This window comes from Pleurotus ostreatus (genome assembly GCF_014466165.1).
Source record: "Pleurotus ostreatus strain PC9 chromosome Unknown scaffold_6, whole genome shotgun sequence".
NCBI classification, from domain to species: Eukaryota; Fungi; Basidiomycota; class Agaricomycetes; order Agaricales; family Pleurotaceae; genus Pleurotus; species Pleurotus ostreatus.
In genome coordinates this window covers 1,845,598-1,984,368 of record NW_023503161.1, presented here as the reverse complement: position 1 = coordinate 1,984,368, position 138,771 = coordinate 1,845,598, and the positions used below count along the sequence as shown (strand labels likewise).

Genomic DNA, 138,771 nt, shown 5'->3' with positions numbered 1-138,771 from the left:
TTCTCGAGAGTCGTCCAATATGAAATAAGGCGTCTGGAAGGAGAAGACTTCTAGGGCAGGGAAAGTATCCCTGCAGCCCAGGAGCCACTGGCAGTCTTCGTCCAGCCAGATGCGGTCCTGCGTTACATGAATCAGACCAATCATAAGAGACAAAGGAAGTCCACTGAACAAAACATACCAATGGTTCCTCTTCGGGATTTTCATACGTATCCACTTTTATTCGTAGGTGTCTGAGTGACTGAAAAGAACCTCTCAGACGGAGAAGAGGTATGAGGTAGTCTACGTGGTCCCTTTCATCCCCTGCTTCGCACTTCACATCTGCCTCCCATTGAACAGAGACTCTGGCATTGAGCTCTTCAAGGTGGAGGTACTGCAGGATGGCCTGTATTCTTGTCGCTGACATGCGGAGGAGCTGAGGAAGAAGAAATATTGGATCCAGTTCCAAGCAGTACACCGCCTTGAAGGGAGTGGCCAGACGACCCCAGGCAGTGTGGAAGGCTTCCGCAGCAAGCAGAAAGGACCTGACCTGAAAGAATGGTTAAAAAGGAAAAAGAGAACAAGGAAATACGGCGTACTTGGCGGATTGATGTGAAAACAAAAGCATTGTCGTAGCGGCGAGGCCAGTGATGAACTCGAATGACTTTGTCCATGGAAAGGGCCCGGAATGTGTCCTCGGGCACAAACTCCATGAGTGCACCTAAGAGCGCATCCTGCACATGAAAGTTGGAACGCCGAATACGTTCCTCAATGGTGATGCAATGGTGAGAATGGGCTGCTTCCATTGTGTTGAGAGCAGCAGGGATCGTTGAACAAGAAGCTGAAAGTCGAAAGTGAAGCGTGAGGGAAGCCAAGTCAGCCCAGAGTCCACGCCCAGAGCATGCCATTTGCGAGGTCCAGCAACTAAACCGTGTACATCTTACTGTACCAGCCTCACTTCCTTGCAAGATCTGAGAAGCCAAAGCCTCTCACTTATACAACAAGAATTAGATTGACAAGCGGCGATCTAACCAATGGGTAACATTGAGACTAAGATATGGAACTAAGATACGGATAGACGACTGATAGGGAGCACATTGTTGGCCGAGAAAGGGCGGTACTTAGGGCGCAGAGGGTGATGGTGGGACAAGGGGAGGCCTTGCGCAGGCAGCGGGGTCGTTGTCGGGTCATTGTGGGGCGGGATAAGGCCCGGGGTCGGGGTCGTTGTCAGGTCGTTGCGGGGCGAGATAAGGCCGTGCGCGAGAGCAGAGGGCGATGGTGGGACAAGGGGAGGCCTTGCGCAGGCAGCGGGGTCGTTGTTGGCCGAGAAAGGGCGGTACTTAGGGCGCAGAGGGCGATGGTGGGACAAGGGGAGGCCTTGCGCAAGGCAGCGGGGTCGTTGTCGGGTCATTGTGGGGCGGGATAAGGCCCGGGGTCGGGGTCGTTGTCAGGTCGTTGCGGGGCGAGATAAGGCCGTGCGCGAGAGCAGAGGGCGAAGGTGGGACAAGAGGAGGCCGTGGGTAAGGGCGGAGGGCAATCCTGGAGTTGGTAGGGTCCTCCTCGGGGTAGAGGACGTGCACACATTCCGGAGCTGGTTGGGGGTTATACTCCTCAGTAGGGCCCATATTCTGAGGTATCTGGCCGAACTCACCATTCATTTCTCCTGCGGGAAGCTGCGGAATACGTTGAGGGTGTCTTCAGGGCTCAACGTAACACTGTACGCATGGCGCCGAGGTCGTTGTTGGGCGAGATACGGCTCGGGCGATGGAGGGAGGCGGCGGGGCCAAGGGCAAGCACAGAGGGCGTTGCGGGTTGAGACGAGGCCGCGCACAAAAGCAAAGGGCGAGGGTGGACAAGGTGAGGCCGGGTAAGGCCTTGTGCAGGCAGCGACGAGGTCGTGTGGGACGAGATAAGGCTGTCCGCTGGGCGCAGAGGGCATCGCGCATAGTGAAGACACCTTGTGCAGGTGAAGAGTGCGCAGATGTGGCTGATATAGACCAGGCTAGAGGTTAAGCTCTTCGCGAAGCCCGTTATTCTGTGTCGTCTAGACCAACTCACCATTCGTATCTCACATTCTTCCTGCAGCAAGGAACGAGGGCAAGCACTGGTGTGCAAAGGCGGTCTGCGCAGCTCGAAGGACGAAGGAGGAGGGGAAGAAGGGCGAAGGCGAGGGGTGGGGGAAGAGGGTTGGTGCTCTGGAAAGGCAGATGCTGGCCGCGGGGTCCCGCGCTCCGCATGGCTGTCTGAAAAGGGAAAGCTTGGGTCAAGCCTTCCTAATTTGGTTCACTCAGCAGGCTAAGCTTTCCTTCTCAGGATCCCAACCTCCCTTCACCCGCGGCTGCTCAGATATACCTCCCGGCTCACAACATGGATTCTATGTTGATTGGGTGGAAGACGGATAGCCCCGCCACAAGCTACACCCTTAATACCAAGGGCACAAGGCTTTCCAACGCGCCTCCGGCAAAATCAACCCTTCGACACAAGAAAAAGATGGATACGTTGGGGTGCGTCGATTGAATCTTCCATATTTAATTGGAAACTCAAGTGTAAACATCGTTAGTCCTGAGGAGAGAAAACAATACTGGAAAACCCAGTATGGGAAGAAGTGCAAGCGGAATGAGTTGGTCTTTGAATCCTTGTCTTCGGTTCTTTCTCCCAGACGTCCGCACCCTTTAGGAAGCCTCGGGAGACCGGAACGGCTGATACTTCGGCCATGGGATGTCTCGATTTCGTCACCTTACCAGCCCCGTCTTCCCCACATCCCACACGTATTTGCCCAACGGCCGCAGCTATTATTGGCGATCCTCATGGCATCAATTCTTCCTTGGTTCCTTCTCTGTCGCCTATTCCTCCGTCTACATCGCCTGTCGTTCGGTCGCCTGTTCTTGTTCCTGTAGGGAATGGTCATTCTACTGATCACCACCCCTCCACGTCTCCATCCCCAGCTCCCTCGTCCACCTTGACTCGGGTGTCCGTGGAAGTCGAGTCCACCAGTATCCTCCTGGAGTTTGCTGCTTCTCAGGCAGATCTGCTTCTTCATCGCATAGATCAATGGTTGAATGCCTTTCATGTTAAGAGCCTTTTAGCGACGCAATTGGAACAGGCAGAGAGACTTCTACGCCCTTCCACCCCAGCTCGCGGGCAGACTTTTCTTCGGCATCTAGAACGAATCAGCAGTACTATGATTGCTCTTGAAAATGCCTATGTGGCAAGTGCTGATTTCTACGCCCATTTCCAGTCTCTTGTCCTGCACATACCTAAGGACCGCCTCCTAGAAGTCACTAGCACCATCAAAGACACTGTGGATACTCGCAGCAAGATTCTTGTTGGACTGACAAGTCTGCTGAACAGTGTACGATCCTGGCTCTCCGAGCCGTCGCCTAATTTATCAGGAACCCTGAACCTTGTAGTGTTGCCCGCCACGCTCCTTTCCCCCCTTAGCGCTCATTTTCTTTTACAGCTCATCGACATGACAACTAACGATTACAAGCATGGCTTCTTGACCAGTGCTCAAGTTGCTAAGCTCAAATCCGGGGCATGGCTCAGCGATGATGTATTGAACTACGGTCTGGGTAGGATCTTCTCAATTGAATTCCCTGGTGCCCCTAGTGATTATAGACGTTGTCCAGGTAATCCTTACTGTTCTGACGCCATTCTCAGAGGAGATCATGAGGACATCCTGGTTTGCTCAGTGATGCTCATGCCACGTATCCAGCAATTGAAAGCCTCTGATGTTGACTCAAAGACTGAGCGTAATTTGTTTGGGTTGAAGACCGTAAGTCCATCGCTTATCATTCCTTAGCAACGGCTAAGGAGACATCTTTCAAGATTTTCAACAGAGATGTCCTCCAAAAAATCAAAAAGATACTGTTACCTGTCAATCACGACGGACACCACTGGATTCTTCTCCATTGCCATCTAGGTGATCAGTTTATTGAAATTCTGGACAGTAGATCGAACAAAGTCACCAGCAATAAGCGTAAGAGGGAATCTTATTATGACGCGCATATTCAGGTATTTTTGCCTCTTTTTCTGCTTCTTCTCTCAATCCAGACTTCCTGTTACTAGGCTGTTTCTTTGTGGCTTCAAATGCTCATCGATAAATTTGATCTGGCCCCGGAGGATCCGATTTCCAACCCGGATATGTGGACGATTAAATACCCGTTTTCAAGAGACGAAAGAAACAGAAATGTTACAGCGGAGGTAAAGCCTTTCTCCGTTCCCATCGTGAAACCTCCTGATGGCGTGTAACACTTTAGTTCCCATATCAGCAAAATGATGATGACTGCGGGCTATATGTGATTAAATTCGCTGAGCACATGGTCTACGGCAGTTCGATCAACAACTCTCGTGTTCCCAGCCGTGACCGGCTCTCTCCCACTTTCTCATCCCTTGACCACGTTCGATTGAAATTATGGATGGATCTTCCAAAGGGAGAGAACGACTGGATATTCGCTCCGCGCGTTCTCCGTGATTTCTCTTCATATGCCAAGTACATGTAGAGACTTTTTTTTGGTTCCTTCACAGTTTATTTAGGTATCTGCCAATCAGATTCGTCGTTAAAGATCTTTGATCCCTTGTTGCTGTACTTCAACTGCCAAAACACGGACACGTCTACTTGAGAGCACTTACCACATTCAACGCCAGCATTCTTGGAGAGACTACAGGACGCTTAGCTGTCACCTTTACGATCATATCCTGGTGAGTTCAGTCGATTTCACTCTTATATTCAGCCCTTTGATGAAGAAACCTTGAGGTGTGAAGTGTAATGCCAAAGGTTTCCTCAAAAGACCCAGGGCAAATGTTGGACGTGGATGTCGACATCATGACCAGGTATCCAATGTATTGCCCTGCATGCCACAAAGTATGTCAATCCTGCTGTTACGTGCGGGTCAACAGATTAAATAGTGAATATAGAACTTTAAATCCTCTGGCGGCACTGCCTCGCACTTGGCCCAGGCAGCTAATTGTCAGTGGTGGCTTACAGAGCAAAAGCTACGAGAGAACCGCCAAGAAGAGAAGGGGAAAGAGAAGATGTACGATCCAGCTAGCGCTGACGACTACAGTATGATCTCTGTGCCTCAGATCCTTGTTGAGGATGATCCTGAGCTGGAGGAGGATGATTATGAACCTGACGAAGCGCTGGATGAGTTTGATGAGGAAGAACTTTTCCATCTTCTGCCTGGTATCCCACCGGAGCCATTCTCCTTACTCGGTGTCGACCAAGGTCCAGCAGCAGGGCCTGGTTGTTCTTCCACAATCCCACCCACTTTTTCCAGTCCCAGAAAGACGAACCTGACTCTGGATGACAGCACAGACTCCAGGCACAGCATACCTCATCCCGATTCAGCATTCGTCATTGCCACAGACAAAAAGCTCCATGCCAAGTGGGCCGCCGCTTTCGGTCACACCGTCGATTCAGAGGGCGACGTTGACATGACTTCTGTCGATGGTGATACACCAAATCCCTATCTTCCCTTTGCATCTGAGCTGGATTGGCAAATTGCCAAGTGGTTTGTGAAGGAGGACCCTGGGCACGCTGCTTTTGACAGGCTGCTGAAGATACCTGGGGTGGTGGAAAAGCTGGGTTTGTCCTTCAAGAACGTTCGACAAATTCACAAAACTCTTGATGACATTCCTGAGAGGAGTGGCCGGTGGAAGGCCAAAATCCTGCGCTACCCTGATCGCCCAAACGAGAAGTTCATCATACGATACCGAAATCCCATCGAGGTCATCAAAAGTCTCTGGGCAGATCCTTCTCTCAGTAACGACCTTGTCTTTGCCCCTTGTAAGGTCTACTCCAACATGAGCAGGAAGGAAAGGGTGTACTCAGAGATGTGGACGGGTAACTGGTGGAACACATTGCAGGTATGAACTTTTATGCGCATTTTGGGACACAGATTAAAACTAAATATCTTCCCTTCTGGCAGGGGAAACTGGCGAAGGGAGCCACGATCGCTCCAGTCATCATCGCTACGGACAAAACTCATCTCACCCAGTTTTCTGGGAGTAAATCTGCATATCCTGTTTATCTAACTATTGGCAACATTCCCAAGGCCATCCGCCGAAAGCCCACTCGACATGCATGCATTCTCCTGGGTTACCTTTCCCCCGATAAAATTAATCCTGATGGCCTCACCAAAAAAGAACTCAAGTGTCGAGGGCAGAGGCTATTTCACGACTCTATGCGCCACATTCTTTCTCCTCTCATCGAAGCTGGCACCAAGGGAGTGAAGATGACTGATGGAAAAGGAGACGTTCGCAGAGTCTTCCCTATTCTGGCTTCCTATGTCGCGGACTACCCTGAACAATGCCTGGTAGCATGTGCAAAGAATACAACATGCCCGAAGTGCCAAGCCGAGCAGCAGGAACTTCAGTCCCTTGAAAAGTCGGCCGATCGTACTTCTCAGTGGACTCTGGAGAGACTGGCGGATGCTGAGAAATCCACCCCCGGAGGGAGGCAGTTTCACGACTACTGCTTACAGATGAAGGTTGCCGGAGGGGTGTATGAGCCCTTCTGGAAGGGCTTTCCCTACGCAGATATTCATATGGCCATCACACCAGACGTATTGCACCAGTTGTACCAAGGGGTGCTGAGCATGCTGACGGAATGGTGCCAATCTGCTATGTCAGAGAAGGAGCTGGATCGTCGAATGCAAAAGCTACCTCCTTGCTACGGAGTACGTCACTTTGGCAAGGGCATCTCAGTGTTGTCCCAGGTTTCTGGTTCAGAACACAAAAGCATTGGCCGAATCCTTCTCGCATGCTTGCTTGGCAAAATGTCCAAGGAAGCGTTACTTGCGGCACGTCACCTCCTTGATTTCATCTACCTTGCCCAGTACCAGACCCATGACGACGACACTCTACAATATCTTCAAGACGCTCTACAGGGCTTTCATGACCACAGGCAAATCTTCATAGAGATTGGCTGTCGAGAACACTTCAACATTCCCAAATATCATTCCATGACCCATTATGTGGAATCAATCAAGAGATTTGGCACCACCGACAACTACAACACAGAGATGTTTGAGCGCCTGCATATAGATTTTGCCAAGGAGGCCTGGAGAGCCAGCAATAAACGCAATGAATTTCCCCAAATGATCGACTGGCTCTCAAGGCAGGAAAAACTACAGGTGTTCGATAACTACGTTAAGGAGATCGTCACATTCCCATCCAAAGATAAAAAACCTACACTTGCCATCTCTCTTGCAAAATTTCCAAACGCTTCCAGATCCATGGATTTCATCATCCAGCAGCACCGATCTCCAAACTTTACCTACCACCTACGGGATTATCTGAACAGTCTGGCCCCCAGAGGTTCAAGAAAGCCTAAATCAACTGTGCCAGACCTGGCACTGCCCTTTGATACCCTTAATGTTTGGCACATGGTCAGAATGGTTCATGAGGGGATCACTGATGATGCTGTGGAGGAGAAGGATCATATAAAGGCCATTCCTGCAACTGACCATCCTCCTCATGGGCGCTTTGACCCTGCCATTGTTTTGTCCACTGCACAGGCTGAGTCCACGGGCCTGCCAGGTACTAAGATTGCTCGAGTCAAGGTTATCTTTGCCTTGCCTTCCACCATCTCTGCCAAAGGTACAACAATCTCGTCGCCTGCCTTCTGGCCCAAAGAGCCTTTGGCCTATGTGGAATGGTACTCACCTCCTTCAGGCCCCAATCCAACTACACTTTTCTATCAAGTTCATCCTCAGCAACGGACAACCGGAGGCAAAAGCTTTGGGAGATTGGGAGGCATTGTTCCACTTTCTACCATCAGACAGAGCTGCATGCTGACCCCAAAATGGGATGCCATTGACGATACTTCCTTCACTTCTGATACTGTTCTAGACCAGGACATTCCTTTGATTATTAATAACTTCAGTACAAACTTTGCTTATCAGTCAATTTGGTAGCACTTGTACTATTCTATCTATACATTCATGGAGTAGTAGTAATGATATCCATCTTGATACAAGAAGCTGAGAAAAGAAAAGAAAAGTCATCAGGTTACTTCCTTCTGTGAGAATACACTCAGAAGATGGATAAAGCCAAAAAAAGAACCACCTAATAAAGACTTGACCAAAAGGGGGACCAAGAAAGTTACAGGAAGATCAATGTGTGTACAAATACTAAGACTGATTATCCTTTGGGGGACTGGTTACCATGAGTTGGGAGGCTAAAGACAATGAAAGCCAGTAGAAGACATTCAAAGCTTACAAGGGGCTAGCCCCTGTTCTCAAAGCCACAGATACTGGTTTGATCTACTTTGAGCTTCTCTGGCAGGCTTCTCCAAATGATCATTTGTCTGACAAGCTTTTGTTGTCCTCAAAGCTACAGGGCTTTTCCTGATGCACCCACTGCCGCCCTGAATAATCGATGTAGCGCCATTTAACGCTCTACGCATTCGTCGAGGAACGGTACCGATGGGAGATTCCGGACTGTAGGTGAGTACCTCAAGTCGCTGTCGAGTCGAAAACTTACCCTCAAAAAACCCGACCCAAAGAAATGGAAACCCCGCCAATTGATGCTATATGCGCTGATCTGCATCCTCAAAATACTCGAGGCCGGGGCGGGAACCTGGTGCGTGGGCGGGAATCGACACTGTGCGATGACATGGGAGTTTGCGCTGCGGGCAGGCTTCGTGTGGAGGCGCTAGCGGGAGGAGTGGGGTGGAGGGACGGGAGTGGGGGAAGGGGTGGAATGTGCTAAGGTGAGCACATCCGCATGCGAAGGTTGGATGGTGTCAATGTGAGGACTGACGCGCATGCAGGATATGAACGGAGTCGATCGAGCTTGCATTGATCACTCGTATCCGCGCCAACGTTAACGTTTCCTGGCTTACCACCCATCCCAATCGCAATCCCACCACAATCCCATCGTAATCCCATCGCATACGCATACGCATACGCCAACGGACGTTGAGCACGGGCTTGCCCCGCGCTCCAGTGCGCCAGTGCGCCGTTCGTGGCTGCGAATGAACTCACGCACGCACGCCAACGTGAACACGATGACAAGGATGAAGACAAGGGAGATCTGGCTGGGAAATGGTCAGCTAACGTGCAGAGTACACTGTCTGTCTGTCTGTCTGTCTGAGCGTGGCTGCCCAGTAAGTGCGTGCTCGTACATTTGCGCAGAACATGTTACTTACCTTGCTATTCCATTCGTTTCGGTTTGGTAGGGATGCTCGCTGGCTTCACATCCATCCGACACCCATCCAAGAGTTGAGCGTACGAGGGAATGTACGAACGAACGACCGCAACGACGAGCGCGGACGCTCGACTGCGTATCGCGCGGGCCTGTGCAATGGAAGGCGTCAGTCGATGCAACATGGGCATGAGGCGACGACGGGGCAACTTACGGAGGATGCGATGGCGGCAGACAGCCGACGAACGAGTGAGGATGGGTGGCGCTGGGGGCTGTACAGCGGTGGCGACGATGAAGGAGAGGATGTCGAACATGGAGCGAGGGGAGGGAGGACAGTCAGTAAGCGACCCACAAGGCCAGGATAGACCACGTACACGAACCCTTGGAGACGTTAGCACACGCGTCGACGCGACGAGGATGATTCGACATTGAGCATGTGTGCCAACTGACCATGGCGAGGGACCGAGCAGCGAGATTGCTGCAGTAGGAAAGGTGTCAGCCAGAGACAAAGCAGAGAATGAACGTACCGCACACACGGCACGAACGAACGTGCTATTGATACATGAGCACACCCTCGCTTGGAACGACTGCTGCCACGCAGGCAAGCAGCGAGCGAGCTAGATAAGTGAAGATGGATACACGGACAGGTCAGGCAGGTGAATCGGCGGAGGACGGGGAAGGAAGGAAGGGATGTACCCCACCGATGAACACAGACAGCGGCACCACGTACGAGACGTCGACGTAGCTCACGGCCATGGTAGACGAGTAGGTTGGCACTGAGAGAAAAGGTCAGCCGCGGTCGGACTGCATGAAGCAGAACAGTTCACTCACCCGTAGATTGCAGGCGACGACAGCAGCGTTGGACTGGCGGCCAGGTACTCACGTACGTGTGTGCGCGAGATACGTAGCATCACAGACGCCTCCTCCACCCGCACCTTCAGCGTATACAACTAACCTTCTGCACTCCTCGATCGCTACACCACACTATACGTGCGAGTCCGTCATGTCATGTGGTTGGAAATGTAGTATTTCGGTGAGTCTCCGCTCCTTACCCGCCTCAACTCCCAGTACTTACTGTCGCATATAGCACCTGCTGTACCATTCACCGCGCATACAAACGACAAACCCAGTGACTTACCACTTTGCCCCCACCGACCATGCCTCCTCAACACCATCGTTAACGCTGGCATTCAGATAATCATCCTCGTTATCATCCTTATCGATCTCTCGGTCCACTCGCTGACGTGCACAACGTAGACTTAAGGCCATCAAGCAGTCACCACAATTAGTCCGATTAATTCCTGTGGCACTCATGCATTGCTCATAGGTGACACGGTGGTTACCTAGAATACACCAGTGCTGACCTGCTCAAAATACTCAGACCACAAGTGAAACACGATAGAAGGCAACACAGACCAGCAAACGCAGCATCCAAAAGGCGGCGCATCGTGCGGGCAGCATCACCCTCTTGTACAAAACATCTGGCTTCCTGGGGTTCTTGAAGTGCTCTCTCTTCTTGGTACAATGGCAGCGGCCACAGAGTTCCAGCTTCCGACAACGAACACAGCGCGCATATACACAATCACCTGCAGAATCCAAGAACGAGGACCTTGGAAAACGATCTGTGCATAACTCGCAGGCCTTGAAATATGCCGGCACACGTATAGTCAGACGCCGATGTCTATTCTCAGAGGCTCGACTGTCATCCTCTCGATATAGAGGTCTACCTTACCATAGTCGATCTCACCCGCCCAATTCCTGTCAATCCAGTAGAGGCGTCAGCGAAGGGAGAGGACAGTGTATAGGAGAGCCTGAAGAAGAAGGGCACAGGGCAGGGCGCCAGGCGCCGAATTCCATTCAATTAGTAGAATTTTGCGGCAGAGCCATGTCTCCGAGTCGAAGCAGGACAAACCCGAAGCTGGAACCGCAGTAGGATAATGACGCTCTCTCTCTTCTGCGTCAGCACCGTGATGCTTCGCGAAGCGTCAGAAATCGAACAGCCAAGGTGACGAGTATTTACCAGCCTTGCACAAGGCAACGACGACATGCTCACCCTCTCGCTGCGCATCACAGTCGATGGCTAGTCATCCCAACCACCAGCTCAATCAATTATCCACCAGTTTGGGCCCAAGTATGAGTCTATGACAGCGCCCACCTCTGATAATCTGATGGACGAGCACGGCACGAGGTCTAACAAGGCCTTCCTTTTGAATGTGCGTACGAAGTTGTTGCAGATGATGAAGCACCTGCACTGTGATACGAGGGCTGCCAATGGGTTGAAGCCATTTCTACTGGCACGGGGTTGTACGGAATTTGTCCAGGCCTGAGATATGGGTTATGAACTATTGTGGGCATATCAACGTGTGGTCTCGGCGGCGAGTAGAATGGGAGATGTGCTTGACCGTGGTGCAGTTGGTTCGGTGGAGTGAAGAGGGGTGAGCATGGTCGTTGTAGGGTCATCAGGCCATGCCGTTGAAAGAAAGTGCCACAATTTGTGTATGTTGCAGTCCACCACATGTTCATCTGACATTCAGGTGATGTTCGGGTATTCGGGTATTGTTCAGATACTGTTCAGGTGAATTTCACCAAATGTTCAGATAATGTTCAGATTCTGTTTGTAGCCTTTGTTCAGGTTCAGATAATGTTCAGATGGTGTCCAGGTGATGTTCAGGTGATGTTCAGGTGAACAGAGATCATCCAAATTCTATCTGAATGTCAGATGAATGTCATCTGAGCAGCATCTGGACATCACCTGAACATTATCTGAACATTATATGAACATTACCCAAACATCATCTGAACCACATACAAACAACACCTGAATATGGTCTCATCAATATGGTTGTCATCCATGGTGTCATTTCTATGTGATTCTACTATTTCTATCAGCTACTGCAGAACAATGAAAGTAGCTCATGAGAATTCTACAAATAGTCATATAACCAGGTTGATATACCCTGCAAAAAGTATCTTGGTCTTTCCCAAAAGTATTCACTAAGTTTAATACTGACCATGGGAAAATTCTTGTTACTGTGGGAACATCAGGAAACTCTTTCTTCAGCATAATGAGTGTTTAGCATTGACAAAACAACTGCTGATAAATGTAGTAGACCTCTTAAACAGTCTATACAGTAAGAAAACTGAAAACTTTCCCTGTTTTTTCAAGTAATTTACATTTTTCTCACTAATAAGTCAAGTCCTCACAATGCCTATCTATACCGGCAGAGTCGGAAAAGATGGCTCTACAACTTCTATTTTGGGTGATATTTTCCCACTGTAACAATATACTATTTGTTAGTAGAACAGTGTTCAGAGTAAAAGATATTCTTAGGAAGAAGTATTGTTGACCTCTTTGAACAGTTTTCCCACTTAAAAGGAGCCATTATTCAAGAATTCCTGCAACAAGAAGTAGTACTAATGTATTCCACCTGAATTCACCTAACATTCAGGTGAACATTACCTGTCAAATTCACCTGAATTCACCAAATGTTCAGGTGAACAATTCAGGTGACCTGAACAAAATCTGAACCAAAAAAAAGAGTTTTGGTGGAGAAATTCAGCCAATGTTCGGATTCTGTTCAGGTGTTGTTCAGGTGTTGTTCAGGTGTTGTTCGGCCATTCAGGTGAACTTCACCCGAACATGTGGGAGAGCGTAACGTGCTCCACAATTTGTGGCCCAATGTGTCATAATATGACCATGAATGTTCCATCAAGCACGAAGTTGGGGTGGTGATGGACATTTTCCAAGACTTGCGAGACGTTCGCAAGTGTCATTGTCCAATAAACCACTTGCTGCGAATGGTTGCCGCGAGTGATATCTTGCTTTCATACGACCACGCCATTCCACCAAAGATTTGAACACTCTTTCATTAAACAGGCCTTTTTTTATTGCCGGCTTTCTTGTTGATGGAATAGGTGGAGGAGGACGGGCAAGGTCAAAAAGCTTGGGATTGCAAGTATCACAGCACATGTCTGGCGAGACATCTTACAGTCGAGTAGTTTGAGCATAGAATCGGGCTAGTAATCTCCATGTGCATATCTTATCTATCCCAAATCATGCACAAACAGCGGAAATGGCAGCATCTTAGTCGCCCCTTTTCCGCTCCTATTCAAACCTTCGGTCAATTGAAGTCTCAAGAACTAATCAAATAAAATAGGGAAAAATAGCGGCACCCTACTGAAGTCTTATAGAAGTCCATGGCTTCAACTTGCACCATTTCCCCCATGACTCCAAGCACATTCAAGCCCATTATGCACTGCCCATTTAGAAGCATTTCTAAAGTCCTTGCCTTTCTTACTGAGACACTAATATAGAATAGAGACATCCACTGATCTAATATTACCCATTTGTGTTTAGCCAACTTATATCCCAAACTAATTCCGGCACTGAGCAGTGCGTAGAGCTTGTAGTATTGTTATTAGCAGCAGCTATGTCCTATTTGTACGTGTTTTTTAGGGGCTTTGAGCTCTGATATTAGCATAAAATACCTCGGTGTGGGGCATTCAGATATCGAGTCTAGTCAAGGGTAATTTCAAATGAACTATACTACATATAATGTATGTAACTATCACTTTACTGCCTCATATTCATCCAATTCACAGCTATATCATAGAATGTATGAATAGGGTGACCGGTTTCGAAGTCCGACCGGAAACCCGATCGGGCACAGTACCGGAGCCAGATATTGTTTATGCCCTTGAGAACGGTGAGGGCAGCACCGTAGTTTCGAGCCTCAACGTAGATAGTTGCAACAACGCAAAGTTCACTGCCAGGCTTGAAGAGAGAGTAAGCTGCTGTATCGAATTTTCTGTATAGGAGATGATGACCTACTGTCACGGCGACTTTCCAAATGTCTCCGTCTGTGATAGAAGGGAGATACGCAATGGTAGTCTTCCACCCATCTGTATATTTCTTTCGGTCTGCCGCGTGTTGAGCTTTCCAAGTGGATTGCTGGCTACCTCTGTAACGATCGATGATGTCGTTTACCATGGACTCAGCATCAGTATTCCAGAGTTCCGGCGGGTCAATGTCATGTCTGCTAGTAGTCATGTTGCTGGAGGGTGTCTCAGGTGCATCTGAGATAAAGTCTGGAAAGCTAAACATTAGATTGGGGATGATATTCCTGAGGGCACTTACAATCTGTATCAATGTCATCGTCGTCGTCGTCATCTGAGTTTTCCACTCCGGCCTCAATGTCAAGGAAAGCAAGTATCTGAACCAATATGTTAATACGGTATGGGAGCACAAATATTTGAATCTCACGTCTCGGTATTGCCTCATGGCTGGCTACGACATATATACAAGTGTTGGCTGTAGGAAGCGCTTGATCATGTGAGGGTTCGTGTAAAGCGTCCGTGTGTGGGTGAGGTCGCGCCGTCGGGACGATGGGGCGCTCGCATGGCTCCTGCGAGGGTAAGAGGGCCAATTCCAGGCCAGGGAGGACTTGCACCTGAAGTCTAAGGGCTGGTGACCCGAGCAGGGGAGGGTGTCGAAGCCTCGTACGACGAGAGGGCGCAGCGCGCGAACGAAGTTGAAGGTACGAAGGTAAGATTAGTTAGTTTACGTAATCTACTAGTGTCGTACTACTACTCGAACTCGTCGGGACATCTACGTCTATGGGCGTGGAATACGTGTTCTACCGCATCACAGTTCGACAGCTTGCCAACAAAATTGGCACACGACCTTTGAGGTCACATGATTTCATTCAAGCGCTCTCTGCATTGGAGAAGGGCAAGTAAAAAGGAGGCCCTGGCCATGGGGGATTAAAGGGCCTCTCTCTCACAACGCAACATCAACTGAGGAGGAGTGCTTGTTTTCATTGGATAGGTGCCATATATTCTGTATGTAGGGATATGGGGAAAAAACAGGCAGAGTATCCATTTGAGCGAGTCAGATGGTACCTAAGAACGAATACGGTTTAATCCCTTTGTTTTCCAAGACATCCAACAACCCGGGCGTCAGATACACCCGTTGTGAATTTATGACGTCGGCCAACTCAGGATATCGTTGTTTTAAAACCTGACGGATCGTGTTCGCGTCATCGCTGGCGAAAATATGCCACATGTGCCATGATGTTCACATTACAAGTCCTGATGCTATCAGATGAAAGGACTTGAACCATGATGCGAAATCTCCCCCTCTGAGGTCGGGTTTGGGTTGCGAATCCTGAGTAGCAAACCCCCCCAAAACCTGGCAATGAATGAGATTGGGTGTCAAGAAATGTGACGGATGACAGGCAAACATTTGAATCGACATAAATCTGCTGTATGTAAGGGGACACTCCTATTTTCTCCTTTTTCCCCTGTCCCGTCCCCTTCCTCCTCGTCCCTTTCCTCTTTCTTTCATTCCCTTTCCTTTCCTTTCATCCCCTTACCTTCCCGCTTCCCTTCCGTTCACTCCCTTCGCATCCGAGCCCCATCCGGTGACTCCGAAGTCCTCCCGGGCTTCGGACTCACCTCGGATACACTCGGACTCGTAGATACACTTCGGGGCTCGTCCGGGCTACCTCCATCCTCTTCTCCCACTTCATTACTCCTTGTCCCCACTTCCCTAGGTCGCTGGCACGACTCCTGTACATTCCCCTTCCACTTCATTATCACATGCCCCCTCGTACCTTGTGATATTCGTCCGTACCTGTGGCTGGTGTACTGTACAGTTACCCTTCATTCCTCCCACGCTACTACAGTATATACTTCGCTTCCTAGCATGGAGAATCCCCATCCTGTTCTCTTTGGATTCTCCCTCTGCTAGGTGGGCAGCTCTCTCATGTATTGTAGTTAGTTTTATTCATCTCTTTGGATTCTCCCTCTGCTAGGCCTGCGCTGTCGGCCGTCTTGAGGTTGCCCTTACAGCAGAACAGGATCTCCCATCCTGGCACCAGAGCCCTACGGAAAACGTCCTGCGCCACTCCGGACTCGTTCTCGACGTCTCTCCGGTTTTGCGGACATTCTGGACGCTCTCCTGCTACTCCCACCCACCTCTGAGGACCCAAGGAACTCCATCCCTCGCCCCCCTGACGACTCCGAAATGCCGGGCGCCTCCAGCCAGATCCCGCCATCCGAGCCAGTCGCTCCAGGACCGGACTCCGAGACTTTGCAGACCTTGTGGGCTCAGACGTACGAACACCAAACCCAAATCAGCTCCATCCAGGATACACTCGCCCGAATTGAAGGACTCCTCTTAACACCCTGTCCGACTACTCCGAAAACAACTCCGGACTCCGAGCTGAGGGGCACTGAAGCCTCCCAGCACGCCCCGAGTCGATCCGAAATCACCCCGCGTTCCCGTTTGAAGCCCGCCTCTCCCCCGATCTTCGACGGAAACCGCAAGGATGGTCGCACGTTCTACAACACGTGCTCCATCTACTTCCAGCTCTGTCCGGACCACTTTCCGACCGAGCAGGCCAAAATCCTCTGGTGTCTCTCCTTCTTCCAGAAGGATCGCGCCAAGGAGTACGCAGACATGGTGCTCCGGAGTCCGAAGGATCCGTACTTCGAATCCTGGGCTGCCTTCGCGACCGAATTCCGGACTCGCTTCCTTCCAGATCGAGAACGCGAAGCCGCCATGCTCAAGCTGGAGTCCACCCGATACCACCAAGGGCGTCGGACTTTCCAGGAGTACCTCGACGAGTTCCGGGACCTTGTAGACCAGTCCGGATACACTGAGGGCTCCAACATCACGATGAAGTTCCGTCGTGGATTGGACTCCATCATCCAGAGCCGCGTTGCCGAGTCCGCAGACTGTCCGGACAAGGATGACTTTGAGGGATGGTACAAGGCAGCGCAGCGGGTTGCTGACAACCGTGCTGCTAACCAATCCTTCCACTTTGGTGTGCACTCCGGTGTCATACTCCAAATTGGGATTTGTAGTAAGTGACATGAATATTAGAGTTTTGTAGCTATTTCATATGCTACTATAAAACCAAGGCATACACTCGCAAATTGAGTCAAGTCAAACGGACCTCATATAACGATCATAGACATTATTTCCTACTTTCCCCTATTTACTCCTGGGACCCCTAATTAATATTCCAACATCCTAGTAAGTCAACAAGTCTTAAATCACTATGTTACATGACAAGTAAAGATTGCGGAAATGACAAGAACTGTACGGAAAGTTGAAGCACTTTACGGAACCTTCTAGTATTTTGCAAATACTTATCAAAGTGACATTAGATCTTGTTCATGAAAAGCTCAAATAACTTGAAAGACATACAAGAACATAGTAGAATGTCTGAGAAGTTTATAGAACTTTCCAGGATGTAACGGAAAACTGTACTTACTAAGCAGCAAGTCTTAACTTACTAAGCTTTGGCTTGGCCATTACAAATCATTGGCTTACTCCTGCTGAAATATGAGTCATTCAGAGATTCAGCACAGCCTTGAAATGCTTGGCATTGCACTGCCTCCTTTCCTCTGTAGTCTATATAAACCCCAAATTGTAGTAGATAGAAAAAGAGACTTTTTACCATCTTTCTTTCTCCTGCCCTCATTTCTCATCCTCTTCCCTCCTTTTCTTTTGCAGTACCTACTTCTTATTAAGTAGAGTATTACTGTAGGTTACATAGTAAAGAATAGACTTGATTAGTTGATAATTGAGTGCTTCGACCTGTGAAACCCCTGCTAGAGAAATAAGATTACGTGTCTTGTGTACACCTAAGTCTTTATACTTTAGTGATTGCTCCCCAGTCGTATTGAATTCGTATAGACCGTTGCTGGCTAAGCATTAGACTATAGAACGATTCTATAGGTGTTTAGTAATAATATCGGAAGTGATCTAGCAGAAACGTCTGATCTAGAGCTTCATATTTCAGTTGAATTGTCGTATCGCAGTTTGTATTATTGGAGCATTACTAGTATACTCAGTCAGGAATATTCCTCCGTCTCAGTGCTACTTGTCTCAGTCAGTTTACTATTTGTTTGTGTTTACCTATGTATTATTCACTTGTTGAGTAGTTCGTACTAATGTGTTGTGAAGTGTTTTACTTTACACTTCTTTCTTTCCTTCCAACCTTCTACCCCTTTCCACTCCTATTTCCCCTATCTGTACTACTCGGTAGTATAGTTTCCAAAGCCATTATTATCAATAACACACCTCTCAGCCTGCACAACTTGGGTGACTGTTTGATCTATCTTGACTGATCCAACTACATCCAAAGCATTTAGTGAAAACCCCACTGAGTGTGACACCGGAAACTCCGGACACTCCGGATCCCTCGTCCGACCAGCAGCCAGCTTCGGAGTCGCTCGGACTCCTGCGGGTGTACTCCCCGCGCCTCGGACTCAGCTCCCGCCTCTGCAACCCCGTTTCCAACCTCCGCCTCCTCCGAAGGCTCTCTCACCCAGCGTCCCCATGGACGTCGACCACACCCGCTCCCGACCCGCCGTTTAGCAGCTCTGCTACCGATGCGGCAAACCCGGTCACATGTCCCGGGAGTGCCCACTCCGGTACGACATCCAGTTCATGACCACCGAGGAGCGGATGTCCGCCATCGAAGATCTCCTGACCGCGGCCGATGTTGTAGAAACTGCGGGGACCTCGGAAGGAATAGACGATGAGGGAACGGCCCTGGTTGAGGAATCGGACACGGCGGATTTTGTCCGGACCAACGAGTGATCAGTGCGACCTCGTTGGTGAATAACCGATTTGCTTGTCTTAGCATAGACGAAATAGACGATTCCAATCACTCCGATGATTCATCCGACGTTAAGCAAACGACTCCGGTTACAATCCGCACTCTCTGAAGGTTTCGCCCGCAGTGGGAACGGCGGCTACCCAGTAGCTATAAGATCTCCGCGCTGCCCGGCAAGCTTTCGCTAGATATACCCGTTGAAGTGCAGAGCACGGATACACAACACCGATGCACCCTGCAGGCCCTGGTGGACTGCGGAGCCACCGGAGTCTTCATGCATCCGCGCTTTGCGGATGCTCATGGTTTCACCCGACGCAGGCTGTCCGCTCCGATCCCGGTCTTCAATGTCGACAGATCACCAAACGAAAACGGATCCATCTCCGAAGTTGTGGACCTTGTACTCCGGTTCAAGGATCACACGGAACAGATGCTTTTCGCGGTCACTAACATCGGACAGCAGGACATCATCCTCGGATACACTTGGCTTCGGAAGCACAACCCCGAGATCGACTGGCAGACGAAGGAGGTGACCATGAGCCGCTGTCCGTCCGGATGCGATACCTGTCGGAAGGAGTTCCGCCATGACAAGCTGACCTGGCGCAAGGAGTCCGTACGACTCCGGGAGTGTCGTACGGGTCCGATGCCAAGGGTCGAGGAACTGCACTCGGACGATCTTCCGCAGCTTCAGGACTGCGAGGACGATGATGAGGACGATGAGGCCACAACTCCGGACGACTCCGGACTGGAGAAGGGAGACCGTGTAAGGGCAACCTCAAGACGGCCGACAGCGCAGGCCTAGCAGAGGGAGAATCCAAAGAGATGAATAAGACTAACTACAATACATGAGAGAGCTGCTCACCTAGCAGAGGGAGAATCCAAAGAGAACAGGATGGGGATTCTCCATGCTAGGAAGCGAAGTATATACTGTAGTAGCGTGGGAGGAATGAAGGGTAACTGTACAGTACACCAGCCACAGGTACAAACGAATATCACAAGGTACGAGGGGGCATGTGATAATGAAGTGGAAGGGGAATGTACAGGAGCCGTGCCAGCGACCTGGGGGAGTGGGGACAAGGAATAACGAAGTGGGAAAGGAAGATGGAGGTAGCCCGGACGAGCCCCGAAGTGTATCTACGAGTCCGAGTGTATCCGAGGTGAGTCCGAAGCCCGGGAGGACTTCGGAGTCACCGGATGGGGCTCGGATGCGAAGGGGGTGAACGGAAGGGAAGCGGAAAGGAAAGGGGACGAAAGGAAAGGAAAGGGAATGAAATAAAGAGGAAAGGGACGAGGAGGAAGGGGACAGGACAGGGGGAAAAGGGGAAAATAGGAGTGTCCCCTTACAGACCGTATCTTCGCAGCCATTCCTCCTCCGACTCCGGAGTACCTTCGGAGTCTTCGGGAAGAACACGTCCGAGCTTCGGAGACGGTCTCGCAGCGCCTCGCATTGGCCTTCCAGCGCAACAAGCCCCACGATCCTCGGAACAGCGCAGTCCCGGACTTCCTCCGAGAATTCGAGGACGTCTTCGCCAAGGAGTCCTTTGACGAACTGCCCATGCCGCGTCCGTGGGATCACGCCATTGAGCTAGTGGACAGAGCGGAACCGACCTCTACCAAGTGTTACCCACTGTCCCCCGCGGAGCAAAAACAGCTGGACGAGTTTCTGGAAGAAAATCTCCGGACTGGTCGGATCCGCCCCAGCAAGTCACCCATGGCTGCCCCGGTGTTCTTCGTCAAGAAGAAGGACGGATGGCTCCGCTTGGTCCAGGACTACCGGAAGCTCAACAGCATGACGGTCAAGAATCGGTACCCGCTTCCGCTCATCTCGGACTTGGTGGATAAACTCCGGAACACTCGCTACTTCTCCAAGCTCGACGTCCGGTGGGGTTTCAACAATGTCCGGATCAAGGAGGGTGACGAGTGGAAGGCTGCATTCCGGACTACGCGCGGACTCTTCGAGCCGTTGGTAATGTTCTTCGGACTGACGAATAGCCCATCTACCTTCCAGACCATGATGAACGACCTCTTCCGGGAGCTCATTACGGAAGGTGTGGTCATTATCTATCTGGATGACATCCTGATCTACACCAAGACGCGCGAAGAGCATCGCCGGGTTCTCAAGCGAGTCCTAGACATCCTCCAGCGGAACAAGCTCTTCCTCCAACCAGACAAGTGCGAATTCGAGCAGACCAAGGTGGAGTATCTCGGAGTCGTCATCTCCGAGGGTAAGATCGAGATGGATCCCGTGAAGGTTTCCGGAGTCGCGGACTGGCCGACCCCTCGGACTCGGACTGAACTCCAATCCTTCCTCGGGTTTGTCAACTTCTACCGCCGCTTCATCAAGGACTACTCGCATATCGCCCGGCCTCTCTTCGACCTCACTTGCGCAAAGGAATGGCAGTGGAACGACTCCGCTCAATCCGCATTCCTTCGGATCAAGGAGCTGATCACTTCGGAACCCGTTCTGGTCTTTCCGAAGGAGGATCGGCCGTACCGGGTTGAAGCGGACTCGTCGGATTACGCTACGGGTGCAGTCTTGTCGCAACTGGATCCGGATGATGGTAAATGGCATCCTGTCGCATTCTACTCTAAAAGTCTACAGGCTGCGGAGCGGAACTACGAAATACACGACAAGGAGATGCTTTCGATCATCCGGGCACTCGAAGAGTGGCGGCACTACCTGGAAGGCGCAGAGACTCTGTTTGAGATCTGGACGGACCACAAGAACCTGGAGTACTTCATCAAGGCCCAGAAACTCAATCGCCGTCAGGCCCGCTGGTCGCTATACCTCTCCCTCTTCGACTTCACTCTCCAGCATCGTCCGGGTCGGACAATGGGTAAGCCGGATGCTCTCTCGCGCCGCTCAGATCACTCGGATGGTAAGGATGACAACAAGGATGTGGTTTTACTTAAGCCGTCTTACTTTGCCGTCCGTGCCACGGGTGTCACTCTTGAAGGGGAGGAGAAGGATATCCTCACGGCTATCCGGACTGGAGTGCGGAATGCGAAGTTTGAAGACGCAGTGGCAAAGGCGGCAGAGGAGTTGAAGAAGGCCCAGGGCAGTCGCAAGACAGTCCGGAGCGCGGAATGGTCTCAATCGGATGGACTCCTGATGTTCCGGGGTAAGATCTACGTTCCGGACTCACCGGACTTGCGTCGGACCATTGTAGCCCAGCACCACGACACCAAGGTCGCAGGACACGCCGGCAGGTGGAAGACCCTCGAGCTCGTTTCACGCAGCTACTGGTGGCCCAACATGTCCCGGTACGTCGGATCCTACACCCGCCATTGCGACCTTTGTCTCCGGACGAAGGCCCAAAGGCATCCGCCCATGGGTGAACTCCATCCGCTTCCCATTCCGGATGAACGCTGGGATCGTCTGAGTGTCGACTTCATCGTCGAGCTTCCGGAGTCCGATGGATTTGATGCTGTCATGAACGTGGTCGACTCCGTAAGCAAACATGCCCACTTCATTCCCACTCACACCACAGTGTCCGCCCTCGGATCCGCGAACCTGTACCTGCAGAACGTCTGGAAGCTGCACGGACTCCCTCGGTCCGTCGTGTCTGACCGGGGTCCGCAATTCGTCGCAGAGTTCACCCGAGAAGTCTACCGGATGCTCGGAATCAAGCTGGCTGCCTCCACTGCGTACCACCCTCAGTCCGACGGACAAACGGAACGGACTAACCAGGAACTCGAGTCCTATCTCCGGATCTTCGTCGGAGAGCGTCAGGATGACTGGGCTCGCCTCCTACCTATGGCGGAGTTCGTGTACAACAACCGGGTCCATGCATCCACTCAGCAGTCACCCTTCCTCCTGGATACCGGCCGTCATCCTCGCCTCGGGTTCGAACCTCACCAACCACCGTCTCGGATGGAGTCCGCAAATGAGTTCGTAGACCGGATGAAGTCCGCAGTTGACGAGGCTCAGTCCGCATTGGTCAAGGCTCAGGACGACATGAAGCGCTACTACGATCAGCGTCGGACTCCTGCTCCGGAGTACCAACCGGGTGACAAGGTCTGGCTGGACTCGTCGGACATCAACCTCGCCCGACCCTCCCGGAAACTCGGACACGCACGACTCGGTCCTTACAAGGTCGTCCAGAAGGTTGGCAAGGCAGCGTACCGACTCCAGCTCCCTCCGGGCTTATCCCGTCTCCATCCCGTCTTCCCAGTGGTCAAACTCTCTCCCTTCGTTCCGGACCCCATCCCGGGTAGACGCCCTGTCGCTCCGCCACCTCCGCAGCTCGTTGACGGAGAAGAGGAGCATGAGGTAGAAGAGGTCCGGAATAGCAGACGGTTCGGTCGGGTCCTGAAGTATCTGGTGCGCTGGCGAGGCTATGGTATCGAGCACGACTCCTGAGAGCCTGCGAGCAACCTCCAGCATGCTGCCCGGAAGGTCAAGGACTTCCATGATCGTCATCCGGATGCAGTACGCGTACTCCGGACAAGTCCGGTGAGTCCGATGACTGCTCTACCTCTCCGGATGACTCCTGCAGCACTGGACCAGTCCTGGGAGCGTTGGCGTAGTCGGAAGGCTCCGGGCTCTGTGCAGTCGTACTTCGACATCTTCTCGCAGCAATCCGGAGTTTCGGGGTTGGTGAATTCATGGCGCGGCAGGCAGGAATCTTCGCGTCGGGTCGCCGCAGCCTTGAAGGGGGGGTGATGTAAGGGGACACTCCTATTCTCTCCTTTTTCCCCTGTCCCGTCCCCTTCCTCCTCGTCCCTTTCCTCTTTCTTTCATTCCCTTTCCTTTCCTTTCGTCCCCTTACCTTCCCGCTTCCCTTCCGTTCACTCCCTTCGCATCCGAGCCCTGTCCGGTGACTCCGAAGTCTTCCCGCGCTTCGGACTCGCCTCGGACTCGCTCGGACGCTTCGGATACGCTCGGACTCGTAGATACACTTCGGGGCTCATCCGGGCTACCTCCATCCTCTTCTCCCACTTCATTACTCCTTGTCCCCACTTCCCCAGGTCGCCGGCACGACTCCTGTACATTCCCCTTCCACTTCATTATCACATGCCCCCTCGTACCTTGTGATATTCGTTCGTACCTGTGGCTGGTGTACTGTACAGTTACCCTTCATTCCTCTCACGCTACTACAGTATATACTTCGCTTCCTAGCATGGAGAATCCCCATCCTGTTCTCTTTGGATTCTCCCTCTGCTAGGTGAGCAGCTCTCTCATGTATTGTAGCTAGTTTTATTCATCTCTTTGGATTCTCCCTCTGCTAGGCTTGCGCTGTGCGGCCATCTTGAGGTTGCCCTTACAGTTATGGGAAAACTGACTAGCAACACCTGAATCTCAACAATGTCTCCCACTTGGAAGATGATGGGTGACGTAGGAATGTACCTGTGGATATGGATTTCCCTTAAGGTGAGTGTTCGTGAAACGAATAAATGCTGATACTTACTTGATCTTGTCGTTGCTCTTAGACATAATATAGTACTTGACCTCGTTGTCCTCCGTATGGATAAGACGTCTGCTGTCTGCCTTCTTCAAAACACCGCTTGGGTCTATGTCCTTGGTTACTGCAGTTGGTTGTAGACCTGCCGCCAAGTGGCTAGGGGTGAAGAACCGGTTACCAGTGCTGATCGTTGGGAAATTCACGGTACCGTTCCTGCTTTCAAAATCCTGAGTACTGATAAACTCGGGGGAGCGGAGTCTGCCCCCTGGTGTAAATCTGCTGAACAGGCTGTGAGCATGTCGTAGTTTGTCCATCATGGTGACGAAGTTTGTTGAAGACAGCCCAGTGATGGTGACTCCCTGGCAAAGCTGCGAAAGTCGCTGGTGTGACTGCCTGAGGCTACACTGAGTTCCTCTTGATTTTCTGTCAATGAAGAGATGTCCACTCACCCTGTGTTATCAGCAAACGGAGGCAAGGACACCTGCGCTACGATGCCTTGCAAGCCAACTGAAGCTTCCTCCATGTCGCTTGTGCCAGCATTATTAACAAGCTTCGCTAATTTCCCCTGTGTCTCAATTGAGAGTTGGTTGGCTGAATCCTAGAAGGTATGATGATTTGAGGGAATATGTTACCGGTGCGCTGATGCTGCACGACTTACTTCAGAGAAGTTGAAGCATTGCAGGTTGTTGCTGGTCGATCTCTCCAATATGAACACATCGAGGAGTTGAGCTGTGGTTATATGATGGTCATGTATTTCGTTACGGTGACTGCTTCCTCTTACCTGCTAATGCCTGGTCATAAAATTTGTCCATTGTCATTGTTGTGTCGTTCGGTGTCTTGCTTGCCTTCTCTTGGAACAGATGCGCCCTGGTGAAGCATCATTGCACCGTGTTATAAACTATTATTTCTATCGCGTAGATGGTCGGTCTTCTGCTCGCTTCTGCTCGCTTTCCAAAAAGAACTCTTATCTAGGCTTATCTTTGATGCACACCGTCCACGAAGTGCCATACACCGTACGGTTGGCCTCCTCTCAGCTCTTCCTGATCTGCGCTCTGATACTTCGAGTACACAGTGACAACCATCCACAAAGTCCACAAAGATAAGAAAATACCCCGTGGTGGTCACCCATGCTGTTGTTGCCCTTCTCCTGTGTTCTTCACCGTCTTCTCTCGCCCTCCTTGTCACTTTGCTCAGGCCAGCTGGTGTGCGATAATCAACACGCCTCAGGCCGAAGTGTTTCATGTGTTCCAAGACCCGGAAATACAGCTACAGCGGCGTGGAGCAAGGAGTCCACCTTGGTGAGTAGAATCTATCTCTATAAATGATGTGATATCCTCCGCTCCGCACTTCAGCTTTTTCAGCTTTCGCATTGCCCCCGTTTCCAATCTAATTACACCTACCCAGTACTCTGCACCCTGAAATCATGAGCCGTCCAATCATCCAGTGAGTGGCCCTTTACTATGCATCTCAGAGACTAACCCCTACTCCTTGCTTCACTCCATCTAGGCGTTCTGCTAAGAAAATACCAGTCAAGGTGGAGAGCGACTCTGCTCCTGCTCCGACCCTTGATCTTGATGTCGGTTCCGGAGTAGTTCAGTACGTACTTCGAGACGGTTTATTGTTATCAACTGATCCCAGACCTGACTTTTTTCTTATGTGCAGACGTGCACCAAAGAAGAAGCCCGCTATCGGCGGCAGCGGCAAGCCTTCTGTCCGAAAGGCGCCTGCTGTATCTGCTAGGTATGTATCTCCTTGGTTTGTTTTCTTAGTTCCTACTGTGATGCTCACGGCGACGTTTTACAATTAGTGATCCGAGCAAGATCATTCCAGTCAAGCTTGCCTTTGGCACCTCCGATGATGAGGGTGAACATAAGCCATCGACAGCGGCAGTTTTAGTTGAGAAAAAGAAGTCAGTATAATCTAGACTCTACTCATATGCAAAGCCACTCACACTCTCTTCTTAGAGCTATCCGTGTTCGGCGACCAAGTCAGAAGGCGGCAGAGATGTCTTTACGGGAGGTGGGAGGCAACGAGTATGTCTCTTTATCCTCTGTCCTTAACTTGACATAGCACTGATGATGACACCTCATTACCAGTACCAGTACCCCTGTCAAGGTCATAAAGAAGAAACCCGCTGTCATGAAGAAGCCCCCCAGTAAGGCCTCTCCAACAAAAGCCACCGCATCATCTGGACCCCAGATGGATGTTCTCAAAGCCGAGGTCACTCGTGATCTTCCCATCACAGTCAAGGTGGAGGAGGAGATTGAACCCATCGTCATGGTTGCCTCACCCCCTACAAACACCCCAATGACCCCCACCCCTACTTCAAAGGCAAGGGGTAAAGCGAAAGCCCTCGTTGTTATTTCTGACGATGACACAACACCGATGGCTACCCCAGTTATGAAGCGAAAGTAAGCAGGTCATTTCCTTTGCCTCAGTGTGGTGGATTGTTTCGTTGATGAGTTTCCCGATTATTCTTAGGCGACATGTTGACTCGCTAGGTGATGTCACACCTGGGACACCCAAGACACTATTACCAACGTCACCTAGTACTACTAAACGGTATGCGATGACCTATAGTACAGCTCGCTCACTAACTTCTCTGTCACCATAGCCTAAAACGAGCAACTGTCGTTGTTGATGATAGCGACGAGGAGGTTCAGGATGTTGGCCGTGGTCAGATGTCTGGCAATGGAAATGCTGTTACTGTCCGCTCTACTGCTGTTGTACAGACCACTAGGGCAACACTCGCAATCGACCTTAATGATTTTGACATCATTATACGCCCTCTGCTTGTCTACATCACCGAGTCAGGGCTTGTTGCAAAACTCCGGTGCGTACCTGCTATCATCCGTTGTCATACTCCAAATTGGGATTTGTAGTAAGTGACATGAATATTAGTGTTTTATACCTTCCTTCATACACTGCTATAATCCATAGACATCACCTCGCAAGTTGAATCAAGTCCTATGGATCTTGTGTTATGGTCACAGACTTATTTTACCTTACATTACCCTTTTCCAAAGCCCCTTTAATTCCCTTTACTCCTATCTTCACTCCTACATCAGGATTATTCAACCAATTACTACACTTCACTCAGACAAGCTGAAGAAAATTATAGGAGACTGTAGGACAATACAGTAACCTGTAGAACTTGGAAGAATATTCTGGAATGTAGAAGAATTTGATTTCTTCCTTACTAAGCAATTATAAAGCAAGTACTTGGTTTTAGGCTCGGCACTGATGAAACAGGTTTTAAGCACTGCCTTAGCATAGCTTTAGCACAGCTTTAGCACAGCTTTAGCATAGCTTTAGCACAGCCTTGCACAGCCTACTACTCTTGATCCTTGCACAGCCTTAGTATTCGTAGAGTATAAATACCCCCCAAATTGTAGTAGATAGAAATCATGAAATCATCGAACGCAATGCGAAGTGAAGTTCAATTTATTAGTTCTCTTTGATCTAGCTGTTCCCTGAGAATGAATACCTTCAGCATAGTAGGATAAAGTTGTCCTTATCCTAGCTTCTATATAGAACTTCTGTATAGTCTCATTGTATTAGTAGTCTTGATTATATTGATAATTGAGTACTCAGATCAGTGAAAGCATTCTTTACTAGCGAACAGAGTAATTTGGTAGCTTGTGTCTACATTATTCTGGATACCTGTGTATTGATTCCACCGCATATTGTTTTGTCGTAACCTGGACATTTAGACTGTAGAACGATTCTGCAGGGTGTCTTATTGTTATTTCAGTTTCGGAAGTGATCTAGCAGAAACGTCTGATCTAGAGCTTCATAGTTTTGTCTCATTGCGGAGTCATACAACGTATCCTAGGGAAAGAATATTTCCTCATCATAGTCTTATTGTCATACTTCATTTCAACTTATCTTTAGTACTGTATAGTATTCTATCCTTCTTCCTCATCCTCGTGAAGCCATTATTGACTTCTAGCCTACACTCTTTTTCTACCCCTATCCCTATCCATCCCCTATTTCCCTTTCTACTACCTTGTAGAATCCCAGTGAATATTCTTTCAATAACACACCTCAGCCTGCAGCAACTTGGGTGACTGTCCGATCTATCTAGACTGATCCAACTACATCCAAAACATTTCAGTGAAAACCCCACTGAGTGTGACACCGTGAGTGGCAGAATAGCCATTGACTCTTCTTCCCCCCAGTCCATGCCAAATTGTCTCTCGGTACGAGTCAGGGAACACAAACTCTGCACTCCCTAGCTTGTCTTTCACCATGTCCCACTTGAAGACTGATTTCCAACGCATGTAAGTTTGCTTCTTTCTCTCTACAACCTTTAACAACACCTGACACCTTACCCAGCGTGCTGTATGATGCAGTTTGCTTTGATACTGTTGGTGTATATGCCAACCCGTTGTCTGTGAATCCTGATTTGATTATGGTCGACGGAGGCAAAGCAGTATTTGCAGAGACCCCTATACGCGGGTACCCTGTTGTGTATATGCTTCCAGTGGCCGTTTCAGAATGTGACCTCTCGGAGACAGTACAGGTCCATGCAGGCTCGCCATCATTGGGAAATCATAAACGCTTGCTGGCTTGGCCATTTGACGACTACATGGACATATTCTCAGCGCATCTGGGCACAGTCTTCGGTAAAGACAAGCTGCTGGCATATCGTCCTCAAGGAACCCTACAGTTTGCCACAAGGTCAGATGCAACGTCCCTGTATTGTGAGTGTGGCTATGGTTATACCTTGTATTCCATTCAGTCACATATTCCGTCAGCATCCCCTAGTCCATCTCAGACCCCTTCACGCAATACCCAGAAAGGGTGTGGATTTGTCTCTCGGAAAGCACCCAGGACCATGGAGCGGCCGCCATCCAACACCTCGCGCACTGACATTCGGTACCCTGCATGCAAGGAACACCACAACGAAGGTAAGTGTAGTCTTGGTTGAAGATGATGTTCACTCACTCGTCCTCCTTTCAGTACCAATTTATGATGGGCGCCGCAATGATAAGAAGGACCGAGATGGGTTTTTAATGGATGCTGAAGGTCTTGCCGACAGTCTCTCAGATCTTGCTGAAGGACGCCTTCCACGTTACCTCAACTCCATCACAGACAACAATGTTCCCTCATCAGGGCCAGATGAGTATTATGTGGTGCTGGTGGGCTTTACTGCAAGCGCGTACAAACCAGCCAAGGCGGACGACATGGATCTTGATCCCCGGCAAATATCACTCAACGCCATGTTTCTCATCATCCTTGGGCACTGTGTGGTGCCTGGGTCGTCATCCCCCACCTCATCCTCTCCCACAAAGCAGCAGTTCTTGCTGTCGCCAGTGACAGATGAGATCACCCCCATGTACATCTCAAGCCTTCAGTCACAGCTCTATGGTCCTCCCGATTACGTTGATGTCTCTGGTCCTACAGATGACCACACCTATGCTTTGACATATGTTGACGATGAGGCAGAAGAGGAAGATGACGAACAGGCAGAGGAAGAAGAAGAAGAAGAGGATTTCCAGCAGGAGGGGGAGGTGACAACGACGAACACTATCTTGGAAGAAGACGCTGGGAAGGAGGAGGAGGAAGATGATGATGAAGGGGTGGAGGAGGAGTTTGAGTTTGTGGAAGAAGAAGACGCTGAGGAGGAGGCGTAAGTGTTAATGAGTGACCGATATGGACTATATTATCTGGCACATCGTTTTATGTTTCACTTGCACTTGTTGTCTCCTTCGTCTGTCCTACCTTGTTCCTTGTTTCAGCTGTTGATATCCATCCAATGGCATTTGGTTTGGGTCAGATACTTTATATGATAGTACTAGCCCTACCTCACCCCATGTCGTCTCGCGGGATTATCAGACTTGTAGTTGGGTTATTCTATATCTGTATGTGTTACCCCTGTCTAGATTTTTCTTCCCACGGTCGAAAATTCGATTACACTTCTTGCTCCATCACGCTTGCCTTCTCTCTCATCAACTACACACTATTCACTATCAACCTGGTTGTGTTTGCGTGTTGTGCTGTGTGAGTTTATATTCCCTTGCTTTAGCTCCTCATTCTGTTTGGACCTTGGCTGATTTTTCACTTGTGCAGCGCATCCAATTATGAAACTTGTCCTTGTCTTTGCAATCCCATGGCGTATCTATTCATTCATGTTAGGGTGTGGCACTTGTCGCCTTGCCCTGCCCCATTTATGGGTGTATTGTTTGGTGCTGTTCTTTGTCTTATTGATGGTCATTATCATGAAATATGTCAGTCCTGTTGTTCGTCACAGTTGTGCCACTCCCAATCTCAACATAAATGTAACTCCATTTCGAGGTGGTTATAAATATGTCCTTACTCGGTACACGGAATTAGTCCAGTACATTGTTGATGGCCCTTCCTTGTCCAGCATAGACTTGGATGTCAGTCGGTTAGGGATGCAATACACAATGATATGCTCTGATGATGAGTTGGATGAATGGCCTGCCTCTAGTTTCTTTCGTGTCCGTGCAGAGTTGAACTATATTCTGCCACTAGTTTCTGCAAAAGAAGGACGAGATGTTGCACGTAGACATGGAATATCATGTGGTCTCAAATGTCCTAAAGACATTCTTATTGATATGTGTCTTGCTCATTCATGTGATACCTCCTGCTGTCTGGCATTGACATATATTTTCAAATACAAAATCGTGGATCATTTCAATAAACCTAAAGCCCCTGCACCAACTGAACATGAGTGCAATGATGCTAGCCCAGTGTCATTCCCTCCTCCACTTCCAAACAGGGAGACTATCCATGCTGTCATATCTAGTGCTAGCAACAAATTCCAACCTGCAGCATTTGAGGAGGTTGGGTGTGCCGTCTGTGGGCAACTTGTATTGACAACGAAAACAAGTGCTCTTAAGTCTGTAAAAAGAATGCTTCATGTACTACAAGCAGCTGATGTTACCAGAATTGAGCATAAAATAAAAAAAGATGTCATTCGTGAGTTCTCAGGACCTGTCATTGATTTTACCACTGGGTATATATGTGACTCTTGTCGTAAATGTGTCCGTGAGGGTAAAGTACCTCGGTATGCTCTATGTAAAGGATTGTGGATTGGGAATGTACCAAAGGAACTTCAGGGTCTCCGCTATGTTGAAAAGTTGCTAATTGCTAGGGTTCGTTACAGTACATGCTTTGTCCGTGTATCTAGTGGCATGCGTAAAATGATTGCTAATGCTGTATCATTTGAATCGCCAGTGGGCAAAGTGTATGAGCGTCTGCCTATATCTAAAGCTGAGTTAGATGAGGTCTTGGTTGTTCTATTCACTGGGCCCAAAAAGCCTTCAGCTGAGGATTTCAAGCGTACCCCATTGCTTGTAAGGAGCAACAAAGTCAAGCTTGCTCTTGAATGGCTGGTGCTGAACCATGGAGACTATTACGATGTTGACATTGACTACAACGCCTTGTCAGACTATGATAATGATGGAGAATCACCACCTGTTGTTGTAGTATACAGGTCATCAGAATCTGCAAAGGCGAGTGAAACACCTGCAGTATTTGACATGGAGTCTGAGGACGGTACTGAAAAGGGGCCGTGTCCATTTGTGCTTCATGGATTGTCTGCCTCTGACTTACAAAACATGGACACCAAGGCCATTAAATCAATAGTGCTCGACTACTTCAATAAATCAGGAAAGGTACTGGCCATTGGACGGGCAAATGATCCTGAGTCTTTATGGCACAATCCTCAGCTTTACCCTCAAATGTTTCCTTGGCTATTCCCATATGGTCTCAGAGGTATTGGCTTGGTTTCTGGGCTGTCACATACCAAGCATAAGCAGCTGCTACTAATGTATCATGACAAATGGTTCCAAACTGATCCTGCTTTTCCTTTTATCGCATTTAGTCATGAGCAGATCCGTGCCAGTTCCCAGAATGCTTTTCTCATGGCTGGAAAAGAGGACTTCAAGTCCACTTCTAACCGTGTAATGGACATCAATGCAAGAGTTCTTGCAGACTTATCAAATCACATGAGGAATGGAGAAATAGTAAAACCTGTCACCGATGATGCGCGTGCTTGTTTTGCTTTACTGAAAGACATTGACCATGTTGCCGGCGCTGTCAATGGATCTGTTACATCCAAAAAGTACATGCGTAATCAACTGTGGTCATTAATTTACCATGTAGGTAGTCCTATTTGGTACATCACTCTGTCTCCAGTAGATGTAAAACATCCATTGTGTGTATATTTGGCTGGTACAGACCAGAAGTTCTCACCCAAAGTCAAGCAGTCTGATGAGCGCATGAGGTTGGTGACATTGAACCCAGTAGCAGGTGCCAGATTCTTTAAATATGCTGTACAAACATTTATTTCTGATGTTCTAGGGTTCAATAATGAATTGATGCCTGGATTGTATGGAGATGTGGAAGCTTACTATGGAACAGTTGAGCAACAAGGAAGGCTGACACTTCACCTGCATGGATAAGGGGTAGTCTGAGCCCAAAAGAGCTCCGTAACCACATCATGAGTCAAGACAGTGTTTGGAACAAGAAGCTCACAGATTGGCTGGAGTCTTGTCACATTGGTGAATTCACTACAGGTACCATGACAGACTTAGACGTCAAGTTCAAATCGCTCAGAGAAGAATCTCACTATGTTGACCCTATATCCACCTTGCCTCAAGTACCACCAAAACTCTGTCGCTGTTCACGGTCCTCCAAAGACTGTCCATTCTGTTGCAAAGAAGAGGAATGGTGGTCGTACTATGAACGAACAGTTGATGACATCATCTTGCAGTCAAATGTACATGATTGTGACCGTTATTTGAACAAGGACGGGTCTCAGAACAAGAAGCACATATACCGTGGATGCAGAGATAATAAGTGGGGAAAGTGCAAGGCTCGATTTCCTCGGCCTCTACAGCAAGACACAAAGATAAATGAGGATGGTTCAATTGTTATGCGAAAACTTGCAGAATGGATCAATACTTACACACCAGCTCTGTCATACATTTATAGGTGTAACACTGATGTTGCAAGTTTGCTATCTGGAACGGCAGTGAAAGCTGTAGTCATGTATGTTACAGATTATATCACAAAGACCTCCTTGAAAACTCATGTTATTTTTGATTGTGTCCGCTCAGTGCTGGATCGGAATGTAAGTGTTATTGGTGCACCTAATCCAGACTCTTTAACAAAAGCCAGACAAATGCTGACGAAAGTTGTGAATATGATGTCATCAAAAATGGAGTATGGTTCACCCATGATTTGCATGTATTTGCTTGGGCATCCTGATCATTATTCAAGTCATATTTTTGTAACATTCTATTAGCAAAAGTTTGTATCTGAAGCTCGCAGTTACTGGCATCCAGATGATGCCTACCGGTTTACAGGTAAGGTGACACTCATGAAATCTAATAACAAAATAGTTGGCATTGATCAAGTATTTGATTATGTTTACCGTCCAGATGAACTGTCAGATTTGACCCTTTATGAGTGGGTATGCCGCTGTTCTAGGATCAAGGCTACTGCAATAAAGGCATCAGCTTCAAGAGAAGATAATGGAGAAGTTGATGATGATGTAGACCTGTAAGCAGATTTGTTATACATGTCAGAAGCAGCTAGAAAGAAAATGGTAGGTGGACAACGAGTTAAGAAATATTTAGACTTTCAATCAGGTCATCCTTTAAAAGAGACTCATAAATGCTGTCTTCTGTTGTTGTCACACACTTATTTGCTTAAGCGTCGTATTGTACCCAATTTTATAGGAACTCCTCCCCAAAGGGATCAAGGAGACAGAGAATATTATTGTAGCTCTATGCTGACATTGTTTGTTCCTTGGAGGTCTGGAAAGGATTTGAAACTAAGCACACAGTCCTGGGAGGAAGCATTTGATCTTTTCAAATTTACACAGCTACAATCTCAGCTAATGAGCAACTTCAACCTGCGATATGAATGCTTAGATGCAAGAGATGATTTTAGCACCAAGATGAAGGATGAAGATGCTCGAGGATTTCAACAGTGGCTAAATGACGACAATATCATTGATTACAGCCATGTGGGTACTGATGGTGCTGATATACAGCTAGATGGTAGGTTTGAGTCTTCAAGACCTCTGAGTGTGGCAGAGATGCGTCGCAGAAAGGGCATGGAAGTTATGGCTGCGATCATGTCAAATTCAGGATGGACCACACCTGTTGAGCTTAACCTCTGCCAACTACCTGTTGAGGCAGACAAAGTTGTGTGCAAAGCTCCCAGTGCATGGCGCTATGAGGTTCAACAGTTACGCCAGAAAGTAATTGATACACGCAGAGCTCAGGTTCCCAATGTATTACAACAAAGCCTGTTTGTTGCTGAAACGAACATAGTAAAAATTGTAGACAAGTCTTATCTTGAGTGTGTCTTCTCCCCTGCTGTGGACTCTTTGCAAGACACTATCAAAGACTGCATTGCTATCTTCAAACTTAACACTGAACAAGAGCGAGCTTTTCGATTGGTGACTAATTATACTTTATCAGAAAATGCAGACCAGCTGAAACTGTACATTGGTGGCATGGGTGGCACTGGCAAGTCACAGGTACTGAAGGCTCTAATCAAATATTTTGAGCTGAGAGAAGAATCATACAAGTTGCTTATAGTAGCACCAACAGCTAATGCAGCCTGTCTGTTACCTGGTGGTATAACTTATCATTCTGCATTTGGAATCTCAAGCAAAAGTGACAATAATGGCATTAGCCAAAGCAAAGTACAACAGCGATTAGAAGGGGTGCAATATGTATTCTTTGATGAAATATCAATGTGCTCATCTAGAGATCTGTACACCATAAGTGTTAAGATGTGTTATGCATTATGTCAGCATGGTATACCATTTGGTGGCATCAACATGATATTTGCTGGGGATTTTGCCCAGCTACCGCCAGCCATGGGCCGTGAGGCTGTCTCCCTGTATTCTCAGAAGATTGGTGTTGGAAGTGCGACCTCTCTCAAAGCACAGGAGGAAGGCATGGGTAGAGCAATCTGGCATCAAGTGACTAGTGTTGTCATATTAAGGCAAAACATGCGACAGAAGAGTCAAACACCACGTGACGAAAAATTCCGTACTGCATTGGAGAATATGAGATATGCTGATTGCACTAAAGAAGATGTGGCATTCCTTCGAAGCCTTGTGTCTGTACAAGCAGTGGGACGGCAGTCTGTTTGTGACAAAGAGTTCAGAGATGTGTCTATCATTACATCCTGACATGTCAACAAAGATGCTATCAATGAGCTAGGGGTTAGGAGATTTGCCAATGAGCATAAAGTAAAGCTCTACTCTTTCTATGCAGAGGATACAGTCAAAGATCCTGAGCAGACTCGCCAGAACCGTCGTCATATGGCTAAAGTACCGATGAATGAGCTATATCAGCGCCTGTTGTGGGAACAGCCTACCAGTTCTGTAGAGAAGCAAATTCCAGGAAAACTTATGATATGTAAAGGATTGCCAGTTCAGCTACGAAGCAACAGCGCTACAGAGTTGTGTATGACAAATGGTCAAGAGGGTACAATCTATGCATGGCAATCCTCTACAGGTATATATGGACAACCAGTATTAGAAGTTCTGTTTGTAGAGTTGAGTAATCCTCCTCGAGATGTTTGGGGTTACAGGAGACATTAGACGTGAATTGATCCATTCCTTCCGTTCCTTAAAGCCAAAAAATTACATGCCACCTTACTTACATAGATCCATGCGTTTTACAAAACAGTCACCTTATAATGAGGATATCTTTGAAGCACCAGCTTGGCAAATGATAAGGTCAGTCCCAAAGTATGTAACAAATGCTACCGTGAAGTCACCCCAGGCTGGCTTTGTTGAGCATTTGGCTCAGGTGCCATATACTAGTTTATCAGTCAGCAACAATCGGAAACGCAGTTTAACTGAATCACAATCAACTGACTCTCAGATTGATAAGAGTGATGCCCATATTCAAAAGAAGTCTCATATAAAGCTGACCTCTTCCGCCTCAGGGTTCTCTGCTAATGATTGCATACCACTTGGATGTCAATGGGTCACAAATAGCTGTGCTTATGATGTTGCTATATGCATGCTATACAACTTGTGGAAGGATGCAAAGGCAAAAACAGAATCTTCATTTGATGATATCAACAGCTTGGACTTTATGAGCCTAAAAAAGGGCTTCATGGAAGTCCAGAACATGACAGACCTCAATGAGCTCAGAGACCAACTTCGCATAACCCTGCGTGATGCTGACCCTGTGGAGTTTGAGGCTGGTGCATATGCCTCTGTGTCATCAATCTTTAACAGGCTGCTTACTGTAAATCCTGAAAGTATGCTGGCAACCTATCAATGTGTGAATGGGCATAGCACACCTCTGCCATCACAGCCTGCCAACCAAAGTCTGCTCTTTGTTGGAACAAACATATCAACAACAAGCATCACATCTACACAAGGGGTGATATCAAACTTGAGATATGGTACTAGGTGTTTGTGTGTTCAATGTTCAGAGGCCCTGGAACTCCATGAAAAAATACAAGTCCTGCCTTCAATTCTCTGCTTGGATATTTCCAATGTACATACACTTCAAACCTTAGATAGTAAGATCTCTGTTACAGATTCATCAGATCAAACTAAAATATATAATATCCGTGCTATTATCTACTTTGGCTCTGCACATTGGACAGCAAGATACATAGACCATTTCAAAAGGATTTGGACATATGATGGCATGGCGAACAATGGATCTTTCAAATATGAAGGGATGGATACCTTAGAAATACTTGGCTCCTCAGATGTGTTGCTCTTGCAGTCTAGAAAGGCATCCATAGTGCTATACACAATGCAGATATAGAGCCTCACACACATTTGCACCTACATTCACATCTTCTTCATATGTTTCCAAGCACTAACTCATGATCTATGCCATATATTTATTGCCATGCTACTCTTTTTGTATCCAGCACCCATTCTTATGTCAACCTCAAACACAGATTCTAGACCGGACCCGTACATGCCACGGAACGGTGGCCCACACCCCCAAGTATGTCCGATCACCAAGAGTTCACATTAGATCTGGTTAAGAGCACTTCCCGCTGAATTGCCTGCAAATTCTGGGGCTTTGTTATGTATATACAACAGTTAAAGTATCTTGAATAATTATAGTGGTTGTTTCCAGGGCATGGGATGGGTAAGGAGAAAAGACACGGGACCCGTACATGCCATGCAACACATTGGCCCACACCCCCAAGTGCAGTCTAATTTACTTAGGCTGTTCTCGCATCCTGATTGATTGTCTGTTCGTCGATGATGGGATTGCGAGAATTGGGGGAAAGAAATGTACCGAGCGTTCAAGTATTTGGAGTCCGCAAAAGCGAGGCTCCCATATGTTGGCAACCTGGATCCAAAGCACTTGGGCACATCATCGGTACAGTTCCTATTCGTTGTGGCATGTCCACTCACGTTGTTATCTTATAAGCAATCGATCACAGTGACATGATGCACGCACGGAACTATGAGGGAGCATAAGCGGGGAGCGGACAGGTGGCATAAGTACGTGTTTCGTTTAGATTGATAACGCCAGGGTTAACACCGCAGCAGCTCTAGGTACTTTCCGGACACCATGGTGCACAATACGCAGCTAAAATGCCCGACGAGGGAGATTAACCCAGATCGGGCGACGTAATGGGTTTCTAGGTGCGTGTCAGTATGCCGATGTTGGCCAGAGTTGACATCGAAGTGGGCCGCCAGGCTATTCCCCTCATCTTCCTGCCCACGATAAGCCCCTCCAAGCCCGTCTGCCTACCCTCTAGTCCCCTTGCTTTTTGCCAATCCACTTTGGCTGCACCCCTCGCCTCTGCGGGCATCCAGGTAGCCCGTCTTGCTACCCTCTACGGCATCGCCGTCTCTATGTGCACGTCTGCGAAGCCACAGGCATCCAGGCAGCCCGTAACTACGTCTGCACCCCTCTGCCATTCGCCTCGCCTCTGCGGGCACCCAGGTAGCCCGTTTCGACATTCTTCCATCTAGAAATCCTTTCAGGAAGCCCAAGTTGACTGGTGGTGCGCTACATTCATGTTATTAATGATGATAAGTAGTAACTAATAAGGGTATATCGATGGGCTAATAGTGAAAAATCAAACCACCTCTTCCTCTTCCTCGTCTTCGTCTTCCTTGTCTTCCTCTTCTTCCTCTTCCTCGTCTTCGTCTTCCTTGTCTTCATCCTTCGTCTTCGTCTTCATCTTCCTCTTCCTCACGCTTCAAGGCTTCAATATCAACAACCTGGTTCACGTTCACGTTCATCCCTATCACCTCAATGTCGCTGTCATCGCTGTCGTCATCCTGGTCTATTCTCGCTCTCTTTGGCTCAGGCTCGACACTGCCGTCCATTTGTGATTCCTCCTCCTCCTCCTCCTCCTCCTCCTCCCTTCGAGATCTACGCCCCAACAACTGGGGAGTGCCTGCTAGCAGGCTGCGTTTGGGTCCGACACTCGCTCGATCACGCGTGCTACTGCTGCCACTTGCACGACTTACCTCCATTGCTGCAGGCATGCCATTTCGTGAATGCACGTAGACGTCAGGCAGAGCAAAGTCCGACACCCTGCTTTGCTGCCTCTGCGGGCTCGGGCGATCTGGCCGCCCAAATCAATAAGAGCTTGCATTGCTCAGATGACTGAGTGCCCGAATCATTGGCTCGCGAGCCTCTGGGGTGTTCTCTTGACGATTCTCTCTCCCTCCCTGCGGGCCACCAGGGAGCCCGTAGAATGAACCAGCCTCTGCTTCGTCGCCAGAGGACTCTTCTTCCTCTTCAGCAACTGGCAACGCCGGCACTACCCCATTGACTCGCAATGCACCTCCAGCTGGGGGCGCGATTGCAAGTGGGACTGAGGGGTCCCAAAATATGTTGGGGTCTTGAAATGGACTCCATATAATCTGCGGTCCGGGGATATTGGGCTCTGCGAATGGGCTTATCTCTTCGAGCGGTGGCAACTGAATACACGATGGCGCCCTGTCTGTGCGCCATGGTTGTTCACTGGTTGCGGCAGGCAACCATGCAAGGTTTTTGAACTCTTCCCAGAGTGCTTCCCGCACTTTATCGGCGTCATTGGCGTTTAGAGATCCCATCAGTGCCTTCCAATCCATATAGTAACGCATGTGGGTCCAAGCTTGGACGGACTTGGGCGTAATGTGGCCTTTCGGTGGGAAGCAGGCCTCAAAGGCCTTACGCCATCGTGGAATGGTCACATGAGAGACTTGAGCGCGCGCGAAGACCTTTGCGAGGTTTGTGTCCTTCATGATGTCGATCGTAACGCTCTGCCTGGCATGCTGAGGGATTCTGCAGTAGCTCGGAAGCGCCCCTCTCCACTTCGGATTGCCAACTTTCTGAAGGATGCAGCAAGGGAACTGCGCCCAAATGTCTGCCACCCTTTGCTGAACGGTTCTCTCCGATTCATCCTCGTCGTCGAAGATCTGTTGCAGCACGGGGACGTTGGGACCTACGTCGAGAACAGGTTCTTCCTGTATCTCGGTCAAGCCTACGAAAAACGCGGTCGGCGGAGTGGGTCCTATACGTGCTCGACTAAGGCCCTTGTTCATGGGAAGCCGTCGCGCGTGTAAGTCTCTATGTCTGATAACCCCGGTAGCCTTGAACTGAAGGCGTAGATCAGGCAGCGACTTGCCAAACATATGTATATGATACTTCTTGAGAAGGAGGCGGTCCATTGGTAGTCGCACGGTGTTGGTTGCAGGCGGAAAGAGGATGCGTCGCATGAATAGGACATTGTAGGGAGAAAATGGACGGTTCACATTTTCTTCAGCGAGTGTATTGAGTTCGGCCTCGTTGAAACCGGCGGCAAGCAAGTCACTGGCATAATGGTCTTCAAAGTATGGCAATGCGACCTTTCTGCACTCTTGGCCAAGTGATTGGGGATTTGGACGGCTGTGAATGCCGTTCACCATCCATACCACAGCGGCATAAGTGCTCAGAACAGGCGGGGTCACAATTTGCTCCGCGCTTTGATCATTCATTACGGAAAGAAGTCGTGAGAAGGCATCCATTCGAACAATGCGCCAGTTCCTGTTGCACTTGTGAGCACGGGCTACCTGGAAGCCCACAAAGAGAATAGCTTGCTCACCAAAAGTTTTCTCTGTGAAGACTGATTATGCTGGGGCGAAGCACATCATTGTCGAACTCCAGCATAAAGTCAGGGGCAAATTGAAGTGGGAGCCGGACCTCTAACCGTGCGGCCACATTCTTCTGTCTCGCATCCGTGTATGCTGCGATGAGATCAGTGCAGTATTGCGGCGGATGCCCTTTCATCGCAGCTAGTCCCATGAGATTCTGTGAATGCTGAAAGCCTTGCTTGTGATAGGTCAAGCTTTTGTCGGTGGTATAAGCCTGAACATAGGTGATTCTGTTTTCGCCAGCAGGTGTAGGGAATCCGACGCGAAATCCAGCAACCTCCAATAGATGTGAGTTGATATCCGCTTGAAACTGCCCACTGCGGACCACCCTGCCCGCCTCATCAAGTGTAGTGCCCAAGACATAGGAGAGCAGATTTGGGGCCGCATCTGCTCGCCATAAAATCACACGACCGCCGTCCTGAAGTTCAATACCAACATCTACCCACCACAATCCTCGGCTAACGTCAAAGTCTTCCAGCATTTTGGTGAGTGCCAAGTCGGCGGCAAGCGCAGACATGTCGTGCATGGTGGAGCCTTTAATTCCTTGAATGTGAGTGCAAAAGACCGGATTTTTGAACGATGTGTGTGCTTGTAATCGGCGATTCAACTCATGCTTGAATTGTCCAATGAGGTCAACATTGAGAATGTATGGGGTGTTTTGATACGCAGATCTTGAGGTTTTGGCACGGAAACGCTCTGCTTCTAGCGATGTTGGCCAATCTTTAGCGAGTGCTGGTGCGATTGTGGCCACCGTAGGCTGCAGAATTTCATTATACAACATTTCTGCTTCCTCACTTGTCAGTTTGACGGTTGTTCTAGTGTCCGACAGAAGTGACGGGAAAAAACGCGCAGCTGATGGCGTTCGTTGTACTTGCCAAGCAGGATGTTTGGAACATTAGCTGGATCCAAGTTTTGAATTCCCTAATATGTTGTAGTCAGTAAATGATTTTTGCGGCTGATGCAGCGGGCTACCAGGCGGCTCGTGTACATGCGGTGGGCTACCAGGCAGCCCGTGAGCAGGAGTGAGCAAGAGAAACACACCGTTGATGTATGAAACGGGACTTTGAGATGCATCGATTGCGCGATAGTTGAGATATGGTGCGGAGGAAGTGGATACAAGTAAAGATCACGTTTGATTGGAATGCGGTCGGTGAAGCCAATAAAAGAATCGTAGTCGCGGGTGATGTTTGGAATTCCACTGTTAGCACGAAGGCAGTAGTTTTCGACCATGTTGATACGGAAACGAGATTCCGGTGTGTCATCAATGCCAGCAAGGGCAAAGTTGACAAGAGCTTGGTCAAGATCTGGATAATCATCGTACGCCATGATTTGCGTGTAGCGGGCAATGAAATCAGTGAGGGACATATCATTGTACTCTGTCATTGTGGTAGTTTGCGGAGGGTTAGGGGGAAAACAGACAAGAAAGAATCAACACCAGACTGGACGGACTTATCTACACCATAGACCTAGCCTAATGCTCCATTAGGCCGGCCCATATTCTGATCTTTTTAGCTGTCCCACGGCCAAAAAAACACTATTTCTCGTAAAAATTGAGATAACGTTGAGGACGTCTGGTGGTAAACCCGCCTACCCAGTCAGACCCATGTGAGCCCACATCATGAAGCAGTAACGACGACTTACCTCCGTAAAGAGGTCTGCAACGATGGTTTGGCTGCGTGGGCTGAGCTCGGAGGACTTAGCGTACGAACGGGAACCGTTCGTGCGTCCTTGATGGCTTCTCCCTGGAGCCTACATCTGTTCCCGCTGTCTAGGGTATCCCTCCTGCACGTAATGATTAGTGACGAGTATGTCGCCTTTTCACGGTCCACCTCCCAGTCAGCCATGTCGCTTCGTTCATCTACGGCGTGTGTGAGGGCTCAACACGTATTGTGGACAACCACAAGAGATCGTGCGAAGGTACGTGTCTCACTTTCATCCACACCAGGTGGAGATTCGCAGTGGTGGATTGACGCTGATTGGTTCGTGTTTGTGTTGTTTAGCGTGCAAGTGCTCTGCCTGCCGGATCCCTGACTTCCACCAGGCATCAATCGCAAGCAAGCTCCAGTGCACAGCGTGCATACCGGGTTCATTCCTATCAAACAGGCAATGCGTCGACGCGTGTCCCACTGGGACGGTCGTCTCGTCGCAAGACAAGTTTACCTGCACTTGTACGTCTCCCCCTCCTTTCTCTTCCCCCTTCCTTTGTACTAATGATTCTTCTTTGTATAGCATGCGACTCGTCCTGCACCTCCTGCGCTGGCGACCCCAAGTTCTGCCTCTCCTGCGCGAACAACCAGCTTGCCACCTCAGACGCAAGTGCGTGCAAACCTGTCCTTCAAACACCTTCTCCTCCACCACATCAACCTCATGCACATTGTGCCACCCCGACTGCGCCTCGTGCTCCGGCGGCGCCTTCAACCAGTGCACCGCCTGCCCGCCAGAGCGCCCCGTCCTCGCCAACGGCCACTGCCTCTCCACCTGCGCGAAATCGCAGTTCCTCAACCCCACGTCCTCCTCTTGCCAGCCATGTGACCCAAGCTGCTCAGGGCCTTCGACGACACGGCATAATGTCATCGTCCGCCATTCACCCCCTCATCCTGCTACGGCACCGTTGGGAGGTAGAGGCGGAGGTGGTGGGTGGAAGTGGCGGTTGGTGAGAAGTTATTTGGGCATCGCAAGAGCCAGCGCGTCTTTCACCACACTCAATGTCAGCCCCATACGGATGGACAGGTACGCGTATGGTAGCAGGGAGATCGCGCCAGTGGAGATCGTTGAACGTTCGACATCCGGAGGTAAGTTCATGCGTGCATGCTCATATTGGTTTGATGATTCACAAGCGTTGGCGGTTATTTTACTTAGGATTGCAATCCCGAGTTCATGTAAAGAACGTCACAAATGTACTTAATCTATCCCAGTAACCTAGGCACCGTAATCGGTGTTGAAACTTTTTTCAACTGACTACTTTCCTTCCTCCGCACGCTTGAGCAGAAGCCCATCCGTAAATAGCGTAAAAACATGGCGAACTCCCGTCGTTTTCAACCCACAGTGGATAAGCCGTCGTGCCTGCACACCCAAGACCTGACCTCGACGGACGGGGATACGAGTTGGTAGCTGGGGGGAGCAAAAATCACCGCCGGTAAACTCTCCGACGGGAACAACCCAAGCAATGCCGCTGCCGCGGTCATCATTCCAGTCTACATGCCAACGCTCGCTGGACCCAACTTTGATGGCCACCGTGAAAAAAGCGCCGCCAAAGTCCAGCCATGGCATTGCCGCTAACTCTTGACTAAGTTCTCTGCGCACATGGCCATAGGCCCTTCATAGAAGTGATGAGCAGGAAGCAACGGGATCACAAAGGAAGACCTCACGTTGTTTGACGCTCCCATTGGGCCAGATAGTGCTCCTTTAGCAACGCTCCAAGCTTGGGAGCCACGTCCTCCCGCAAAATCCTGAGGATTTTGGCAATCACATCCAGCACCGGTGGCTCTTGGTCGATCGTGTCACGTGAGACACGGGGATGAGTAGCGTAAGTCTCCCAAATCCCCAGATGAAGCACTAGGGCAGCCAATCGTAACCGTAGACACCGTATATATGGCCCCGTAAATACGGCCTCCGTACCGTACCGCTGAGAAAATCACACTTTGTGTATATGGCTGGGGGATCAAAATGGGTTCGCCGTATACGGCTCAGAGTAAATAGCCGTATACCGTATGTACGGATTGAGACTATGAGAAAGTTTGTCAGCAGGAGCCATGCGGTGTTACGTGGCGGTAATAATTTACTTACCGACCACCCTCAACCATGACGGCTCGAAAACTCCGCGACGTGCCCAGCTCGCCTTACCCCTCAACCACGACGAGCTCGAAAACTCCGCGACGTCCCCAGCTCGCCTTACCCCTCAGTGTCCGACATTGGTCTACGCAATCAAGCACACCGTTAACAGCCACGGGACCCCGCTTTTGTTCACCTTGAGGCTTGCTGCGTCAAAGGCATGCTGCTGCCCACATGGTGTGGTGTGCTTTGCCATCGAGGAGATAGTGTGCTTGCACACGTTCCAGGTATGTTTGTCAAAATGGAGGAGTCTTGATTGGGCTTTAGTTTTGCTTATGAATAACTGAACATATGCTTGCTAGATCCTATGCTAACATCGTGTCATGCACAGCATGGGCAGGTGGGGTTTCCTCGCGGAACGAACAGTTCAACTAGGCGATAGGAGTAGCTCCTAGGCAAGTACTATATTCACCATTGACACTATAAATCAAGACATTTTCTTACCTTGTATAGCATTATTGTCCAGCTGCAATGTCTGATGATCAGTGCGCGATTGGCCCAGACGGCAACCTCCTTCACGCCTCCAAGATATCATTTGTCTTCGATCCTGACGACCCCGTTCCCATGCCGGTCCCGGAAGAGGTAGATGCTGGACAAAGTAAGTGGTCATTTACGTTGCAATAGCCATGATACTTGTTAATCCGCTTTCAGGTCGCCCTCGTCGTCCACGCTTCTCAGATAAGAGGCAAGAAGCCATTGCGGCTCTTCAACTTGACGATGATGGCAAGCCCGTAGCACTTCGTAGACCACGAGCTACGGCAAACTCAAGGTCCAGGAAACCTACTACTACGGCCGGTGGACTGACAGTTACCACGACACTTCCTAAAGACGATGACGACGATCCTGAAGACAATGATTTTATTCCGCCACTTGTTGATATGGATAATGAATCAGACGATGAAGATGAAGATAGGGTGATCACGAATGCGGAGGTACGTTAATCATTTTGCGCTCATATACTCGTCACTCATTAAATCTGCAGCTTGCTGCTTCCCTTCCATCCCAGCTCATCCCTGCTGCATCCTTGAAGGCACGTATCAAAAAGCGTCGGCAGTCAACGAAGGCATCGCCTCCGAAAGCGAAACGGGTTCGAGAAGAATCCAGTGTAGCAAGTGTTGTATCAATGGCATCCAGTGTCGGGATTAGTACAACAGCAAAGGTGAACAGAATTTTACTTCGTTAGATATATGATGTTAATTAAATACATAGGGCGGAAAGCGAAGCCATATCTATCGGTTCTTCGAGCAGGTAGATAATGATGCAAACGGGGAATCAGCCGAAGGAATGGAGTACTTCAAGTGCTACCACGGTGCACGCAAGACCCTAAGGATTACACCATCAATGAAGAATAATACAACTGGTATGTCGCCTTATATCTAATATATATGTTATCTCATAATGAAATTAGGCCTTGTACAACATCCCCATGATCTACCGTTTCTATGAAGCGATCAAAACTCGCAAGGATGCCCTGACAGCGGAGGAGCTCAAGATCGCAACCGCTCAAACTCCGTTAGACGAAGAAGCTATCGCCAAATACATATCTGGACTTGAACCAGGCTCGATGTCGATCATGTCTGCATTTCAACATCAATTGGATATTAGCAAGGTGAGACTCCTGTCGCCCCCCTAATAACATGCTAACTAATTTAATCTCGCTGGTAGCCTACGTGGGATCAAGGAATATTTGAACAGCTCCTGGTTGAGTGGATGGTCTGCTGTGATCAGCCATTCATGGAAGTTGAGTGGCCAGAGTTTCGGAAGCTAATACAGTATGTGTACCAGCGTGGCGGCAGCACAACTCCTATCCATGTTCCGGGGCGCACCACAATTCAAACAAAGGTTATGAAGGCTGGCAACAATACAATTGCTCAGATACGGCAAATGTTTGAAGTAAGCTCTCGTTTCTTGGATACCCGTTGCCCGGTTGATTGGATCTTGTGCAACAGAATCTGGAGTCTGATATCACCATATCTCTCGATGCGTGGACATCACCAAACCAATATGCCTTCCTGGCTATTGTTGCGCACTATATCACAAACGATGGAAAGCTTGGTGACACTGTTAGCCTCTGATTGACTAACCGCATTGATAGAGGAGTTGTTAATTGACTTCAAGGAACTCATCGGTCAACACTCAGGGGAAAACATGGCCGACGCAGTGTGGGAGACACTCAACCGCTATGGCTTGATAGGCCGTGTAAGTCAGCTTAAATCACCTATAATGATTTGTGCCAACTCTCATTTAGGTAACTGCATTTATGATGGACAACGCCAGTAACAATGATACACTCATTTGTGAACTAGAAGATCGGTTGAAAGATGCAGGTGTTTCCTTTTCTGCAAAGAATGCTTGACTCCGATGCATGCCACATACCATACATCTTGCGGCGTTAGAGGTGTGCTTTATTATCTAACTGAAGAACTCGTGGCTTACATTAATTAACTAATACTAGCTGATGGAAACGATAGGTGCAATATCGGGTAAGGAGAGTGAACGTGCCGTGGGACGTAGCGGGCAATACCAGATGACGGTGACTTCAAAGACAACAACCGAATATGACGACGACGCCGTATTTATGGAAGATGAAGACACGGTAAACGATGGTGACATCAGTTGTTCAGTAACTCGGGTACTTGGTTACCTGATTCCGTGTATATGAATATTAAACGTGAATGCATAGCTTTGCCGGATCGTCCGTGCTGTCCGATCGAGCCCACAGCGGCGCAAAGCATGGGTTTCTGATGTTCAGCACTTCTTGAATTCAAGGCCACAAGATCACGAACACATGGCACCTATGATGCTCATCCTCGACGTCAAGACACGGTGGTCCTCAACATATCAAATGCTACGTAAGTCATTATTCTTGTCCTCTATAAGTTGCTCTAATATTGTCTTCCAAGGCCGTGCTTTGCTATATAAGAACATCCTTAATGATTTTGTGGGAAAGAACCGAGAACTACATGCTTACAACCTTACAGTGTCTCATTGGAAGGCTATTGAATGTGTCGCATCCTGGCTTCAAACATTCCACAGTGCAACGGTACAGATGTCATCCACCCAATGACATCAACCCCATTGTAAGGGCAACCTCAAGATGGCCGACAGCGCAGGCCTAGCAGAGGGAGAATCCAAAGATAATGAATAAGGCTAACTACAATACATGAGAGGGCTGCTCACCTAGCAGAGGGAGAATCCAAAGAGAACAGGATAAGGATTCTCCATGCTAGGAAGCGAAGTATATACTGTAGTAGCGTGAGAGGAGTGCAGGATAACTGTACAGTACACCAGCCACAAGTCCGAACAAATATCACAAGGTACAAGGAAACATGTGATAATGAAGTGGAGGGTAAATGCACAGGAGTCGTGCCAGCGACTTGGGGAAGTAAAGGCGAAGAGTAATGAAGTGGGGGAAAAGGATAGAGGTAACCCGGACGAGCCCCGAAGAGTATAGATGAGTCCGAGCGAGTCTGAAGTGTCCGAGACGAGTCCGAGCGAGTCCGAAGTATCCGAAGTGCGGGAAGACTCCGGAGTCACCGGACGCGGCTCGGATGCGAAAGGAGTGGGTGGAAAGGAAGTGGAAAGGAAAGGGAGCGAAAAGGAATGAAGGGGAATGAAGGGAATGTAGGTAAGAGTCCATGGAATGAAGGAAAGGAGAGAAAATAGGAGTGTCCCCTTACACCCATCCTACGAGAAGGTATTACCAAGGCTCATATCAAACTTAGCATCTATTTTGCGAAGTTCGATGAATCCTCGTACTGCACTTGGGCATCGTGTAAGTGATACCTATTCCTTCCCTTCATTCATTGTGTACTGATTTATGTGCCAGTACTAGACCCTCGAATCGCATATAAAGGACTCAAGGAAGATTACAAAGATGATGAAACACTGCTTTCCGGGCTGGAGAAATCCAAGGCGACGCTTCGAGCACATTTCAATGAGTTCTACCGTGCGCCCCCTGCCCCTGACCCCTCAACAACAACAACTTTGCAATCAATATCCCCTGCCGATTACGACTTCATGGCCCGCTACGAAATTAAGGATCGAGTATCAGTCGACGAGTTGGAAGAGTTTTGGAATCTTCCACGGGAGGATATCCGAACCTGTGACCCTATTCAATGGTGGTACAGCCGGCGCCACCACTTTCCCAGTCTTTACCGCCTCGCTCGCAATCTACTCGCAATCCCAGGTATGCTTTAGTCACTTCTTGATTACTGCTTCACTCAATTGTACGCTACTTTAGGCTCTGCTGTAGCCGTAGAACGCATATTCTCTGGTGCAAGGGATACAATCTCCTTGCGACGCGCTAGCCTCAAGCCACAGACCATTGAAATACTCATGCTACTTAAGCACCGGCTTCGACTTGCACGAACGAGCACTGTACAGTCACATAAATAATGTAATAGAGAGTGAGAGTCTGGAATTCAATCCGTATATACGGCCATTCTACCGTACTCTAGCCGTACCGTACCGTTGCTGATATTTGAGTACACCGTACACGGACGGGTGAGCCTTCAAAACAGCCGTGATTTGGCCGTGAGTACACGGCCGTGCCCGTATACAGCACGGGTGGCAGCCCTATGAACCGCCGACGTCGCAGACCGATTGGCCTCGCGGTGGTGGATTTTGGGCCCCAACGAATCAAGCTTGCGGCAGGCATTTTCCAGACGAAATGCTGTGGTACGGCTGATGACGTTGCTAATTCACATGGCAAGAGGGTTTCCAGTTGTATCCTCAGCGAAGAAAAGGCGGTGGTTTGAGTCGGCAGGTTGCAAGTTCTCCGCGTTTAATCCCGGGAAGTTGCGTGCGATAACACAATTGAGCCTTTCGGCGTTGGACGGCAGGCGTGTGGCCAGGTCGTTGAACTGGATATGCTGGTGTTCTAAAGTCTGGCTCAACAGGGCCGTAAGTGGCAAAGTTGACGCCCACTCACCTGTGTTGGCCTCTAATCCTTTCAACGCCTTTGCACGGCTTGCAGAGGCGAGATACTTCGCAAGGTGAGCATCTTTGGAAGCCTTACTGCAGGCTTTCCGGGACCTGGTCATGACGATCAGTTTGAAGGTTTGTACGCGAGACACTGAGTGATTATACATACTTGGGGCTGTAGCCACTGCAATGCATGGCCTGTACGGGTCCTATTGATTCATAAATAGTACTTAGCAAAATAGATAGCCATTGTGTCAGATAGGAGATGGAGATAATGTCTGCACTAAAGAAGGAGATAACAGATGGAAACTTTAGGCCCAGTATAAGTTGTAAGCTGCAGTGTAGGCAATTGCAGAAAGAATAGTGGTAAGCATTAACATATAACAGACTTCAGGCCTGTGTTAAGAGCCACGCTCACAGAGGGACTCGGGAATACGCAGACCTGCGGGTGCACAGTTCCACATAGAGGCGAGGTCGTACGGGCTTGGCTTCAGCTACTGGCTGTGCCTCCCACACTCTTGCATGCCCTGTATTTCCAGAGGGGATCCTACGCGGGTACTGAGGGTACAAGCGGAGGCAAGGGGATGTGAGGGAGAGGCCTCAGTAGAGAGCCGAGGATGTGAGTGTGGAAAGGAACTAATATTTGAACTGAGGTAACTGTAGGTACAGTACAAGACTATATACTGAGGAACACGCAGTAGCCACGTGTTCATGAGACAGTTAGTAGTGTAGTAGTGAATATACATGTAGACTAGTAGATAGTCTAATGAAAATGTGAGGGTCCGCCTCCGGCAGGACAAGTCCGTGCGACACCCGAGTGAACTAAGTGTGATAACGATGAGTCCGAGAGTGAGAAGGAACGTATAAGAAACTTCAGATGCTTTGGATGGCTTTGGACGTGCTCGGACGCGGAATAGACAACTCAGCTACAGATAGTACAATGAGGACAGCAGGAGAATGATAAGGACAGCAGGAGAAAGTAGCTTTGGATCGGACTCGGACTCGGACAACGGCGAACTCTGACAGCGGATGAGGAGAAAGTTTTGGATGACTTAAGTTCTGACTCAATGTGGGGGGGAAAACAAGCTTGGTTCGACTAACTACAAGTACAGGAATATTTGTAGCTAGGCAATAATCAAATGTGAGGTAGATCCGAAATGAAAAGGCACCAGAAACGAATAATGGGACTAGTATGATCAAAGCATTAGAGTCCGAAACAAAAGAGAAATGAAACTTCGTTCCGAGCTGTCTGATCCGTTATCACGTGTGTCTGGTACAGGTTCGTGACGTCCAAGTCATGTGCGAGCGCGTCCGAGGAGTCGGAGAGGGGTCAATAGGGGATAGGAGAAGTCGGACTGCACAGAACGAAAGGGTTCAACCCTTACAGTAGTCCAGTCATAATAAGTACAGTGTGCTTGAGTATGTATTTAGTCCATAATCCGAGAAGTCCAAGTAACCACAAGTATACGTGGCCCGAGCCCATAGCCAGAGTGCACGCAAATATGCCCCTAGTAGCCCCTAAGGGGCCTCCTGGATGCACCTATAACATATACAGAGTATAGGAGATTCAAAAGCATTACTCAAATTGCTGAGAACTCATTCATATACTCTTTCTCCATTCAATAACAGCGGACTCTTGTAAATGTACAGTGCTGCTTTTTTGCCTCCGGCTACTCCAGGATTTAGATGCTATTCTACTGTATAGTAAGACAATTACTTGAAATACCAATACAAACATATTCCTGGGAATAACTACTACACTTGTCATGTAAAACTAGTTATCCACTCTACAGATGTGCATATCTCTGCTAGTTAGTTATGAATCATATATTATCAGACTTATCCACATGTACTGATCAACCATGTTCATCTGAAATTGCCATTGTTGACAATTTGTGACTCTCTTGACACTCTATTACACTACTGATATTACAGAGTTAATATGATACATGTGAAATATCATATTTAATGCCAGAGTGTAAGTCTACAATATGAGCATAAATGAAACCGTGAGTATGACTGCTGAGCAGTGTTTTGAGGGGCTCCCCTGAGGCTCCCCCTGAATATTGATTAATATGGCAACTTACATGATCTCCGGTGCTAACTCTCATTTAGCTTTGGAAGCTCTCCCACGTGTACAAGTGAGGAAAGGCTGATTGAATTCAATTAACATTGAATACAAAATTAGATTAAGTTAAATTAAAATTAAACAAGATCCCGAGATCCCAAGATTCCGGATGACCGGCTACCGGCTACAACAGTAGCCGTCCACTTAAGGAAGCGCCCAAAACCCCCACCCAAATAAAGAACGGTTCCTTTCATTTCATTCCGTAACTTACGTAAATGGTTGCTCCTGACACGTATCCATGCGGAACCACCACGCTTCGTCTCACCTTCCTCCACACCCCAAGAACGCCCGCCGGAGGAGATGGGCTGTGAGTATTTGCTTGCACCCTCTCTGAACTGACGACTACGTTTAGCCAACTCCCGACTACTTTTCGCCAGAATCGAGTTATCGCTCGTATACAAGAGGGCGAAAGGAACGGAGAGAAGGGGCGCGCGCACGCAGTTGGACAGTCTTGGAGTAACTGTGAGTCCCGGCAACGCACGTCAATTTGTCCAACTGAACTGTCGTCGACCCGGCCAGCTACCCTATCTCAAACGCTGAGATTGTCCTCAAATACGAGACCCGGGATGTCCATATATCTATCCACCTCGATGGGATCAAGTAGCCGAGTAAACGGGCGCATACAAGTCACGAAGACACAGACTTACCACTTTACCCCCATCATCCCTTCCCCATTCCTCCCGCCCGACTGAACTCGACGCTTCCTGCCGTATCCACTAGCCGCGCGAGTGCTCGCAAGACGAGTACCTCCTTCCTAATGCCACGAACCTCGATCGACGGCCCAGCAGCAGCGTCAACGACACCCCCATCCCACCACCGCCATGTCCGCGCTATTGCCGCCCTCGCGACCTTGCGTCGTCGTTCGAAGGCCTGCACACCGGGAGATCGTGAGCAGAGGAATGCTAAAGGGAGGAGACTGAAGAGCGTGTCAGCGAATAACGGGGAAGACGACGAGGAGAACGGGAAAGGGCAAACGGAGGGGGACGCCAACCGGGGGGATCACTCACGGCCGCAAACCACGTCGTCACCATCCCAGCACGACCGCCATCGCCCCCAGTTGGGCTCTAGCCTCGTCTACCCGCTGCGAACCACGACGCCGCCGATTCGCCGCGTCGAATCCCGTTTGGTTACGTGGCGAGGATACTGTGGAAGAATACGCGGGTTAGCACGAGGGACGGGCGGAGGGATGGGACATGGGAAGGGGAAGGGGAAGGGAGGGAAGACGAACAAAGAGTTTGGGAGGGAGAGAGACGAGGTGGGAGAGGGAGAGAACGAAGGAGTGGCGAAGCGAGCGGGACACGAAGGAACGCAAAATGGAGGAAGAGGAAGCAACAGAGACGCACCGACGACGGGAATGCGCCACGTCCCAATGGCAAGAGTTCGAGCCCGGGACGGGCACTATCAACGGCGTTGCGGGTGTCTGCGGCTGCGGGCTCGAACGAGAAGGGGGAGTTAGTGGGTTAGCGGGTGATGGTGAGGGACGGGGAAGAAGAGGGGAGCGAGAGCGAGAGCAAAACTGAGAACGGGAAAGGGAACAAGGACGAAGGCGAGAACGAAACCAAGAACGAGGGGAATACATGGCAGGGGGGGAATACGGGACGGAGATGCACGAACGAAACGCAAATCGACGACGATGGCGAAGGGACTTCCCCCTGAACCCACATCCACCACGTCCCACACCTACGTCCACGCTCCCGCAGTGCCAGTGAAGACGCTGGGGCTGCGTGCTCGCCCCTCGAGTGCGTTTACGCTTACGTTGGCGTTGGCGTTTGCGTTCGCAGCGAGTCGCGGCGGCGTCAGGATGATATCTGCAAAGGAGTGGGTTAGAGGCGTTGCAGGGGTTTGGAGGGATTGGGGGTGTTGGAGAGTTGTGAGTACGCGTTCGAGGTGGCGACTATTCGGACGGTGCATTTGGGTAAGCGTCTATCGCTAGTTCATCAATGGAAAACTTATGGTTTCAAATACAAGTCAAGTGCGTATCGAGAACGAGTCAAAATATATTCCAAGGAACTTGAACATACTCCGTTCACGACCCTCAGGACTGTCATTCACGTAAATACGTCGATCGCAAAGTCCGAATCGTTAGGCGCTTATTTTCTCGATGACATCTTAGAGCAAAAATGCTGAGCGACAATTAGACCAACCACTAGCTGCGAACCCGCGCTTCACACCTGAGTTGTGAATATAACGCCCAAATGAAAGTAGTAATATTGAAACTAAATTATTAATGAAGATAATGAAGAAAGAAAATGAACATTACGAAAAACTTGGTGATTGATAGGTTAGATAGTCTATTAGCCCGCGCCGTAGTTTCACCGATATGTAGTTGTGCTCCGACAGTCCTAACCGTCGCGTTTGCGGCACTCGACGTGCAGACCGGGCCCTTAGGTTTCTCCTGTTTGCAGTAGTCCGACCAACGATCACAATGGAATCTCAACGGAAGCGTGAGAGAGGTTTTGCTTGTTTGCATCAGGGGCTGCAGCGACACTCAAGCCCAAACTCCCAGCCGCGTAGCCTTGTGGCCTCCTGCGAACACCATGATTACTGTATCTCTTGTAGAACGAGCAGTAAGTACGATGCAAGTTCTCAGCTCTGGACAATATAGTCGAAGCTCAATATATTCTGTGCTGACCTGTAGAACGAGCAGTAAGTACGATGCGAGTTCTACAGTAAATATAAGTAGTGAGTTTCATAGTTATTACCGGGCATATCGTGGAATTAACATACCTCAGCTCTGGACAATATAGTCGAAGCTGAGGTACTGGAAAGGGGTTCGAACGTATTTATACGGACTGATCGATCGGAAAGGAAAGTAAGCTACCGAAAAAGGAATAGGTAAAAGGCGCTTAGGCCTTAACACTCGTGGTGCTTGATCCTCGTTCTTAACACTCCCCTGGATCAGGCAACATGACGGCTGAGTCCCATGAGCTTGATTTGCTTTCCGTGGGTTTGCGTGGAGAGCGGTTTGGTGAGAACGTCTGCTGGATTGTCTTCCCCAGGGAGGTAATCCACACAGAGTTGTCGTACTCCCCTAGCACCTGGGTTAACCAGTTCTCGAATGCGGTGGTGTCTGAGGTCGATATGTTTCGTCCGCGCATGGTACTCTGGGTTTTCGCATATGTTCACTGCCCCCTGGTTGTCGTTAAGCAGCCGCATCGGTAGGTCCTGTGGGTAACCGATTTCTGACATGAAGCTGAACGACCAGATAGCTTGCTGTGATCCTCGACTGAGGCTGATGTATTCTGCCTCCACCGTCGAAAGAGCGACCGCGTCCTGCCTCTTCGACATCCAGAACGTCGGTGTGCCTGCCATTTTAGTGATGATCCCCATGGTCGAACGTCCCGTGTCGAGATCCATCCCTAAATCGGTGTCAACGTAGGTCACTGGCGTCATTCCGTCCTTGGTGTCCTTCCGGTAGGTAATCCCCATATCCAGAGTGCCCTTGACGTATCCCAGCACATGCATTAGTGCCTTCCAGTGACTCGGTCCTGGGTCACGAGAGTAGCGGCTGAGTACATTCACCGAGTAAGCCATATCTGGTCGTGTTGCACCTACGGCGAATTGAAGTCCTCCGACGATAACATCATACGGTTTATCCTTCATGAACTCTCGTTGGGCTTGAGTCGAAGGCGCTCCTTGTTTGGACAGGCGGGTTCCCAGGGCGAAGGGAGTCGACTTTGGCTTGATATGGGAGAATCCGTGACGCTCTAGCAATCGTTCTAGGTATCCTCTCATCGAGAGTGTAGCTGTTCCTTTCTCCCTATCATGTTCCAGTCTCATCCCCAGTGAGAATTCCACTTCGTCTGTAACCTTGATTGCATACTTGTCCCCAAGTTCCTTTTTCGCTCTCTCTGCTTCTTCCAGCGATGACGATCCTCCGGCAATATCGTCGGTGTATGTTCCAGTGTGAGTTTCTCCAGACTCATCTCTTCACGAGCGTACACATTGGTCTGCTTCTGATCGAACATAGTCCAGGTCGGCATATGCTGCATCTAGTTCTCTCCACCAGTTATTCCCCGCTTGCACCGCACCATAGAGGGACCGCCATAAACGCACGACGGTAGGTGAGGAGTCCGTTCCCTGGAAACCTTTCGGGAGCCTGACATAGAGTTCTTCCTCCATTTTCACATTAAGGTATGCCGACTTGAAGTCAACCTGCCAGATGACGAACCCAAGCATAACCCATACTGCGAGCAACATTCTCAGTGACTCCAGCCGCATGACACCTGCGTATTTCTTGTAGAAGTCTCTCCCCTCGACCTGGTGCTGACCCTGAACCACTAGACGAGCCTTCTCCCCTACAATCTCCCCGAGGCCATTAAACTTATGGGCATAGACCCATTTGACACCTAGGATCGTCGCACTCTTCGGAGAGTCGCACGAAGGTCCGAATACTTCGAAAGCCTTCATACGTGCCATTTCTTCGTCCATAGCAGGTTGCCACCGGTCTGGATCCCTCATAGCCTCAGCATATGTCGCAGAAACAGGAGGAAGGCCGACTGCGGTCAACGCCACATTGTCAGCTGCATCCATATAGTTCACGCTCTCTGGGAGAAACTTGAAAGGGTTCGTTTCCGCAAGGGTCATCTTCGCCTGCGCGTGAACCCGTTTTGCTGGCAAGTCGTTCGCCCAAGGGTCTCCTAATTCCGCAGCACGCTTTTCCCTCTCCTGGTATTCCACCGACTGCTGACCCATCTTGGACGGGACAATACGAGTTGATCGTCTGACTGGTTCAGTGACCACGTCAGGGTCTTTACGCGCTTTCCGTTTTATCACAGGCTGAGTCGCTGGCGCGAGTAGCTCAGGGTCCACGCCCTCACTCTCTTGATCATGATCGACTGGCGCCGCCGGGACCTCGTCATCTACTCGATCCTCGCGCGGAATCAAATCTGGTTCGCCTTCGAAGACGTCGTTTACGATTCTGGTCCTATCCGTAGGTTGGCCCAACGTTTCGTCGAACACAACATCACGGCTTCGGACAATGCGCCCGTCGTTGAGGTACAGCCAGTATACCCCTCTCTCATCATAGCCAACCATTCGCCCCTCGACCACCTGATCGTCCAATTTCCCGGGCTTTCCATCTACAACCTTTGCATATCCTCGGCACCCAAATGGACGTAGATGTCCTACGGATTGACGTTTACCACGAAAGGTTTCGGCGGGAATTGTTCCAGGATATCTGGATGAAGGAAGAAGATTATCAGTGTAGACGACGTACTCTGCCGTCCAGCACCAAAGCGACGTAGGGAGTTTCGAGTCGAACAGTATCGTGCGAACACGGGAGTAGATTGACCTATGGCGTCTCTCTGCGACACCATTTGCGGCGGAAGAGTGGGCTGGAATGATCTCTATAATGATCCCATGCTTCTCCCCCCACGCATGCCAGAGTGCATTGTCAAATTCACCCCCTCCATCCACCCGAACCACTTTCAGCTTCTTTCCCGTCTGCCTCTCGCATTCGACACGGTAATTCTCCATTGCCTTCAGGGTAGTTTCCGCTGACTTGTCCTTTAGGTAATATTGTTTCGTGAACGAAGTCCCATCGTCAACTATTGGCATAGAGTATAGGAAACCACCACGACCTTGAACTCGCATTGGACCGCATAAATCTGTGTGAACACGAGCAAGAGGTTCTGTGCTTGGGACAACGTCTGCGTCAAATGGCCTTCGTGTTCCTTTCCCATGGACGCATGGCACGCACTTCTCTTCTGAGCTGGCACCTTCAACTCTCCCACCATCGACAAGGCTCTTGTTGAAAGACTCCCGTATCCTATCGATCCCCGCGTGTCCATACCTTCGATGCCAGGTATCCATATTCACCGGCTTCTCCAGCGACCGTGCAACATTCGCCGCAGGAGGGTCCTTCACGTCAAACACGTACAGCCCACTGCGTTTTGTGGCCGTCAGGATCAATTTCTCTTTGCCGTCGTATACATGCGCCGTTCCTTTGGAGAAAAGAATTGACAGCCCTTTCCCGTCGAGTTTGGATACTGATATGAGGTCCGATGTGACGTCTGGCGTATGGAGAGCATCAAATGTAATCGTTCGCTCCTCCCCGTTCACTATGAAGGTCTTTGTCGCTCTTCCCCTTCCTACTATCGTAAACTTGGACCCCTTCTTCGAGCCACTTCCTTGGTATGGGGGTACAGCTTCGTACGTGATGAACGATTCACGGGAGGTAATGAAGTGATCTGTTGCTCCAGAATCCAGTACCGTCTGTACGAACTCCTTCGCCTCAATGATGCCAATCGTAGCATTGAGCAATTGAATCCTTTGGTCGTTTGGTACGTTTTCCCATTTCTCAGAAGTCCCCGCCCAAATTTCATCAAAGTCGTCCTCCGACCACTTCATTGGGCTAACGTCAATCATATATTCTACCTCCTCAGGGTCCTCCAGGCAGTCAGGGATGTCGAATGGATTTCCATCCAACTCGAGCCCACCATTAGGAACCGAACTCCCCAGGTCGTCCGTGTTTGCGGATGCGGAGAATGCATAATGCTGCGACAGCGATCCAACGGCCAGATTCGACGAAGACGACGATCCACCGTCTGGATTGTTTCCATCATGCTTTCCCCTCCACCAGTCTGGCCACTGCCCCGCTTTACCTCCGCCGTCGCGGAAACAGTCTTCGGCTAGGTGACCCCTTTTCTTGCAGTTCGTACAGGACTTGTCCGACTTATCCTCCTTTTTCTTTTTGTTGCCAGATTTAAGTCGTGCGATCTCGGCTTGCAACGCTTGAATCGTCGATGTACTGGCGTCTGCTTGGAGGAGCTGCTGTGGCTTCGCGGCAATGGCTGTCTTTCTGTTCTCCACCTGAGAGTAATAGAACTCGATTTGTTCCATTAAATCGCTCGGCACGGTGAAGGAAGCGAGTCCTTGGACAAGCATGTCGAACTCAGCGCCAGGTAGCGAACTGATGATAGTCGAGCGAAAGTCTGTGTCTGTGTATCGATTCCCGAAATCCATTGCTTCCTTTCGCTTAACTCTCAGTCCAATAAAGAATTCTGCTAACTTCTGGCCGCTGTTAGGGTCAAATCGCATGCCCTTGAATGCCGTGTCCGCGAAATTCTTCCTCATCTCGTCCTGACGAATGTACGTCTTCGTCAATTCTGCCCATATCTCCGCTGACGATTTCTCCCCTGGAAAGTCTACCAGAGAGTCGAGGTCGAATACATTCATTGCGATGGTCGACTTCATTTTCTCATCACGATACATCCATTCCTCAAGCGATGGATGAAGAGAATAAGGGGGTGTGGGCGCAGGTGTAGATGGGGGTGTCCCAGGAATTGCGACCATAGTAGGATCAACCGCTCTTCCTGCAGTGGTCGCCGCGGTCGTTGCAGCTTCAGGTTTTAGGATATGACCGTTAAGATACCCTTTCAGTCCCCATTGGCCTGCGACAGCCTCCAGTTTGACTTTAAAGGGGTTGAACGCTCGAATGCCGTCGAACTTCTCGTCCGATGGCAACTCCCAAATCGTATTGTTGATGACACTTGACATCGTTTGACCCTTCGACGATTCCTAAGTACTTGCGAGATGCGAGAGGTAAGGGATTTCGAAGAGGGGTTATATTATCTCCTAGTATTTTCTTGAGCTTTAACCGAGCAGCCTGGGTGCAGATGAACAGAGCGATATCTATGCGAAGTTCAAATGCTTCTAGGCAGGGCCCATAACCTGTAGAACGAGCAGTAAGTACGATGCAAGTTCTCAGCTCTGGACAATATAGTCGAAGCTCAATATATTCTGTGCTGACCTGTAGAACGAGCAGTAAGTACGATGCGAGTTCTACAGTAAATATAAGTAGTGAGTTTCATAGTTATTACCGGGCATATCGTGGAATTAACATACCTCAGCTCTGGACAATATAGTCGAAGCTGAGGTACTGGAAAGGGGTTCGAACGTATTTATACGGACTGATCGATCGGAAAGGAAAGTAAGCTACCGAAAAAGGAATAGGTAAAAGGCGCTTAGGCCTTAACACTCGTGGTGCTTGATCCTCGTTCTTAACATCTCTCCCGAGTCTCTCAACTCCACCTTCAGAGCGTTTACTGTTGGTAATTCCCTTGGAGAAAATTCAATCTTTGTGCTTTCATCCAGCAAAATGGCTGCGATTCGTTGGCTGGACCATTTTCCATGTTCCCGAGGGTTACCTCTCCAGCGACCCTGATGGTAGAGAGCGTCTAACCGATGAAAGCCAACTCACGGATGAGGAGTTCATTTTTTACCAAGCACCTGGTACAGTCAACTCATTTGATGAGCAATGATCTTGTCTGATGGTGAAGTAGGGTTTAACCAGAGTGCTGTTGTTGACATGCGTGTCGCTGCTGCTCGTCGTACAGCATCTTGCACATCGGCGACCACGGCAAATCGGAGGGACACTGATTTTCGGGAAAAGATTCAACGCCGTGACGAGATGTGTGTTTTCACCTCCTGGGATGGACAGGCCTGTCATATAATACCTCACTCCCGCGGAGACCAGGTGAGTTATTTCACGTATGGCGTCATGGGAATCGCCCACCAATTTTGTGACTCAGCAGATACAAATGCTTTCAGAGGAGCGCTTGATTTTACCCTCAATTCAAGATATCGGCGACCTCCGAAATGGCATCATGTTATGTGACACCCTCCATGGCTTTTTTGACAAAAGGCTCGTTGCGGTTTTGGTTGTACGTCTTTCGTTCACCGTCATCACTACTTCTTGTCGTCACTGACATACTTTACAGACTCCCAATGCCATTTTAGCCCGGGAAGATGTTCCCCAGGCGGATCATCCTTGTAACCCTGCGGACCTTCGCCCTGCGCTCCTCGATATGCGGTATACTTTGCAAATCATTAATCTCAATGATAGCAAGTTACACCGACTGGAACATAATTATGCACCCAATAACCGAGATGCTAAATTCAAGGATGCCAGGCCGACATCACTGCCAGAGGCTTCCCTTCTCCATTACCTGTACGGCGCCGCCATCCTGACAGCCTTTGGCCGTTCGGGGGTCGTAGCTTGGCAAGCGTCCGGCAATTGGAGAACACCCCGGAAACAATCCTACCCTGCCACGAGATCTTTCAACGCGCGGACCTTAGAAAATTGTACATTGACCCGAGCGAAGCGCGAGGGAACATCGCCTTACTCCTCAGAGTCCAAATTGGCAGGTGGTCATCGCATAACAGCCGATGAGGCCCTGGACTACATGTCCAACATCACGTCAAGGCAGCTGGCTTACCGGGAGCAAGCCCAGTGGGCTCAACACAAGCTTGAGATTGACGCATGGGTCAGTGGATGTGCAGAAGGCAATCCTGGGCGTACCAAGCAGGGTAAACGGAAGGGCGGTTCCAGAAAATAAGTCCTATCCACTGAGTCCCGGCCTTATGCAGGGTTAGTTCGGCTCAAAACTTATACTTTCCGCCTATCCTCCTCCGTTTTTAACCTCATCATATCACTTATTAGCCGTAATGTCTTACAACTGTTATAAATACATATATGTCCCTACCAAACTACTAGGTTAGAGAGCCATACTGCCTAGCATGAGAGCGTTAGAGCTCACGAACGCGAGCTCTAACGCAATCCCGCCCCTTCTCATGGCTGAAACCCTTACTGATTCACCTAAATCGGGCAACTTCTACCAGTTAGAGCCTTCAGAGATTGAGCTTATAAGCCTCGAGCTTCCAATTTGTATATATTTCCAATGAAACTCATATGGAGGGAGAGAGCCTGAGGGGAGCATGGTGGGCGCGTTATGGGCCGTTTCTTCGTCGTTGCCGTCTGCATCGTCCTCGTCGATGTCGTGGTGCGCAGTTGAGAGGCTGGTGGTCCGAAGGCGGCTCAGTCCGAAACGGATCGGACTTTGATCGAGCACGTGGCACTGGTTCGAGCGCCACAGTGCGGGGCAGCGGGCTCTTGTCCCTACACCCTCCCATGCACTCTCCAGAACGTTCCCCTACGCTCGCCATCGCCCGTAGACTCCACCAACTCAACGTAACTCCACAATGCCGACGGGGGAGCGCCTCATTTTTGGACGGTGAAGATTGACGCATTAGCGCGTCACGCAGGGACGGCGATTCAAAAAGTTCGAGAGGGGAATAGCAAGCGGATGAGGGGTTGAGTACTTGCGGTGCGATAAGTAGAAAGGAGAGTGCGACGACGGAAGCAACGGCAGCCACCTGCACGTCATGGCATGCTAGAGGCCCAGAGCTGTATCATGATCAACGAGGTGCGTCAGCCTCACGCATCGTGTGCACGAAGACGGTGAACTCACCCTCTTCCCTCTTTGCAGACGGCATCTCCGTCGACGACGGGTGCAGACACCTGCACACTCATCATCTCCCATCTCCCCGTCTCCGGTCGCCTACAACCCACCCAACCCGCTCGCTCGAACAGTCGCACAGCGCATGTGCGCTCGGGATATCGAGACCGAGAGCGATGCCATCGTCGACGAACAGGGCTCCTATTACCTCCAACTACCAATGCCATTGTCGACGAACGGGGCTCCCACTACGCATCTGGGGCGCTGACAAGAGACAGATGTAGATGGCGCCGTCAGTAAACAAGACACGACACGCCACGCCGCGCTGGCCGGGATGGAGACGGCTTACGACGCCAATGGTAATGGCAATGGGAGGAATACCGAAGCATTCTGACCCTACTGTAGACAACGGCGATAATACCCCTGCTATCTCGTCGCCAGTATGGCATACACCGGAAACCAGTTCTACTCAACCCATCGTCGCCCAGCCCGTGGCTCCTCGTTCTCGGATATTGTCAGCGTCAAGATCACCTCTACTGCCTCTAGCAAAGTCGCCTTCTCCACCGTAGTCTTATGCCCCTTCACCACAACCGTCATATGCTACACCATCACATATCCACCCTCTTCGCATACTCCTGCGTCCCTTCAGCCACAGCCACCACGAAACCAGTGAGGAAGTACTGTTGAGAGTATCATGGCAGCGTTGACGGAGGGTATCTCGCCGCTTCTGGCGAGGTATTTTGGCACCATCGAGCTATATGGACGTTGAGGTCTCACCGTGGCCGCATGGTGGCATTTGAGGGTTAAAAGATGCATGGGTGTGAGGTTCAACTTGCGCATGCTGGCCCCATTGTCGGCGAATGGAGCACGGGGGTACGGAGCCGTTCTATGGGTGCATGTCCGACGGAAAGAGAACTTCTGACGGCTGCGATGGGAGGAGGTCGCATTGCACCAGGGCGCGCAGCTCTGTAGTACAAGTTCAATGGCGATGACTGAGTAGGTGGGCGACATTTGTTGCGCCTAGGGAGAAAGTGAGATGGGGAGGATCGAGACAGCATGTCGACACAGACCAAGTACGTCCTCCTTACGCGCCACGACGAGCAAATGCGAACTTACCGCATAGTTCAAACACCCAGCCAATTCTGTCCTGGTACCACCATCTATTCCTGTTTGCTTTGCTCCACATCCATAGAGCCGCCCACTACGATGCCAACCGCAGCGGTGGCAATCACACGTCTTTGAGGACTTGACCCGTCGGGAGCAGCGAGGCCAATTCAGTGTAGACCGCAGCCCGATAACACAAACAGGAGCGACATCGATAGGGCCGCCAAGACGACGTCGCCAGACCTGCACGATTTCAGTGGCGGCAATATGAACAAGGCCACGATGCGTACGAGCGCTGCTTCCCAGCAGAAGATGGGAGTAGGCAGAAATTGACGACTTCGTATTCAACGGCCAGGAAGCAGCTGTATCGAAAGCGGCGCCATTCCACCGTCAAACTCTGAAAACGTTATGGCGGCGGCGTTAACAAGGATGGACCTGGATGCAAGATGGTTAGTCGAAACACGAACACGACGAAGAAGGGCAACGAACCTTGGAGCCCAAGTCGAGCGTCACGCACTCGAGGCTGCTCCTCAACGCCACCCTCAACGTCGAGGACATCGATTCGCTCGGCGCAAGGCATCGGGACCCAGAGGCAATCTGTAGTATTCAAGTTAAGTCACCTCCACGGTTAGATAGAACTGACACACCATTAAATTGACTTACAGGCAGTGTGCTTGGCTCTTCGACGCCGGTGGCTTGACGAGTGCGCTAAGGCAGACGAAGGGGCGGGCATTACGGGGTAGATGAGCATGAGCAACTCGTGTCGTTCATGCGTTAGCTAGCGATTGCCTGTTCAAGACGCTGTTTCCGAGCTACTGGTGACGCTCCTCACTCATCCCAGCCACTCCGTTCGTGTCAACGCTTCCTGGGCACTGAGGTGCTTCTGCTACTCAACCCCGCTCTATTTACCACGAACCATTCTCGGCGTCACCGACATGCTTCAAAGAGACCTCACCTCCATTCTGTCGCTGGCGGCTCCTTCGGATATCAAATCGCGAGCATTAGGGCATGCGTACGGACTTGCAGCGCTCGTATCCATCGTCAAAGAAAGGCCGCTTTACGTATCGTACAATATTTCTGCTAAGATAGATAGTGGGGAGAACCGAAACATGGTGTTAGAAACTCGTAGCCAGTGTGGCTACGGTAGAAAAATTTTCAGACTCTGGCTACACTTCATAATAGGTGCACGTAGCCAAATCGGGGGGCCACTGCGCCAAATTCGACGGCACTCGTTGCGTTGAAGTCCGAGTTCTAGACGCCCGACGACGGAACGGGACGGAGTTTTAACTGGGCGCTTGAGTATACATGTATACCCAAGCGCCGGCGACCGAGTCCGTCGCCGCCCCCACATGCATGTGCCTCGCAGAATTGCATTACGGGTCCTGTAATGTAATGAAATGAAATGAAAGGATCCGTTTTACTCCTGGGGAATCGATGGGCGCTTGCACAAGAGGGTGGGTACTTACTTACCCGGTAGCCGGTCCATCGGCTAACAAATCAAGTGCTCAGTCTGCTCGTGAGAATATGTACGGTTCACATGGGCCGCGCGTGCCTCTGTTGCTGTTCTCGTCCTTGCTTCATCTCAACGCGCGTTGGGCGACCGCCTGGCGGCGCGCGTGGTTCTCGACGACGCTCTGAGGCTTCGAGGGTACGATGGGCGATAGAAGCGCCTGGGATGGTGGAATGTCGACCTTCGCAATGAACGGAAAGGGAATTTGGGCTTTGGGGGATAAGCGCGTCGATGTATGTGCCCTTTTTTCGTCTCTGTGTACATGGGTAACCGTAGGCTCCGAATCCAGGAGGATGCCTAGCAATGTGTTCCCGTACGGCTCCCAGCGATCGGTGCTGCATATCGGACATTGGATCTGTATAGTGTATCCTCTAGTTTTTTTAATGGCTTCTCTCCCCGTCCTGCAAGATTTGTATTCACTGCTCGGACCGAACCTCTCCATACTACTTGCGCGCGCTCGACGTGTATAAAACCCCAGCCAGTTTTTTTGGTGCTTTCGACTCGGCGCTCCTGTCTCTCGTTTATTTGACTTGTCCGACGCCTCTCGAAACACCCTTCCGACATGCAAAACTGGCCGTCCAACCTCCTTGCCGAGCAGCGGCTTCGTCACGTCCTTCTCGACGAACGACAGCTTCGTCAGGTGCAGTTCGTGTCGAGCAACATATTGATCGAGGCGTATGCTGAAGGAACCCTCTGGTGCGTGGCTAAAATGTGGATACTGCTTTGCTGACTGACTCTCGCAGCACGATGAACGACAATGTTCTCAGACGTCGTGCTGAGGTCCACCTTGGGTGGTCGCCCAACACCCTTGACTCTGCGCAAGCACGCTTCGTTGTCTCACAGGTTCGACACGTCATATTGGTGAGTTCTCTGTTCGTGTCCTCCTTCTCTCGCTTACCCGATCTCGTTTACGCGCAGTTGCGCCTCAACGAAGCTGCCGCGTCGACCGTTGTCCGGTACACCGTTCTGGGCGTTGCCCTTGGTGAGTGGGCCCTTCAATCTTGTGACGTGCTCTCACTCTGAGGTTCTCTTACAGAGTCCATCCGCCACTACTTGCATTCCTGAGCAGCTTCGCTTGTGTCTTTATTCGCAAAGGCTACCTAGCTATCTTTACCTGCGTCTGTACTCTTGTCCGTACCTACAAATATTGATCAGCCCTCCATGGGCATGTCTCCCGCCTGCTGGTCTGCTCCTGGCCCAAAGCCCTCAGCCTGTGCATTGCCGTCGCTGTCGTTATTGTGGTCGATCCTGGCATATGAGTAGAGGTCGGCGGCGGCAGTCTGGCTCATCCCTGCACAGCCATTCCCATCTGTGTTGGCATTTGCGAGAGCTCTGTCGTACGGCTTGTGGGGGCCGCTCTTCCTTGCATCGAAGCCGCTCATGTACGGGTTGCGGCGCTTCAGACGCTTCGGCACTGCGGTGGGTGCAATGGCAATCAAGGTTCTGGCGGTAGTTGCGTCCTTTGGTCCCGGTATCCCGGTTGTTAGTATGTGCTGAAACCCGGGCTTGCCTTGGCTTACCGTGGTGAACTCGCCGTTGAGCAACATGACGCTCCTCAGTATCAGCTTCACCGTGAAGCTTCCTTTCGTCGGGATACACGTCATCGACGCCTGGAGCTCGACGATATCCCCGGATTGGAAAATTACGGGCGTGGTTGGTAGGTACCTGGTCCCTCCGTCTGCGTCTCTTGCCACGTAGTAATCCACGGCGTTGTCCTCGCCGGGCAGCGCGGAGATCTTATAGCTACTGGGTAGCCGCCGTTCCCACTGCGGGCGAAACCTTCAGAGAGTGCGGATTGTAACCGGAGTCGTTTGCTTAACGTTGGACGAATCATCGGAGTGATTGGAATCGTCTATTTCGTCTATGCTAAGACAAGCAAATCGGTTATTCACCAACGAGGTCGCACTGATCACTCGTTGGTCCGGACAAAATCCGCCGTGTCCAATTCCTCAACCTGGGCCGTTCCCTCATCGTCTATTCCTTCCGAGGTCCCCGCAGTTTCTACAACATCGGCCGCGGTCAGGAGATCTTCGATGGCGGACATCCGCTCCTCGGTGGTCATGAACCGGACGTCGTACCGGAGTGGGCACTCCCGGGACATGTGACCGGGTTTGCCGCATCGGTAGCAGAGCTGCGAAGCGGCGGGCCGGGAGCGGGTGTGGTCGACGTCCATGGGGACGCCGGGTGAGAGAGCCTTCGGAGGAGGCAGAGGTTGGAAGCGGGGTTGCAGAGGCGGGAGCTGAGTCCGAGGTGCAGGGAGTACACCCGCAGGAGTCCGAGCGACTCCGGAGCTGGCTGCTGGTCGGACGAGGGATCCGGAGTGTCCGGAGTTTCCGGAGTGCACGCCAAAGTGGAAGGATTGGTTAGCAGCACGGTTGTCAGCAACCCGCTGTGCTGCCTTGTACCATTCCTCGAAGTCATCCTCGTCCGGACAGTCTGCGGACTCGGCAACACGGCTCTGGATGATGGAGTCCAATCCGCGGCGGAACTTCATCGTGATGTTGGAGCCCTCGGAGTATCCGGACTGGTCTACAAGGTCCCGGAACTCGTCGAGGTACTCCTGGAAAGTCCGACGCCCTTAGTGGTACCGGGTGGACTCCAGTTTGAGCATGGCGGCTTCGCGTTCTGGAAGAAAGCGAGTCCGGAATTCGGTCGCGAAGGCGGCCCAGGATTCGAAGTACGGATCCTTCGGACTCTGGAGCACCATGTCCGCATATTCCTTGGCGCGATCCTTCTGGAAGAAGGAGAGACACCAGAGGATTTTGGCCTGCTCGGTCGGAAAGTGGTCCGGACAGAGCTGGAAGTAGATGGAGCACGCGTTGTAGAACGCGCGACCATCCTTGCGGTTTCCGTCGAAGATCGGGGGAGAGGCGGGCTTCAAACGGGAACGCGGGGCGATTTCGGATCGACTCGGAGCGTGCTGGGAGGCTTCGGTGCCCCTCAGCTCGGAGTCCGGAGTTGTTTTTGGAGTAGTCGGACGGGGTGTTAAGAGGAGCCCTTCGATTCGGGCGAGTGTATCCTGGATGGAAGTGATTCGGGTTTGGTGTTCGTATGTCTGAGCCCACAAGGTCTGCAAAGTCTCGGAGTCCGATCCTGAAGCGACTGGCTCGGATGGCGGGATCTGGCTGGAGGCGCCCGGCATTTCGGAGTCGTCAGGGGAGCGAGGGATGGAGTTCCTTGGGTCCTCAGAGGTGGGTGGGAGTAGCAGGAGAGCGTCCGGAATGTCCGCAAAACCGGAGAGACGTCGGGAGCGAGTCCAGAGTGGCGCAGGACGTTTTCCGTAGGGCTCTGGTGCCAGGATGGGAGATCCTGTTCTGCTGTAAGGGCAACCTCAAGATGGCCGCACAGCGCAAGCCTAGCAGAGGGAGAATCCAAAGAGATGAATAAAACTAACTACAATACATGAGAGAGCTGCCCACCTAGCAGAGGGAGAATCCAAAGAGAACAGGATGGGGATTCTCCATGCTAGGAAGCGAAGTATATACTGTAGTAGCGTGAGAGGAATGAAGGGTAACTGTACAGTACACCAGCCACAGGTACGAACGAATATCACAAGGTACGAGGGGGCATGTGATAATGAAGTAGAAGGGGAATGTACAGGAGTCGTGCCGGCGACCTGGGGAAGTGGGAATAAGGGATAACGAAGTGGGAGAAAAGGATGGAGGTAGCCCGGACGAGCCCCGATGTGTGTCTACGAGTCCGAGCGAGTCCGAAGCGTCCGAGCGGGTCTGAGGCGAGTCCGAAGCGCGGGAAGACTTCGGGGTCACCGGACGGGGCTCGGATGCGAAGGGGGTGAACGAAAGGAAAGGAAAGGGAATGAAAGAAAAGGGAAAGGAATGAAGAGGAAGGGGGCGGGGCAGGGGAAACAGGAGAAAATAGGAGTGTCCCCTTACAGTGGTGTCCTGTAGGACACATTTCTAGGTAAGTAGCATTCATTTGTATACAGTTTTGAACTCACTGTATCCATCCGGAACATTTGCGGACTGTCGGCAGTCGCAGTTCGTTCTGCGATGATTCAGTCGAGAGCCTGTACTACTTGAAGGTTAGCTCAAGCATAGGGTAGATGTCGTTCGCGGCTAGCTTACCTGCACTAACCTTGTTGTAGAAAGAGTCCATGGTTGGCTACATAACCGAACGGTTGCAGCTGCTTTTATATGCTTTTGGGTGGAAGGCGTGTAGTTGAAGTGCTTGTGGTCTGACTTGGGTCTGACGCGGGCGACCTCAACCGAGTGACGCGACCACGTGTTCAGTGGCACTTCGGTGTTTCACCTGACGAACAGTCTCCCCATTCAACGCTCCTCCCGCTCTTCTTGTCGGATGTGGTCGATCTACGGTGTGTTGTCCTTGGCGCTGTGCAGCGTGTTTCTAAGTCTGCTCATCGACTTTCTTTCCTATTGCGCGGCCTTCTTTCTTGCATGTTTCTCAGTTTTGGCTTCCATCCGCTGGCATCTCGTGCAGCAACATTCCCGCAGCTCCCATTTCTATCGTCTGTCTCTATGTCAATGGTAGTAGCTGTCTTTTTGACTGGTGAGTGTCTGCTTCTCTCCCTGCTGTCCGAGGATGACTTCATGTTCAACGACGACATGCTTGGTGTGGACTATAAGTACGGACGACGATGGGGGCGAGTTTCCCAAACAAGTCACTTCTTCTGGCCCTTTGTTTACATTCCTTGTCTCGAGCCTTCCGCTACCTCTGCTACAACATGCCTCCCAGAAACTCTAGGCGAGTGCTGATCTGCCCCTGCCGTCCACCTCACTGACGTGCAGGTCTTGCATGATCTCTAATTCACCAGTCGCGGTGCTCGCACCTCCATCAGAGCTCGAAAGGCATCCGCTGGTAAGGTGGCGAATGTCGATGCTTCCACTCCCCCTCCGTCCTCTGTGTGAGTGTCTACCTCCCTGTTCCACCGTGATCACCTACTCACAAGGCTTAAGCCCTGCGCCGGTACCGCCGACTCCTCGGGCCGCTAGGATTTCCCCGAGGAAGCGAGAGCTGCCTGCCGATGCACCTGCTGTTCAGATCAGGTTTGATTGTTCCCCGCCTTCACAAGGCCTTGGTCCTGACATTGCTAATTCACATACCTCAGTGTAAACTACTAGAGACTCCCAGACAGATAGAGAATACTCTCCCCCACACTCTCTGGGGCAGCTGGGTCCGGCTGGGATATATCTATGCTTGACACTCCCTGGTGAGTGGTAAATATCCATGGCTGGGAGTCTCTGAGGTAGATTAGATGGAGTGAAGTAGGATTTTAAATATCTGCAGCAGGCACTTCCAGGATAGCTGAGATATATCCTTTGACTGGGAGTCTCTGCGGGGGATAAAATAGGATGGTAGAGGATGGCTCAGGAATGAGAATATCTTTTGACTGGGAGTCTCTGTGTGGAATACACTGAACTATCCTTGGTATACTGGAATATCCTTGAGCAGAGACTCTCTGCGGTGGATATGCTGGAATATCCTTGAGCAGAGACTCTCTGCGGTGGATATGCTGGAATATCCTTGAGCAGAGACTCTCTGCGGTGGATATGCTGGAATATTGGGTACCTCACCAGGAATGACCCTGAGTTGTCCCTTGAGGACTTGCTTAGCTCTTCGGAAGAAATAGACGGAGCCAACAACCATTCAGACAAAGAAGCCAATGAAGATGTTTCCGACCCTGAGGAGTCTATATATTAACATACTTCTACGCGAAGCCCTCATCCGTTCGTTTCTTTTTTCCCTCCTTCCAAGCCAACCCCCTTGCAATGTTGCGCTCCATGCCATTCTCTGTCCCCACCACACCTCTCTTCCAGCCACCGATTGCCATTTCAGTAGCAAGGGAGGAGATACGAGTCCATGACATTCAGGATGGCCCTGAATCTATTCTTGGTTTGCCATCAATAATCCTGTGAAGCACCTTACTCATGACCAATAGTGCACGACTTCAACCAGATATTGGATGCTGAGATAGAAGGAGATCCCCTCCCACCTATCCGTGCCCCAGGGATGCCCCTGCGTGGAGACATCAACACCCTCCCCACAGCCCGGATTCATTGGGTAATCTCCCCTGAATCCAGGGAAGCAGAACGGCTTCTTGTACTCGACTTGCCCCCACTCAGACTTCGATCCTGGGTTCACTTCCAGCCAGAAGACATGGCTTATGTCCTAGACATAATGAAGTATCGAGGCCGTTATGTGCAGCTCAAGCTGCAAATCTTCCCTGCCGGAATGATACCTCGGATGCCCTTGTTCAGGACGATGTGGGTGAAGTCATGGCATGTCAAGATGACTCTGAGGGAGAGAATCAGGGCATTCATTGCGATCTACCAATACCCACATTTTTATCTGCCTCTTGAAGACTCTGTCATGGTTCCCATTCCTATCATTCCAACTTGGTAATTTCATATTGCCCTTCATTTTCTTCTCCTGTCCTTTCCCTTAGATTCTTTTAATTCTACCATTTTGCTTTATCCCAGAACCTTACCACTCCCTTCAATTTCATATAGCTGCTGGACCTTCAATGGACGATATCTAGGACATCTTCTCCTTTTTTCCTTTCCAATCAAACCAAGCTAAATACTTGAAAACATGTATAGACATTATTTAGCTCTAGATGGACGACCTCCGCTAAAAATGCATTCAACTTTCAATACTTGGAAATTAAGAATGTCACTTACAAAATTGGTGCCTTGATCAGATCTGCAAAAAGTTTGCGAAGTTCAGTGCACATAATGGCACACCTTTTTGCCTCTGCCCCTTGAGTCTTTCCACGGCTGGCCACCCCTTTACCCCACACCTTAACAGCCCATAGCATTACCAACATTCCTCTTCCACCGCATTGCAAAAATGGTTGAGTTAGAAGGCCATCCAAACCATTCTCTTCCAACACCTTTGCATTCTCCTCTTTTTGCCCCTTCCACCATTCCCAAACTTCTGCGCCGAAATTGGGGTCACTGACCAATTCTTCAACATCAAACTGGGCACCCTCTTGATATGCAGCAACCCATGCATTCACCTGTTTGGGAAGCCCTTTGACTTGATGTGGACGTCCATCTTCATCAGTAGCCTTGTTCAACAACTTTCCTTCCAATGCCCAGTAGTTATCCACCACAGCCCTCCAGTCTGCATTGAAGGTAGCGAAGACTTGTCCATCCTCCCTAAGACAGCCACATACCGCTGCCAGGGTTTGTAAGTCGCTTGGGATTCGGCTTGGAGTTCCTATCCAATTTGGTGCAGCTTTAGGGCCAGCTGCAGCAAGTCTAGGGCCAGCACTGGGTCCTGCTGCAGATACTTTAGGGCCGGGCATTGTGGACTTCTTGCGTCTTTCTGATTGCTTCACCTGCTCCTCCCTATAAGTAGCATTAGAGACATTTGAGATTATGTTATGAGAGGCGCACCATTTGCTCAGACTGTTCTTGATCTGCTTGCAGACCTCAGTCAATTCATTCCACTCGGCAAGGGCAAAAGGCGATTGTTGCATGTAATCTGGGAGACAGTTTGCCACATCACTATCAGGCTCCAGAAAGCAAACTTTGGACATATCACGGAGCATGAGACCTAGAATGAGCAGGGATTTCTCAACACGTTCATATGGGCCGATGGCATCTCCAAGTCCAACATGAGGGAGTGGATCCTGCATGAGGTATGCCTTAGCAGCGGCAAAGGCCTCCCGGTCCCTCTCATCACTGGAGAACTGATAGAACTCCTCTGGAAGGTATGGTGTGTCCAGAGCCCAAGATGCCCATGCTGGTGCTCTGCGGTTGAGCCGTGGCGAAACTTGGCCTTGCTATTAGTATGATTTAGTTATGAATACATCATCAAGTTCCACACAGTTACTCACCTTGCACATGTGAAGCCATTGGATCATGGCGAGATAGTCAACTTCTGTTGAGAGAGACCGAAGGAAGAGGATACGGTCCTCATTCATCACCTGAGCAGGCGCCAACATTTGCATCTGGGCCATCATGTCATCCTTGTCCACAATCATTCCACCACCGTCACCTTCCCTATCCTCATCTGTCTCCTCTGGTGTAGACTTTGCACGCTTTCTCTGATCCAAATCCACTGCTGAGCCCCTCCGCTTCTTCACTACAACCATTTCAATCTCTTTCCCCCCATCCTTGTCCTTTTCGCTAATATCCCAGCCATCTATCAAACGCAATCCCATGCTACCGTTGTTTTGCCTTTCAAGGAAATGCATGTAGTAGCTCCGAACATCCCCAATGGACATTTTGCTTGGTTCGCCAAACTGTACTCCAGAAACCCGACTCTTCAAGTGCATATATGCCTTATTCTTTTGAGAAAGACGAAGCCAAGGCAAAGTCTTCTTTTCTCCATGAGAGTAATATGCTATTTTAAGGGGTTAGCCAATGGTTGGTTGAAAATCAAGTCTCTGATATTGCGCACCAGCAATTGCATTCCCATATTCACGAAATACCTTTACCATTGCTTCATTTCTAGCTCCGGCAGGCATCTGAGGAAGGATTGGCTGCCCTTCCTCAGTTTCATCAACCACCGCCCATGAATCTCGTTCGGCACCATCATTATCTTCAAGATCTTCAGGATCTGTAGAAATATCAGTATAGCTCTTCCTGTCAATGCTGCCACTCACGTCCATACAAACCAGTGGGCACAGCGTTTAGCCATTCTTCCCTGAAAGCCCGGAAGACACTGGACTTTATGAACTTGCTTGGACTTTTGCCATCTTTGGTTTCATGCCTGTTACTTATATTCAGCTCATGCGCAAGTCAATGTCAATTTTCACCATACCACCGAACAATAGGCTGTCCATCTCCTGGCGCCACACTAAACATAACAACAGAGGCGTCAAAGTAGGTGGAGAAATATTCTACCACACTATTCATGCTCTCTTGCATGCTTCGCCTAGCCAAACTAATTTTATGACAGTTAAAAAACACTAATATCAAAGTATAATGGACTCACGTAGCTTTCATATTGTTTGGTGGTCCCCTTTTGTTCCACTCCCTTGCCTTCCGTGAATAATCTTCCTTTTCTTCATCGGTGAAAGTATTCCAAAATTCTGATATGGCAAAATTGAACCGGTTTCCGAATCCCTGATCTTTATGGCTACTCAAAACATCCTTGAACATGTCCTCATTGTAAGCCTTTGCCATCAGGGGGCCTGTCATTCGCTTGTGCCATGAAGCGTCCACAGTAGGGCCTTCTGCGTCATCTTCTTCATCATCTTCATTGCCAGTAGTTGCCCTTTCTTTTCCTTTGCCTTTCTTTGCCGACTTTCTGCGCTTATCTGTAGTTCCCTCCTCCCCGGAGGAGTCCTCATGTCCATCATTGCAAAACCTTCTCTGATTGTTTTTGAACCACCAAGCGACTTGCTGTTGAGTTGTAAGCCTCGGTCAATTTGATTTGGGTGAGTGCAAACCTACCTTTGCCAGTTCACTTGTTGCTTTTAGCTCGGCCAACTTGGTGGGGTTGGCAGCTTGCTTTGCATACAACTTTTTACAAGTCTCTCTAATCACCTCCTCCCTCCCTTCGCCTTGTTCCATTCAACAATTGCTGGTTTGAGAATGTCATCAACATATTGAGTAGACCAGGCCATAATGAATCGTATTGAGTTGCGAGATATGCAGAGAGTTCCGGTGGGATAGATAATAGATATACAGGCTGTCTCTTGTGAGATTGATTCGCACCTTTTACATTTCAATTCCCACGGTCAAAGGACAAAACGACTATTAAACCAAAGTACACATACCAACTGGGCAGTTGCACTCAGCATAGGCAAATACCGGAACTACTTGCTCTTTTGCTATAACTTACACAACAGACTCTCAGTAACTAAAAGTTCTCATTTGCTTTGTCGGTGATAAAAATGAAAGATATCATTACTTATTAACTTCACAACACTACAGACAGGTGTTACATTCAGATACTACAATACATGCTCAAAGTTGAGTATATGTGTTGCACGCATGGTACGGCATGCCCAACAGCAAATGGCAATCACATCCCCCAAGCCGAGTTTGGGGGAACAGAGTGGAAAGGAGGCGGGTGGTGGGCGTGAGACGAGCATAGTGGGCGGGGAGGGCGCCAGGATACGTCGTGCATCATTGGCGCACGGTGTACCTGCGTTATGTCGATGTCGAACTGAAGTCGCGCCCCCCCAAGTCGAGTTTGGGGGAACAGAGGGAAACAGAGGCGGAGGTGGGCGCAAAACGAGCGCAGTGGGCGGGGAGGGCGCCAGAATACATTGTGCATGGGTCGTACCCAATGTACGACCCGTCTGCTGGGCGTCGAACCGAAATCGTGCTCCCCCAAGTCGAGTTTGGGGGAACAGAGTGGAAAGGACACGGGTGGTGGGCGCGAAACAGGCACAGTGGGCAGGGAGGGCGCTAGGATACGTCGTGCATCGTTGGGGCACGGCGTACCTGCGTTGTTTTGACGTCGCGCCGAAATCATGCCCCCAAGTCGAGTTTGGGGGAACAGAGTGGAAGGAGGTGGGTGGTGGACACAAAACGGGCACAGTGGGCAGGTGGGCGTTGGGATATGTCCTACATAGGTCGTACGCAACGTACAACTTAGGCGTCGATGAAGGATCCCAACCACGCAAGCCGAGTTTGCGGGATCGGAGCGGAACGGAAGTGGATGGGTGGGCGTGAAACGAGCACAGACGAGCACAGTGGGTGGGGAGGGCGTTAGGATGTGTTGTGGGTGGGTTTTACGCCGTGTACAACCCGTCTCCTCGGTGTCAAAACGAAATCGTGCCCCCCAAGTCGAGTTTGGGGGAACGGAGGGCAACAGAGGCGGAGGTGGGCGCGAAACCAGGGCAGGGATAGCGTCGGGACATGTGGTGCACGCGTAGTAGAGCGCGTGCATCCCGTTTTCCCGACGTCGTTGAGGAATCGCGCTCCCCCAAGTCGAGTTTGGGGGAACGGGGGGAATGGAGGTAGGGGTGGGCGCAAAACGCGGGCGAGGGCTGGGGACACGGTCGGGATACGTTGTGTGTGGGCTGCACACGACGTATGGCCCATTTTCTCGACGTCGAACCGAAGTCCGGACCCCCCAAGTCAAGTTTCGGGGGACGGAGGGAAACGGAGGCGGGGTGGGCACGAAACGCGGGCGACGGATGGGGACACGGTCGGGATACGTTGTGTGTGGGCTGCACACGACGTACCTGCGTTTCTACGACGTCGAACCAAAATCCCCGCCCCCCAAATCGAGTTTTGGGGAACGGAAGGGAACGGAGGGGGTAGTGGGTGCAAATCGTACGCAGGGCGCGGGGAAGCTAACGGGACGCGTGGTGGATGGTTGGGGCATGGCGTACCTGGTGTGTTGTAACGTCGAACCTGAATCGCGCCCCCCAAGTCGAGTTTGGGGGAACAGAGGGGAGCGGTGGAACTCAAGACGACCGCAGCTTGGGCTAATGCCGAGTCGTGGGAACGACTGTACAGTTGATGCACTACAAAATCGCTCGCTCGGCGTCTGTTTCGTCCTTTCTTCTTCTTTCTTTTCCCCTTCGCCGCGCATGTTTTTCTTTTTCGCGCCTTTCTTTTTTCCATACTTCTTTTTTTCCATACCGCGCTTCAACCTGGATGCTTGCGGGGACTGATTGGTCCTCGTAGGTTTGTTCGCCTGAGGGTTGCTCAGGTGTTCCCTTCCATGGTTGCAGAACTTCGATGATGGCTCCACACCACTCGACTCGCTGTTTGGGCGGTTGGGTCCTTGCTGGGGGGTTGCCCCAGTAAGTAGCGCGAACCTGGGGGCTCTACGCAGGCGTTCGACGTTCGGTCGATCGTTTGCAAGCTATCACTTGCACGATAGCTGGTGGGACTGGGGGCAGCACTGGGCAGTTGTTGGCTCCCGGATGCTAAGTCGTACTTTGCGTCGACTGATATCCATGGTGCTGGCCATCTCCAGCAGGTCGAGGTTACCTCAAATCCTCAACGGTTCCGGCGAGCCGCAAATCGCCATCGAGTGTCTTCGGACGCTGTCACCTTCGTGTGGCTGGGGTGCCTGGCACCCCGTCTTTCTGTATTCTCCAGGTGTGCTCCCTACTCTCTACTACCCTCCGTACGCTACTAACCTACCTGCCAAGCAGTATAGGTTGTCCGCATCTCACTGTCACTGTCCACCCAATTCCCATCCCTCCATTGGTGATGTTAACACCCGCGTACGCCGTCATCCTTCTCTCTCGCCGCTGTTCAACTAACTTTCCACATGTTTTGGCTGTCTGCCACCGGGGCCTTGGGCCTACTCGTCTGTCCTCAGTGTTGCAGGTCATCTGTCTGTCCCCCCCCTCCATCCTTGACATTGATCTCACTTGCTCCCCCTCTAGGCCTTCCTTGCTCGTCCTTGTCATCACGCATACCCATGTATGTCTATCTCTGTCTGTTCATATCATCTTACTAACTTGCTTATATATTCTCTCTCTGATGGGTAGTATTATAGGTTGCTCTCAATGACTTATTCATTGTTTAGTAGTAAGTTCCTCACCATTTCAGTTACTCAATACTCATGAACATCTATGCTTGTGTGTTTGCAGTTAGCTTTCTTAAGTACATGTATTTCTTGCTATAGCTTGTTGTTGCTCTGAGTCATGTATGCTAAGTGAGGCTTTGGATGATCTTGGGGGATTGGCCACCCCTCAAGTGATTTCAATTGTCTTGATTAGCTTGTTTAGCTTGTAATAAATAATAAAAGACTTATCATTGTTTTAAACTGGATTTGAGGGGAAACCTTTGCTCGCCGTTTGAACTATTGTATCACGTGACCTGAGTGTTGCTGTCATACTGATGGTGGACGGATGGCTTCATTGGGGGTTAGTCTTCATTAGTATTAGTGGTTGACAGGCAACATTTAGTCTATTTTAGCTAGTGCATGCTAATCATAGTAGCTTAATTCAAACTGCTAATTTGTACACTAACTTAGCACTGCTACTATACAAGCTTCACCATGTGTGCTAATGCAAAGACTAACACATGGCGGGCCACATGTAACACGGCAGGCCGCATGTAACACGGCAGGCCGCATGTAACTACATCACAAGCCAGCTATCTCACTGCTATAAAAGCAAGCAATGCTTAGTTGAAATCTCAGCAAAATGGCCCGCACCAAGTACACTGCTAAGAAAACCACTGGCGCCTTGGGTGTTCATGCTGACATTCCTCCTGCCTCTCCCCCTGCCTCTTCACGCCGAATGAATGCTGCAAGGCAAGTAGCTTCCTTACAAGCCCTTGAAATCTTGTCCTCTGAGGATCATGGACCGGATGGTGCTGTAAGTATCTTGACTGCTTTCATTTCTTCCATACTGACTTTACCACACTGTAGATTTGCAATGGTTGCCAAAATGGCAGCACCATGCTTAGCTGTGATCACTGCCCCCAGTGGACCTGTTATGGCATTTATGGCGAGAATGACACCCAGGGCTGCTTGACCATACGCAGCAGAGAGATGTTGGAAGCAGCAGTCTCTTTCATGTGCCCAGCCTGCCACCGCAACAATGACCGCAACAGGGATAAAAAGAAGAAGACACGCTATGTAGTGAGTACTCTTCACATATGCCCAGTTATAGAATATTCACACACCCCACCAACTAGGGCCTGTATGGTGCCAATGGGGGAATGGAGGATGCAGTGGTAGATGTCACCAAAACAACCTTGCACTTCTTCCCCCCCCTTGACAGCAGGGACACTGTTCTCCTGTTGCTTGCTGTTCGTGGTGCTGAGCACATGATTGAGCCTGCCACCGCCACTTATGCATTGCTCAACTCTTTCTTTGGCCGGGGACAAGGCGCCCTCCACCTGGCAACCATATTCTTCGACGTCTCCACGCCAGAGGGAGGCAATCTTTATGATAACCAGCTTGCTGCTGCAGTGGACTTCATTCAAAAGTATGTTTTAACTCTGATTGCCTTACTCATTACTCTCTCACTAAACCTTTACAGGAATGCCAGACGTGTTGTAGTGTACTTCATCACCCATGCAACACCTGATGGTGACTTGCATTTCTCGGGCCCCCGCATCGTTCAGCAGAACAAAATCACACAAAGCTTACCTGGGCATAGTAACTCCCCACGCGCTGTAAGTCCTTGCTGTGTTCTTGTGCTCAAAAGACTAACTATTTGTTCAGATTCTGAACCGTCTTTTCACAGTGGAACTGTTGGATGCCTTGCGTATTGTAGGGGAAACTACATTGTTCCTCATGGTTTGCGGTGGATACCTTGGCCATTTGGAAACCACCGACTGGGTCAACTCTGCTGTGCGCCGGTAAGTGATGTCAAATTCAATCAACTGAATCTTTACTGAATCTCACATGCAGTCGCTCATTCCGTGAAGTGGTTTCTTTTGGAAGCAAACGCCTACAGCCCTTTTGGGTATCTTCATTCTGTGCCCGCTTTGTGCAGCGCTTCTACTTGGAAGGAGCAGTCTATCCTGCAGCTATGGGTGACATCTTGGGTGGAGATGCCAGACTTGGTGCAGCTACTGATGTTGTGGTCATCAGACACAATCCTATGGATTACAGCTTCCCTGAATGAATCCGCTACGTTTGGGCTCAAGACATTCAGGCCCCATATGGTACCCCTCTTCCCACTCTCTGCCCAGTCTGTCACTGCTTCGGCACACTCTCTGCCTCCAACCCAGCAGATAAAGACTCCTTGCTTCGAATCTCTTGCAGCCAGAAGGATTCTGATACTGGGGTCAGGTGCAACTGTGAATTGCTTGCTCCTGTCTTCCCTGGAAGGGTTAGAGGAAGCAAGTTATTCTATGGGGAATGGTTATCAGAAACATTTTAATCTACCGTAGCAGCAATATGTGATTTTTCTTGCCCCTAACCCCTAAACATCAACTCCAAATATGTACAAATTGTTGCAAAAAATTTTCACTGAGACTCTCTTCTTTCTTTTATCCTTCCACTACAATGCCAAAAGTAAATAATGCAAATGCTTATTTCTCAGAAAGGGATATAGCCCAGCGTCTAAGGCAGTTTGCCGGAGGCCAAGACAAGTAAAGCTCTACTTCATAAATTCTTGCTTCAGATTCTAACAGAGATATTACAGGTTCCTTCCCAGAACTTGGCGTGGTGTTTCGGTTCAACAAATTGGCAATGTCTTAAAGAAGGCATATAAGAATCTTAGTAAGTTACTTCAAAGCTGGCGGATATAGGCTGATTCAAAAAAGTTGTTCTGCCAGTGACTGCTGATAGACTCAGTAAAGCCACACATATACAACATGCCAAGCTTCTCGAGGATGTGAACATTGGGCTTGTAACCAAGCCCACAGTTCTTGTATCTTCCGATTACAAACCCCTAATTGTATATCTTCCACATGTAGTGGCAAAGCACATTGAGGTATTATTGACATTACTATGCTAGAATTATACTTACTTCCTTCAAGCGTAATGCCACAGAGGCTACTTTTGGAATTGAAGACATTCTTGCCAAAGGCGTCAAGAAATCGGGCAAGAAGAATTGGCGGAATGAACAGGCTAGATTCAAACCTTATCAAAGGCTTCCAGTGGGACAAGAAGCCTTTTCAGGAGGCTGGTTTGCGCAAGGCCATGCAGTGGGTACTATGTTCTTTCTTTACTACTTAAACTGACTGTTCTTAGAGTGGAAAAACCCCTCCAAGGCCTTCAGTTAGCTTGCGAAGTGCATCTAATGAGAAGGCCACAGAGCAATGGCTGAAAGATACAACTACTCTCAATCTCACCATGAACCTGATCATGGGTGCTGTTCATCCAGATTCATACAATGCTGGAGCTCAGGCTTTGCGAAATTTGCGCCAGGAGATGAAGCCAGAAGATGCAAAGTGGGCTTGTTTGTGGGCCTCTGTGGCTACAGCAGTAGCCATTGTTTCCAACGGTACAAGTCCCCCTCATTTTGACTCAAAAGGCGATGTCAAGCAGTTCGATGCTTTGACAAATCTGGGCTCTGACTATGTACGACTTGGATTTCCAGATCTTGGCGGAAGTTTCCATTATCATGGAGGATCAGTGGTTCTATTCTCAGGGAAGCTGTTCAAACATGAGGTCAAGGATTGGGTGGTTGGTGAGCGGGTGGGGTATGCTTATTTTATGAGAGCTGAAGTTCAAAAGCAATTCAGAAAGAGGCCAGTGGACTGGGCAAGAATTCCAAAGTCAGTACCTTTGCCTAGCAAGTCTAAAACTTAGCTATAGTTAGAGTACATAATTAAGCATATTTTATATGTGATCTGATATTCGCTGTCAGAGAAAATTACTTTGATTTTGCACGTGACTATCACTTTAACTTTTCAACCGCAACCATGGGCCTTCTGAAAGCATCATCAAAGCCGAAACCCAAGGGCTTCAGTCAGACAGTTTGGAAGAAGACAGCCAATGGAAAAAGACGTCGGGTTGAAGTAATTAGGCCTCTCAGCCTCAGCCCACCGCCCTCCCCTTCCACTCCACGTACTCCACATAAAAGCAGCTCTGTGCGGTCGACCCCACAAAGCTTAGCTGGAGCAAAAAGGCACCAGACTCAAGAGCCTGTAGGCAATTGGCCTGAACTAGATGACATCTTGGAAGAAGCTGGCTTCAACGAATTTGACTTTAGTCAGTTCAACTTGTACGGCAAGGTAAATGCACCCTCTTGAAAAATTTGTTACATAATCTTATATGAAATAGACATCGGGTGACTATGTACAAGAATGGATGCAACACAAGATGGCTGATTTGCAAGAAATCATAAATATGGAAGCATTGCCCCATGAGCCAACTTGCATCTTGTGCTGTGAGGCTTTGGATGATATTATCTTCCGTTACAACCACTGCTTCAGCACACAAGTATTATGCAGTATATGCTGCTTGGAGTCTCACCGACGGAGCCCTTTTCATCATATTCAAACCTGGAAAGACGGCCACTTCAAGGATTGTGACCTGAACGAGTTGGGTCTGGTCGTTAATTTGGGTCATGGGGGGAAGGAGTGCCCTGCAGCAAGAGGTGATGCCGATGTTATTAACCCATTCATGTCAGGTAAGAAGACCAATCTTTGCATCTTGTTTCAATTCAATGAACTTGCAAACAGACAACAGAGAGCAATCGGTGGTGATAGTGCACACTACTGGCATATACACCAGAATCATCAAATTGTGCAGTTGTCAAGATTGCAAGTCTCCATATGTTCAACTTCTCCAAGCCCGACTATTTCCTGCCACATCAGACAGGCCATCAACTGTGTTTACATTTGAGGTTCTCGAAGAATTACACTTGCAACGCATTGAGTGCAAGACTGCATCATCAAACTTCTATAGTCTTCTCCGAAGAAAGACGGACTTCAATGCCCCTGCAGATCTTCCAGTTTGTCCTCCTAAGCCCCTTTCAAGCCTCATAGTACTTACATTCAACTTAGGACCGGGCTAGAGAAATGGAACGGGTCTCACGCTGCTATCGGGACCTGAAGAGCAAGTTACATGCTGGTTGCTGGACAGCTGAGGGGAATACTGTGGGCGGTCAAGCCATATTCTGTCCTGCTTGCCCCCAACCTGGCGTGAATGTGACAAATAGAACATGGGATAGCAAGACAGATCCAAAATGGTTGTTATCGCCCCTGCTGGTCGCTGATGGAAACTTCAAATTTGACCATCTGCAACTAAAGAAGCCACACTCGGACATACAACTACGTGACGGTACTGGCTATGTTGTGACCACAGCCACATACGAGGAGCATCTAGCTATTACAAATGGTGTCCAAGAGAAATCAGACTGCGCCAATCACAAGGCGGTCAACCAGGCTACTAGACCAAGGAAACATGTGGATAATACTGGCATTGGTGTGATTGCATGCGCAAGGCATGGTTTCTTTGTTCCACATTCAATAGTGAACTTTAAGAAAGGGGAACAGTGAGTTTGTATCATCTGCATGGAACATTATGTTGATGGTTGGTTAGACAGAAGAACATGGATTTCGCACTTTCGGAAGCTATGAAGTTCTTCACCAAATTACGACCAATCGATGATATTGATACCACACCATCAATCACCGTGATCTATGATGTGATGTGCCAGTATGGGGTTCACCTAGAACAACGTCTGGAGGATGGCTTATATCTGGAAAAGCCAGACATTCCCATTCAAAAGGCTATTGGGAAATTCCATCTTGGAGCGCACATTGACAGCTGCTTTTCCAAGTTCAGTCTCAACTTTTTGCTTGGTGCCGGCCATACTGATGGGGAGGTCCTGGAAACACTATGGGCTCCTCTAAATAAAATTGCTGGAAGCACACGGTCAATGACACTGGCACACCGTCAGGAGGTTCTTGATGATTCTATGTATGACTCTAATTGGAAGAAGATCACAAATCTTGGTGTGTAGTCCATTTATGTCACAATTTATCATACTTACCTAGATTCATAGTGCCGTCTTTGATAAAAAAGTGGAGAAGAGCGGAGACATCCTTTGAGGAAATGGATGCTGCATATGAAGATCTAAGGTGCAGGTTGTCAGACAATGACTTATTGTTGTGGGATGGTCAGGCAGAGAAAGCATCATTACTTCGTGGAAAAGCATTAGAAATCTATGATGTCAAGGTGGAACAATGTAAGTCATTTTCTAATGAAGCAATTATGAATATTTGATAACACAATTGATGATTGTTGACACTAGACCCATCTGTTGCCAGTGTGCGATTGAATATGGTGGAACAAGAGCTGGAAAGTACTAGCTATGTTTTGGGAAGTGCTGCATTCTTGACCAAAGGAATGTCCTTGGAAGAAGCCCAGTAAGTTCTTCTATTGCCAAACAAAAAATTGACAGTTGACCTTGTTGTAGACTCAAACTTCAAGCCACCATTCACTCCTTAGGGAGTTTTCCGACTGTCACACAACGAAACAACCTGGCTGACAGGAGGAGAATTATGAAGAAGAACATTGCAGAACACCGACGCCAAGGAGGCAAGCTAATGCTTGACAACCTGGCCCTTGTCAATGTGGAAGAAAACAATGATACTGATAGTGAGGATGAGTATGAGGAGGTAGGGGATGATGAGGATGATGGGGATGATGAGTATAGGCCGGGTTCTACAGCCAAGGGAAGCAAGAGGGTAGATGAAGTCAAAGAGGCGGAGCATATGGAGGTATGCATGCCATCAACATTCAGTCAGGAGGAAAGAACCCAAATAGGCTGGGCTAAACTGGCAGAGCAAGAGGTGGAGCTGCGAGAGGCCCAGATAAATGATGCACTTCATGATCTCCGAATAGCTCTTGGCGAGAAGTCACTTCAATTTCGAAAGGTCCTTCGTGGTGATCGGTCGCAGAAGCATGTCTCCAGGGCTTGGAGTATGATCAACTCATATGATGACAGGGCAAACCTACAGGTTGATATCTATGAAAGAGCTGTAGAGGCGTTGAAGAGGTTGGGCAATGATGCTAGAAGTGGCTGCCTATCAACCGGGATCACGACCTGCAAATGAAGGGAGATGTTGAACATGCAAACAGAATTGGACAATCATCTCATGCATTAGCTTGGTTTTGGAGGTTGCAGGGTAGTGAGGTCTCAGACGAAGTAGAGGATAGCCCTATGATGAAAGAATGTGAGTGATGTGAATTGGTTTTTGATCAGGTCAATAATCAACTCTTAGTCTATCAGATCAACTACCTGCGGGCCAAGGCTAGGCATGATAGATGGGAGGAGGAGATGATGCTACTGAAGAAGGAGGTAACATGGACCCTGGCCTGGTTCACATATCAGGCAGATTGGTGGAAGGTCAAAGGTGAAAGTGATGAAAGGCAGCTTAGCACAGGGCAGCAAGCCTTTTGCCGAAAGATGACAGCCAAATGGAGGGACTTCAGGAGGAGAGGTGTGCAGGCCATCCAGCAGAGCAAAGAAAGTCAGCTCTGGGTCGAAGAATAGTAACAAAGGGAATCTATACAGCAGCCAGTGTTAATCTTATAAGATATTCTCTCTCCAGGGAGTGTCCACGGTGGATATTCCTAGAGATTATCCACCACAGACACTCCCAGCATGGATATAAATAAGCTGGAGTATCCCTCCAGGGAGTGTCCACGGTGGATATTCCTAGAGATTATCCACCGCAGACGCTCCCAGCATGGATATAAATGAGCTGGAGTATCGCTCCAGGGAGTGTCCACGGTGGATATTCCTAGAGATTATCCACCGCAGACACTCCCTGCATGGATATAAATGAGAGTGAGTAGCCCTCCAGGGAGTGTCCACGGTGGATATTCCTACAGAGTATCCACCGCAGACACTCCCAGCATGGATATAAATGAGAGTGAGTATCCCTCCAGGGAGTGTCCGTGGTGGATTAATCTGCCATGGATTATCCATCCTGTGATTCCCTTAGCAAGGATTATCCTCTTCCGAGAGTGTCTTAATAGGATAAAGGTCTGGATCACTGGCACTCCCTGTGTAGATATATCCAATGGCCACAGAGAGCATCAGGTATGGATATATCCCGGCCGGGCCTAGCTGGCCCAGGGAGTGCGTGGGGGAGTATTCTCTATCCATCCGGGAGTCTCTGGTGTTTTACACTGAGTGGACTGGCTGATTCACCAGTGACTTGGCACCCTCTCCCGCGCCCTCTCGTCACCTCTCTTTCGGCACCATCGATGTCGACGATGATGTCGATATTGATTCAGAAGAGGTCGACGCATCTCCCAAGAAACAGCGCCATGCAATTGGTGGGGTTGTCTCGTCTGCTGAGGGGGGCGATCACCCTGCCCCGAGTCTTTCCTTTGGAACCGTGGACACCCTTGTCGAAGAAGGGGAAGTCGTATCACCGTCCCCGAAGAGAGGGCGATGTTCTACTCGAAAGGTCGTGCGGGACGACGAGGCTGCGCTGGAGGTCATACCCCACACCCCGTCCAAACCTTTGGGCTGGAAACGCAGGTGAGCAGAGTTGATCTCTTTCCGTTGCTGAATGAACTCTGTCTCACCCTTCCTCAGGCACGGGTCTCTCACCCTGACCCTCACTCCCTCCCCTTCCCCCCCGTGAGCTTGTCTTTTTCTCATTCTCCTTCTTCTCGCTGACTCTCGGATGAAGGTCCACTGTGAAGGCTTCGAAGGCTTCGCTGAGCGCGAGGGATCGCAAGCAGGCAAACCCTGCCAAACGGTGAGCGCCTGTCGTTCACAAATCGTAACAGTTCTCTTCCTCACACTCTGCGACTAGCATTCGACCCATGGTCCGCCTGGACTCGGCGGACTCAGTCGCTGCATCTGCCCCAGTGGACATCCCTCCCAAACACGCGCCACCTTCGTCGCAAGCGCGAGCTGCTTCCAATGAAGACATTGACAAGCTTTGGCCAGATACTCCCAAGCCAGCAAGAGCGGCCAAGTCGCTTGTGCTTGAATTGCTTGACTTGGAAGCAGAGGAGGGCACAGATGGAGATGATGAAATGGACGTTGGCGGCCAAGAGGATACTGAAGAAGCCGGTGGGCTCAGCGGCTGGCTGGACGACTCGCCCCCTCCCAAACCTGTCGGTGTCAAGGGGAAGGGGAAGGCGTTGTCGAGCACTCCCGCCGCTCCTGTCTTCGCTTCTGTCAATGGGCCTGCTGCAAATGTGTTGGGGGATAATACACCTGTTGCCGCCTCTGCCCATGAGTAGGCTCCTCTTTTTCTAGTCGACGGGTCCTTGCTTACTCTTCTACTTTCAGCGACGACACAATATTCTACATTGACTCAGACATTGACGAAGTGGTGGAGGAGGCTTCTGAACCCACCAACAAGGCCACTGATCTTCAAGCGGAGGGCCGACACGAAGAGCTCCTCAACGAGTTAGTATTCGCATCCATCCCGCCTATTCTTTCTGGCTTGGTCGACTACCTCTGATCGAGTGGTTTCCTTCGGAATATACAGTGAGTTCAGTTGCTCCTCACTGAATATTTAAATTGCTCACCTGTGCTAAGCTACGGGGAGCTTGTGCCGAAGTACACCGCGAACAATGAGGAGGAGGCTAAGATGCCGTTCGTCACGACCGTCTTCCGGATGATGAAGAGTGAATATTCAGTAGTGTACGTCACTTTATGTCTTGCAGCGCGCGGGCCAGCAGGGTGCTCACCCCTTTGCCAGGTCCATCTTCGATGCGATCCACTTCCGTGGGATCGGCGTATACGCGAACCCGTTCACCTCTGACCCGAAGGCCTTTGAAATGAAAGACAAGAAGGTGGTGTTCAAGGATGGAGTCAATCGAGGATACCCCGTTGTCTTCGTCATGCCCATTGTGGTGCATGAGTGCAATCTCCTTTCCCCCACTCTCGTCAACAAGAATTTCGGCACTGAGACTCATCGTCGGCTCACCGGCTGGGTCTTTGCTGAGCTCTGGGAGCTGTTCTCTTCCTTCGTCACCTCCCTTCTCAACAAGGACACCGCCTACGCCTACATCACCTCCAGGTACCTCCGGTTTGCCTCCAGGCAGACCACAAATTCCAAGGGAGGAGGTTGGTTATTTCACTTGGCTCTTTCTTCTTGTCCTGACCTCCCTCTTTCGCAGGTCTCTCCGTCCCAAGTACCCCAGGCAGGTCTGCGCAGGATTCTCTCACGTTTGGCAACTCCTCTCAAAGAACCCCCAGGAGGGTGGGAGCCAGGTCTGCCCTTGATATAAAGTATCCGCACGTATACGGCCCGCACGGCACAAGTGAGTCATTTGCTCCCTGCTAACGACTCACCAGAATCTCATGTTTTCTGCCAAGTTCCTGTGTACGACGGCCGGTCTCGATACGGAAACTTTCGAGTGGAGGAAAGCCAATGGGGGGATATCGCCAACCTGCCTCGACTGGGCACACCCCCTGTTTCTGCGGGGAAGCCGCCCAAGGATGTCAAGCTGGTGGAGATGGCATCCTCCACGTCCAAGCAGTTCTCCGTCGTGCTTGTTGCGTTCACCATTGGTACATTTGGCACCTCCCCCCAGGTCTCGTTCAACCTCATGTTCTCCATATTGATGGGTAACTGGTCCGAACGGCCAGAAGGAACTGCCTTCAAGGTGTCGCTGGACAGGATGGCAGTCCTTCGCGCTCAGGCTGCGGCTGCAGCTCGCCAGTCGGCTGCAGATCGTGTCCACAGCAGCGTGGCTCGTGTCGGCGCAAATGCAGCAACTGCTGGCACCAGCAGAACTGCTCGTCGTTAACACCCGCGGCCGCTGTTCCTTGCTTCTTGTTAAGCTCCTATGCAGTCTGTAGTCAACAATATAATTTTGTTTGTTAGAAATGAACACGAGTGCGTGAGGACAAGTTAGATGTAAGATTTCATCTCTTCCAGTGTGCTGAATAGCCTGAGTCCGTTCTGCCATCCCTGTGCCCTATCTTCCATGCTCCTACTATACGCAGAGAAGTCCGACCTCTGAAATTCCGCCTTTGTTCTGCATCCATTGTCAACCCACCGAAAGATGCCGCCGGCGCAGTACTGAGTGAAGGAGGCCCTTTCCTCATCCTGCTGAACTGAGATATTGGAGTGGAGGATGGCGGATGACGGTACGAGGATGGTGGAGCCTGCAGGAAACTCGATGATCACTCTAGCATCCCAGAGCACGAGATGGCCCCCTTTGGTGTGGTCGAACCATCCAAGGGCAGTGATCGAGCACCATCCGTATGCCAGGTTCAAGGTGTCTCGGTGTGCAAAGGTCTGTACGTTGGGGCCGAAGTTGAAAGTTGCACAGGAAAAGATGGACCTTTGGAAGTTTCTACTAAGGTGTGGGAGGGCTTGATGCATAGACTTGACATGCTCTTGCATTTTGAAGGGTGTTGTATACGGGCTAAACAATGCGAGCTGACTGTATGGCTTGGGCTGTCCTCTGAGAAGCGAGTCCTTGCTAACGTACGAATAGAGGGGAGTAATGACAGACAACGAGTAAATTATTATTTCTGAGAAGCAGCAAGCAATAAATACTCTTGTCATCTACCATTATCATGCCTCACTCCTTAATCTTCGAGATCCTTCTGGTTGAACCCCTACCCCCTCAGCAGCAATCTTCTTATCCACACAGGTGCGTTGCTTTTTGGCTGGTCGTTTGACTGGTTCAGGTTCGGGGATGTTGTCAAAATTCACCTTGCGCCTTTTGATTTCTGTGGCTGTCTTGGGGTCTTGATGTAGCTTAATGGCATGGCGTTGAGCTATGTAGTGTGGCACAAGTGGATCTGTGCGGCAGACCAACCGACTGAGGCAGAGCAATGTGAGATATAGTGAGATATAGATGTGGAGAAAGTGACGAACCGTTTGTGATAGACAAATCCAACACCTGCAAAGTCCAAGGGACCCACTGCGTACTTATTTGTATGATTAACAATGTGCTTGAAGGTCTTGGTTGCCTTGACTGGCTCGGGTAGCCTGTTAAAGCACTGTCTGTCCTTTGGCGGGGTTCTATGATATTATTCAGTATAGCTAATAGCCAAGAAATGAAAGCAAACCACTTTTCATGGAACGCCTTGCAAATATCAATCTTGACAACAGACCAGACATCCTTGGTCTTCACGTATACGCAGGTCGGTAGAAGAGATGTCAAGCAATACTTTGAAGACATTGGCACTTCAGTATTTTAATCAGTCTGGTCGAGTTCTTGCGATCGGACAGTCATCTGAATTTGAATCAATATGGAACAATCCACAGCTCTATCCCTCAATGTTTCCCTGGTTGTTTCCATATGGCCTGGGAGGTATTGGATCAGTTGATCGGACGTCAACAGCTACCCACAAAAGATGGTTGCTAATGTACCATGACAAGCACTTTCAGACTGATGCGACCTTTCCATTCATAGCATTTAGTCATGAGCAGATAATGAAAAGCTCAAAAAAGGCATTTCTATTGACAGAAAAGTCAAAATTCAAGGCAATTTCTGAGAGAATAATGAATATCGATGAAGATGTGCTTGCGTCTATTGCTGCTCGCACAGCAAATGGGGAACATATTAAGCCAGAATCAGCAGAAGAAAAAAACTGTTTTGACATAGTAAGGGACTTGGACCACATCGCAGGTGGTGTTAGCGGATCTCCAACATCCAAGAAATATCAAAGAAATGAGATATGGTCCTTAATGTATCATGTAGGAAGCCCAATATGGTACATCACTCTATCACCGGTTGATATCAAACATCCCATATGTATATACTATGCTGGAACAGATGAAACTTTCCAACCAATCATACCAGCAGACAAGCGAATGCACACTGTCACTTCCAATCCAGTGGCATGTGCTAGATTCTTCAAGTTTGTAGTTGACATGTTTATAAACGAGATTGTGCGATTTGACTCAGGCGGTCCCGGTATTTATGGTGATGCCGAGGCGTACTACGGTACAGTAGAGCAGCAAGGAAGGCTGTCGTTGCACCTGCATGCAATGCTGTGGATATCCGGCTCACTTTCTCCTCAGGAAATACGGAACAAGGTGGTCGACCCTGATGGCAAGTGGAAGAAGAGAATTGTTGAGTGGTTAGAAAGCTGTCATATGGGTGAGTTCATGACTGGTACCCATGAAGAGGTTGAGGCGCGAGTTGCAAAATCAAAGATTGACAACACCTATGTGGATCATACATTATATGTACCTCAGATTCCGCCATCTATGCCTCAATGTGACTGCACTGATGAGACATGTGAATCCTGCATTGCGATGAAAGACTGGTGGTCCCATTTCTCGCATGTGACTGACGAAATCATACTGCAGTCAAATGTGCATGACTGTGATCGGTACCTCAAAAAAGACGGCACACAAAGCAAGCTTCACGTTTACAAGGGATGCAAAGACAATAAGTGGGGAAAATGTAAGGCACGATTTCCAAGAACATTAGTTAAGGAGACAGAAGTAAACAGTGATACAGGCTCTATTGTTCTAAAGAAACTTGAGCAATGGATAAATACCTTTACACCACTGGTTACCTACATTGTGCGGTCGAATACAGATGTGACTTCAATGATGTCTGGAACTGCGGTCAAAGCAGTTGTTGCCTACGTGTCAGACTATATAACCAAGTGTGGCTTAAAGACACATGTAGTATTTGAATGTATTCAGGCTGTGCTTGCACATAATCCCGATATACTGAATGACAATGGCGTAGAGTCCGTCTACAAGGCTCGTCAGATCATGACCAAGGTTGTTAACTTGATGGGTGCCAAGCTTGAAATGGGTTCTCCTATGATATGCATGTATTTACTTGGACATCAAGACCATTACACCAGTCACGAGTTTAAGGTTTTTTATTGGACATTCTATGTGTCTGAAGCACGCAGCTATTGGCATCCTGACGATGCGTACAAGGTTACTGATAAGGTGGCACTTATGAAAACGAACGACAGAGTAATTGGACTGTCACCTGTGTTTGATTATGTTCATCGACCAGAGTCGCTGCATAATATGTGCCTGTATGATTGGGCAATTCGTTGCAAGCGAGTAAAGATCAATAAAAAAACCAACAAGAACTCAGGCCTGGAGAATGACAGCAACGAGCAGGAAGCATCTGAGGCCAAGGAAATTAACCCAGATGAATATGATGATGACAATAATGATGACATTGATGACAGTGCCGATATGGATAATGAAGACACAGACAGGTTCCTTTCTGGCTCAAAGCGCTCGAAGCAAGTTTTGCTTGAATATACACCAGAACACCCCCTGTCGTCAACACACAGATGTGCCCTCATGCTGGAAACTAACAAAAAGCTAAGCAGAACAGTGTTGAACTTTATGAGTGCACCTCCACGAAGAGACCAGGGAGACAGAGAGTACTACTGCAGTGCAATGCTTGCCTTCTTTGTACCATGGCGAAGCAGCAAGGACCTTAAGACTGCCAACACCACATGGGATGAGGCATTCCTTGCACAGGATTTCAGCACTCACCACAGCAAGATAATGAATAACTTCAACCTCCAATACGAGTGTCTCGATGCTAAAGACGATTTCAGAACCGAAATGAAGGTGGGTGCTTCTAGTGAACTGTCGCTTCCATTCAGTGATGATGTATATGTAGCTAAAAAATGCGAGGATGGTCTTGATGACATTCTCACCGATGCAAGTGACATCAACCTGAAGATAGAAGCTGATAAGATGTGCGCAGCTGCACTTCGTCGTGATAAAGCAATAAAGTCCATGAAAGCAATGATGCAAAATACAAACTGGGCAACTCCACTGCATTCAACAGAAGGTGTCTGCATAAGCAACAATGATATTGTACAGCAGCTCCGGCCACCCCAAAAATCACCACGTGAATGGCGACAGCAGGTTCAGACTCTGCGGCAGCAAGTCTTAGAGGCTCGCAAACAAACGGGATCATCCAGGGGTGATTCCAAACCAAGTTGTCCACAGCCCTGTGATTATGACTATGTCAAGGTCGTGGATAAGTCATACCTTGAAGCAGCCTATATCCCAAAGATTCATTGTGAACTGGTGACGGAGTGTGTAACTAGCTTTTCTTTGAATGAAGAGCAGAATAGAGCCTTCACCATTGTTGCCAACCATACTGTGGCTGAGAATAGTGGCCAGTTGAAGATGTATATCGGTGGGATGGGAGGGACTGGAAAGTCCCAAGTTCTCAAAGCTCTCGTGCATTTGTTTACAAGTCGGAATGAACTGCACAAACTGCTAGTGGTAGCGCCAACTGCGAGTGCTGCATGCCTCTTACCTGGTGGTATGACTTATCACTCAGCATTTGGGATCAATTTTGCAGTCTCAAAGAGTGTGCTGTCTTCAACAAAAGAGAGGCTGGAAGGTGTATCATATGTTTTTTTTGATGAGATATCCATGTGCGAGCACGTTACGCTCTCCCACATGTTCGGGTGAAGTTCACCTGAATGGCCGAACAACACCTGAACAACACCTGAACAACACCTGAACAGAATCCGAACATTGGCTGAATTTCTCCACCAAAACTCTTTTTTTTGGTTCAGATTTTGTTCAGGTCACCTGAATTGTTCACCTGAACATTTGGTGAATTCAGGTGAATTTGACAGGTAATGTTCACCTGAACATTTGGTGAATTCAGGTGAATTTGACAGGTAATGTTCACCTGAATGTTAGGTGAATTCAGGTGGAATACATTAGTACTACTTCTTGTTGCAGGAATTCTTGAATAATGGCTCCTTTTAAGTGGGAAAACTGTTCAAAGAGGTCAACAATACTTCTTCCTAAGAATATCTTTTACTCTGAACACTGTTCTACTAACAAATAGTATATTGTTACAGTGGGAAAATATCACCCAAAATAGAAGTTGTAGAGCCATCTTTTCCGACTCTGCCGGTATAGATAGGCATTGTGAGGACTTGACTTATTAGTGAGAAAAATGTAAATTACTTGAAAAAACAGGGAAAGTTTTCAGTTTTCTTACTGTATAGACTGTTTAAGAGGTCTACTACATTTATCAGCAGTTGTTTTGTCAATGCTAAACACTCATTATGCTGAAGAAAGAGTTTCCTGATGTTCCCACAGTAACAAGAATTTTCCCATGGTCAGTATTAAACTTAGTGAATACTTTTGGGAAAGACCAAGATACTTTTTGCAGGGTATATCAACCTGGTTATATGACTATTTGTAGAATTCTCATGAGCTACTTTCATTGTTCTGCAGTAGTTGATAGAAATAGTAGAATCACATAGAAATGACACCATGGATGACAACCATATTGATGAGACCATATTCAGGTGTTGTTTGTATGTGGTTCAGATGATGTTTGGGTAATGTTCATATAATGTTCAGATAATGTTCAGATAATGTTCAGGTGATGTCCAGATGCTGCTCAGATGACATTCATCTGACATTCAGATAGAATTTGGATGATCTCTGTTCACCTGAACATCACCTGAACATCACCTGGACACCATCTGAACATTATCTGAACCTGAACAAAGGCTACAAACAGAATCTGAACATTATCTGAACATTTGGTGAAATTCACCTGAACAGTATCTGAACAATACCCGAATACCCGAACATCACCTGAATGTCAGATGAACATGTGGTGGACTGCAACATACACTCATTGCATAGCCACACTATAGGACAATCACTGAAGAGGTTGAAACAACAAGAAGAGGCATTTGGTAAGGCCTTGTGGCATCAGGTGACCACTGTTGTAATTTTGCGGAAGAACATGAGACAGAAATCACAAACTGCAGAGGATGCTAAATTCTGCACTGCATTGGAAAACATGAGGTACAGAGCCTGCACCCTTGAAGACGTACAATTCTTGAGAGGCAGAGTATCTACAAATATTGAGGGCAGACCTTCTGTGTGCAACCCTAACTTTAGAAATGTATCAATTATCACTGCCAGGCATGTCAACAAAGATGCTATCAATGTGCTAGGTGAACAGCGGTTCGCTGCGGAGCACAATCTTAAGTTGACCATGTTCTACTGTGAAGATACAGTGGCACCAATTGCAGATTTTGATGAGGTGAGGGGCAAGAAGCGAGCCACAAAGGTGCAGCTGGAAGAAGGTGTTCAGCGCATTCTTTGGGAACAACCTGCTTGTTCCGTTGAGAAAAAAATTCCAGCCAAGCTGAATCTGTGCAAAGGTCTGCCTGTCATGTTGAGAGACAACAGTGCAACCGAACTGTGTATGACAAATGGTCAGGAAGGATTTGTATATGACTGGGTGGCTGCAGTTGGATTATATGGCCAACATGTATTGGATGTTCTGTTTGTCAAGTTGAAGAGTCCACCAGTTGATGTTCAGTTCGACGGTTTGCCAGTCAATGTGGTACCCATTCTGAGGACTGCCTCACACACATGGTGTGAGCTTCCTTCTGGCAAGTGGTTACATGTCTCTAGAAGTCAAGTCGAGATTACAGTCAACTATGCTATGACAGATTTTGCTTCTCAAGGCAAGACCAGGGTTCATAATGTGGTGCACTTGAATGACACTACGAGCCACCAAGGGTATTATACTGCTCTCTCTCGGAGCGCCACTGCAGCTGGCACCTTGATATTACAAGCTTTCAATCCTGCAATTATATCCGATAAGAAGTGCTCTGGTGCTCTGCGCCAGGAGTTCCGGGACATTGAGCTCCTTGATGACATAACTCGTCTACAGTTTGAAGGTAGACTTCCAGCATCTGTGACTGGTGAAACTAGACGAACTCTGATACATGCATTCAGGCAGCATAAGTCTGACTCATATGTTCCCCAGCATGTGCATAGTGCAATTCGCTGGAATAGGAAGCAGCCATATGTTGAGCCAGATTTCAGTAACCTGGAGTGGAGCATAATACCAACTCAGCAGATGAGAAAATTTCTTTCGGATGACTTTGTTGAGCAGATGAAGGAGAAAACTGAACTCTGGAAGAATGGAGAAACTGAACCAGTTAAGGCAGAGGTGACACCAACACCCGTCGGGAAGCCTAACACTTCGCTTGGCAAAACATTGAAACATGGCCTACACGAGGAGTCAACATCCAATGCTGTTTCGATGAAAAAATGTGTTAAGACTACGGCAAACACAGACAATGCAGACCACCCAGCTGCTCACCACCTTGTACCCATTGGTTGTCAGTGGAGTGACAATAGTTGCGCTTACGATACCGTGATTTCCCTTCTGTACAACATATGGTTGGATAGGCCTCGGACGGTCCTCCCACTTCCTGAATTAGCTGGTGGTCTTTTCCCTACTCTTGTCAAGTGTTTTGAGCAAGTCGAACATAGCCAGGCAAGGCTAACTGATGTCCGTAACTACTTGAGGCAGTACTTGTGCATGCAGAGACCAAACAAGTTTGTGTATGGAGAATACGCCTCCATATCTGCCATCCTAGATGTCCTCCTCAGTGCTGACAGCAGTCAGGTTGTTTTGTCCTACAGCTGTGCGGCTGGGCACTGCAGGTCTGTGTCCTCTGGTCCTCATGCCAGCTTCCTGGTATCTTTGGAAAGCTCCAACAATGACTCTGTGTCTGCATGGTGTTCGAGTCAGGGCTCAGAGACACGTCGTTCGTGTACAGTGTGCACCGAGAGGGTAATGGTTAAACAGATGTACAAGTACCCACCTTACTTTGTTGTGTTCGACTTTGCTGCAGATTCTTTACATATTGACCGAGAAGTTCAGTTGACTGTACTTGGAACCAATGTACCTTACTATCTCAAATGTATCATATACCATGGTAGATCTCATTTCATCGGTAGGTACATTGATGTGACCGGACGGGTTTGGGTGTACGACGGGATGTCTAACTCAGGTATCATGGAATATGACACCAGCAGTCCAAGCTTTGATTTGACTGAGTGCAGGCAAATGGGTGCCATTGCTGCTGTGTATGTCCGATCACCAAGAGTTCACATTAGATCTGGTTAAGAGCACTTCCCGCTGAATTGCCTGCAAATTCTGGGGCTTTGTTATGTATATACCACAGTTAAAGTATCTTGAATAATTATAGTGGTTGTTTCCAGGGCATGGGATGGGTAAGGAGAAAAGACACGGGACCCGTACATGCCATGCAACGCATTGGCCCACACCCCCAAGTAACAGTACAAGACTCACCTAAGTTTAAACTGTAGCTACATGGTGGGAGAACCAAAATATCGTGTTAGAAAATCATAGCCAAAGTCTGGCTACACTCAGTGGGAGAAAATATTTATTTCTTGCGAAACCCGCGTTAGAAACTTGTAGCCAAACCCTGGCTACGATAATTCACTTGTGAACCCCGTGTTAGAAATCGTAACCAAACTCTGGCCACACTCTATGATAGTCTACACGCATGCCATAGCCAGACTCTGGGTACGATAATTTCATTATGAATCAATTTATCTTATGCGGAGATAACCAAAATATCACGTTAGCAAATCGTAGCCAAAGCCTGGCTACACTCCCCCATTTTACGCCACTTTATTAGGTTAAACCTAATTTGCAAGTATGGAATTCTTCAAATCTTGTTGCATATATCCCATGTATACATACTAATAATGTACTTCACAAATTCTGACGGTGTTTGGCGGTCCCGTTTGTGAGCAATGAGGCACACAAATTGTGTCTGACCGTCATGACCATCATGAGCACTTGATTGACGGTCAGTGACAGTCATGACCATTAAAGGTTCCCACGCCATGCTAGGGAAATCTGAAGGACATCGCAGGCTGTGTCTACCACGCTGAACACTGGTGAGTACTCCTCCAGTGACTGTTGTGACTCTCCATGACCGTCAAGTAAGCGCCGATGACCGTCAGATGTTCTCATGCATTCTCCGTTGTCTGAGGTTCCCACACCCTCTCCATTAGAATGAATGTATTGTAATTGGATATAGACATTTAAATCAGCGCCATATTCTGTGCATATTTCCCTGAACCGACACATAGTGAACACCCTAATCCCTGAGATCACATGAGGAGGAAACTTGCTCAGTTGCACCGGAATTCCCAAGCAAATAAGCGCCCGTTGACCGTCACATTGACCATCGACCATCACATTGACTGTCACATTGACCGTCATGTTGACCGTCAATCTGGGCGCCTAATGACTCAGGAAAACTGGAGCCTATCCACTGAGTCCTGGCCTAGGAGATATTCCCACAGGCAAGAAACAACCAAATCCGCTCAGAGGGCCTTTTTTTTGTGAATACAAGGGCAGGACTTGCTCCAATTACTTAGGTATACAGAGTAAAGTTGCTCAGAATAATAAAAGACATAAAATACAGAAACTCCGGAGCAATTTGGAACAGTTTGAGGTAGGAAAAAGGTGCAAAAATGCGAAGTTTACCATGTAGTAGTGAAATACTGAGCCAAGGATTGATTTTCATGACTTGCTTGAGTGACAAAAAGTATTCAGAATGGGAAATTACATAGGATACAATTGAGCCGACTTCACTAGCACTTTTTGTTGCTAAGTTAGACAGGTAAAAATGGGAAGTTTAGCAAGAAATCATGCAGTACTGCCTCAAGAATTGATTTGCAGGACTTGCTTGAGTGGGGGAAGTTGTTCAAAATGTGGAAAAACATAAACCTGAATTGGTCCGAGATTAGTTACACTCTCCATGATCATCTGAGGTTCTCACGCATTCTCCGTTGCATAGCCATTGACGGTCATGACCGTCACGACCATCAAATAAGTGCCGGTGATGGTCGCGATGGTCAGAAATTCCAAGTCAACTACAATGGCGGGGAGCTATATATCTTGTTGTATGATAGAGCTACTTTTATCTTTGACATTATCACCCATACCCGTACATCTCGCTGCACCAGTTTTTGTATCCTCCTTGTCAAGTCCGGTCTCAGTGAAGAAAACACCTCCTCCAATGCATCACTTGCGTATTCTGTGTACCGAGCAATTCTGGAATGCATGTAATTCTATCCACTGAGTCCCGGCCTAATGCTGGGTTAGGCCGACCCAAAATCACATCATTTTGGATGCCCTCAGCACATTTTTTTACTTATTGTATCACAATTTGTACTGGAGATGAGCCTAGGATCATATAAATACACATTATGTACTACCGAACAGCTTAGATTGAGAGTTAAGTGGTATAAACTTGAAGCGTTAAAGCTCACGAACGTGAGCTCTAACGCAATTCCACCCCCGATCATCCATTCAATCCCATTCTCAAGCTTGAAATCAGACGTACCACACAAATTAGGGCTTTTATGGCCTTGGGATCTTAGGAGGTTGAGGCTTCGGGTTTCGGTATACGAGTGACTCTCGTTGCTTAGGTTAGGTCAGTGTGCAAAGTCACGGAATTAGCATGGCCTATGAACCTCAGTATTTTGCTGAAGTCGGGCTAAGTCGAAAATAACGACTGTGACGGACCCCGCCGGACCTAGACTGGCTTTTCTACATATAATTGACTTGAATTTGATTTTGTGGGTCCCGCCTAGTTATCGTAAGAATCAGGTCAAAACTAGTCCATTGGCGTCAAAACTCGGTCTTTTAAAGTCACCCAAAGTCAAAGTACGTCAAGTCAAGAGTCACCCAAAGTCTGCTTCAGTCAATGGCAGTCAGAATTGGTCAATATCAGTCACATTCAGAGTCAATATGGCAGTCGAAATAAGGTATCTTACGGTCAATGAAGGTCAGGGTCAGTCACAGCCAGTCGTCCAAAATCACACAAGGTCGTTAATTCAAGTCGATATAAGTCTTCTGCCATCTGTTTGCAGTCGCCAGAAGTCAAAAGTGTCTTAGAATGTAATTGTCCCACAGTTAATAAAAGTCTTCCACGGTCGGTTGTCGAGCCGAAACTGTTAATTTAAGTCCTATTGCAACAAGTACAAGTCGCGCTTAGGTCAGTTCAAGTCCATTGACAAAGTCATCGATAGTCATTAAATGTCATGTAGAGTATACAAACGGTAAGGCGAAGTAAAAAAATGGCGAAGCAAGATCATAAAATGGAAGAACAAGGTCATCGGAAGGTAAAGTAAGGTCATAAATCGGTCATTATAAGTAAGGAAAAATAGTAAGTAAGGTGGTGGCTGAAAGTCGTAATGGTCCTTGCGAGTATGAAAAAGCTGGGGAAGGGGGGAATTGCGGCTTGCGAATATTAAGAGCCCAAGCTGGCGGTGCTAGCGATGATACGGGGTACTTGCGTGAGGTCTTGCGACACATCGGCAGAAGAACTCGGCGGGGCGGCGGCAGGCTGATTGGCAGCGGATTTGGCGGATTTGGACTTGGACTTCTTGGGACCACGCTGTGAGAGTTGGTGCGTTCATCTTGTTAATCAGGAGTAGAAGACGACCTACCTTTGCAAGAATTTCGTCAAGATCGGTGATTGTTGGACGAGCAGATTGCTGGAGCGCCACAAGGGAGGATACACCTGTTTTTCATGGGAATTAGCACTAAAAAGGAACCTGGGGAGGGCAACTTACATGTTGCCTTGTTCAGCTTGCTGATGTTGGGGATCTGTTTCTTCGCAACCAAAGTCTTGAGCTCATTGACAGTAAGCGCCTGAGGACGTCGAGTGAGAACGTTGATATGCATGATGAAATTAGTAGACTCACCATTAGTTTACTTTGAAGTAAACTATCAACGTCGGCCTGCAATTGCTTCGAAGCACCGTCCGCGAGCTGGGTGTCGTCATCTTCTGCCAAGGGCCCCATCCCATCACCAGAGCCATCATTACCAGTACCTGTGGCAGTAGGTTGCGCAGGCTCGACGGCCATGGGTTGTGCGGGGTCTACGATGGCCGCCCGAGCCTTGCCTTTGTGGAAGGGCCAGAAGGAAGTTAGTTCTGCTGGGTAAAATTGAATGAACAATAGTATTACCCCTCCCGATCGCTTCCAAACATCGTAGAGCGTCGATATTATCCGGTCCAAGTAGCTATCACTGAGATAGCTCTGAGGTCTTGGACTGACGCTCAAACATAGATAACGGGCAGCTTTGCAGGTTGTTAGCGCAGCGGCAATGAGCTCGCGGGCCGTCTCTGTACTGCCGACATCCTGCCATGAAGTGATGGCGCCGCTGATGGTGAGATCTCCACCCGACCACTGCCAGTGTCCCCAGGATGCTAGTAAATCATCTTCGTTCTCGATACAGGCGGGATCTGCAGTCTGGACCCGCTTCAAGAGGGCGATCGTGTTACTCGACAGAAAGCCATGGCCGCCGTGCGTGGGTGATTGTTCCATTCCGGCCAAAAGTTCCATTGCAGGATCAATTACATCGGCAGGAAATTTGAATTGAGGGCTTTGGAGGGTTCCTAGAAATCATGTTAGTTAGAATAGGGTATCTAGGGCTCAACCTACGACGAAGATTTTCAACTTCGTGCTTGTGAGTTATTGAGTAGTATAGCAGGTTAGATCACTTACAGCCATCATCCGTTGATATCATGGACAGGGAGCCCTTGGCAGAGGACACATGGGAGGAGAGAGGGCTGTCAACTAGAGACGATGGTGGCAACGTTGCCGTATTCGTGCCTAACATGCCCATCGAACTTTGATTCTCAGTCGAGGCGGGCGAGGCGGCGCGAGAGGGAGAGGCGGGTGGGCTGCCTTGCATTGCTGGTGCGGTGGTGACGGTACCCATGTGCAATGGCCTGGCGGGCTGTTTGAACATCAACTTGGGGGGCCTCTGCTTGGAGGCTTCTAAGAAATTGAATTAGTACCGCTGATGGAACCATTATTCACCCATGGATCACTTACCGGTTCGACCTCGCTTTGAGGGGCCTGATTTCAATGGCGAGAGAGGGTTTGCGGGCCGTTTGGCTTTCTTGGGCAAGATGAAAACGACGTCAAGAGTTTGTTCGTCGTCGCTACCGAGGATGCTAGCGAGCTCGCCAGTGGACTGCTTTTTCATTGCATTGGCCGCCTTCTGCCTGAGACCTAGGACAGACTGTCCAAGCAGATGGTCTGCCTTCCAGTGAGCGGAACAGAGACCTACTTCCTTGTGCCGCTGCTCAAGCAACACGATGGAGCCATACCAGAGCCACGGGCACCTGCTTCGGTAATACTCCCGGATATGCCTAATGTCGACTGCAACCTTGTCTATCGGGTGGCGTGCAAGAATTCGACTGGCCAAAGCGGCGGCAGTCCTCTTGATAAGCTTGACTAAGTCTGCATCCAATGTCTGGCCTTTGGAGTCCCTAAGGGCTTTGTTGAACGACGGGCGGTAGGAGTTAGTGGCGCTGAGACCAGCTGCCGACCCCGCTTCTTGGGCAGATTTGAATGTCCAGAGCACGGTGTCCGGCAGGCTTGGGGGTTTCTCAACAAGGTCGCCCTGGGACAGGTAGACACTGTAAGCGGCCCGTAAGTCTTCGCCCTCGTCATCTACGTCAATCCCCGAAGTGGTACCCAATCGCGAAATAGAGTCGCTGGGACCCAGGGATGAAGTAGACGGATGTAGGCTGGAATGGGACAAGGTGTTAGTTCGTACAGGGACAAGGCAGAGCCAACGCACCGTGACGGCATGTTAAACTGAAACTGTTTCAATTCAGTTACTAGCTCTTCCAATTGCGCGACCTTGTCCTGAAGCTTGAGGACACTGCGCCGCAGGATGATGAACTCCTCCCAGGCATAGTTCGCGTCTGGCTGACTATGGTATGCAGTAGTTTCTTCATATCGTCGCACGGGGGCAGCAGGAGGACCAGAGGGGTAGTGTGCTGAGTTGCTGGGATCTGTTTGATATGGAAAGGGAGCGGCGCCATAGGAGTTGGCTGGGGGCAAAGCCTTGGCAGAATGCGGGGTGCAGAAGTCCTGTACTTCGAGGGCAGAGTGTTCATGAGCGTGATTTCGTGTTGGCGTTTGAATAGGATGGGTGATTCACTGAGGAGGGGCGTGAAAGACACGCTCTGGGGGTAACGACTCGTCCCGAGGGGGCGCGAAAGCCTGAGTACGAGGAAGGCCGGGCTCGACCCAAGGACCGTACGCAGGGAGGCCACGGGGAACGGCACCTGTCGTAGAGCCGCCGTGAAAGACGGTCGAGGCGGGAAGAGGCCGCCGGAGGCGTCGTCCGTTGAAAGAGTATTCAGACATTGGTTAAGAGGTCGAGAGGGAGTGGTCTGAAAAAAGCGGAGCGAAGGAAAGAGAATCATGTGATCAAGGGGGAGAAAAGGGGGGGAGAAAGATACTGAATGAACAGGAAGTATCCACGGCCACTATGCAAGCTAGGGAATGACAAATGAACCTATTGGATGTATAGGTACAAGAGGCAGTCACATCCCCATCACAGAAATAAAGAACATGGCAAACGTAAAGTCTACATGCCTGTGGCCATCCAACATCTCAGAATCCTAACATGGTTACTGCACTCGATTCCATCCCCGTTATGAACGGTACACCAAAGCTTTACGCTTCCTCCTCAGAATCCTAACATAGTGACTGCACTTGTTTCCATTATAGACAACTCACCAAACCTTTTTGCTTCCTCCTCAGAATCCCAACATGGAAAGTTCACTGAACATTTAGACTGCCTCCTCAGAATCCCAACATGGTCACCGCACTCGGTTCCATCCCTGTTACCAACGGCTCACCGAACCTTTATGCTTCCTCCTCAGAATCCTAACATGGTCACCGCACTCGGTTCCATCCCCGTTATGGATTGTTTGTCAAACCTTTATGCTTCCTCCTCAGAATCCCAACATGGACGGCTCACCAAACCTTTATGCTTCCTCCTCAGAATCCCAACATGGTCACCGCACTCGGTTCCATCCCCGTTACCAACGGCTCACCGAACCTTTATGCTTCCTCCTCAGAATCCTAACATGATCACCCCACTCAATTCCATCCCTATTATGGACATAAAGGGCATTGTGAACATGGTGTATACATACCTTATTTTATGAACGGAAAATATTATCTGCTCCCTCAGTTTCAGCCAACCTTTGGGAATACATTATTACTTTTTCAAAAATAGCAGAAGCCAGCCTCATACATTCAAACTACACTACAATTACATATCCCCATCATATACTGACATGGCTGAGTGTTTTCTATAAATGTAAATCCGCTTATGCTTTCCATACGATATGCCAATTAGGTTGTTTATTGACTCAACCTTCATTACCTCCAATGTGTTGCTTTGTTTTCCATATGTCACAGCGTCCCAGTGGGTTTCCACATCAATGAAGGGATGATAGACAACCAGCAGCACATTCCTGATTGTATCCTCATAGAAGGACAGTGCTTCCCCAAACACCTGTCTTCCATGTTCAACTGCCTGTGAATTGACTCAGTGTTCTGCATCATTACAAAATGGATTAGATCTTTACCTCAAAATATTTTGCTATGTAATTTCGCATTCTGAACACTCTTTGTCACTCAAGCAAGTCATGAAAATCAAATCCTGAGTCACTATTCCTGTATTTGCTGTTTAAGTTCGCATTTTTGCACCTGACATGCAGACCACTGACCCCCTGATATCACGTGATCTTATGGGCAATGGTTGCTCCGGTTTTCCTGAGCAAATAAGCGCTCGATGGGTTTTCTGTAAGCACATGATCTAGGGGGGCTAGGAGTCATCTTCTGGCTGTACTTCGCATTTTTGCTCAATTTAAACAGCAATCCCTGGTGCTACAAATTGCCCCCCCACATTGGACTTATGTTTTTTTATATTCTGAACAACTTTGTCCACTCAAGCAAGTCATGAAAACAAAATCCTGAGCCAGTACAGCTCATTCTTCCTGCTAACTTCGCACTTTTGAGCCTGTAGCTTGTCCTCAAAATATGCCATCTATATACTGTTAATTTTCTCCCATGTAATTTCGCATTCTGAATACTTTTCTCCACTCAAACATGTCATGAAAATTAAATCCTGAGTCACTAGTCCTGTATTTTCTGTTTAACTTCGCATTTTTGCACCTTTTGACTGCCTTAAAATGACCCTAACTACTTCGGAGTTTTTGCATCTTATGCTTTTAATTATTCTGAACAACATTCCTCTATATACCTAAGCAATTGGAGCAGGTTCTGACCTTGTTTCATTACAAAGGGTGTCATTAGAGCGAAATTTGAAGTCCCTAATATGAGCTACTGACTGTGAGAAACTAATTTTGTGATGAGGTCGGAGTTGTGATGTATTGTAACTGTGAGAAAATGCGAAAACTCAGCTGCCTGAATAGGAAGGTCAGGGGAAAAGGGGAACAGGGGCCCATTAAATAAAACACAAAGATAATTCCACAGCTTCCTCAGATGGTGGCGCAACTCGGCGCAACAACGACCCAGTCCTGAGGGATATATATGGGGAGGTTTGGGGAGCTGTTGCGCCGAGTTGCGCCACTGTTTGAAGTGGCTGGGGCCAGTATGGTAGTTTTGCAGGTAGTAAACGTGCTGCTGGATGATGAGGAAGCGGCGCAACACGGCGCAACAAGTTGTCCCATATACCTTGAGGGTATACCTAGAGATGGGTACTTGTTGCGCCGAGTTGCGCCAATATCCTGGCCGTTGGCACCCGCTTCTCCTTGTACCGAAACAGTATGTGGGCTGTAGCACGAGGAGGAGGGCAGATATCTCCGTAGGAATTTTATCAGTATACTCTCCTAACATGCCCAGACATATTTTGTCACCTAACCCTGGGTCGGGGAGCGACGGTTGCTTCGCTGCGCTCAGCAAGATTCTCGACGAAGAAGGGGGCACTGGAGTGTGGGGAAGCGGCGCAACTCGGCGCGACAAGGTGATTCTTCATCAGAACACCCTAACGGAGGTGTGTGAAGTTGTTGCGCCGCGAACGGAGGAGGTCGACCGATTACACCCTGTAATCCGTCGGATAATATAGATAGGGAACTCAAGGCAAGGGCACAGCAGCTCGCAGAGATTTTCAACCATTGGCGATTTATTGCCTGCTGGGCTGACACGAACTGTCTGCGACTTCCAACCGAGGAACAGGAGCAGGAATTGCTGCAGAAAGGGCAGGAAGTGCTTTTCAAATGTGTTGATGAATTTCTTGAGAATTACATGCATTCCAGAATCGCTCGGTACGCAGAATACGCAAGCGATGCATTGGAGGAGGTGTTTTCTTCGCTGAGACCAGACTTGACAAGGAGGATACAAAAACTGGTGCAGCGAGATGTGCGGGTATGGGTGATAATGTCAAAGATAAAAGTAGCTCTATCATATATAGCTCCCTGCCATTGTAGTTGACTTGCAACGGAGAATGTGTGAGAACCTCGGATGATCATGGAGAGTGTAACTAATGTCGTGAACAACTTCCTCCACTCAAGCAAGTCCTGCAAGAGGCAGTACTGCATGATTTCTTGCTAAACTTCGCATTTTTACCTGTCTAACTTGGCAACAAAAGGTGCCAGTGAAGTCAGCTCAATTGTATCCTATGTAATTTCCCATTCTGAATACTTTTTGTCACTCAAGCAAATCAATCTTTGGCTCAGTATTTCACTACTACATGGTAAACTTTGCATTTTTGCACCTTTTTCGTACCTCAAACTGTTCCAAATTGCTCCGGAGTTTCTGTATTTTATGTCTTTTATTATTCTGAGCAACTTTACTCTGTATACCTAAGTAATTGGAGGACGTCCTGTTCTTGTATTCACAAAAAAAAGGCCCTCTGAGCGGATTTGGTTGTTTCTTGCCTGTGGGAATATCTCCTAGGCCAGCAGTGGATAGGCTCCGGTTTTCCTGAGTCATTAGGCGCCCAGATTGACGGTCAATGGGCGCTTATTTGCTCGGGAATTCCGGAGCAATTGAGCAAGTTTCCTCCTCATGGTTAGGGTGTTCACTATGTGTTGGTTCAGGGAAATATGCACAGAATATGGCACTGATTTAAATGTCTATATCCAATTACAATACATTCATTTTAATGGAGAGGGTGTGGGAACCTCAGACAATGGAGAATGCGTGAGAACCTCCGACGGTCATTGGCACTTACTTGACGGTCAGGCTGACGGTCATGATGGTCAACTTGACGGTCAGGCTGACAGTCATGGAGAGTCACAACAGTCACTGGAGGAGTACTCACCAGTGTTCAGCATGGTAGACACAGCCTGCGATGTCCTTCAGATTTCCCTAGCATGGTGTGGGTGATAACTGTTACTGACCGTCAATCAAGCGCTCATGACGGTCATGACGGTCAGACACAATTTGTGTGCCTCATTGCTCACAAACGGGACCGCCAAACACCGTCAGAATTTGTGAAGTACATTATTAGTATGTATACATGGGATATATGCAACAAGATTTGAAGAATTCCATACTTGCAAATTAGGTTTAACCTAATAAAGTGGCGTAAAATCTTCGCGATCCCGGCAATCACGTATGTCCGGCCCCACTCGTTTGGGTGATGTGAATTTGGGGTGCCTTGCACCATGGCTGCGGATCGCTATCAATCGCGGGGCACTCCCGTAACCGTTGTCTGGGCTTCTTATCCTCGCCATCCCATTATTGCAACTGCGCGTGTGTCAGCTTAGGCACGTCAATGCTGGGACGCCGATGTCGGGCACATTCCTGCAGGTTCTCTTCTTGGATTCGTTCGTCCGTGTGCTAAGCAGGAAGTTCGAGCCTGCTAGTGGGCATGAGGAGCGTGGGGGCGATAATGTAGTGTATTGTTGGGCTGCACTGTTGTCGCGGCAAACAGTTGAGTCTGTGCTGATGGTTGAGAACCGCAATGCTATGGTGCTTACCTGCAGCCCAACCCTCGATCTGGACTATAGGAAACACGACCAGCGATTGCGGTTCGGTTGACGGCGATATCGGACGATCGAGGGTGGGGCTGCCCCGCATTGTAGCGCTCGAACCAACGCCACGTGCACGATCGAGCTCCGCTCCAATCCGTGAGCCGACTTCGGACTTACTGTCCACCTCTCAAACGTACACCACGACGACGACGAGCACGAAGTTGACAGCAACGACGACAAGTGGGATGCAATGGCAGACCCCTTCATGCTCCCCTCCACATCAACGGTTCGCGATAGGCTGAGGACGCAGAAAGGCGGCAGAGACAGGAAGAGTTAGGGAGGCCACGCACCCCCGAGCCCGCCAGTCTTGGCATGGGCTCCGACCTCTTCACCGACGCCAAACCCACACCCCAATACACTCCATCCGCCGAGCGGCTCGACGCGCTCAACAGCCGGCTCCTACTACTCTCGAATCAATTCGAGAGCTTTATAACTCTGACGACGTCCCTACAGGCCCAGCACGATGCCGCGCAATCGACCAACCTCAACCTGCAAGCGAAGGTTGGGACAAAGTCAAGACGTCTCAAAGCGGGCACGACGAGATCCTATCAGCGTCCATCTCGGCTGCCACCTCGGCCGCCTCCACTGTGGTTGCCTCCGCATTCGCAGCCAGGGACGCCCAAACGCCAGCGAAATCGGACGCCGAGAAGGCGACGTTGGAGCAACTGATGGCGGATTGGAAGAAGGCCGTCGATGGGCAGTGGAGTAGCATGCGCGTGGTGTGGTCAGAGGGACAGGCCCGGTTGATGTAGCAGACGTACCGTGGAGATGAAACGAGACGCTGCCGTCGAGCGCTGAGGATTGGCAGCGGGGATGGAGAGAAGAGAGGAGCTAGATGGAAGACGAAGGGGTGGTCCGTCCAGACGAAAGCAGAAGCAGACGGCGACGAACCTTGGAGCCCAGCTCAATCGAGTCTCGCGCGCGCGAGACTGCTCCACACCCCACGCAATCTCCCAATCTCCCATTCCCCATTCTCCCTTCTTCGTTCGCGTCGACGCGCCTCCACGGGTCCACGGCGCATGGTCGGCACGGTCGGGAGTCGGCGCAGCGGGGACAGCGCTCAGTGGACAGTGGACTGTGCAGCTGTGAGAGTGAGAGTGTGTGTGAGGGTCAGCGCGCGTCTGTGGAAAGATGGGGGCTGGCTGACCTTGTGGTTGGGTGCGGCAGTCAACTCGGCGCTGCGGGGGGCGGTGAATCCGGGAATCAATAACAAGGCAGGCGGAGACGAGCAAGGGCCAGCACCCGCCGCTTACTCGCAGTTGTGCTCTGGTTCAAGGCGGGTTCGTCAGTGTTTTGTTCGTCTTTGCGTGCACGAGCTGACGTGTCGCGCTCACAGCACACAGCAGTCATCAGTCAGCCGTTTCGCGGGTCTCGCAGAGACTCTGGGACTCAGCGAACGGTCTACGGTTACGGACACTCGGCGGATACAACGAAGGCGGCGGCGGGGTCGAACTCAAGCACACGAGGTTACTGTTGCGCAAGGCTCACGATTTCGGCCGTCAGTAGTCTGGCCAGGACTCAGGCATCACACGGATATACTACGAGGCGTGCAGCGTGCTGACAGATCAGAGGGGAGAGCGGCGGCACAGTCAGTAGACGGCTCGCGACGAGCTTGTTCGTCGTCAAGTTACGCGGCGGGGCTTCCTCGTTTACCTGTAGATACCCTGTCGTCTCGTGGACGAATAGACCGGTTTGATCTTTCACTGGCTTACTATGCGTGCGCGCCTGGCAGTCCAAGCTCAATATACGGGCTAACTAAGTCTGTGCGCATCGATCAAGTCAGTTCGCGGCCAGGATAAGTAGGGGGGAGTGATGTTCACTCACATTGTAATACGTTACGAGTGGCGTCGAGTAGTGTACATAATACATAGCGGATGTCTGACGATGCGAGCGTGTGAGTCAGCGTGAATATGATGAGATTGCGAGAGTGCAGAGTTACCAGAGACGGTGGGGTGGTGCGCAGGTAATCTCCGTCGTTTGGTGATGTTCGAGAGCGTGGTAGTGACGAATAATAAATAATATCGACGCGGATCGAGGTGAGTGAATATCGAGCGTTCGTGGGATCGAAAACACAGACTTACTGCGTCTGCTAGAGGACTGGACGACTGGACTGTGATGTATCAATGATTAGTGAGTGTTCTTGGCTTTCTATTCGTCTGCGTTGTGAACGTTTTACCTCTTCTCTTTCGTTGTTCGGGGTTGCCTTGAGTGTTCGTGCGTCGCCTGGCACCTACTAAGCACCCCGTCTCACTTGCTTCCTCCCCGCTCTGTCTCGATGAGGCCGTGGACCTGATGCGCGCGAGCGATACTTCCACGGTTTCGTTGGGCGAGTAGAGGTCGTCACAGTACTCATAGTCGTCTCGTGCAGCGCAGCGCCCCCCGTCGCAGCCTGCTATACCTCATTGTGATCGTGGACTTGATGCGCGTCAGCGGTACTTCCACGGTTGCGTTGGGCGAGTAGGCACGATCGCTGCGGTTGGATGCGACTTGAATCCCACTCCTGCATCCCCGAAATCGTGGCATCCTATTTCTTTGCGATGTGCTCGTCATTTAGTTTCGATATTTGATTTGAGCGAGTGTGTCTACTCACCGCGCCCTTTCGTTCACTGCTCTGGCCCTCGTTGTCCTCGATGCGCTTTGTGGGACAAGCGGTTGGACTTGGGTGCTTCGGTTAGGGTTGTCGGCTTCGTTTGTTCGCGCCCATTCTTTCTTTCACGTTGACGGTAGATTTGCGAGCTCGACGTTGACTTGGTTCGATCTAGCGCGTTTCTTCTTTTCGTTTGCTTTCCTTTTTCACCACATTTCGTTTCCTTCCTCCCTTCTTTTGTCTCACTTTCTGGTAGCCTGTGCCGTGAACGACCCGCGTAGACGGCTTGGGGTACGTGTCGTGTTCGATCATAAGCGCATGATCTGGTGCATTGTCTATCGTGGCTTGCCGACTCGTGGACTCGTGTGTGTGCGCGTTCCCGGTCATTTTGTGATCCTCGCGAGTCGGGGTTTTGCGCTCGACGGCCTTGGAGAGCCCAGTTCCAGCTGCACGCAAAAGCGTCATTTCAGCTCAGGCACGCTGGGGAAATGAAAGCGTACTTACTGTGCCCCGCACGCGTTCGCTTTCCCCTTCTCATTTCTCGTTCCTTCCTTCTTTCGATCACCCGATCTACCTTATTTCTTCGGCTTTTCCCTCTTCGCGAACTTGTGTATTTGTGCGTTCCTGGCTATCTGGCAATGGGCAACGTCTCCGCATGGCGAAGCTTTGCGTTCGACGGCCTTGGGTGTGAGTCCCGTACAAGCGACGCGAATATGCGGGGAGATCGCTCCTCGATTCTTCCCATCTCGCTGTCCCATTTGCAGCTTACCCGTGTGCGTGTTCGTGTTCACCCGGGTTTCGGTCGTGTGCCTGCTGCTCAGGAAGCGTCTCGCGTGTTCGTTGAACGAATGTGTCCACAGCCCATCTTCTCGCGTGTCCGAGTGCCCTGAGTGTGAACTTGCGCGTCATCACAGTTCGGGGATAAAACGAAGAGGGGGGAGACGAACGATCGTACTCCCTTTGCCTCTCGTTTCTTTTCACTTCCTTACGTTCTGCCGTTTTCTCATTCCCCATTTTCTTGTTCCCGTTCTCCCGTCCGTTCGTTTCCACGCGCAAGGGTGGCGCTCAGGCTGCGTGTCTCACTCGTCATTCGCGCCATGAGACCATTGTTCCGTTGTGTGCGCTGTCTCGCTATTCCCAACCATTTGCGACTTGACGCGGCGTCAGGGAGTCAGGGCCACTGTCGGCGGGCTGCCTCTTCTGCGTTCTGCTGTGCCCTGTAGATGTAGCTGGGTGGAGATGGAGATGGGTGGCCGGCGCCGAGCCAGCCCCCCCGCTTACTCTCCGTACTGCTAACCTCTGCTAACATCCCGTGTGTGTGTCGATCATGATCGAGTGACCTTCACATCCCTTCCTCGTGTTCTCTTTCTGCTTTCGTCGTTCAACTCCGTGTCTTTCGTTCGTTTAGTTTAGGCGTCAATGTTACGCGTGTTCCCCATTTCTCTCCACCGCACTCCTACAACCTCAAAATGACGCATGACACCGTCTGGTTCTGGTTCTCTCGTCCCCGCAAATACGGAAAGGGTGCTCACCAATGGTATGCAGCCGCGCTTTCCGTCGTCATGCTCACTGAATCATACCACGCCCAGCCGCCTCTGCGCCCATCAAGCTGGTCCTCATCCGCAAGTGCGGTATTGACCTCTGCCGCCAGTGCTTCCGAATCCAATTTGTCTACGAATTTAAATAAAGCCACTTTATACAACGTAGTTTCGAGGGAACAATAACTACAAGATGACGGCGTGCAATACATCCCTTTACATGCCATAGCCAAAGGACACCCTCTGGTACGGATCAGCGATGGGGCCAGCAAGGCCAACACCAGCAAAGGGGCTCACGCCAGCAAAGGAATTCGAGAATCCGCCGAGATGGGCAGGTGCAGGCAATCCAGACGCATGCGGGGACCCGCCTTGAAGGACATAGCCATCGAGGCCTTGCGCTTGGAGCGAGTGCATCTGCGGCATCAGATGGACCGGGCTATACGACGCGGCGCCCTGCTGCATCTGGTACATGCCGTTTTGTGTAGCGTAGAGCTCCGCCGAGGGGTGCATCGCCTGAGGAACGTGGCGCGCTGCTCCGTGTCCGCCGATACCTAGAGTGGCCAGTGCCATGGTGAGCGCCTGTTGATTGAAACCGTGCAATTGATCCATCTGCTCACGTTGCAGTTTGTTCTGAATGCGTTTGCCGTAGGGCGGATTGCGGATCAGGGGAAGGACAGGACGAATCCCTTCGACGAGGAGTGCGCGCTGGTTGGGTTCGGCCAGAGCTGCTGTATGGGCGTGGCATGGCCTTCCCATCACCTCGTCGAGCGTGCACTAGCCCCTGACGGCTGTAGGACAACATAGACTAGTGGCGTCAAATATTCTGGTACAAGCACCGAGATCTACACGTCTAAAGGCTGAGTGCGCCTCCCGTCTCGCAGATGGGGTTCTTGTATATGTGTAGGCAAAGGACATGTTATGGATACAAATACAAAGACAGACTGTGACTATTGGCGTTGTTGAAGAAAGCGATGTCGGAGTGCAATGCGGAGGTAGAGAGAGGAAGGACTAGCTTAATTCCCTAATTCGTTGTCCGTGGACTTGCAGCCCAGAGCCTGGAGAATGGCATGGGTTTGTCCATCCTCATTATCGTCTGCGATCGCGCCGTCAGGGCAATAGGCGTGGTAGTATCGCCTCCGTTGATGCGCTGAGAGATGGAGAACAGTAAAACGATCACGAAGAACGTCAAGCTGGTATACGACAAGGAAACATTAGAACATGTGCGCACACAATAGACACAGACATACGTTCTGAGGGGGCAGCTGGTTGTTTGCGAAGGGGACGGTGAGGAGGGGGGTGCGCAGACCAGCTGACTGCATCGAGTTCAAAATCTGCACGGACAGATGAGAAGGGGCAATGGATTATTGGATATGGAGTGAGCTAACCTTTGCGACGGCCCCATGATTTTGACGCATCTCGGTGGAGAGACGGTCTAACTTGTTGTCAATTCCGACTACTCTCGCGTCGATTGCGGCTACTCTCGTGTCGATTGCGGCTACTCTCGCGTCGATTCCCGCTACTCTTGCATCAAGTGCAGCTATTGCAGCAGCGTTTGCTTGGGCGGCGGTAGCAGCTTCTGCCCTGGCAGCATCGATGGCAGCTAGGAGCATGGTTTGACTTTCTTGCATTTGTTGAAGGATGGCTTGCAATCCATGTGGCTCTGGTTCTGGCTCTGGTGCTTCGTTAAGGCTCGCACGACATAAATTATGTTCCAAGAGAACGAGTTTGCCAACGGTTTCGTTTGAATAGGTGTCTATCATGGCGATCAATATTGGACAAGCAGCCGTAATTGGGTGTAATTACCAGAGACTTGGAATAAATCGCGTTTCAAATGGAAAACATTTGAAAGGTCGCGAATTGTGGGAGGATTTGAGATGGGAGGGGGACGAAAAAGACCCTTGAGCTCGTCGTCTGGTGGCCATTCGAAGGCTGCCATTGGTGATGGGAGAGACGAGAAGAGCTTGCGTATGTACTGCCAAATACAAGTACTGCCAAATACAAGTAAACTAGACCCCGTGATCGTGCCGACTTCCCACGGTGACCATCCGACTATAAACTATGCATTGAAAATGGCATCTTCAATTCATAGGCAGTGGAGATCGCGTATGCACACGCTTCCTTGCTGTATTATTGGCAGTCAGTTGATTTAAATTCAGTGTGTTTGCTAAGTCACACATCTAGCTATTTGCGCGAGCCAGGACTGGGGGAGGATGGATATAATCGTCGTTGGTAACTTTGTGACAGCCAGTCAAGTGCAGCGGAAGTGGTACACGAAGATTATTGGGAAGATTAGCGGTGGTGACTATAGGCTTGGGGCGATAAGTGCCAACTCTGGTTCATTGGTTCTGTGTGTTCTGATGAGCGATGTGTAGAATTCTGCCAACATCATTGTGCAGAATCGCATGACTGGGCAGCTTGAGGAGGAGAAGATGCAAGTCTACGTACGGCTTGGGATACGTCTGCTTTACAAGGTGAGTATCATGCACTGCCTTCCCCGCTAATGATGTAGACTAACCTCGGTTTTCTGTCTAGGGTGCGAAGAGTCAGATGGAGGGTGGTAGAGGTAAGTTAGCTTCCCATCGAATGTCTTTTTCTGCTAAGCATGCCGTTCAGCTCGTGGGCTCCTGGGGTCTCTATCTATCAAACAAGGATTGACGTATGACGCCCCTCAATCAGCGGCCGATATCCCAGGTTTTATCGTGTTCCATAACCTCAAAGTCGACAAAATCTCAAACCTGTTAGACTCGTTTAGTGAGTTCTTCTCCCTCCTACGCATAGCTTCTCGAAGCATCTTGCATACACTATGGGCTTCGGGGATATCAGCGACGGCAGGCAATCGGCGCCCAGCCCTCCAAAGCCTACCATCCCGACTCGAACACCTCATATCCATATCATACACGGAACGCAGATGGTGTACTCTATTTACAACATTTGTGATGCCAGACCTCCGTTCTGTACGCCATCGATCTTGAACGCCCTCGACGGCGAGTCCTTGAGTCCGTGGCCTCTCATGAGTCCCCGCAGGCCCTGTCGCACGCACCCCAAAGGCAGCACGGTTATATGCGTCCAGCTTCAAGGTGTCACAGTTAACGGCGTCCAATTGCAGCACATTCATGCGCAGACCTGCCTCGTGAGTCGTGTAGCTTCGCGACGCCTTCGGCTTGCTCGCGGGGATCCCTCAACTACTGCACCTCTAGTGTCTCCATCGTGCTCGGAGAACCGGCGAGGATAACACTTCCTACCCCACGATGGCCCCAAAGCTCAGACGCCCGAGGTGTCCATGTAAGCCATTAATAATGGCCAGTGGATTCTCCTGCGACGACCATTATAATTCATGGGCTTCTCAGAGTCGTGTACCCGGTATTATAATGGCTGGGGTATGTCATTATAGTGTAGCCTCGTCCGCCTGGGTACGCATTGTAATGTAATGCCGCTGGCAGCACTTCTGGATGAATTATAATGTGAACGCAGGATACTTACCTGCTCCGCTATATGCATTATAATGCCATCACCGTCCGGCATATAATAATGCGCACATGGGAAGACGGGCGTCGAACGGCATTATAATGCTGGTACGTCTCAGTAAATTACAATGTGAGCATGGGAGACTTACGTGCCCCATTGGATGCATTATAATGCCATCGTTTTGTGGTGGTATACTATAAATGTGCGCGCGGGAATGCGGGCGTCGCCTGGCATTATAATACTGGTACGTCTCAGCGAATTACAATGCAAACATGGGAGACTTACGCACCGACCAGCAGAATTCAGGCCTATACGTCCGTAGGATGTATCAAATGACCGTACCTACAGTTCCATCGTGATACATCAACGAGTCTACTTACAGTTGGCTACTGAGTGATACATCACACAGTCAATACACGTGCTGTTCTGCTCAAAATGGTAGTCCCTCACGTGTGACGGCGCTTAGGTTCCTCGTGTTGGTTCCCTTGTGCCCACCCCGCGCCCGCCTCCTTAAACAGGACAGCATCGCGCCCATCAAGATCTGGATCTGGCTGGCTCTTCATTTCCATTGCGCCAACCACCTCCTTGGCAACCTACTCTCCAATCTAGGTATATCTAACATACACGTAATTAAAACATACCTCAAAGTGATCTTTCGAATGTTTCCCCTCCCTCCTTGCCCCCTCCTCCCTTGAGGTGAGTCAGTGACCTGTATGGGTATGGAGTATCCCACCCAATAAACTCGCGTCCGTGGCGTCGTTTGCTAGTTCCTTGTTATCCTTGTTATCTTCGTTAGTTTCTCAGATTCATCCCGATCCTGCAGCAATGACATCATTTTCTCAAACAGATCATTCCTTGGAAATTGGTTCAGCCATCTTGGCCATTGCGCGCTTATTCAATGGGTTTTACCCATTGCCCATGCTTCAAATCGTGTGACCTGTTTAGGGGCCTCCTATCTCCATTTCCTCGCTATCCAGACGACATAGACTACAGGTGCAGAATTATAATGGTAGCCCGGGCCGTGTCGTTATTCGTGTACACAAAACACTCCATCCTCTAAGTGTATAAGTTCGGCGCCATCTGGACTTAGTCTGGACACATTCAATCTTGTTGATGCGTACTCTGCAGATCAACAACATATCTGTCTATCCATGACATTTACGTACACTTGCCACAATCGCGAGCATTCATTGTTTGAGTCTGGCTTGCAAGAGCGCAAGTGCGACCTTCCTCACAAGTATTTTGGACCAAAGTTAATGAGCTTGACATTTGAATACTACTAACACTAAGGTACGTGATATGTATTGAAACAGGGGGCGGGGCAAGGTGGACAAGCAACGAGCAAGACGTAGGATTACAACGCATAATTACGAACATCAAAAACTATGTGCAGGAAAGGGTACAAGAATTCTGCGGGCAAAATTTACAGAGAAGGCATGAGAAAGAAGTATAGGAATACTGTGATCAAGATGGGGGCGGCACAAGTGGGATATACAGAAATGATACAAGTAGGATATGGTAACAGAGCAAATGAAAGCTCATTTCTTCTTTTGACTGACGATCTGCTTCCGTGTTCCCTTTGATGGGGGAACATACCCCACATCTGCCAGGTGAGGAGGTAGATTGGAGATGCGCTGCGGCCGGCTTGTGGCTGGGGCAGCTGAAACCTTCTGTTGTGTATGTTTCTTCGGGGCAGGGGGTACCTGTTCTTCGTTTGCTGCAAGCTCCTTGCACCCCCGTTTCTTGTTTTTTTGGCGGAACTGGTACGTTCTCCTTCTCCGGTAGTGGCTCGGAGGGAGACCCTGGGATGGCGGGGGGCGGTGCTAAAGGCTCGGCACCTGCAGACAGAGTCGCCGCCACAGGTGTCACGGCGGGAGCAGCTGGAGTCGACGTGGAGGAGGAAGAAGGTACCATTGTGCTGGCTGGGGTGACGACAGTAGGTGAAGAGCTTGGCGGTGGGAGTTCTGCCGGAATCGATGCTGGCAAAATCGTAGGAATCATTGGTGGGGCAGATGCCACGGGAGTCGTAGGAGTTGGAGTTGCCGCCGAAGGCGATATTGCGGGATTTGTTGGTGCCATGAACCCCGCATGAGCCGTTGGGGATAGGGACACTTCTGAAGACAAAATTGGGAGGATCATTGGCGTGCTGGATGCTTCGTGCATCATCGAGGATAGACTGACAGTCACAGGCAAGATTGCAGAGGGCGTTGGCATGGTGGAGGCTGCGTGAATCGTCAATGATGGAGTCTCTGTTGCAGGCAGAATTGGGGGGATTGTTGGTATGGTGGAGGCCGCGGAAATTGTCGAGGATGGAATTGCCGGAACAGGCAAAATCGGGGTGATCGTTGATATGGTGGAAACCACGGGAATCGTGGAAGATAGAGCCACCGATGAAGGCAAAATTGGGGGAATCGTTGGTGTGATGGGGGTCGGGTGAATTGTTGGGGATAGAGTTGCTGTTGCAGGCATGACGGGACCTGTCGTGGGTGACGAAGATGGGACAAGCTTGGCAGGAAGTGCTGAATGAAGGGTAGGTTGGACGGGTGGCGGGGTTCCCGTTGAACTTGCTGGCATCCCTACGGCTGGTGTGGCGGATGTGATGGCCAGAGTTGACGGAGAACCCATGGCCGGAAAAGGGTCTCTAGAAGCTAGGAATTGAGGGAGAGGCTGCGTGGGTAGAAGTGGGAGATGGTAGGTTGGCTGATGGAAGTTCGTATTCCAGAGTGGGGCTTCATTATCCCACTCTTAGCTTGGCGAAGGGAGGCGAACACTCTCATGGATTTGGTACACGGTTAGTGACGAGGAACTCTCAGATCCCGGCGAGGTTCAGGCCTGTAAGTCTTGATTAGAGATTTGCAACTTATACTTATGGCTCTACTTAGGTCTTCGTGTCGAATGGGTTAAAGCTCGTGCTCGAGCGGAGAGATGGCGGGAGGAAGTCCTGTTACTTGAAGAAGAAATGTGCCGCGCCATCGCCTACTGCTGCTGGAAAGCTGAATATTGGGAGAACGTATCACGCATCAAATTGTCAGACGACGCCTCGGTGCAAGAGGGGGGGAGAGCATACGCACACCGTCAGGCCAACTACGAACGACGCCGAGCTGCACAATGGGAGAGCAAGTGGTGCGCCATTCGTGATCGCGCATCGTTGGTCGTTACTTCGACACTGAATCAAACAGAGAATAACATTGTAGTCCCCCCTTTGGTAGTCGAGGTGGGGTCGGTGGGGTGCACGAGGGGGAATTATAAACCGAGAACATGGAATTATAATATGAGACGGGGGTATGTGGGGAGGAATTATAATATGCCAATAGGGAAGGCCAGAGGGCATGGTGTGAGCGGTAGGGGGAATTACAATGTACCTTATAATGTTGGCCACTGGAGTCTCACTCAGCCACGAATAATAATGCGATGGTCAGGAGAATACTATAGGTATTATAATGTATCTACATGGACTATTGGACGCCCAGACACGGCTCGCAGCGCAAGCCTGCTACATCTACATACCACAGCACCTGCTTCCCTGCTCTCCTCCTACACACGCCACACGAGAGTACTGGGTGCTGGGTGTTGTGTATTGGGTACCGAGGCGCGTGAAGGCCATCGAACAGACAAATGTACAAACGGACAAACAGTCGAACTTCATTGTTACATATCTGTTTAATTTGTTTATCTGTTGCTTTCGTCATTTACTCGTCCGTTTATCCATTCGCACCCGTGTATCCGACCAGTGTTCTCCATACCTGTACCCCCATACCTTTACCCCAATGGCGACTGGCCCCTGCAAATTGGGTATACCATCGTACCGAATCCAAGCGCTTCACCACTAACTTCGCACAATTTTTCCGATCCTTCGAACCATGAGCGTGTAACATAGTCTATGTAGGGCGGTCTACATGTGTCCCGCTGAGCGAGTTTTTCTCACAGCGCGACATTCGGAACCGTAGGCCAAGAGGCCAGTGTATTTTTCTGGCTGCGTGCCCATACTACTGTTTGCTATCGTTATCCTTCGACGGTTTCGGAGTTTTATCTTGATTGAACTCGATAGTGGCCACTCGACTCCCTAACGATGCGCTACCCAATCTTGTTCAACCCCTTGGAAGCATTACGAACTTTCGCAATGCACGATCGCATGCTGCTGTCTTGCAAGGCTATGCAGGTACGTGCTGTGTGATTCCATTTGTTGCGGATGCACATTTATTACGGACAAATACGGTCCAAAGGTCGCCCAGACGGAGATCCCAGGCATGTGCCGCTGGCCGAAGCTGATAAGGCGCACGCACGGGCAATACAGCTTGCTACGTTAGTCCCCTTTGACGATATACCCCGTGAGTGGCCCATTGCCTCGTCATTGGCTTTAAGGCTGAACAGACCAGGATCCAACGCGGCAACACTCCAAGAGATCCTAACTAAGTTGGACGGCCTAGAAGACCGGCTCACAGCAAAAGTTGATGCAGTGGAAGTGGCCATCGGACAACGGATTGCTCGTCTGGAGGAGACCGTTCGAGCATCAACCATTGCATCTTTAAGGGTATCTTTTCCCAGTTTTTTCACCAATACTAGGCTCAACCTTTTCTCACAGGCTCTCAATGGTGCTCGAGAGGAAGGCGCTCTCATCCCATACGAGATTATTCCCTTCCCTGATGGGAAGCATCCCACAGATGCAGAGGTAACACCACTCATCGTGGCAAAATACTCTTTCATTCCGATTAACCCCTTTTCTCAGTTTCAGAAACATAATCAGCGTCACCCCTTCCCGCTTTTGCGCAAGATGGCCAACATCGTCCAACTGAACCGGGGTGACCTGCTTCGCTACTTGCAACACTACGGCATTACCCCAGCCAACATGCCAGCGGATGAGCCCGGGAGACACAAGCTGTTGTGCGAAATGATTGGAGTCTCGGTGATCGTGATTAGGCATCATTTTGCTTAAGTTCACTCCATGTAGGTGCGTGTATGATAAAGGTGGTTAAAATAAATGCTACGCCATATCTGAGGTGTCCATGCAATATAAGAGCCTTTGATATGTTGGCTACTTTAGTTCGAAATCAACTTTTTCACCATCTCTTGGTCGTGCGCATGCGTAATCACGCCTCCTCGACGAACGCCGTTAGCCCAATCAAGGGTGTCATTCAGCGTGAGAGGGTATCTCGCCTCGCCATTGCGGCCACTCCAATCGAAGTCGATGATTTGAAGATTCTCCGTGCTTGAGACCAGAACATTGGGTGGTCGTAAATCACCGTGGACCCATCCGTCCCGGCCAAGCGTCTTCAAGGCTTCGTTGAGTAGATCTTGTAGCCTGTCCTTGGGACCCCGGTGCTCGCCGAAAGTCGTACCGCTGACCCAGGCCATAACAACCATCCTGAGCCCACCAAAATCAACGGCGTTGGGGTCATCCGTGCCGTCATAGAGAAGCTCTGGCGCGAGGTTGACTGCATGAAGAACGCGATGAACTTGGCCGCCGTAACGACGGACAAATTTCACGACGATTGAGCGTTGATCGGATAAGGATGTGGTCTTCGCCTTGAAAACGGCCTTCGCAGGGAGCTTCAAAGATGCGGACCTATTGACCAAGATATCCTCGTACACAAATTCGACGGAGTTGCCGCCGCAGGGATAAGATGTCTGGGATGGGAAACAAGCGGAGCGGGGGAAGGATGAAGAATGACCATTTGGTTCAAGGGTGGTGTAATAGTGAATAAGATCGCGGCAGCACGTCTTTAGCGCGAATAGTATGTTCGCAACTTGTAAGAGGCAATCATCGTGTAGGGGATCAAACCCGATGTAGACCATGTCGGTGAGTTGCTGGGCCATTGGTTCAGCACCGAAGAAAGCGCCACCTACGGAGAGCCAGGGCCCAGCAATGGCAAGGGTAAAAACAGGAATTCCTGAAATTGACAGGAGCGGGAGGCGCTAGAAGGGCTGAGCACCGGAAGATAACACGTACACTGGGGACTCTTACCTTCGGATTGACGGCATACTTGCGATAACTCAAACTACTCTGCACGACCGGGCAGCATCCCCCTGCCCCGATTTCATTCTTGAGTTCCCACAGGAGGGAAACTAGCCTCTGGCCTTGAGCGCGGAAGCTCTGCTGGCCATCACTGCAAGAGCGATCCGCGTTTGCGACCGCATCGTCCATGGCGAGGAGCTCCTCCAGGATGGGCTCCAGAGCATGCCGTCGGTCATGCTCCTTTTTATATACCTTCGACGATACAAGGAGAAATTTGTGAACGCTGTTCACAAATGTCTGGGGGATACAGTTGTGCGCTTCTAGCTCCCGCAAGTCCCGCCTAATCAGTTGTAGGAACCGGGCAGACACGGGATGAAAAATAGCAATAGGGGGGCCTCGATTGTAAAAGGGGCGGCCGTTCAACACAGGCCCTTTCTCCTGCTCTGAACCAAAGTTCGTCACTTTCGCGCCATCGGAAGGTGACATGGCCTTCTTTGCGAGATCAAGAGATGTTTGGAAGACTAAAATAGAATGAGAACTGGAAGATAGGTAGATCAAGAAAAACATACGCTTAACAAGCCGAGGAATGTCGGCACCTTCTGAGTCCAGGAGGACTTGAGTCATGAGCTGGTCATCTGCATTCTCAACGCATCAACAGTGTTCAAAGTTGGTGAGACCTGTTTGCGCACCGAAAACAACAAGAGAGACTTGATCAGTTCCCAGCTGCAGTGATTCCAGAGTCACATTGTCGTCGTTATTCAGCTCCACTCCATGGGTGCTTAGGTCACGGGCGATTGTGTCGAGGGCGAGCTTCTTGGAGCGATGAACGGACTGTTTAAGCTGTGAACACAATGAGTAAGTCTTGTGGAAAAGAAGTAATGGAACGACTGACTTGCCATAGATGAAATAGCGGCGACTTCAGCAAGGCCTGGTATTCTGTATGAATGGCCGCACGTAAACGATCCACTCGTACAACGCCATAGGATGGGGAGAGCGCGGAGACTGAAGCTCAACCAATAGACGTATGCTGAGGAAGGCCTGCTACAAAGAAGCGGACGAGATCAGCGTCAATGGACATGTTGCTGCGATTTTGCAAAATCTCGCACAGCGTGCAGGATAACATATTGTTGCTAACATTACATATCCAATATGTGGAGTAAATGTGCAATAATCCTTCAATATAGAGTCGTGTAATATGTGATAAATATTTACTCACAATGAGAGGTTTAAGTCAGTTGAGGATAATACTGCCGTTGCTATCTCATACTCATTACATATTGGTCACACTCGAGATAACTGGGTATGACATGCTTAACTGAGATATTCTTCAGATAGCAACAAAATACTACCGCAGATAATATCTGACCCTGCACCCAGTGTCGCGACGACGAAATCAGAACAGTGGCAGTCCCGTGTGCTTAGTAAGCAGCTAGCTATAAGTCGTTATTCTTCACCGCCCCTTTATCGTACCGCATGTTCCCCTCTCTTACCTTCGGCTCTACTCTTATTCTACCACATGGTCTCTGGCTGCTTTGTCCTTATTTTGGCCCAGTTCTGCTTAAGTATAAATACCACGCATGTATACGATAGAGGGCAGAGTTCCCTGAAAATACAAACGGTTATTCCTTTCACTTCGACGGACAGACTCTACCTTCCCCTATATTCCCTATCTCCGTGTACGTGACCGCTACAACTTAGTGCTCCACGTTACATACTAGCTGCAGCACGCTGACCCTTCATCGTATACACCCCTCCTCTGCTTATGCATCCCCCTTCCCTCCCTGTCCTATACCACACCATCGCTACCGTTGACGTGTCGGCGGTGGATTCGCAGATCCCCTCGACATCGCTAGGCCCTTTGGCGCGTCCGTCGTGAATGGTACCGTTCGAGGGATTCCGGAGCTGGAGAGGCTGTCGACGCTGCCTCCGGGTATGTACGTCTACGTACCTAATCGTTTCGTTTACTTCTTCGTTCGGTCCGAGTACTCGAACATGAGTTGCTGCGGACACAAGGCTCCTTATGTACCCATTTACTTAGTTATACATGCATACCTCGCAGTTAGTATTACCTACCTACTAGTATATATAGTACATACACTCTAGCTACAGAACAAGAAGTTTAGTCTCCCCCTCAGTTGTGTTGCGAAGTCGAGTCCAGCAGTCGCACGCGGCGGGCTCGTAGAAATCAGGCGAGTCAATTGTGAGCGACACGCCACCAAGGAACAGCATACCGGCCTCTAGGGCGTCGCCGCTGGATTCGGATCCGGACTCGGTCGTATCATCATCGCATTCCGCCACTTCGTCGCTGGTGGTGGAATCAGGATCGTTCTGGGCTACACGGAGCTCTTTCGCCGGCACATCTGCATGTCGAGCCGCTTGCTCGTTCTGCCTGCAATCTCCGAAACGGTGGCCTCTCTTGCGACACACGAAGCAACGGCCTTCGGCCATGAGTCGTTGGCGTTCAAACTGGGATAGTTCAGGTCTCGCAGGGCCGCCATTTCCATCCGACGGTCCTGGTTCGTTCTGGGAGTCATTCCAATGGCGAGGGAGATCAATGGATTTTCGGAGGCGTGGATCACCTTCATCTTCGCTGGATGGACATGTAGAATCCATAACAGAGGCAGTGTAAGGGCAACCTCAAGATGGCCGCACAGCGCAAGCCTAGCAGAGGGAGAATCCAAAGAGATGAATAAGACTAACTACAATACATGAGAGAGCTGCTCACCTAGCAGAGGGAGAATCCAAAGAGAACAGGATGGGGATTCTCCATGCTAGGAAGCGAAGTATATACTGTAGTAGCGTGAGAGGAATGAAGGGTAACTGTACAGTACACCAGCCACAGGTACGAACGAATATCACAAGGTACGAGGGGGCATGTGATAATGAAGTGGAAGGGGAATGTACAGGAGTCGTGCCGGCGACCTGGAGAAGTGGGAATAAGGGATAACGAAGTGGGAGAAAAGGATGGAGGTAGCCCGGACGAGTCCCGAAGTGTATCTACAAGTCCGAGCATATCCGAAGCGTCTGAGCGAGTCCGAGGCGAGTCCGAAGCGCGGGAAGACTTCGGAGTCACCGGACAGGGCTCGGATGCGAAGGGAGTGAACGGAAGGGAAGCGGGGAGGTAAGGGGACGAAAGGAAAGGAAAGGGAATGAAAGAAAGAGGAAAGGGACGAGGAGGAAGGGGACGGGACAGGGGAAAAAGGAGAGAATAGGAGTGTCCCCTTACATCACCCCCCCTTCAAGGTTGCGGCGACCCGACGCGAAGATTCCTGCCTGCCGCGCCATGAATTCACCAACCCGGAGACCCCGGACTGCTGCGAGAAGATGTCGAAATATGACTGCACGGAGCCCGGAGCCTTCCGACTACGCCAACGCTCCCAGGACTGGTCCAGTGCTGCAGGAGTCATCCGGAGAGGTAGAGCAGTTGTCGGATTCGTCGGACCCGTCCGGAGTACGCGTACTGCATCCGGATGACGATCATGGAAGTCCTTGACCTTCCGGGCAGCATGCTGGAGGTTGCTCGCGGGCTCCCAGGAGTCGTGCTCGATACCATAGCCTCGCCAGCGCACCAGGTACTTCAGGACCCGACCGAACCGTCTGCTATTCCGGACCTCTTCTACCTCATGCTCCTCTTCTCCGTCAACGAGCTGCGGGGGTGGCGGAGCGACAGGGCGTCTACCCGGAATGGGGTCCAGAACGAAGGGGGAGAGTTTGACCACCAGGAAGACGGGATGGAGACGGGATAAGCCCGGGGGGAGCTGGAGTCGGTACGCTGCCTTGCCAACCTTCCGGACGACCTTGTAAGGACCGAGTCGTGCGTGTCCGAGTTTCCGAGAGGGTCGGGCAAGGTTGATGTCCGACGAGTCCAGCCAGACCTTGTCACCCGGTTGGTACTCCGGAGCAGGAGTCCGACGCTGATCGTAGTAGCGCTTCATGTCGTCCTGAGCCTTGACCAATGCGGAATGAGCCTGTTCGACTGCGGACTTCATCCGGTCTACGAACTCGACTGCGGACTCCATCCGAGACGGTGGTTGGTGAGGTTCGAACCCGAGACGAGGATGACGGCCGGTATCCAGGAGGAAGGGTGACTGCTGAGTGGACGCATGGACCCGGTTGTTGTACGCAAACTCCGCCATAGGTAGGAGGCGAGCCCAGTCATCCTGACGCTCTCCGACAAAGATCCGGAGATAGGACTCAAGTTCCTGGTTGGTCCGTTCCGTCTGTCCGTCGGACTGAGGATGGTACGCAGTGGAGGCAGCCAGCTTGATTCCGAGCATCCGGTAGACTTCCCGGGTGAACTCTGCAACGAACTGCAGACCCCGGTCGGACACAACGGACCAAGGGAGTCCGTGCAGCTTCCAGACGTTCTGCAGGTACAAGTTCGCGGATCCGAGGGCAGACACTGTGGTGTGAGTGGGAATGAAGTGGGCACGTTTGCTTACGGAGTCGACCACGTTCATGACAGCATCAAACCCGTCGGACTCCGGAAGCTCGACGATGAAGTCGACACTCAGACGATCCCAGCGTTCATCCGGAATGGGAAGCGGATGGAGTTCACCCATGGGCGGATGCCTTTGGGCCTTCATCCGGAGACAGAGGTCGCAATGGCGGGTGTAGGATCCGACGTACCGGGACATGTTGGGCCACCAGTAGCTGCGCGAAACGAGCTCGAGGGTCTTCCACCTGCCGGCGTGTCCTGCGACCTTGGTGTCGTGGTGCTGAGCTACAATGGTCCGACGCAAGTCCGGTGAGTCCGGAACGTAGATCTTACCCCGGAACATCAGGAGTCCGTCCGATTGAGACCATTCCGCGCTCCGGACTGTCTTGCGACTGCCCTGGGTCTTCTTCAACTCCTCTGCCGCCCTTGCCACTGCATCTTCAAACTTCGCATTCCGCACTCCAGTCCGGATAGCCGTGAGGATATCCTTCTCCTCCCCTTCAAGAGTGACACCCGTGGCACGGACGGCAAAGTAGGACGGCTTAAGTAAAACCACATCCTTGTTGTCATCCTTACCATCCAAGTGATCCGAGCGGCGCGAGAGAGCATCCGGCTTACCCATTGTCCGACCCGGACGGTGCTGGAGAGTGAAGTCAAAGCGGGAGAGGTATAGCGACCAGCGGGCTTGACAACGATTGAGCTTCTGGGCCTTGATGAAGTACTCCAGGTTTTTGTGGTCCGTCCAGATCTCAAACGGAGTCTCTGCGCCTTCCAGGTAGTGCCGCCATTCTTCGAGTGCCCGGATGATTGAAAGCATCTCCTTGTCGTGTATTTCGTAGTTCCGCTCCGCAGCCTGTAGACTTTTAGAGTAGAATGCGACAGGATGCCATTTACCATCATCCGGATCCAGTTGCGACAAGACTGCACCCGTAGCGTAATCCGACGAGTCCGCTTCAACCCGGTACGGCCGATCCTCCTTCGGAAAGACCAGAACGGGCTCCGAAGTGATCAGCTCCTTGATCCGAAGAAACGCGGATTGAGCGGAGTCGTTCCACTGCCATTCCTTCGCGCAAGTGAGGTCGAAGAGAGGCCGAGCGATATGCGAGTAGTCCTTGATGAAGCGGCGGTAGAAATTGACGAACCCGAGGAAGGATTGGAGTTCAGTCCGAGTCCGAGGGGTCGGCCAGTCCGCGACTCCGGAAACCTTCACCGGATCCATCTCGATCTTACCCTCGGAGATGACGACTCCGAGATACTCCACCTTGGTCTGCTCGAATTCGCACTTGTCTGCTCGGAGGAAGAGCTTGTTCCGCTGGAGGATCTCCAGGACCCGCTTGAGAACCCGACGATGCTCTTCGCGCGTTTTGGTGTAGATAAGAATGTCATCCAGGTAGATAATGACCACACCTTCCGTAATGAGCTCCCGGAAGAGGTCGTTCATCATGGTCTGGAAGGTAGACGGGCTATTCGTCAGTCCGAAGAACATTACCAACGGCTCGAAGAGTCCGCGCGTAGTCCGGAACGCGGCCTTCCACTCGTCGCCCTCCTTGATCCGGACGTTGTTGAAGCCCCACCGGACGTCGAGCTTGGAGAAGTAGCGAGCGTTCCGGAGTTTATCCACCAAGTCCGAGATGAGCGGGAGCGGCTACCGATTCTTGACCATCATGCTGTTGAGCTTCCGGTAGTCCTGGACCAAGCGGAGCAATCCGTCCTTCTTCTTAACAAAGAACACCGGGGCGGCCATGGGCGACTTGCTGGGGCGGATCCGACCAGTCCGGAGGTTTTCTTCCAGAAACTCGTCCAGCTGTTTCTGCTCCGCGGGGGACAGCAGGTAGCACTTGGTAGAGGTCGGTTCCGCTCTGTCCACTAGCTCAATGGTGTGGTCCCACAGACGCGGCATGGGCAGTTCATCAAAGGACTCCTTGGCAAAGACATCCTCAAATTCTTGGAGGAAGTCCGGGACTGCGCTGTTCCGAGGATCGTGGGGCTTGTTGCGCTGGAAAGCCAATGCGAGGCGTTGCGAGACCGTTTCCGAAGCTCGGACGTGCTCTTCCCGAAGACTCCGAAGGTACTCCGGAGTCGGAGGAGGAACGGCTGCGAAGATACGGTCGCCCTTCTCAAGTCCGGAGTCGTCCGGAGTTGTGGCCTCATCGTCCTCGTCGTCGTCCTCGCAGTCCTGAAGCTGCGGGAGGTCGTCCGAGTGCAGTTCCTCAACCATTGGCATCGGACCCGTACGACACTCCCGGAGTCGTACGGACTCCTTGCGTCGGGTCAGCTTGTCATGGCGGAACTCCTTCCGACAGGTATCGCATCCGGACGGACAGCGGCTCATGGTCACCTCCTTCGTCTGCCAGTCGATCTCGGGGTTGTGCTTCCGGAGCCAGGTGTATCCGAGAATGATGTCCTGGCATCCGATGTTAGTGACCGCGAAAAGCATCTGTTCCGTATGATCCTTGAACCGGAGTACAAGGTCCACGACTTCGGAGATGGACCCGTTTTCGTTTGGTGATCCGTCGACATTGAAGACCGGGATCGGAGCGGACAGCTTGCGCCGGGTGAAACCATGAGCATCCGCAAAGCGCGGATGCATAAAGACTCCGGTGGCTCCGCAGTCCACCAGGGCCTGCAGGGTGCATCGGTGTTGTGTATCCGTGCTCTGCACTTCAACGGGTATATCTAGCGAAAGCTTACCGGGCAGCGCGGAGATCTTATAGCTACTGGGTAGCCGCCGTTCCCACTGCGGGCGAAACCTTCGGAGTGTGCGGATTGTAACCGGAGTCGTTTGCTTAGCGTCGGACGAATCATCGGAGTGATTGGAATCGTCTATTTCGTCTACGCTAAGACAAGCAAATCGGTTATTCACCAACGAGGTCGCACTGACCACTCGTTGGTCCGGACAAAATCCGCCGTGTCCAATTCCTCAACCGGGGCCGTTCCCTCATCGTCTATTCCTTCCGAGGTCCCTGCACTTTCTACAGCATCGGCCGTGGTCAGGAGATCTTCGATGGCGGACATCCGCTCCTCGGTGGTCATGAACCGGATGTCGTACCGGAGTGGGCACTCGCGGGACATGTGACCGGGTTTGCCACATCGGTAGCAGAGCTGCGAAGTGGCGGGCCGGGAGCGGGTGTGGTCGACGTCCATGGGGACGCTGGGTGAGAGAGCCTTCGGAGGAGGCAGAGGTTGGAAGCGGGGTTGCAGAGGCGGGAGGGGAGTCCGAGGCGCGGGGAGTACACCCGCAGGAGTCCGAGCGACTCCGGAGTTGGCTGCTGGTCGGACGAGGGATCCGGAGTGTCCGGAGTTTCCGGAGTGCACGCCGAAGTGGAAGGACTGGTTGGCAGCACGGTTGTCAGCAACCCGCTGCGCTGCCTTGTACCATCCTTCGAAGTCATCCTCGTCCAGACAGTCTGCGGACTCGGCAACGCGGCTCTGGATGATGGAGTCCAGTCCGCGACGGAACTTCATCGTGATGTTGGAGCCCTCGGAGTATCCGGATTGATCTACAAGGTCCCGGAACTCGTCGAGGTACTCCTGGAAAGTCCGACGCCCTTGGTGGTACCGGGTGGACTCCAGCTTGAGCATGGCGGCTTCGCGTTCCCGATCCGGAAGGAAGCAAGTCCGGAATTCGGTCGCGAAGGCGGCCCAGGATTCGAAGTACGGATCCTTCGGACTCCGGAGCACCATGTCCGCTGTCATACTCCAAATTGGGATTTGTAGTAAGTGACATGAATATTAGAGTTTTGTAGCTATTTCATACACTACTATAAAACCAAGGCATACACTCGCAAATTGAGTCAAGTCAAACGGACCTCATATAACGATCATAGACATTATTTCCTACTTTCCCCTATTTACTCCTGGGACCCCTAATTAATATTCCAACATCCTAGTAAGTCAACAAGTCTTAAATCACTATGTTACATGACAAGTAAAGATTGCGGAAATGACAAGAACTGTACGGAAAGTTGAAGCACTTTACGGAACCTTCTAGTATTTTGCAAATACTTATCAAAGTGACATTAGATCTTGTTCATGAAAAGCTCAAATAACTTGAAAGACATACAAGAACATAGTAGAATGTCTGAGAAGTTTATAGAACTTTCCAGGATGTAACGGAAAACTGTACTTACTAAGCAGCAAGTCTTAACTTACTAAGCTTTGGCTTGGCCATTACAAATCATTGGCTTACTCCTGCTGAAATATGAGTCATTCAGAGATTCAGCACAGCCTTGAAATGCTTGGCATTGCACTGCCTCCTTTCCTCTGTAGTCTATATAAACCCCAAATTGTAGTAGATAGAAAAAGAGACTTTTTACCATCTTTCTTTCTCCTGCCCTCATTTCTCATCCTCTTCCCTCCTTTTCTTTTGCAGTACCTACTTCTTATTAAGTAGAGTATTACTGTAGGTTACATAGTAAAGAATAGACTTGATTAGTTGATAATTGAGTGCTTCGACCTGTGAAACCCCTGCTAGAGAAATAAGATTACGTGTCTTGTGTACACCTAAGTCTTTATACTTTAGTGATTGCTCCCCAGTCGTATTGAATTCGTATAGACCGTTGCTGGCTAAGCATTAGACTATAGAACGATTCTATAGGTGTTTAGTAATAATATCGGAAGTGATCTAGCAGAAACGTCTGATCTAGAGCTTCATATTTCAGTTGAATTGTCGTATCGCAGTTTGTATTATTGGAGCATTACTAGTATACTCAGTCAGGAATATTCCTCCATCTCAGTGCTACTTGTCTCAGTCAGTTTACTATTTGTTTGTGTTTACCTACGTATTATTCACTTGTTGAGTAGTTCGTACTAACGTGTTGTGAAGTGTTTTACTTTACACTTCTTTCTTTCCTTCCAACCTTCTACCCCTTTCCACTCCTATTTCCCCTATCTGTACTACTCGGTAGTATAGTTTCCAAAGCCATTATTATCAATAACACACCTCTCAGCCTGCACAACTTGGGTGACTGTTTGATCTATCTTGACTGATCCAACTACATCCAAAGCATTTAGTGAAAACCCCACTGAGTGTGACAAGAATTTGGTGACCACCGCAGGACAGAGGATTACCTTCGTTAATCTTGGCTTCATCATTTCATTCCATATCGACATTCAAAGACATTACTATGTCATCCAACCCCGTTCCTTCAACATCCGCCAATCCTTTTAACTTCCCTACCCCCCATCAGAATATCGATTTCTCTCAAATGAGAGAACCAACTCGAACCATTGATTCCTCACCGGAATCCAACTTTACAGAACTATCTGATATTAGTTTACACCGTGATGAACCTCCCCATTTACGTCATGATTATGCCAAAGGCAGATCGCCAGACATGATGCCTGGTCCAGGAGAGAAAGCTGCTCCTACACGTTTTAAAGGAGATTTCGATTTGGTCAAACAGTTTATCAGAAAGTATAACCGTCTCTGTGCAGCCTATAATCTAGTTGATCCACAAGAAAAGTGCGAGCGACTTGTTGATTATTGTAGTAGATCTGTGAGATTATTCATAGAGTCACTACCTAGTTATCAACGTGGACAATGGGCACAATTAGAGAAGGATGTACTTAAATACTATGATGCAGATCTTGATGAGACTAGATATATACCAGACCAGTTAGCAGAACTAGCTGAAGAATGGCAACATATTAAAATCACTGATCTAGCAACATGGAAAGAATACCAATGTGAATTCCTTACTAAAGCCGGTTGGCTTAGGTCCAAAGATAAAGTTACCAAAGAAATGGAAGCTGGATATTTTTGGCAAGGGATACATCGTAAATTTAGACAAGATATAGAAATACGGTTATTTGCCACCAATCCGACTCTGACTCCTAAGAGAGCTTACCCTATTGATTTAGTATCTAGTATAGCTGAAGGCTTGCTTGAACGAAATCGGTTTGAGTATAGTCTTATGGGAGTTAATACTGAGAGACCAGATTGGTATACGCAGACAGATTCTGATGATTCTGATGATGACTCTACAGATAGCGATCGTCGCCGTAAATCTAAAAGACATAGAGAACACCGTAAATCTTGTTCTAGGTCATCTAGAAAAGATGATAGTGACTCTGAAGTAGAAAATAAGAAGAAGAATAGATCTTCTAGGTCCAGGAAAAATGGTCGACATTCTAAATCCTACAAAGACACTGAAAGTCAGGAGGAAGTAGAACAGCTTATTACTCAAATGAGTAAAATGGATATTTCAGATCCTGGATATGCTGTAGTCTACTATAAGGCTATTAAATTGGATCCTATGGTTGTTGATATTATAAGTCCGCCAGGCTTTAATCATCCGCCATCTAGAAGACCACACACTAGAGTTTCATTTGCAGATCAGCCTCAAAGTTTTAATTATTCTGCACCGCGTCCGCCTACTCCAGTTAACGTAAGACCCCCTACTCTTACAGGAGGAAATGCTGAGCCTATGAAGTGCTACGTATGCGGAGAGCTTGGGCACACTATTAGAGGATGTCCCAAGGCTACTGAGTTATTCAGAGCAGGTACAATAATTAGAAACGGAAATGGTAAAATCGCGCTAAGAGATGGAACAGTCCTTTCTTTTGGACCTCACGATCCTCTTGTGGATGTCTTAAAAAGACGTCAGCAGCCGTTACAGTCACACTTTGTAGCATTAGACTCTGAAGAATATGTGTCAGAAGACTGTATGGATGATTACGATTTTGATGAATCCTACCCAGTCCAATCTTCAGCTGTTTATCCTGCACAAAGAGTGGAGAAAAAGACTACCTCTACTAGACGTCAGTCTATTGAAGAACCTACGGCCTCACCACATGTGAATAAGGACAATACACCTTATATGAATACTCGATCAAGACCGCCAAGTATCAATCAGTCAAGGACACAGACAACATTTCGGCCAGCAAATTTACCTGTAGTCAAGCCTATTGATGTCAGGACACCTCGTGTACGCCCAACCGCTAATGAGGACACTGTCATGAAGGATCTGACTCAGACGGAAAGCTCACCAACAGTATTGAAACCGGCACCTCAGGATTCCCCACGACAGAAAACACAGCCCCGGCAATCAGAGTTATCTCTTCAGACAGATATACAGAAAATGATACGGGAAGTACTAGATATAACAGTCCATGTTCCTCTTAGTAAGTTACTGGGAGCATCAAAGGAACTCTCAGATGCGTTTTCGGAACAGCTGAAAAGAAGGAATCCTAAATCGGGAACCGGATCTAACCTGGTAACACCGCCGATGGAAAATCTCCCAAATCAGGAGCTAAGCGGAAGCAAACCTAAAATATCACCAATTAGGAATCAAGCCCGGCCATCAATAACTCAAAACTCTAAAATTCATCTTATAGGATCTAGTACCTCGGTTGCGCCGCCATCTTTACCTGTTCAGGTACACTTACAGAATAGTAATGCTACCGCCGCCGGTAACTTAATCTACACTCAATGGAGTTGTGATGGTAGTACTATACCAATAGAATCAATTATAGATACGGGATCACAGCTTAATATCATAAACGCTGACCTCGTACCTGATTTTATTAGATCACCCATTGAACCAGACACAGTAAGACAAATTATTGTGGCTAGTAGTGGTGCAAAAGAACTTAAAGGACTTATCCGTGGAGTTCGCTTACGGAACGGTGATATAGAAACTATTGCAGACTTCTATATTGGTGAAAATGTACCATTCCAAGCATTATTAGGCAGACCGTGGCAAGTAGAGAATCAAGTTAGCATTGAACAAAGAGAAACAGGAGCCTACCTAGTTTTCCAACACAGGGGAGACCTGGTAGAAAGTTAGAATTGCCAACAGCAACTCGTCCAGCACGCATAGAGACTTCATTGCTAGCCTCGATGACCCCTTTCCCCTATCAGGAGGACCCCTATAACTCGTTTTTCGATTCTGACACAGAATCTGAGGCTGAGGATAATCTAGAAAATTCTGAGACTCTTCCAGAGGCATATACACTCAATGTCCAGGCTTATGACGATGATTCTGGAAAGATAGACCGTCCTCTAACCTCAGAAAACCAAGACAACAATGATATTAGGTATAGTAACAACCATCGACTTCTGTATCCCTCACAAAACTACTCCGATAGTATGGAAGTAGACCTGGAGAATTGTAGACCGCATGGTACGCCCCAGAAGTGGGAAATTTCACTTAAAGAATCAGTGGAATTATTCCATAAGGTAGTATTATGGTGTAATCCAGTTCTAGTTTTAATTTTAACCGTTGCTTTCGCAATACCAAGCCTCCCGCAGCTAGTATATGCTATTGCGCGACTACTCACGAAGCTTCTAGAATTTATAGGCAATTATTTTGTATATATACAAGGCAGAAACAGCAAGATCTCCTCATTCTACACCTCGCATTCTAAGCCATCTCATAAATCTCGCACCACATCTTCTTTTGATCAAATCGGCATGCCAGATCTACCGGTTGTCTTGTACACCGGGTCGCTTCACGCTGTCCCCGGCCACGAGGACTACCCCATGATCGACCCCACGATTGACACACCGTCTTCTGAGGCTCTCACACGTCTTGCAGCCACGATTACTGATTGGCCGCCCACCCCGAGTCATCTCGTCCGTTACTGGAACCCTAGCAGTCTTCCCAGCATGCACATTATCATGCGCAACTCATCGACGAAGCTGCTCAAGCATACACCAATCGACCTTTGGACGATCGCGTAATTTCGATCATGTCGTCGAACAACACGATCGAACTATCCAGTATGGGCATGGACTCCCTCCTGGTTCAACAGGGAGTGATGCTGAACGCATCCATTGTCTCCCAGACACTTCGAAACGAATATCGAGCTCCCATTCAACGTGGTCATTTATTCTATACATTTGTTACACCTCGTATGGAGCACCCCTCCGAAGGAGTCCAGCACGCCGCTAACCCCGTTGCCACTCGTCTCGGAATTGGCAGCCCTCGTTTACGCGTTCCCCGACCCATTATCATTGAAGATTCTGACGACGACGAAGTACCTGATAGTCAAGAAGAAATAAATCTCAGTCAGTGGCCTATCTTTGACATACCTGTAGACCATTTAATTCGTGGTGAACTACCAGATTACGCGGCTATTCTGTCGAAGAAGAATGATAAGCAGGACGATAATAACGATGGGGCTTCCATAGCCGACTCTACCGCCGCTGTATATTCGCCTACGCGTCCTGGAAGTCGACGAGACTCTACTAGCAGTGATATGAGTATTGAACTTGACGATGACCCTCGAGAACCACGAATACACGACGCACGGCCGCCCACTGCAATTGAGGAACATTTCCTCAACTCCATCTTCAGTACTTCGACCATTGCATCTCAACCATTTGGCCTTCCTCTCTCCGCATCTCAGTACGCTGAACCAGTCGTCACGCCTGTCAACGTCGACTCCACCCACTCCCTACCTAGTCTAGAAAGTGTTGAACACTTAGAAGAATCGGATAGTAGCCAAGTTAGCACCAGTCCGTTCAATCTTCCGCCGAAACGACTTCAGGAAATTCAAGAGCGAGCCTATAGCTTCTTAGGCAGGAAGATCACCCCCTCGCACGAAATTGAACCGACGACAAACACTACTGTCAACCCAGCACTTATCAGCCAACCCTCGCCGCGTAACCTCATTAAAGTAAATAGAACGGATAAGGATTACGACCCCAAGGACTGTCTTCACCCCCCACATGGCTCACTTGTATGTCTACGACACAACCTCACGCACGCGCAACACTACGCCTTGCAAGAAAGCAGACTTACACTCAATGAGGTCGACAACATGAACGAGTACGAACTGGACGAATATCTACGTACGCTGAACATGGAAACGCCGTCGCAACCTCAAGAACAACCTCCTCCGTTACCTCGACTTACTGAGGAAGAACTCAACTCAGAAACACTAGGCTCGCAGTCGAGCATGATGTCGCCTGACATCGCTCCTGCACAATCTGGCAACGAACACACTCAAACAACGAATACGACCGTACAAACCGATGAACCGGTCAAAGTAATGACTCTGTTTCTCAACCACAACGTCCCTCGCATTGTAGTCAACGAATTTCGTGATTCAAAAGCCTTACCTCGACTACATGACCTCTACAATCACGACAACGATTCGACATCATCTAGCTCTTTCGAACTTATCCTTCACCCTCCAACCGAAGCTGCACTACGAGGAACACAGATTGCTGACGGAACCTACCGTACTTCGACTCCATACCCAACCCCAGAACGCGAACTTGAGCCGACGAAATCTAACACAGACTGGACGAACCTCAAGTACCCTGCATTCCTTACCAAGACGGCCGACGACTCAGAGAACGATAAGTCGAGCCAGGATTACATGTCCATGGAAGAGTCTGACTATAGTCCGGATGCTGTAGACTCCCCGCCATCGTCAACGGACCCTCAGACGAATCTCAGGAGGACGCTACCGTGAAAGACGACGAATCTATCATCCTTCTTCACCCACCTATCCAAGTTCAAGCTCGACTCCATGAAACGTTTGATACGCCCATCATCGATTACCATCATCCCCCGAACCTTCCTCCCAATCGTAACATCATTCCTACCAGTATATTCGCCACTACGCAGCAAATATATCCAGGCGAGTTAATGTATGAATTGGCCACGGATGCGCCTGACCCTTGGGATTATAATGGCGCCGAAACTACTGTGATTCGTCGCATGAGCAACCCGCCCTCGTACACGAAAGAACAGGCGAAATATACGGCTGAACCACCAGAAAACCATCCGTATTGGCTTGACAACCACGCCGACTTCAAACGAATACGCACTACGGTCAAATATCAAGGAACTTACGATAACCATCCACTACGCAACTGGCATAACCGGTTCGACACACCTACCGACTACCATGATTACTGGAAGGATGACGGCGATACTGATATTGCGCAGTACGTCGTGGATATCTGCGAAGCATCCAGGCAAGGAATCCTACTCCCAGAAGCCTGGCACGATATCGACGGACCACCAGAGTATATTGTGAAAGCCCAGGACGCCGTTAGACACATTTATAGGAACTTACGAGGACACCTCCACGAACTGGACGAATGCGAACTCTGTAGCGCTAATCACAACGAAGAACCGCTTGAATCCGTTGAAGGAAATCGACTTCTATTCTTCAATGTCAACGTCCTACCAAAGAACTATGGGCAACTTGCGCCTTACGACTACTACGTCAAGCACTACAAGAATCCTTGGGCCTCCGATAACCACGTCGTCGCTTTTAATCCATGGAACGTCAAGATAATCTATTTGCGACGGATTCGCATCGATATCTTACAGTTCTTTCGCGAACTTATCTACTACGTCTTCACTCCGGAATTTCGACGCTTCATCGACAGCCCGCAAGCACCCAGTGATATGCGACACTACTTCTACCATCATTGCGCCTTCTTTCGATTCTTGGACTACCACATTCCCCTCCTCTTTCAAGGCTTTTCCTGCGAATGTATTCACCCTGAAGTCGGATCGTCACATACTTGGACCGAACGGCAGCCTAATCCACCTCGAAACCCACTCCTCACCGCCGAAGAAGACGAATTCCTTCACCATATCAGCGAATACTTCGAATATCAAGAGGTTATTCGAATGGCAAATACCTGTCGTCACCTACGCGAAATCTCTTACTTCCTATCTTCTCATGTCCGCAGCCTCTTCGTTCATGGATACCTTGATCCCGACTACATTTTTGACGGTCAGAATAATCGGCGCGCCATTATGTGGTGCAGAGATTCCCTCGCCGCTTATTGATGTAAGTCGCCATTGTATCATGACTTCGAGACTGTCTCAAGTCCTTTTTTCTCTAGCAACTTGTTTTATTTTGATTTACTTTCCTTCCCTTCTTCCTTACTTCGCATTTCCCTACATATATAAAACCCACACACCAAAGTCCTTTCTCTCTTATATTTCAGACATACCTGGCTCCCTTTTGCATTGTTTCATCTTGCTTTTCTCGTCTATATTACGCTCAGCGTGGACATTTGATTTGAACTATATATATACCTGTACCCATTTCTTTCTCCAAGTTTCTCAAAAGACTCTTTCTTCTCTCCCCTTCTTGCAATCCGTACGAACATTTTGCCTCTTGGGTTACCCTATATATACAGCATGCTACGTACCATGTTGGACTTTTTCTATTCTTTTCCTCTCAGTACTTACCAAATGTTTCAAATCATATTGGACTTGTATTTTTCTGTACTTATTACTGCTTCCCTCTACCATGGCTTTAGATATGACTCCACTATCCTTAGTAGATCATACCACATCCATGTATTCTCACTGGTTGATGTACTCAATAATACTGGTGTTATTGGGTCAATTATTTCGACTTGTCAGACGTAATCTCTTGGATTCTTTTCTTGACTATAACTCAGTGAATGAGGAACTAGATAAAATCATATCACAATGTTCTCTCAAAGATCAGAGAATTCAAAGACTAGACTCTCAGAAATTATCTCAGAATTGTAATTCGGAGATATCCTCGTCATTGGTTGGACTTGCGGTCATTTCCAACTCTACTAAAGATACTTCGCAATTGAAAATTACGACAGATAAAGGTTCCTTCTACAGTATAGATGCAATTGATGATGAGATACAATATATCCACACATTTGCTAATGATATTAACTGGAATGAGGATATCCTATTTCTCCCCACGGAAAGTGATACACCATCTGACTTTGAGTTCAAAGCTTTCACCGCATATAAACGTGTAGCTGAAAAGATTCACCCAGTCTCGGGAGTATATCCTGAAGATGTTAAAGTCATTCGTAGCTTTCCAGAGGACCCACTAGCTTCATTACCTCCTCTTTCAAAACATCCACCGGATTTCGTGCCAGGAAAACGGTTAACTTTGGAAAGATTGAAAGGCATAGAAGTCAACAAAGATAACTTTCTCAGACCAGAAGAGGAAAAGTTATTCAATCATATATTGCAAGTCAACAAAATGTCCCTAGCTTTTGAAGAAACAGATAGAGGAACATTACGCAAAGACTATTTTTCGGATTACATTATGCCCACCGTACCGCACACGCCATGGGAATACAAGAACATTCCTATACCTCCAGGCATTAAAGATAAAGTTGTTGAAATGCTTAGGAGCAAGATAGACGCTGGAGTATATGAACCATGTCAATCATCATATCGGTGTAGATGGTTTTGTGTACTCAAGAAAAATGGATCATTAAGATTGATCCATGATCTTAGGCCCTTGAATGCTGTATCTATTTGTGATGCTGGATTATTACCAATAGTGGATGATTTTGTAGAACCGTACGCAGGATGTGAAGTCTGTACCACATTCGATCTTTATTGGGGATTTGATGCTCGTATCGTAGATGTTACATCTCGTGACATGACAGCATTTTGGACTCCTTTAGGATGATTGAGACTCACAGCCTTACCAATGGGATATACCAATTCGCCTACGGAATTTCAGAAATGCATGATGCATATTCTTCAAGATGAAATACCTCATGTGGCGAATATCTTTATTGATGATTTACCTATTAAGGGACCCAAGACTCAGTATTTGGACTCTAATGGTGAACCAGAAACGTTGCCTGAGAACCCAGGAATTCGTAGATTCATTTGGGAACATGCCCAAGATGTTCATCGGATTATGCACCGAATTAAATGTGCAGGCGCAACATTCTCGGCAAAGAAGACACAGATTTGTAGACAAGAAGTTGTGATAGTAGGACAGAAATGCACACCTCAAGGACGGTGTCCAGATGATGACAGAGTTGCAAAGATCCTTAAGTGGCCTCAACTGACTTCTCCGAAAGAAGTTAGGGGATTCCTTGGGTTATGTGGAACAGTCAGGATATGGATCCAAGATTACTCCGCTATTGCCCGACCATTAACCGAACTCGTGCATAAAGATGCAGTTTTTGAATGGACTGAAAGACGTCAGCAAGCATTTGACATTCTCAAAACTAAAGTCTCATCAGCACCAGCCTTACGTCCTATTGACTATTCCTCAGATAAACCTATTATATTGTCTGTGGACACTAGTTACATCGCAACAGGTTTTATTCTCTCCCAAGAAGATGAATGTAAGGGCAACCTCAAGATGGCCGACAGCGCAGGCCTAGCAGAGGGAGAATCCAAAGATAATGAATAAGGCTAACTACAATACATGAGAGGGCTGCTCACCTAGCAGAGGGAGAATCCAAAGAGAACAGGATAAGGATTCTCCATGCTAGGAAGCGAAGTATATACTGTAGTAGCGTGAGAGGAATGCAGGATAACTGTACAGTACACCAGCCACAAGTCCGAACAAATATCACAAGGTACAAGGAAACATGTGATAATGAAGTGGAGGGTAAATGCACAGGAGTCGTGCCGGCGACTTGGGGAAGTAAGGGCGAAGAGTAATGAAGTGGGGGAAAAGGATAGAGGTAACCCGGACGAGCCCCGAAGAGTATAGATGAGCCCGAGCGAGTCCGAAGTGTCCGAGACGAGTCCGAGCGAGTCCGAAGTGTCCGAAGTGCGGGAAGACTCCGGAGTCACCGGACGCGGCTCGGATGCGAAAGGAGTGGGTGGAAAGGAAGTGGAAAGGAAAGGGAGCGAAAAGGAACGAAGGGGAATGAAGGGAATGTAGGTAAGAGTCCATGGGATGAAGGAAAGGAGAGAAAATAGGAGTGTCCCTTTACATCACCCCCTCTTCAAGGTTGCGGCGACCCGACGCGAAGATTCCTGCCTGCCGCGCCATGAATTCACCAACCCCGAAACTCCGGATTGCTGCGAGAAGATGTCGAAGTACGACTGCGCGGAGCCCGGAGCCTTCCGACTGCGCCAACGCTCCCAGGACTGGTCCAGTGCT

The 138,771-nt window shown here is 49.5% G+C and overlaps 30 protein-coding genes across 30 annotated transcripts; 16 read left to right on the top strand and 14 right to left on the bottom strand.

The window, feature by feature from the left end:
• Positions 1 to 13,699: 13,699 nt before the first annotated feature.
• On the bottom strand, positions 13,700 to 14,407 carry PC9H_008890 (uncharacterized protein; the record flags this gene model as incomplete). The annotated part of the gene is made up of 4 exons (XM_036778397.1): positions 13,700 to 13,900; positions 13,958 to 14,214; positions 14,264 to 14,339; positions 14,390 to 14,407. The coding sequence occupies 4 exons, from the start codon at positions 14,405 to 14,407 to the stop codon at positions 13,700 to 13,702; spliced, it is 552 nt and encodes a 183-aa protein (XP_036629825.1).
• A 9,755-nt stretch (positions 14,408 to 24,162) lies between these two features.
• On the bottom strand, positions 24,163 to 24,978 carry PC9H_008889 (uncharacterized protein; the record flags this gene model as incomplete). Its single annotated transcript, XM_036778396.1, has 4 exons — positions 24,163 to 24,553; positions 24,610 to 24,758; positions 24,819 to 24,889; positions 24,942 to 24,978. The coding sequence occupies 4 exons, from the start codon at positions 24,976 to 24,978 to the stop codon at positions 24,163 to 24,165; spliced, it is 648 nt and encodes a 215-aa protein (XP_036629824.1).
• Positions 24,979 to 25,583: 605 nt separating this feature from the next.
• Positions 25,584 to 29,799, top strand: PC9H_008888 (uncharacterized protein; the record flags this gene model as incomplete). The annotated part of the gene is made up of 12 exons (XM_036778395.1): positions 25,584 to 25,603; positions 25,667 to 25,756; positions 25,823 to 25,900; positions 25,968 to 26,069; positions 26,125 to 26,193; positions 26,257 to 26,571; positions 26,642 to 26,722; positions 26,775 to 26,993; positions 28,342 to 28,443; positions 28,499 to 28,866; positions 28,921 to 29,073; positions 29,126 to 29,799. 12 exons carry the CDS (start codon positions 25,584 to 25,586, stop codon positions 29,797 to 29,799), a joined length of 2,271 nt encoding a protein of 756 aa, XP_036629823.1.
• Positions 29,800 to 38,236: 8,437 nt separating this feature from the next.
• Positions 38,237 to 41,666, bottom strand: PC9H_008887 (uncharacterized protein; the record flags this gene model as incomplete). Its single annotated transcript, XM_036778394.1, has 6 exons — positions 38,237 to 38,347; positions 38,412 to 38,731; positions 38,774 to 40,176; positions 40,235 to 41,098; positions 41,155 to 41,204; positions 41,256 to 41,666. 6 exons carry the CDS (start codon positions 41,664 to 41,666, stop codon positions 38,237 to 38,239), a joined length of 3,159 nt encoding a protein of 1,052 aa, XP_036629822.1.
• A 459-nt stretch (positions 41,667 to 42,125) lies between these two features.
• Positions 42,126 to 42,815, top strand: PC9H_008886 (uncharacterized protein; the record flags this gene model as incomplete). The annotated part of the gene is made up of 3 exons (XM_036778393.1): positions 42,126 to 42,262; positions 42,325 to 42,451; positions 42,513 to 42,815. 3 exons carry the CDS (start codon positions 42,126 to 42,128, stop codon positions 42,813 to 42,815), a joined length of 567 nt encoding a protein of 188 aa, XP_036629821.1.
• A 4,087-nt stretch (positions 42,816 to 46,902) lies between these two features.
• On the top strand, positions 46,903 to 48,512 carry PC9H_008885 (uncharacterized protein; the record flags this gene model as incomplete). The annotated part of the gene is made up of 3 exons (XM_036778392.1): positions 46,903 to 46,966; positions 47,944 to 48,303; positions 48,358 to 48,512. The coding sequence occupies 3 exons, from the start codon at positions 46,903 to 46,905 to the stop codon at positions 48,510 to 48,512; spliced, it is 579 nt and encodes a 192-aa protein (XP_036629820.1).
• Positions 48,513 to 48,817: 305 nt separating this feature from the next.
• PC9H_008884 (uncharacterized protein) lies at positions 48,818 to 49,235 on the bottom strand (the record flags this gene model as incomplete). The annotated part of the gene is made up of 3 exons (XM_036778391.1): positions 48,818 to 48,996; positions 49,048 to 49,151; positions 49,210 to 49,235. 3 exons carry the CDS (start codon positions 49,233 to 49,235, stop codon positions 48,818 to 48,820), a joined length of 309 nt encoding a protein of 102 aa, XP_036629819.1.
• A 10,193-nt stretch (positions 49,236 to 59,428) lies between these two features.
• PC9H_008883 (uncharacterized protein) lies at positions 59,429 to 60,509 on the top strand (the record flags this gene model as incomplete). Its single annotated transcript, XM_036778390.1, has 3 exons — positions 59,429 to 59,647; positions 59,703 to 59,834; positions 59,892 to 60,509. The coding sequence occupies 3 exons, from the start codon at positions 59,429 to 59,431 to the stop codon at positions 60,507 to 60,509; spliced, it is 969 nt and encodes a 322-aa protein (XP_036629818.1).
• Positions 60,510 to 62,683: 2,174 nt separating this feature from the next.
• PC9H_008882 (uncharacterized protein) lies at positions 62,684 to 63,246 on the bottom strand (the record flags this gene model as incomplete). The annotated part of the gene is made up of 4 exons (XM_036778389.1): positions 62,684 to 62,756; positions 62,804 to 62,910; positions 63,031 to 63,110; positions 63,177 to 63,246. 4 exons carry the CDS (start codon positions 63,244 to 63,246, stop codon positions 62,684 to 62,686), a joined length of 330 nt encoding a protein of 109 aa, XP_036629817.1.
• Positions 63,247 to 64,585: 1,339 nt separating this feature from the next.
• On the top strand, positions 64,586 to 65,088 carry PC9H_008881 (uncharacterized protein; the record flags this gene model as incomplete). Its single annotated transcript, XM_036778388.1, has 4 exons — positions 64,586 to 64,719; positions 64,767 to 64,884; positions 64,942 to 65,005; positions 65,060 to 65,088. 4 exons carry the CDS (start codon positions 64,586 to 64,588, stop codon positions 65,086 to 65,088), a joined length of 345 nt encoding a protein of 114 aa, XP_036629816.1.
• An 86-nt stretch (positions 65,089 to 65,174) lies between these two features.
• PC9H_008880 (uncharacterized protein) lies at positions 65,175 to 66,517 on the bottom strand (the record flags this gene model as incomplete). Its single annotated transcript, XM_036778387.1, has 4 exons — positions 65,175 to 65,483; positions 65,544 to 65,789; positions 65,844 to 65,889; positions 65,937 to 66,517. The coding sequence occupies 4 exons, from the start codon at positions 66,515 to 66,517 to the stop codon at positions 65,175 to 65,177; spliced, it is 1,182 nt and encodes a 393-aa protein (XP_036629815.1).
• Positions 66,518 to 70,678: 4,161 nt separating this feature from the next.
• PC9H_008879 (uncharacterized protein) lies at positions 70,679 to 73,529 on the bottom strand (the record flags this gene model as incomplete). Its single annotated transcript, XM_036778386.1, has 8 exons — positions 70,679 to 71,354; positions 71,403 to 71,791; positions 71,846 to 72,354; positions 72,412 to 72,570; positions 72,617 to 72,723; positions 72,775 to 72,897; positions 72,949 to 73,358; positions 73,410 to 73,529. The coding sequence occupies 8 exons, from the start codon at positions 73,527 to 73,529 to the stop codon at positions 70,679 to 70,681; spliced, it is 2,493 nt and encodes an 830-aa protein (XP_036629814.1).
• A 3,551-nt stretch (positions 73,530 to 77,080) lies between these two features.
• On the top strand, positions 77,081 to 78,514 carry PC9H_008878 (uncharacterized protein; the record flags this gene model as incomplete). Its single annotated transcript, XM_036778385.1, has 6 exons — positions 77,081 to 77,254; positions 77,308 to 77,520; positions 77,577 to 77,869; positions 77,924 to 78,059; positions 78,109 to 78,245; positions 78,298 to 78,514. 6 exons carry the CDS (start codon positions 77,081 to 77,083, stop codon positions 78,512 to 78,514), a joined length of 1,170 nt encoding a protein of 389 aa, XP_036629813.1.
• A 383-nt stretch (positions 78,515 to 78,897) lies between these two features.
• PC9H_008877 (uncharacterized protein) lies at positions 78,898 to 80,148 on the top strand (the record flags this gene model as incomplete). Its single annotated transcript, XM_036778384.1, has 5 exons — positions 78,898 to 78,983; positions 79,037 to 79,113; positions 79,170 to 79,327; positions 79,374 to 79,541; positions 79,588 to 80,148. 5 exons carry the CDS (start codon positions 78,898 to 78,900, stop codon positions 80,146 to 80,148), a joined length of 1,050 nt encoding a protein of 349 aa, XP_036629812.1.
• Positions 80,149 to 80,261: 113 nt separating this feature from the next.
• Positions 80,262 to 87,078, top strand: PC9H_008876 (uncharacterized protein; the record flags this gene model as incomplete). Its single annotated transcript, XM_036778383.1, has 18 exons — positions 80,262 to 80,573; positions 81,348 to 81,838; positions 81,886 to 82,301; positions 82,352 to 82,534; positions 82,601 to 82,715; positions 82,766 to 83,309; positions 83,366 to 83,525; positions 83,574 to 83,844; positions 84,512 to 84,844; positions 84,902 to 84,946; positions 84,999 to 85,067; positions 85,125 to 85,556; positions 85,610 to 85,729; positions 85,790 to 85,810; positions 85,862 to 85,966; positions 86,025 to 86,392; positions 86,446 to 86,589; positions 86,645 to 87,078. 18 exons carry the CDS (start codon positions 80,262 to 80,264, stop codon positions 87,076 to 87,078), a joined length of 4,563 nt encoding a protein of 1,520 aa, XP_036629811.1.
• Positions 87,079 to 87,547: 469 nt separating this feature from the next.
• On the bottom strand, positions 87,548 to 88,051 carry PC9H_008875 (uncharacterized protein; the record flags this gene model as incomplete). The annotated part of the gene is made up of 2 exons (XM_036778382.1): positions 87,548 to 87,755; positions 87,996 to 88,051. 2 exons carry the CDS (start codon positions 88,049 to 88,051, stop codon positions 87,548 to 87,550), a joined length of 264 nt encoding a protein of 87 aa, XP_036629810.1.
• A 4,817-nt stretch (positions 88,052 to 92,868) lies between these two features.
• On the top strand, positions 92,869 to 95,208 carry PC9H_008874 (uncharacterized protein; the record flags this gene model as incomplete). Its single annotated transcript, XM_036778381.1, has 1 exon — positions 92,869 to 95,208. One exon carries the CDS (start codon positions 92,869 to 92,871, stop codon positions 95,206 to 95,208), a length of 2,340 nt encoding a protein of 779 aa, XP_036629809.1.
• Positions 95,209 to 98,377: 3,169 nt separating this feature from the next.
• Positions 98,378 to 101,359, bottom strand: PC9H_008873 (uncharacterized protein; the record flags this gene model as incomplete). Its single annotated transcript, XM_036778380.1, has 9 exons — positions 98,378 to 98,524; positions 98,577 to 98,650; positions 98,703 to 98,781; positions 98,835 to 99,529; positions 99,576 to 99,590; positions 99,639 to 99,914; positions 99,972 to 100,672; positions 100,726 to 101,026; positions 101,092 to 101,359. 9 exons carry the CDS (start codon positions 101,357 to 101,359, stop codon positions 98,378 to 98,380), a joined length of 2,556 nt encoding a protein of 851 aa, XP_036629808.1.
• A 4,221-nt stretch (positions 101,360 to 105,580) lies between these two features.
• Positions 105,581 to 106,747, top strand: PC9H_008872 (uncharacterized protein; the record flags this gene model as incomplete). Its single annotated transcript, XM_036778379.1, has 6 exons — positions 105,581 to 105,616; positions 105,678 to 105,887; positions 105,926 to 105,978; positions 106,118 to 106,221; positions 106,403 to 106,668; positions 106,718 to 106,747. 6 exons carry the CDS (start codon positions 105,581 to 105,583, stop codon positions 106,745 to 106,747), a joined length of 699 nt encoding a protein of 232 aa, XP_036629807.1.
• A 3,543-nt stretch (positions 106,748 to 110,290) lies between these two features.
• On the bottom strand, positions 110,291 to 110,830 carry PC9H_008871 (uncharacterized protein; the record flags this gene model as incomplete). Its single annotated transcript, XM_036778378.1, has 1 exon — positions 110,291 to 110,830. The coding sequence occupies one exon, from the start codon at positions 110,828 to 110,830 to the stop codon at positions 110,291 to 110,293; it is 540 nt and encodes a 179-aa protein (XP_036629806.1).
• A 257-nt stretch (positions 110,831 to 111,087) lies between these two features.
• On the bottom strand, positions 111,088 to 112,010 carry PC9H_008870 (uncharacterized protein; the record flags this gene model as incomplete). Its single annotated transcript, XM_036778377.1, has 4 exons — positions 111,088 to 111,264; positions 111,322 to 111,405; positions 111,460 to 111,827; positions 111,878 to 112,010. The coding sequence occupies 4 exons, from the start codon at positions 112,008 to 112,010 to the stop codon at positions 111,088 to 111,090; spliced, it is 762 nt and encodes a 253-aa protein (XP_036629805.1).
• A 466-nt stretch (positions 112,011 to 112,476) lies between these two features.
• Positions 112,477 to 113,368, top strand: PC9H_008869 (uncharacterized protein; the record flags this gene model as incomplete). The annotated part of the gene is made up of 5 exons (XM_036778376.1): positions 112,477 to 112,545; positions 112,607 to 112,637; positions 112,688 to 112,825; positions 113,099 to 113,204; positions 113,272 to 113,368. 5 exons carry the CDS (start codon positions 112,477 to 112,479, stop codon positions 113,366 to 113,368), a joined length of 441 nt encoding a protein of 146 aa, XP_036629804.1.
• A 1,709-nt stretch (positions 113,369 to 115,077) lies between these two features.
• Positions 115,078 to 116,164, bottom strand: PC9H_008868 (uncharacterized protein; the record flags this gene model as incomplete). Its single annotated transcript, XM_036778375.1, has 2 exons — positions 115,078 to 115,242; positions 115,307 to 116,164. 2 exons carry the CDS (start codon positions 116,162 to 116,164, stop codon positions 115,078 to 115,080), a joined length of 1,023 nt encoding a protein of 340 aa, XP_036629803.1.
• A 63-nt stretch (positions 116,165 to 116,227) lies between these two features.
• Positions 116,228 to 118,472, top strand: PC9H_008867 (uncharacterized protein; the record flags this gene model as incomplete). The annotated part of the gene is made up of 8 exons (XM_036778374.1): positions 116,228 to 116,230; positions 116,289 to 116,373; positions 116,422 to 116,448; positions 117,010 to 117,156; positions 117,588 to 117,698; positions 117,763 to 118,070; positions 118,122 to 118,208; positions 118,266 to 118,472. The coding sequence occupies 8 exons, from the start codon at positions 116,228 to 116,230 to the stop codon at positions 118,470 to 118,472; spliced, it is 975 nt and encodes a 324-aa protein (XP_036629802.1).
• Positions 118,473 to 118,576: 104 nt separating this feature from the next.
• On the bottom strand, positions 118,577 to 120,570 carry PC9H_008866 (uncharacterized protein; the record flags this gene model as incomplete). The annotated part of the gene is given in 7 exon segments (XM_036778373.1): positions 118,577 to 119,452; positions 119,502 to 120,013; positions 120,062 to 120,127; positions 120,182 to 120,332; positions 120,385 to 120,420; positions 120,447 to 120,530; positions 120,550 to 120,570. 7 exon segments carry the CDS (start codon positions 120,568 to 120,570, stop codon positions 118,577 to 118,579), a joined length of 1,746 nt encoding a protein of 581 aa, XP_036629801.1.
• A 1,025-nt stretch (positions 120,571 to 121,595) lies between these two features.
• On the bottom strand, positions 121,596 to 122,105 carry PC9H_008865 (uncharacterized protein; the record flags this gene model as incomplete). The annotated part of the gene is made up of 1 exon (XM_036778372.1): positions 121,596 to 122,105. One exon carries the CDS (start codon positions 122,103 to 122,105, stop codon positions 121,596 to 121,598), a length of 510 nt encoding a protein of 169 aa, XP_036629800.1.
• Positions 122,106 to 129,056: 6,951 nt separating this feature from the next.
• PC9H_008864 (uncharacterized protein) lies at positions 129,057 to 131,720 on the top strand (the record flags this gene model as incomplete). The annotated part of the gene is made up of 1 exon (XM_036778371.1): positions 129,057 to 131,720. One exon carries the CDS (start codon positions 129,057 to 129,059, stop codon positions 131,718 to 131,720), a length of 2,664 nt encoding a protein of 887 aa, XP_036629799.1.
• A 626-nt stretch (positions 131,721 to 132,346) lies between these two features.
• PC9H_008863 (uncharacterized protein) lies at positions 132,347 to 132,616 on the top strand (the record flags this gene model as incomplete). The annotated part of the gene is made up of 1 exon (XM_036778370.1): positions 132,347 to 132,616. One exon carries the CDS (start codon positions 132,347 to 132,349, stop codon positions 132,614 to 132,616), a length of 270 nt encoding a protein of 89 aa, XP_036629798.1.
• Positions 132,617 to 132,789: 173 nt separating this feature from the next.
• PC9H_008862 (uncharacterized protein) lies at positions 132,790 to 134,358 on the top strand (the record flags this gene model as incomplete). Its single annotated transcript, XM_036778369.1, has 1 exon — positions 132,790 to 134,358. One exon carries the CDS (start codon positions 132,790 to 132,792, stop codon positions 134,356 to 134,358), a length of 1,569 nt encoding a protein of 522 aa, XP_036629797.1.
• A 176-nt stretch (positions 134,359 to 134,534) lies between these two features.
• On the top strand, positions 134,535 to 135,695 carry PC9H_008861 (uncharacterized protein; the record flags this gene model as incomplete). The annotated part of the gene is made up of 1 exon (XM_036778368.1): positions 134,535 to 135,695. One exon carries the CDS (start codon positions 134,535 to 134,537, stop codon positions 135,693 to 135,695), a length of 1,161 nt encoding a protein of 386 aa, XP_036629796.1.
• Positions 135,696 to 138,771: the final 3,076 nt, after the last annotated feature.